Consider the following 144179-nt stretch of genomic DNA (forward strand, 5'->3'; position numbering starts at 1 on the left):
TCCCTCCAGCGTGTCCTGGGTCTTCCTCTGGGTCTCCTCCTGGTGGGACGTGTCCAGAACATCTCACCAGGGAGGCGTCCAGGAGGCATCCTGACCAGATGCCCGAGCCACCTTAACTGGCTCCTCTCCATGTGGAGGAGCAGCGGCTCTACTCTGAGTCCTCCCCGGATGACTGAGCTCCTCACCCTATCTCTGAGGGAGAGCCCAGACACACTACGGAGAAAACTCATTTTGGCCACCTGTATGCAAGGTGATTGGTGCGGTTAAAACCTTGGGAAATAATACAACTATTCCACAGATGATCAGACCATCTGACCTATAAAAATGACAATTTACTTCGCTATTTTCTATGTTCAGAACTGTTCTGATGTTCCTGTTTTGTAAAATGCACAATGACAACTGTGGGCTGCACAGTGGCGCAGTGGGTAGCGCTGTTGCCTTGCAGCAAGAAGGTCCTGGGTTCGAGTACACCCCTGGGTCTTTCTGCATGGAGTTTGCATGTTCTCCCTGTGCATGTGTGGGTTCTCTCCGGGTACTCTGGCTTCCTCCCACAGTCCAAAAACATGACTGTTAGGTTAATTGGCTTCTCCAAATTGTCCTTAGGTGTGAGTGTGTGTGAGAATGGTTGTTTGTCCTGTTTGTCTCTCTGTGTTGCCCTGCGACAGACTGGCGACCTGTCCAGGGTGTACCCTGCCTCTCGCCCAGTGAACGCTGGAAATAGGCACCAGCAACCCCCGCGACCCCATGAGGAATAAGCGGTTTGGAAAATGGATGGATGGACAACAATTTTATCAAACAATAGCCCCATATGTATAACTGCATAGGTTCTATAGCTCAGTTTTAATAAATTGGGGATTTACTAAATCCGACTTTTTATGTATGCTTTTTTTTGGTGGGTGGGGGGGGGGAGGCTCCAAAATAAAAATAAAAGTATGTACACTTTAAAAATGCTGAGAATTGTGAATGACCCCTAAAACATATCTATCATTACTCTTGTTCACTCATTTACCGCTCAAAACACTGATAAAAATGGGAACTTGGGAGTATTTAATTTTTTAAAATGTGGAAAGGACTAATGATGAGTGTAGTTGTGTCTCTGGATGAAATGGTTCTTGTTGTTATTGGATGGTGGTGTTGTGCTGCACAGCCATTGGAACAGTTAATGTACTTGTAGTATGTTACCCCAAAAAGTAATAAAGAAATATATTTTGTGCTTTATTTTTCTTGCCTTTTACACATTTTCAGCAAAAAAGACCCCCACAACTCTGCTTCATACACTTCAAAACAGTTTTAAGGAGTAGTTTTTAGTAGAAAGCACTTTCTTTTGCAGCTTCAATTAATGAGCAGAAATGACTCCTTGAATCAAAAAGGTTGCAGATCTCTGAGCTAGAGCCAAATGACCACCTGGCATGGAAAGGACCTGTTAAATCATGATGCAGCCAATCAGAAAAAGGCTCTCTGAGCATGGACCAATCATGGTTGGCCTACTCATCCATAAGGTCTCAAAAGGGTTATCCTTTGTCTGATACCAAAAATCTGTCTGAATACCTGAAATATTTGCACGTGACAAAGAAACAAAAACACAAACCTGTAAAGGGGCAAATCCTTTCTGTTACATCACTACATGTTGTGAACCTGAAATTCAGGAGTACTAATGAGGCTAACAAAAACTGGTAAGTACCACAAACAAGCTAGTGAAACAAATTACTACATTTTCTGCTGTTTTCTTTTATTTTTTTTTACGACTGGAGTTTGCAGGAAAATTACCAGAGATGCTCGTAATACTTTTGTTCAATCTTCTTGCTGTATTTAAGCACTTCCGTCTTTGAAAATTGACAGCTAGGGAAAAAAGGCACAATTACGTTGAAGCCTGGTGAAATTCTGTTTCTTTTTTATTGTTTCTTTAGCAACTAGAAATTTTGCTTTGTGAAATCTGCAGGGCACTTTATCCTCTGGTACCAGCCAAATTCATTAATGTCTCATCTTTGCCACCAGTTCAAGTTACAAGAACATTATGAAAGAGACAAACAGGTGTAGCAAAACAGCTCCCCCCCATAACAAAAACAACAAAAAAATAAGAATCAATGTCATCAAATGAAAATAAATAAGAGCACTCTCCCTTGTACAGACATATAGTCTAATCTGAAGCATTTAGTTATAAAATAGAACGTCAGTGCATTTTCTTTGACACGTTTCAGCCGCTCCTTAGGTTTTCCCATAATGTGACTTAAGTTACCTTGGCGATTAAGCATTGGCTTTTAGGACAAAAAACACCAAATATTAACCCTCCAGCGCAACAAGAAAAAGTTATGATAAAACTTAATTCACAGCCTTCTCTTTGTGTGTGTGTGTTTACATTTAAAATAACGCACAAATGGACAGAAAAGGCACAAGAAACAACAATTTGAGTAATACTGAACAACGCAAAAAAGGGAATGCTCTTTTTTTATGCTGAAACATTTTGGTCATTTACAAATGTATTTATGCTGCTTTTCTTACGCATATACAAACAGACATTGAGATTAGCAGTATCTAATTGGATATATATATATATACACATACATATGTATATATATATATACACACATATATATATATATATATAAATTACAGGAACAATATTTTCACACAGAAAAAAGTGCATTTTTATAACAAACCTGAATATTGCCAAAGAACAAACATTTAAGTTAACAATAGTATTGAAATCTGTATAAAAAAAATAAAGCAATAAAAAAACAAGACTAGTGTAGCAACCAATAAACCAAAAGTGGATGCGAGATGCATCAAGGTGTCAACACTGTTAAGTGCTCGGTTCAGTTCGGGCTGAGTCTCCTTCAGCGTCTCTCCTCACCACGTCCCTGCTTGACGCCGGCTCCTCCTGGCTCGGTGCCGCTCCTGTGGCACAAAAGGCTTCGGGGGCTGCTATACCGAGGGTTGGCGCTCCAGCTCGACCATCTCTGGCGCCGCCCTCGGGGGTCTCTGTGGCAGAGCCTTGGGGGCGGACGGGGCCGCGTGAGGAGCCGTATTGCTTTGAGTCTGTGGTCTCCAGCTTGGGTTTTGAGAAAGTAAGGGTTGTGGTAAGGGCCTGGTGGCTGGCTCCTGCTGCCTGCTGCGCTGACCAGGTGTCTCCAGGAGTCCTCAGCCCTTGAGTCCTGGGGGTCCCGCCCCAGAAGGATTCAAATCGAGACAATGATGGCCCCTCCAGCGGAGGAGATGTTGGAGATGAGGGAGTGGTCGGGTGGGACCTCGGTCTGGCCTGTACCATTTGGATCCCGCCGATGGGTATCATCAGGCAGGGGACCTTTGCCTGCTGGGAGTGCATGGGCAGATGGCTGAAGATGTTGTCTGTCGCTTGGAGACCAGGGTACGCCTCGCAAGTGGAGAGACGGAAAGCAGGTGGGAACAAACTTAGTTCTGACAACGTTGGCCTTTCCCCTGCAGCACCGCTTTTCTCCTGCAGGGGGAGCAAACACTTTAATTTTGGAGACACTGACTCTCATTGCCAGAACTCAAAGTACCAGACAGAGTGAAAATAAAGAAAGAAAGAAAAAAGAAAAAGCACACAGAGAATGTTTTCCTGCTTAAAAGTTTAAGTCTAATTATTGGCTCAATACCAGACTATTTTTACTAAAAGTGTGGTATTTTACTTTTAGTGTTACTTTTAGTTTTTTAAACATCTTCTTTCAGACCTGTGAATCAACAATAAAACAGCCATAAATATTAGATTTTTCAACATTTTGTAATGTTACAACCACAAGCGTAAACGTGATTTCTATGGATTTCATGTGATGTACCACCACTAAGTAGTAGATAAAAAAATAACACATGGCTTTCAGGGGAAAAATTTCTCATCACTGAAAATCTGCAAAGTGTGCCGTGCATTTGTATTCTGCCCCCTGAATAAACTCTTTTTAGAGCCAATCAATCAATCAATCAATCAATCAATCAATCAATCAATCAATCAATCAATCAATCAATCACATTTTACGGCCTTTACAGTTGAAACCTCAAGCTCAATCACAACATCAGGGACCATTTGTGAACAGGTTTTAGGCCTTGGCACAGAGTGGGGATGGGGGTGGGGGGTGGGGGTGGGTAGTGTTTCTCTTCCAGGACTGGCCCCTGGTTTTAGCTCCGTCCATTTTCTGATCCAATCTGAGCAGCTTCACCATCCCAGCTGACAAAAGGCTGTCCCACACCATGACCCTGCTACCCCGATGTCTCACTGTGAATGTTGTGTATTCAGGATGATGTGCAGTGTTTTACTATTGTTCACAGGTAAAATAACAGTTGGGTCTTTTCTGACCAGAGCCCTTCCTTCCACTTTTTTTTCACCGTTTTTCACCGTAAGGATGTGGGGGATCAGTGACACGCGTACTGGTAGTTTTCTTCCACTTATAGTGCTTTATCAGGTTGGATAGACTGAGCTGTGGATGTCTGCAGTTCCTCCAGAGTTACCCTAGGCCTATTGGCTGCTTCTTTTATCAATGCTCTCTTTACCCGACCTACCAGTTTAGGTAGACAACCATGTCTTTGTAGGTTAACAGTGAGGTGTCCACAGTTTGGGATATCGTGTTATGACCTGACTCTGTTTTAAATTCTCCACTTATATGGAGATTTATTTACACACAACTTGTTTTTTTTACTAATTAGGAGCAATATGCATTATACATATGCAGTATGCTGCAATTTTCACATTTTTAACTTGTAAATATAGTTTGGAAATATGTCGTTTACTTTCTTCCAATTCTGAAGTATGGACTACTTTGTGTTGGTCTATCACAATTAAAATACGTTCCAGTTTGTGGTTGTAATTTGACAAAATGTGAAAACATCTAATGGATGTAAAGCTTTTGCAATTTTAGATCAAATCTTTTATATACATTGCTACTCACTATAGCACAAAGACTCAATATTTAATTTATTTAGGCCATGTCAGTGCACAATATGTAAAGTTAACATAAATACATGGGGATGTGAAAGCTTTGCACAAGACTCTATGGAACGTATATCGATAAAGAGGACTTACCGGTTTAACATGACCTCCCCTTGTGCCTGGGCTCTCCCAGGGCAGGTATCCGGGGGTCCTGTGCAGCGCTCCCAGTGGTGATGGAGGGGTTTGAACTTGAAACGGCCGGTAGCAGCTGGGTGAAAAGGAACGAAGAGGAGAATGTGCTCTGACGGGAGACAGTCTCCTCTCGGGGGAGGGGGAGAAGTGTCTGCTGGGCGAGGACAACTCGGTCCTGGGGGACAGGCTGTGGATCGGCGAGGAGAGCTCCAGACGGGGGGAGAGGCTGCGGCTTGGGGAGCAGCTCTCGCTGCTGGGGGAGAAGGCCCTTGGAGAGCTCTTCCAGCCTCGCCTGGAGAACAGAGCTCTCCTCCTGCCCGGAGAGGCTGCCGGCCTGCCGGGCCACACTCCCCGCGGAGCGGGCTCCTGAACGGAACCGGGCTCTGGATCGGGGGTGTCCTGTGCCGAGGGCCTTCCGCAGCTGGAGCGGCCTCCCGTTGAAGGATGCGTGTCCGACGAACAGGAAGACGGCGGGCCTTCATGGGATGTAGACTCCTCTTCCTCCTCATCCTCCTCCTCATCTTCCTCCTCATCGTTGTCATCCTCATCATCGGACTCCTCCACATCTGAGAACTGATGCTCCCCCTGCTCCTCTGAACCACAAACCCGTTCATCACTGCCTGCTGTTTGAGCGGAAAGAGAAAAACACAGGCGCCGTTTAATCACTTCCTGTTCCATTCACGCAAACTTTAAAACTTCTATTCAGAAAATCGTGACTTAAACTCAAAAAGCCTTTACAGAGAAACCTGCAATAAAAAAAACAACAACGGCGTGACGAAGGCTCAGCTCACCTTCCGCCAAACAGCCTCTGTTATAAATAGACCGAGAATGAAAAGGCTGGAATTCAATTGAAAGGCTCCTTTTAAAAAAAACTATCTCTGCAGCCTTGTGAATGGAGGAGTCAGTACGTCCTTGGCTGAGCTCCGCCTGGGCTGTCAGCGAGAGCAGGCGCAGAAGATTTCGCCAGGGAGGAGGCAGTGAGGTGCTCGACTCCAAGCCAGATGGAGGCGGTCGGCTCGGTTCAGCTGCAGTCTGGCGACGCGTTCTTGAAAATGACGTTTAGCAGCCAGACCCCCTGGAACAACTGCACCGGAAGAATGGGACTCGCTGCTTATTCTTTATTTATTTGTCTCACACTTCTCCGCATCCCTTATGCAACACCGTGTTCTGTTCTCCAGCCCCATGATGTTGCATAAGCTGTCAGGGCCGAGCAGCTCCTATTCTTCACTCGCAGGAGTTCACACAGCTGTGCGCCGGCAGCTCTGCGGAGTGGAAGCGGAAACGCTCGATGCCTTCCCATCCCCGCTGAAGTACCTGTTTCCTCGCTCTCTGGCTCGTCCAGCGACGTCTCAGACACTCCTACTGCCTGGCATTTTTTCCCATGAGACTTTGACTTCATGTGCTTCGTAAGGTTCCCTGGAAGAGTGCAAGAACATTATTTTTTACCTCACAGCACACAAAGAAAACAATTCTTAGCAACCGAGCTAAAACATGCTCTCTTGGATAAAACCCAGTGGGTTATTCACGTTTTGGCCCACCTTTGGTCTTGAAGGCAAAGTTGCAGTGTTTACAGATGTACGGGCGGACGTCGGTGTGCGTTCTGATGTGCTTTTTCAGCATGCTGGGCTTCTTGCAGCGAATGCCGCACTCTCCACATATGTACTTTCCCCGGCCGCGACCCCTCACATAGATATACTCCTCATTGGACCTGAAGCTGAGGCAAGCAGAGGAGAAACAACAGATTCAGAGAACTCAAACCCCTAAAATCAACATCGTTTTCGTGCAAACTTGTGCGTTCGCCAATTAAGAAAGTCTGTTCCTTAGTTCCTGCTATCCTCACTGACAGGCACAACGCTGGCAAAAAAGCACTGTTGATTATACTGAAAGTTATAATCAGTTATAAAAGTAGGAAAACGGAAGAAACAACATTAAAACAGGGATATCAGCAACATTCCTATTCTTCAAACATGTTTTGACCCATTTGGAGGATCAAAATGCCGATTCAGGAATCAGGAATCAGACATACTTTAATAATCCCAGGGGGAAATTGTTGTTTCACTAAAAGCTAAAAAGCCAAATATCTTCTGCGTGGCCAAATACTGTATGAAAAATCCTCCAACTCCTTAATGAGAGGAAAAAACAGGGACGTGATGATCTAACCCAGGGTATCTGATCATTCCTAATTAAGATATTCTCAGACAATTAGTAATAGAGTCCATAAACTCATCTTCAAACAGCTGCTTTTAACGAACTGTTTGTGATTTTATCTCAACTGCACCCATAGTTAGTAGCATGTCACCATGCTGAATTTTTTTTAAAACCCTCAACCTGTTTTGTGTGCAAGGCCAGCAAATTATTTTGTTGATCCAACAAATTTGGGTTTAGTTTTTCATTTATTTACTCATTTATTTTGAACAGTTAAAATACATATCAGTAATTTTAAAAAGGAAACCCATATCAGTGCAGGAGGAGGCAAAAAAAAAAAAAAATCCCACTACATTAAGCATCCGCTCTTGAAAATGGAGTTCTCAGTGAAAGAGAGAAACTGCTAGCTGCTGCTGAGTTGTACGTGTACTGCGCTGACTCAAATACAGTTCAATTCGCATGTTTTCATACACCTCATAACTCGGACATCAAATCAGATTAAATTGGTCAAATGGGAAAAAACGATGATATATAGTTTGTATTTACTATATACCAGAATATTGAAAGGAATATTATGTTAAGATATTTCTTCCTTTAGAAATTTTACCCAAGGATGAACTAGACCTGTGGAGGTCTGCATTTCTCTTCCTGATATCTTGGTCACCTTGGAAACACAGGGAAGTAGTCTGTCTAAAATGTTGCCTTAAAAAACATCCAGAAATGTGTCTCAGATTAACCTAAAAGCAAATTAAACCAGAATCTTGCAAAGCCATGACAAAATCCTATGGGCTTTGTCAAATTGCTTAGAGGCAGAAATTAATAAGAAAATTAAAATCTTTCTCTTTTTATTCAGGTGTTTAGCAAACAGAAATCGTTTTTGCTCCTCCCTAATTGCCCTAAGGCAAAAAATATTTAGTCTGATTTAATGTCAGACAGTGAGAAATAAAATATTTAGTGCCTTTGTATTGTGTATGTGTATAACGGCATGCATGTTTTAAGTGACTTCGTCCAGATGATCAGTGGTGAGTGAGTCAAGTTTGACACAATCACCAGTTTGCATCCTGTAATGCAAGCTTATCCATGTCATTGATTTTCAACTGTACTTTAGCATTAGATTTGGACTCTTTATGGGCAAATCCCTAATCCTAAATTGCTCAGAAGAGTACTGGGGCAAAAAAAAGTTGATTAGGATATGCCCAGAGTGAAGTCAATAATTAAACACCATCATGAGTTGACAATGATGGAACCAGTCAAAGCATGGATCCCTAAGCATTTTGCGATTCAAAATGCTGCGGCAAGAGTTCTGATGAAAATCAACAAGAGGGATCACATTTCTCCAATTTTAGCTTCCCTTCATTGGCTTCCTGTTAAATCAAGAATAGAATTTAAAATTCTCCTTCTAACGTATAAAGCCCTTAATAATCAAGCTCCACCATATATCAGAGCTCTGATTACCCCGTATGTTCCTAACAGAGCACTTCGCTCTCAGACTGCAGGTCTGCTGCTGGTTCCTAGAGTCTCTAAAAGTAGAATGGGAGGCAGATCCTTTAGCTATCAGGCTCCTCTCCTGTGGAACCAACTCCCAGTTTTGGTCCGTGAGGCAGACACCCTATCTATTTTTAAGACTAATGTTAAAACTTTCCTTTTTGACAAAGCTTATAGTTAGAGTGGCTCATACCCTGAGCTATCTCTATAGTTGTGCTGTGATAGGCCTAGGCTGCTGGAGGACATCAGGGTCTAATTTTCTCACTCTACTGATTTCTACTGTTCTTCAGTCTACTGTTCTCCAGTTTTGCATTGTATTACATTGAAATAACTGTCGTCATTTCAGCTTTTAACTTTTTGCTCTCTCTCTTTTTCTTCATAGTAGGTACACCTGGTCTGGCGTTCTGTTAACTGTGACATCATCCAGAGAAGACGGCTCACCCGCTACTACCATCTAATGTAGAACAGATTACTAGATCAATGTGTGCTTCTGTGCTTTTTTGTTTCTCTTGTTGTGTCTCTGCTCTGTCTTCTGTAACCCCAGTTGGTCGAGGCAGATGACCGTTCATACTGAGCCCGGTTCTGCCGGAGGTTTTTCCTTCCCGTTAATGGGTGGTTTTTCTTCCCACTGTCGCTTCATGCTTGCTCAGTATGAGGGATTGCAGCAAAGCCATGTACAATGCAGACGACTCTCCCTGTGGCTCTACGCTTCCCCAGGAGTGACTGCTGCTTGTCGGGACTTTGATGCAATCAACTGGTTTCCTTATATAGGACATTTTTGACCAATCTGTATAATCTGACCCAATCTGTATAATATGATTGAACTTGACTTTGTAAAGTGCCTTGCGATGACATGTTTCATGATTTGGCGCTATATAAATAAAATTGAATTGAATTGAATTGAATTAAATAGCCCTGTTTAAATGACCATCCTATGGCAGGAAGAGTGGACTTGTCTTTACAAAACCAGTTGAAATCCGTGAGTCGGGAACCCAGATGTGTCAGTCTAATGAATGCTTTGCTCCAAACGATACCATGGATCTACACCCCTACTTATAGCATGCCAGGATAAGAATGCAAACGTGACTCAAAGCAAGAAGAAAACATTTCTATGATTAAAAACTCCGGCCATTTACGGGCCGACGATCCAACAGAAAGTACAGCATTTCTTCATTTCCTTCAAGTTATTTGATCAAATGAAATAGGACTTATTATGGTCCGTTCATAAATCTAAGTTCAGAATTCACCCTGTGCCAGTTTTATTGTTGCATCTGCAAAGTTCTTACAGATCACTGTATATTTTAACTAAAGAAGAAAAACGCACAATGTTCACCGTCTCATTCGTCTGTGATATTAGCAGAATCTGGTCTCTAAGATTGACCCCAATGAAATAACTGACCAGGAAAGCTAGAACAACAACGATTGGACGTGGTAGCTGCATGCACATACACTGCGGATGCAGAAACAAGGCTTTCTTTATTGAGGTGGGTCGGGGAAGCCCCACCAAATGCCCGGCAGCAGCACCGACTCCTTTGGCCTCACCCTCCACTACACTCTGGGATCACAAAGAATACCAGCCATTCTGCTGCAAATCGGCTCGCCCTGCCAACAACAGCAGCGGCCTTAAAGAGAGGGAAGGGAAGCCTGGCTTCAGCCAACAACCTAAAATAGACACTACATATAAAACTCAGGCAACACATTTGGGTCTGGTCTATATATATAAAAAAAAAATGTTTATGCACAATCTCGATGTTTACCAAAAGGCTATATGCGGACGCAGCGGACCACGGATCTTTTATATCCGAACGGATTGTCGTCTATGAAAAACTCCTTCGCCCGTCTGGCTGCACAAGAAGAGATGCACAGTTCATCCTAGGCTGTAAACACCCAGTGTGTGCCGACTGTGTTTAATTACAGGATATGCGCTACGTCTCTACACAACTCCCTGTTGTTCGACAGCACTAGCTGCAGCAAACCTCGACAAACCGTTGCACAACTGCGAAACACAACCGGAGTCATTCAGGAGCTGGGGCCGCCGCCTAAATATCACTAATTTCTTATTATACGGTTAAAAATATCTGTCCACTTCTCAGGAGCCAACGGCTAAAAGCACGGCAGACGTTTCGCTCCAGCGACGGAGCTGTAAGTCCGCAGCACCTCCACCGAGAGATTCAACCGGCAGTTTGGGTTTGCAGCACGGCAATGGCTGGAGGAGATTAATGGGAAAGAATACGTTTACAAAAAGCTAACCATAAAACGTCCGAGAAGTGAATAGCAATGAAACATATTACCTTAGGAAGAATTAGCTTTTAATCTTTAGGATTTTAAGAAATCTTAGTCTGCTGATACTGCCCAGCATTTAGCCATAGCCTCCATGCTCCTCGGCCTTTTTCGCTAATTTAAACTCTACAACCACAAACCTCAATGAACCCCAATGAGATTTTATTTGATGGACCAACACATATTAGCACATAAGTGTGACGTGGGAGTGAAGTCTAATCAGTATTACATGCATTTGTTTTCAGTCGGTTTTACTTTGATTTCCCCCAAATGAAAATCCAGCGCAACCAAATTCCTTCAGAAGTCCCCGAGCTGGTGAACAGAGTCCACCTGTGTGTGGTTTAATCCACATATAAAAACAGTTGTCCTTTGAAGGCCTCAGGTGTTTCTTAGAGAACATTAGTGAACAAATTTTGGCACTGTAGCTACCACTGAAAATCTGCTTTCAAGAAGAAGTACAAAACTATTTGCACTTTTCTTCCTAATAGACATCTCTGAAGGTGTATGACAAAATATGACACGCCACAGCGGCACAAACATGGCTGACAGATGCGTAGTTATGCTCTCGGACGCTGAACACAAGGAGAAATTCAAAGTGCCGACTTTAAGGAGAAAGGGAGACAGAAATAATTGGTCCTAACAGAGTAAGGAAGCAAAGCGTTCTGCTGCGTTCACGACTTTAGCAGCTGTGCCCTTTTCTTTTTTTGCATGCATGCATGGAGAAACTGAAGACGGACAAGACATCAAGCGCTGGAAGCGCATGAAGGAGCCAACTTGGAGATGGTTGGAAAAGAATGCCGATAAAGCTTACTGTCAGAAAAAGTGGCAGGGTGACCGAAAGTAGATTCCGTGCAGCGTGAGCTGAGAGAGAAGTAGTGTGCAATGTGGACAGACGACAGGAGGAGGGAAGAAGACAGTGGCGTCTTTATGGCAGAAAATGCACATCCCTCAAGTGTGTAATGTGTGGCTGGAAATCATGAAGAGTGGGATTTAGTGCCTTATCTCCTGTTAGGCAGACAACTGCCTCGCTCTCAGTCTGTTGTGCTCAAAAAACAAAATAGAAGCCTTAATGGCTGAACAAAACTCCCAATTTAGTTGTTGAACGTTGTTCCACACGTGTAATATGTAAATTATTGCCAGGAAACCAAATAATATGGAAACAATTTAAATCTTTCTGCCACTCATGTATTTTTCCACATTGTCCTTCTTCCTGTGTTATAAACATGTTTCTTCCTCTAGTGGGAACAAATCTGTATGTAATCAGCTGCTGGGGACAAACTTTCAGCTTTAAGCACCGTGACTCCCAGGAAGCAGACAGGCAGCACTCAGACATTTATGTACCAATACAATACTGACACATTCATAGCTGCATGTGTGCCCTCTGTTCCTGCGATACTTTGCTGTATTGTCGCATTAAAGTCTGTGAAAGGGAGGAAAATACAAGTTTTCCCCTTCACACAGCCGGTGGAGCCGAATCTGATTGGCTTAGAAATATTTCCTTCCATGCCGATCATTTTAACTTGTAAACAATGTTTTATTTTTGGAGAAGAAGCTGTTTTATTTCATGTGAGCGCGGGGACACAAAGGACAAAAGAGTAAAAAAAAAAAAAAAAACAGATGGTGTAGAACGACCGAGGACAAGATGCAGTGAAGGTTTACATCAACTCATCATGGTGTTTTATGACGCAACACAACTGTTCCTTTATTAGATCGGAATCAGGATACGGCGCACAGATTCAATGGATTATAAAAACTATAATTTGGTTCACACACCTCTGTTTGACTAGTGCCTGGATATTTAGCCCCTCCTGGTATCATTAACCGCAGAGTTAGTTTTAAACGGTTTGGTTTTCTGGAATGGAGTAAGGTATTAAGCATTTACTTTATCCAATTTAAAACCAGTTTTGTTGGGGCACCTACTTGTTTCCAAGTTTCTGTCAACTAACTGTTTATATGAAGAAAGGTTTAAGGATTTAAAAGTAGTATTTCCTCATCATTACAATAATTTTGTGTGACCCAGCAGTATGACTGGCAGGGAAACAGACCCACTGCCTGCTGTCGTCACCGCCACGTTTGTCAGATGGTGCTGTTGTTATGTGTACAGCGTCACTTTGAATACTCCATGTCAGTGTGGCCAGATCTTTGGCTCCTATGACCTCAAAAAACATTTCTCCACAGAGCATTTGGCTTATCCATGAGGGAAGCTGCAAACTGAAGGCATATGTTTTGGTGCAGGGGCTTCTTTCTGACGCAGAACTCACTTTATCCGTAAGTGATGTTGAACTAGCTTCACTGCTTTAGCCTCAGTAGTTCATGGGCTTTTCTTCAACATCTTGGCCAACTTAAATTCCTCTGAGGGACACTGTTTGGGTCACTTGGTTAAAACTTGGACACGGCTGTTGGGTTATAAAAGAATTGATGCCAAACGCATTAAAACCGGCTTTGGGGCGAATAAAGCAGACTAAGATTAACCATCTGCTATGACCCCAAACTCAACCCTTTTGAAAATTTGCAGAGAATGCTTAAAAGTTGGGTTTGAGTCATAGAACCAACCCATTTAAACCAACCCTACCATGTCTGATAATAAGAGTGATCAAATGTTGAGCCAGAAGTATACCAGGAGCTTGTTGATGACTATATACAGCCTGTTGATTCTTTATCCAAGTATTAGTGCGTGGATACTGTATATATCTAAGCCTGTATTTATAATTGTGTGACTGTGTTGATTAGAGAAAATCCCAATTAAGCTCAAATGTGCATAACATTCTTATTTTTTAAAATCTACTGGAACAGTTTGTTGTATCCTCATTCCAACATGACAATGGCTCAGATGCATCATTAAAAGCTTGAAACTGAAGACATACATACACAGAGAGCAGGGTAACACAGACAGTGACAGTGAGGATGAGGATCTGGCATCACACCAAGCAGTCAGAACAGCCCCCAGACTAATAGTCAGCAAACGCTGCAGGAATGATGCAGCCAAATGCATTAGGAACCCCAGCAGATTTACAACTAATGTAGTGTTTCTATAACACTCAAACACAATAAATACCGTCGTACAAGTACGATTCATAACCAACTGCATAAAAGTCCAATTTTAACTCAGATACACAGCTGAACTCAAAATGATTCCTACCGCTGGCATTTTTAGATTTAAATATATGTAATTTGTTTCAGATAAGAAATTAATTAGAAGAAACAGTTTTACTTAAATTTTAATAAAACATTGCATGTCAAAAAATTATTTTAACCCTTTTCAATAATCAGTAGATAACGTCTACTGGCATTACAGAAATCAGAATTTTCTTAAAATAACTAAAGAGCTTGTTACCTGTTGCCTCTTGTATTTGACTTTGGAGATAAGCCCCAGGTCTTTCAGGCTGAAAGGTCTCCTTGCCATCACCCTAATCTTCAGTTCCCTCCACAGATTCTCTGCCGGATTCAAGTCTGGACTGAGTCACTTCAAAACTTAAGCAGAATTTTGTCCAAAAAAACCCCAACAACATGCGGGTCAAACTTTACCACTAAATCTGCCAGGGGTATGAATGATTTTCAGATCAACTGCAAATACTAGATTTCAAGCCTACATACAGTTTTGTTTGAATAATAGTTTAAAAATATCATGCACTCTACACCCCCACACGCATACGCACTCAAAGCAGATGCACCAACACACTGCCGTCACTCCAAATGAACACATCTTAGACACGGACATTCATGCCAGCAGTGAGAGGGAAAGGCTTGGCTACAGGTACAAACAAAGTCCTCTGGGCCCCTGTACCTCCCATCTGCTACTCTCATTCTCAACCCAGGTCTACATATTCAGTTTTCCTGCCATCATCAGGCAGAAGAACTTTTGTAATGAAGAACGGCCAAGTTTAAAAAAAAAACAACAAAAAAAAAAACACACAGTCTGAGGACTGTTGCGCCTACCCTCCTTCAAAGATCCGGACCCAACTAGGTTCGCCTTGCTTGGAGGTGGAAGGACCTTCCTCTTCTTTTGTCTCTTTTTTATTCTCCTTCTCATGTGTCTCCTCATCCTTCACCTCTGGGAGGGTACTGGGTGGGGTGGCTTGTACCTACACTCGAGACAAGTAACTTTAAATATTACATGTTTTATTTTAAAGAGTATAATAGTGTTCTAGCACTAGCTCCCAATAAACCACAACCACAATATTTCACTTCTTTGTCATATCTGCAGGTATGGTGTGTCACAAAAGTATTGAACTTTTTCACCTCTTTTTTCTTGCACCAGAGATGTTCACAAGTCATTCTTTCCTTGACCAAGTCAAGTATTTTGCCCTAAGTCTAGGTCAAGTCTCTAACGACTGAAAGAAACATTTTTTTTCAAATAATGTCCGTGACATCTAGGTCACCTCTAACCCTGCATTGGTTTATGTTAGGAATCCAGACTGTATGCTTTACATTGAGGCCTAAATTACTATATGAACATTTAATTATCTGCAGATCCAATACTTTTCACAAACAATTATGTCTTAATCTTTTAACATTTATTCCAGCATGCAAAAATCTGCTAAAGCAGCTTGATATTATTTTAATATTTGATCAAATGGACTATTTGCTGTATTGGAAATATAAATAGGACATCATGCTCTAAGAAAAAAATATAGTAAGAGATTAAACCTGTTAATGTTGAATTTCTGAATGAATCAAAGAAAGTGCTGTATTGTCTTTGTAGTGACCAAGCTAATGCCTGTTTGTCCTGATCTACATATTGTTCACTCCTTCACTATGTAAGGCACTAAACAGGGTTTGGAGGGTTTTCTTTTCTTCACACTGAGCTAGATAAATCTTAATAATATTGGAAACCATTTTCGAAATCAACATTTAAAACCTTTCAACAGAAAATAGCAAAGACGTTAAAATGTACGATAATAATGACATTAGTAACAGGCCACAGCTAAGTTATTAATGGAAAGCATGCTTAAATTGTGAATGAACTAAACTCGAATTGCGTTTACTTCAAACCTCCCAGCCAGAAGTAGAGCTGGGCGATATGGAAAAAATCATATATCACGATATGGACTATTTTATATCACAATAACGATATATATTGCAATATGCCCCTATTAAGTAAGTTTTCAGCAAATCTCTGAAAAATATGACAAAACATAATTTTTTATTTTTTTCCAACTTTATTTTGAAGTGACATTTATAGTACTGTCACAAATTACAAAAATAAATTGTAGTGCAGTAACATAAATACATAAAATGAGGTAGAGGTAGCGCTACAGTACCCTTCACATTTTTTTTCAAAATCCTACAGGTTTTTAAATTAAATTACCAAAATAAATAAATAAATAAATAAATAAATAAAAGTGCACTAATGTTTAGTTTAAGTTTCGGAGTAGAAAAGCACACATTTTTGAACGAACGTTAGTTACAAGTTTCTGAAATATTTAACCTTGTAGTGCAAAGTTTGCATACCATAACGGCAATATAGATTATCGAAATTAAATAAATCCGGGCTGAATATACCTATAAACTGTTTAAGTTTTCTCATACGGGGTGCACCGTGATAATGACTCCGTTATCTTCGGCTGGCTATGATTTTTATTTTTGCAACTTCCCCCCGCTGTTTCACAACTTGCTTTACCTCGCACTTTTTGGATCCTTATGTATTCTTTTTCGTGGTTCTTCTTTAAAGGCATACTATGCAACATTTTTCAGTTAATTAATATGTTCCATACCGTTTTGGATGATTAAATGAGTCATTTCAGGTTGAACTAAGGTTATCTCGGCCGCCCTGGTGGTCTGTGGGGGAAATACCGCACTTGCAATTGCAGGAGCAGTCGGCCCGCACTCACAGGCTCAGTAGTCTCGTGTGCATAGCAAGAGTCGGTCTTGCTTTACGGCGAGAACTGCTACACGCCCGCAGTGAAAGGTGTGCTCGTTGGTAGCGCAGTGGCGATATTTGTGCAGTTATCATGGCGGAACCAGCGAGAAAACAGCGAAAGCCCATGTTGGAGCAGGCAAGAAAGAGGAAAAGGGCTCTGGACAGAGAGAGGAGTCGTACACGGGTGAACATAGAAAGCTGCAAGGCTGACGCGGACCTCGCGTTTCTGCTGATGCGATTGTAAGTAACATTGTAGGGTTTCCCTCACGCTACCGCCTCGCCGACATTCCAAAAAAATAATAATAAAAAAATAAAACTAACTCGATATGCGCGCCGCTCCGCTCAGCCGGTCAGCGGTGCAAAGTTTGTCTCCCCCCCCACCCCCCCCCCCGCTCCGCTCAGCCGGTCAAATAAACATGCAAGCATATCGAGTTTTATTATTATTATAATTATTATTATTATTATAATCTTTTTTTATGTTGGCGAGACGCTACCGCGGCGGCGGCGGCGGCTGCGGCTTGGCGAGGCGGTGGCGGTAGCGTCTCGCCAACATAAAAAAATAAATAATAATAATAATAATAAAACTGGCGAGGCGGCGGCGGTCGCGGCTTGGCGAGGCGGCGGCGACCGCCTCGCCAAGATAGCGCTGCAAGAAGCTTGATGTTCATACCTTCACTGTGTTATTCATTGTTTGTACTGCCGTTTTTTTCCACTTTTCGTTGCGTTCGCCTGTCTGCTAAGCTCAAAACAACCGCGCCTGGCTTGACGGAGGAACCAGAACAGCTGAGCATCTTTACGACAGTGCACTTTTACTTTCGCCCTCTTGGGGGAGCCTCGCTGGAAAATCAACCCCGGTTGCATAGTATACCTTTAAGTGATAGAAGAGGTGTGTCGTGTTGCCGTCGGGTGAGGGAACAGTCTTGTAGCATAGTTTGCAAATGACCGTTGTCTGCTCCGTGTCGGACTTCTTAAATCCAAAATGTAACCAAACCACAGACGTACCCCCTCTTTTTGGCAAAAGTGCTTCATCTTGGGTTGCCGGCGTAGCTGTCTCTGTTTGTTGCGACCACGGGTTTAAGACTTCAGCCTCCTGTGTCTCCATCTCTCAGCTCTCATGAGTTAAGTAACGTAAAGCATGTCGCAAACCCGCGTGTGAGTCAAAAGCCGTAAAGCAGCGTCATGTTGCAAAACCACAAGACGGCGCTTCTTTGTGAATTAAAAATAAATAAATCTTGTTTATCACTTATAAACTGTGTGTAGGCTACGTGACTACACTAATAAGTTTGTCGTAGTCTACATTGGGAAATATTTGCTTGAATACGAGATAAAATGGTGTTAGAAACGATAGAAACGATAGAATAGAATTAGCACTGTAGACACTTTTCTATCGTCCGTACGATATGTATCGTCCTATCGCCCAGCCCTAGCCAGAAGTATCCTAGAAGTAAAATGTCAGAGGTAAGTTATGTTCATTTTGTTTTGAAATTATCCAGATTCATTTAATACAGCGTTCAGTTGAAAATATATTTTCAGGGTCATTACCGTGAAGCTATAGTTAACAGGAACAGATTGTTATGTGCCATAAACAGCTCAAAATCCACTTTCACTGGTTGATAATCAAACTTTGACAGAAAAAAACATGACATGCGTAACAGTTGCTATCTGTAGCTCAATTTTAGTTACATAAGATCTGAGTCTCAGACCAGGAGTCCAAGTTACATCTCAAGTCTTTAGTCTCTATGTCAAGTCCTATGTCTTTTATTTTTGGGACTTAAGTACGGCTGCAGTCGACGTATTAAACTCAAGCCACCATCTCTGCCTTACACCCACAAACTTCAATGGATTTTATGAAACAGAGCAACACAAAGTAGTGCATAATTGTGAAGGAGAACAAAACGATACATGGTTTGAGTTGTTGAGTGCGTTTGTATTCAGAGCTCTAAGTTATTACTTTGCAGACCTTTGTGCTGAGATTATATTACACACGGATTTACCAATTCTCTATTTGTTTTCTAACTGGGTTACTCCTTAAGACAGCCAATTGTATTGGAATTGATTTAGGGGTACCAGTTTAAGGGGTTTATTTAAAAATACATGTCACGCTTTTCAGATTTTATTTGTAATTGAAAACATTGAAAGCCATGTTTAATTTTCTTTCCTCAACTTTGCATTGGTCTGTCATAAAAAGTCAAAATACAACACATCGACGTTTGTGGTTGTAAGATGACTAAGTGTGAAAAAGTTCAAACATTATAACTATGTTCACAAAGCCTTGTATTGTGTGTGCTCCTGTTTACCTCTGATATAGGTGGAGACCTGCTGCATTCAGGAACCGGTTCACCTCTGGCTGGTGTCGAGGCAGTGGCCATGGTGTATGTCTCAGAGCTATGTTTCTGTTTAGAGCACAGCAGAGACAGAGCCACCTTAGTGCTGAGGCCTGGCAGATTGGGGTTGTGCGGACTGACACTCCATGTAGAATAAACTGAGGTATGAGGGTCTCTCTCGGCAGACGGGTTGGGTTTGACATACTTCAGGTAGCACCAGTTTACTGAGGTGGAAGTATGGAGGATGGGGTATGAAGGGGAGCTTTGCTTCTCAATCCCCACTTCTGGAGTTGGCACTTCTTCCTTTTTATGACTTGTTCTCTCAGTTGATTTGTCCTTTCTTTCCTTTTCTTGCCTGTTATTTTTCTGTGGGAGCTGTTCCTGCACCTCCTCTAATTTCACCCCGGTCCCCTCTATTTTCTCTGGTTGATGCGTCTCCCCCTCTTCCAATGTTTTCCTTTGGTTCTTGCATTCTTCTTCCTGGCATACCTTGGGTTCTACATCTTCTTCCTCTTCAGCACTCTTATATTGCTCCTGCTCCTCTTCTTTCACTCTTTTCTGGTGACGCTTAGCCTCAGTGCTAAGCTCTAGGCTAGCTGCAGGGGAAAGCATGCGTTTGCTTCCTCCAGGTCCTAGAGGACCATATCCCTCCCCAGACTCCGAGGACAGCTCCTTCGACAGGGACAGAGGGAGAAGGCTCTGGATGGATGGAGATGGAACTTTCAGATAGGATCCTTGCAACTTCTCCCGTTCTGTTTGGGTCATGATGATCATAGCAGTGCACGAGGTTGATTCCTGTGAGCGAGTGGAAGCCAAAATCTGGGAGAGGGTGGTATACATTGCACTGGCAAAGGTAGGTCTATGGGTTTGGAGGCGCACTGGCACTACAACTGATACCACTGGTGCAAGCTGTGCTAGGCACGTGGCAATGACTGGTTGTTGTTGGTATGAGATGGTTACAAGAGAATGATGGGCCAGAGTAGAAGACATAGAGGCGATGGATGGTCTGGTCTCTGTAGAGGACTGTGAAGGAATGTGTGTGCCAAGTCTTGGTGGAAAAGGAAAGTAAAGAGGCTGACTACTTCTAACCCCTGAGGAGCTAGGGAGAGGAACAACGGCTGGGAGATGATGTAGTGGTATTCTCAACTGTTCCGGCAATTGGTTCTGCCCTGGGTGGGTCTGTATAGGACTTCCAGAGTGTGAATGTAAGAAGGCTCTGGGAATGACTTGAGGGGACAGAACCTCAGTTATGGCTGTGGGTATGGGATGTAGCTGTGAAAGTGCTCCTCTTTGAAAAACGTGTTGGTCTCTGGGTTGCAAAGGGAGCACATCATGAGAGGGTGAGAACATTTTAGACTGTATAAGCATGGGCTTCTCTGTGACTTCTCGGTGGGGAATAACTTCAGTAGGATGGAGGTAAGGGATGTGGGGGTGAGAAGGACCAGGCATGGGACTTTGACTTATGCTGCCCACCATCTCCTGCTCTGGTTCACCTAAAGTGAGTTGTTTCACAAGGAGACACTTTCTCCTCTCTTTCCAGGAGGATGTGGACAGCTGAGAGGAAAGGGACCCATAATCGAACGATTTACTTCTTGGCTCTGAAATCTGTTCAGTTTGTTGGGGCCTGGGAGGGGCCTGCTCTGAGGCTGAACGCCTCATCTCCTTGTGGCTTTGGTGGTGTTGGTGAGAAGCAGATGGCACCATTAGCATCTGGGAGCTTTGGCTGCCAGAGGCCCAGGCAACTGGCTCTGAACGTACTGTGTCCTCAAAAGAAGCCGAGAGGCTTGAGACATTGCTTTCTTGGCTAGGGCTGCGAGGAAGAGACGGAGACTCAAAGCTGGACTCCCCAGAGGACTGAGCTGCTTCTGCTAAGCGGAGTCTTTTCTTCTTTGGTGGCAGCTTCTCTGCAGGTAGTTGAGCCAGAGTCTGGCTACGTTGAGGCCACTGGAACTCCTCTGCTTTCTCGAGTTCCTACAACAGAACTACAAATTAATAAAGACTACTAGGCAAGCAAAGATATGCTAAATATCTAAAATGCATAGCACAATGGTTATAATTACACTATACCTTGGACGAAGATGTTCTCGCTGGGGGTGAAACGGATGGCATGTCAGCATCAAGCTCCAAAGTAACAAGGATCTCTGGCACTTGGATGTTTGGCTGGCGGATGAGGCGGGATGTGGAGGGTGAGGGTTTTGGCTCTGGCTGTTGTGGCTGCTGACTCCCTCTGACGTCTGGCTCCTGGCTTTCTATGGATATACTCTCTTGTTTCTCAAAAGAACTAGTGTGTTGTATGACAGAAACACCCTTCCTGTCCCGCTGCTGCTGTTGGTTTGGCTCAGTCTGTGAAGTAACACCTAGCGGCAGTGACCAGACAAAAACAAAAAAGGTAGCATCTTACTCATTGGGTTCAGTGTTATTGATTTATAAGATATTATTGGTGTTTTCTACAGTATTGTGAAAGTTAACATACATTGTTACTATGAAATAAGGATGTACATGAAAACATTATCATATTGTTGCTGTATTCAACTTAGTCTACTTAGTTTCAGATTGTCTGTGGGTCTAATACAGACCTAAACAATTCATGTTCTTAAGAGCCAGAGCTCTGCATCTTGTAGATCTGTCTCTGTTCCACCAGACTTGAATCAGATATTGTTGAATATTTCCTTCTGTCAGCAAGGTTTGCAGGAGCCTCCATGTGATCAGTTTATTACAATCAGGTCTGATTAAGGCAGGACACATCTAAAACATGCAGGGCTTTGCCTCGGGAGGACCAGAATTGCCCAACTGTAGTCCAGAAAAAGTGAATAAACAAACCTGAGAGGGCCTGGCTGAGCTCTGGTCTGCTTAGGCCTGTGGCTCTGCCTGGCATGGGTTCAGTTCCAGGACTGGGGGGATCCTCTTCCAGGCTCTCCTCTTTTCTCCTCTTCCTCACAGCCATGGCCAGTGCTCGGAACTTGGAGTGCATCAGTGGAGGCCGATTCTCTCTGCAAGGGCTACATGCCTCCCTGTCCTCTTGTTTTGATCCTGGACACATTCCTATGTGAGCCTCATAGCCCTCACTGTACTGAAAGCAGGCCCCACAAGATCCACATTCAAACACACTTTGACCTTTTTGCACCATAAGTGGCTGCTTGCCTGAATTTGTTCCTCTGATTGAGGAGGATGGGGACATAGGACTGCCCTCCTCCAACAACGACTCAGCACCTAGGGGTACCTCTATGGCAGGTTGCCGTCTGAGCATACGCTGGGCGCCTCTCATCTCTGCAACCACTGCTTGCTGCTCATCAAATGATTGGCTAAGGCGGTAACCTCTTGGAGACATGGTGCCCGGAGTGATGGGATCTACTTGGCTTGTAGATGATGGCAATGAGTGGCTTCTAAGAAGAGGCACTGCTGAGAGTTCCTGTGTACTCGATGGATCTACCTCAGGGTTTTTGGGCTGCCTTAAACCACTGGGGCCTGCAGCTTCTATTTTTGGGTCAAAAGCATAGGGATCTTTAGGGGCTATAAATTTGGGTGACTCCATACTACTTTTTCTGGATAGGGAGGAGCGTCTGGGCTTTACACTGTCAATCTCACTGGTGTCTACTACTGCTTCATTGATAGTAATGAGCTTGGTAATGTGTTCTATCACTTGCGTTTTGGGAACAGCAAAAGGAATGCCTTTATCCTCGGTTCCTGAAGATGAGGAATGTGAAGTAGGAAGCTGGTGCTGGTGGGGACTGCGCTGCTGTCCTCCCAGTCTTCCATACTTCCCGAGAATAATTTCTGCATAGGTTTTGGCACTGGAACTGGGCGGGCTAACTTGGGACAGGTCAGTACTGCCTGAACCAGAAAAATAGCCAGACTCTGTGCTGCCCTTACTACCTGGGCCCAAAGAAGAAGATGAAGTGGAGAGGGAAGAGGAGGGAGGGTCATCTGGTGAAGCCATGGGGCCACGTTTCCTAAGCCTCAATGCCAATCTTTGCTTGACAGCTTGAGAGTCCTCCGGCCTTTGGGTCTCGTCTGAGCCTCCATGCTGCTCCTTAGCCCCTTTCCTCTGGTGTCGAAGCAAATCCTTAGAGGATGATTTTTTGCGCTGGCCTGTCTCATCCTCAGATTCAGTACTTTCTCCCTCTGTGTGCTCTTCAGGGTCTTCTCCAATGCTGCTACCTTCTGGTCCACTTAAACTGGGCTCATCTCGACTGGATGCCAGACCTACTTTAATGCGATGGGCATGGGACTTACGGTGCTTGTAGAGATTGCTCTTGGTCTTAAAAGAAAAGCCACAGGGAGCACAAGGGTAGGGTCTTTCTCCTGTGTGAGAGCGAATGTGTTTCTCAAGAACACTTGGCTTGGCACACGGACGGCCACAATATGAGCACACATATTTCCCTGGCTTCTGGGGTTTCTTCTCTCCCTTTTTGGAAGAGCCGACACCTTCTAGAGCCTCATGACTAGAGTGAGATGGCCCCCCATGACCATGCTCACCCTGGGTGGAGGACATAGTGGTGAGGGATGAAGATGAGGAGGAAGTTGCTGACATAAAACTGCCTCCAGAGGTACCTGGGGTGTCTGACTGCTGCCATTCTGCTGCTTGCTGCTGCTGTAACCGAAGCAGGTCAGTACGTTTGGGTTGACGATTTTGTAAGCGGCCCAATGCTCTATGTACAGGACGAGGATTAGGAGGCTGCTGGGGGTGCTGAGATGGACAAGACCCTAATGAAGACTCAGCTGTTGCATGCTGCGACTCTTGCCTTCCAGAGCGCTCCCCATTGGCCGGACGGCTGGGCTCAGCCTCCATAGAGTGGGGAGGCGACCTCACGGACACGTAACAAATGGCTCTATGAGCCTCATTGGTTCAACCGCATGGTAACAAAAATGTCAGAGGCGATGGAAAATTGGCAGATTGAAAAGTAAATCAAAAGTGAAGATATTTTTCAGTGTGTGCTGTAGGTTTCTAAAAGGGGCCAAATGAGGCATCATTAAAAGGTGCTCTGGTGCTGCACTGACGCAGGTAAACATGAAACCTCTCTCTGTCCAAAGCAGCTACGCTTTTGTCTAGCCACAGCCATTCTAACAGTCCTCCCAAGGTTTTGTCCAAATCTCCTTGGTTGATTGTAAAGAGTAGCAGCTTTCCGGCTTCCGAGTGGATCTAAAGAAATGCAAAAAGAAAGAAAGAAATACAGTCACAAAAGAGAAGATACAGTATATCAATGTGTGCAGTTTTTAGATGCACTAAAATACAGTATTTTATCATTTTTAACTCACTGATCACTAGAGACTGGCACCAGATGGCACAGTGCTGAACTGGAATTGCAGGACGGGTGGATGGATCTAAGTTTTCCTTCCAATTTTAAGTACAGTTATAAACTGAGCTTTATGCTGCAAGGCAATAGGGCTAACAACTGCTCATGACAGTCAATAACTATGAGCTTTGGATGAGGGCTGAAGCCTCTTTAGGAAACACGTAAAGAAGATCAGTTGCATTTTATCCAAGTACTAAGAACTGCTATGCCCTGCATGACTGAGAATCTACACCGGAGGCAGGGTATGAATCCCAAAAGCTCACAATTACAGAACCGAAGCAGAGAGTGGCATCTTGGGGTCAGCAAGTTTACAAAACAACCATTCAATGCTATCTACATTCCAACGGGTTGTTTGGGAGTGAAGGCAGAAAAAAACAAAAATGTTTAATTCCAGCCACTACAAACATAACGGTGAGGTTTAAAACAATTCAGTTCATTTCAATAAAACCTTATTTGTCCTCAAGGGGCAATTTAAAGGCACAGTGAAGCAGCAGAGACAGATACAAACACTAAAAACACTAAAAATAACATGCACACATAAAAAGCAACGAACAGACACGTATCATCATGCAATCAGTCAGTAAATAAATGAAACAATAGTTGAAACTGGAATATTTACAAGCAATGCATGAACACACACACACACACACACACACACACACACACGTGAAAAAATATCATACAGCCAGATCGGTTAAAAGGTTTTCTAATCCAGATTCCATCGAGTCATTGACTTGCAGCATTCACTACTCCTGGATGACCATGTATCCGCAGAGGAACGATCCCCTGCTACACGATGTAGTTGGCCACATCAAGCCATCGGGTTCTCCCTGCAATCCTGTCCCCCATCACTACTTTAAAGTGGTTTTCCCCAGTTTGGGGCCGGATCTTCCTTTCTATTTTGCTAAGGGCCTGTGCCAAATGCTGTTGAAGCTTTTTCAGAATGCATGGCACCATAACCTTCTTTAAATACCCAAACATTTATAATAAAAAAACAAGTGGCATTTTTTCAGAAAACTCAAGATGGTTCATCGTAGGGTTTTTCAATTGGATAATGACATCAGCACAGAAATTGTTCATCAGACCTACAACCTACTTTCTTTCATGACCATCTCAGTCGCCTGATTTAAGTCCTATGGAAAACCTGTGAGTTAAGCTGAAGAGAAGAGACCACAAGAGAGGACCCAGGACTACTGATGAGCTTGAGAGATTGCAAAAGGGAATGGTCAAAGATCTCTTTCTCTGTATTACCCAACCATGTAAATGTATGTGTATAGTATAAGAAAACTAGGTGTCGCCTTTTTTTTGGCTTTTTACACATTCTAATACCCAGACACATCCAATATCAATATCATTGAAAGGTTTGTTTACTGTATTTCAGTAACTCAGAGTAGACTAAGTGAAAGACACTATATACATTTATTACACAGATGTTTTCCAGTCTTCATTTCTGCTAATTATGACGGCTTTCCACAGAGAGCTAATGAGAACACAAGATTATAACATTACATCACAAAAATTCAGAAACATTTTACTAAAGAAAAGTGAGCTTCATTTAAAGTGTGTTTAATACCTGATTAAAGGCTGCCATTTTAAAAAGGTACTTTTAATATGACAAACAAGCCTTATTGGAATGCAAATTCAAATTGAATAAATTTCACTGTTTTATATTATTTGTGGGATATTTCTTTTAGCATAAATAAATAGGTCTTGTCCACTCAAACCTTTTTTTTACAGCCCTATCAGACAGTGCAACTTAATTTGACAGTACAAAACCAATAGTAAACCAATAACGTATATATTCTGCTAATGTAGTGTTCTTAGAAAGCACAGTGATTTGATCTTAGACATACTAATGTGCATGACTACATGGTATGCAAACATTTCCAGACCCTCATAAAAGTTAAAGACAACTTTAATCCAAAAACAAAATCTATGTCGAGCTACTGCTTATAAAAGGCATTTCATAGTTAATGGTATCATATCTGACCAATGAGCAGCCGACTCAGCAGGAGTCAGAGAAGCCTAAGGCCAGCCAGGCAACATCCCCAGCGTGAGCGCCAGCAGCCAAGGCCCCAGTATGATGGCAAAGAGTCAAAACAAATGTTGCAAATACTGCCTATGCTTATCTGATCTGGCAGCAAAGCAGAGGGAGGTAAATGGTGTGGGCTGTTTTCTAGTTTTAAAGCCACTGCGTGTCATCGTCAGCTCCTTCCTCACACTGCTGCCACCAGGCTGTGTCCGGATCCCCGAAAAACCTTTTATCAAGATGGATCTATTGTAATACTTCCCACTTAGACACTACTAGAAAGCTGTGTTTATGAGGAGCTAAGAATAGACGATCACAGAGACTCAGAGATGAGGCTGAAGTGAAATCTCATCCTTTATCAAGATCTATGTGCTGTAATATTTTCCCAACTGCTACAAAGACTGCACTCAGACCCAAGTCGAGACACAGGATTCTTGTACTGCGGCTAAAAAGGCACATTGGGGGGAGCGGACCGAGCCAATCATAACATTTTCAGTTAGCAGGCATGCTTGACTGCTGACAGACTCTCAGCATGGGCTCATCCAGAGTATCATTCACTATCTGAGACTTTGACACCATCCTCAAACTCCCTAACCCGTCACACTCTGGAGATTAGCGCTCGGTAAAAGGAGACGCCCTGTGTGTTCCCCTTCACGGCTGCAGATCTCTCTAGTGGAGGGAACACTCACACAGGGACGATGCAGGAAAAAAAAATCTGCACAGATTTTCTGGAAAATATTACAGAGATGCATGTGATAGAGGAAAAGAAACAGAGGTGGGAAGTGATGAGATAGGGATAAAGAATCAGACCCAAGAGAAGACTGCGGCTAATGGTGCCAGCGGTGTCAGTGCAGTAATGACAGCTTTTTATAATGAGAAAAACACAGCACAGTCAGCCTTCATTAGAGCCTGTAGGAAAAAAAATAAAAGAGCAAAAGCATCACCTTTCCTTTTGGCAACAACTTGACAGATTCTTGCCTTGGTCTCCACATTTTCCCACATTTCTGATGAGGGCCAATCATCTGTCCAGCTTGTGTTTCTCTAAAGCAGAGAGGTCTTTCATTACAGCGGGTTTTCAGCAACAACACTGAGCCATTACGCAGCACAACAAACCAAAACACCATTAAGTTTCACTTCTGTGTTTTCTCCCCCCCCCCTCCCCCTCCTCCTCCATAGTTTGATGGCTGCCGTAGCTGTTTTTATCCTGGGATGTTTGAACCAGGGACATGTTATTTTCCTGGACTACAAGAATTGGATCAGGAAGAAGTAGTCATAAAACGGAGAACAACTAAAAGGGAGCTTATTAATTTCACACCAAAAATGAGCAAAAACAGCAGGAAAACGCTGGCAAAACGAGCAAAGTGAGCTTGGGCAGTATTACGGAGAAAAGCATACAAAGATATCCAAAGATATCAACAGGGCTGCTTAGATTACAGTCATCAGAACAGACCCTTAATTTGAAGTCAATTGTGCAAAGATATATTTAGATGTATTTTTTTGTATTTGTGTGTGTTTAAAGTGTACTTCCTGTTAACTCTTCCTCCTGTCGTGTCAGGATATTTTTTCATCAGAGGCGCCTTGTGTTTAGTTGCGTGACTGAAATAACGTTAACTGCACATCAGGACCGTTGTGTTGAGTTGTGTGGCTTTAACACATATTGAACGTGTGCAGAGCTATAGAAACAGATTATTGGACGTTAGTCCTGAATAGTTGTATCCGAAGCATCGAAGCTTATAAATATAAGAGGTTTGTTCTGCCCCACTGTGGGTTGTTCAATAGAACATAATGAGGGTGTATTTTTTTTTTTTTTTTTTGCAAGCCAGGTGTATTCAATTGACCACTTCTAAACAGTACACATCACTGTAGAGGAAATATGCCTGTAGACAACGAGTGACAGCGGAAGAAGAAACTACACTCCCTATAAACAACACTAACGACACAGAATGACCTTATAAAGCTTTTGCTTTAGGTAGGTTACAAAGTTTAGATAACTTTTTTTATAAAAGTATTCTTCCCATGGTTACATTCAACCAAACTGCTTTTAAAAAACAAAACTGAGTTTGGAGTCTATCATGCTACTCCTTCCTAGCCTTTGTCACTAACATGCTAAAACAACAGCACACACGCCCACCCAACCGGGTTTACACCATTATTGCTTCAAAATGCCAGAAGTGGCGGGCATACATAAAACATAACTCCACCACGATGTAGGCACAAATTGCTTCTTCAATCTACTAATAAAACCTGTTTACTTGAGTTGAATAAAGGACATAAGAATATTATTACTGAAAACAAGTGGCAGACTGGATACTCACAAAACTAGAAAACTGTCTTCCATGTTTAAACAGGTGCATCATGTTAATTCTGTAACGTAATTGTGTCGTTAAGCACTTTTGCTTGAGTACTTGTCCTTTATCTATGGTGTGGAGCAGGGATTACCAAAGTGTGGTGCGCGCACCCCCAGAGGTGCTGGTAGGAAATGCGCAAGATGAGAAATGCAATGGTGTTCGGATAATTACACAATTACAGTGCATTTTTCCCACACAATAAATACATGTAGAAAAACGTTTCCCTAATAAAAATAAAAATCAAAAACTATAATTTTAATAAATCAATACAAATGTACTCACACGAAGAAGTGCGAAGCGTAGAAGAAGTCTTTTTCTACGCTTCATTTTAATATGAAATATTATAGAATTTATCTTCTACGCATTGTACTGTATATATGCACACCTAGCTTGAGGCCTCTACTTCATTCATTCTCACAATTAATAATAATAACATGTTTTGCTATTATGCTTGTTCTGGTCATTTGAGCATGGTTAAACATACCACTTTTAATATGGCTATAAAAAGCTTGTTGCAATAAATTTTTTTGATGATGATGCTGTGGGGGATTGGGGTACGTCAACTCCGTTAGGTCACAGGGGGTTCACTAAAAACGTTTGGGAACCGCTGGTGTAGAATATATGTTTTACAATGTGATTTATATAAAGAAACTCCCTGCAAGGTGTGTCTTAAATAAGCCTAACCATATGCTATGTGGTTGAAAGAGTCAGATCTGTCTTGCTTACTTTAACTTTAACCCTTAAGGCCAAATTGTCCGTGCTAGACTGTGCTTAGCCATTACAACCACCTATACTACACTGATAGCCCCCCAAAGTTTCTCAAAGTGTTATCCATTAGGACGTTTTAGTCCGAATGTCTGTAAGAACTTGTCAAAGTTCCTATTTAAAATATCTTTTGGAAATTCAGAAAACAGGTTTTTAAATCAGCCTGTAATTTATTCATGATTAATGTCAACCCCTGGTATGCTCTGAAGTGAACCATCTACTCAACAGGATGATTGCATGCTTGAAACTCAAGTTCCCCCTTGGGGATTAACAAACTAAACCTTAAACCTTAACCTTGAATGTGAAAAACAGCTCCAGCTAGAGGCAAGGAGAGTATTTCAGCTACATGTATAGATGGTTTATATAATTTTTTCCGTCTAATCAAAAGAATGTGGTCTAAAGAAGAAAAAAAAAATCAAATAATACTATTGGCTGTCTAGATTGACACTGCTTCTAGGTTTTCCAAATCTGCTTTTGACTTGTTGACTCCTTTCCAGGAAGCTCTGGCTGCCAGGAAAGTAAAGCTGTGTTCTAAGACTCAGAACCAGCAGGAGGTTTTGTACAACCAAGTCGATAAGAAACCTTAACTCGTCAAGATTAAGTTTAGATAATTTTTTCTATCCGCATTGTACCCCTTGCTATTTTTTTTTTATTTCTTTTGAAAAATTCCAGGACATTTTTTTTATTTATTTTCCGCCACACGTCGGTGGTGACTTAGCAACTTTTTTTCCAACTCAGTTTCAAAGCCAGAACACAAGGCATTAAAACACACTGAACCAGAACCGACAGCCTTCCAGGCTCCGAGTGACCCTTCAGCCAGATTTAGAGCTGCTGTGTGGAGATTTCCAAGCCAAGCTGAGAAACAGGAACAGCAAGAGAAGCTGAAGTTGATGCCATGAGCAGTCGTGTTACCGTCAACGTTTTTTATGCGCATTTTAAAGTATTGCATTAGAAAAAGTTGATGGAAACGGCAAAATTCAAAATGACTTCCTTACATTTCGCTAAATATTTTTTTAAGCTCGCTTGAGATGGTCTTTGGCTTTTCTGAAAAAAAAAAAAAAGAGTTAATGCTCAAAACAGGAGATGGAAACATTTGCCATATAACTTCTGACATAATGAACATTTATCTCACATGACTGATCAGATGTTTCCACTATTGGCTTCTTCCCGGATATTCCCATTACGAGTGAAATCATTGCTGGAAGCAACATCTCCCAACAGCATGTAACATCGCCAATACTCGTTGACAGAACAACTACATCTTCCTCGATAGCAACACATTCCCAAAAAAACTAAATTTCTCTCAGATCTGTGATCAATGCTAGTTTGCAACCTCTACTTCCTGTTTATTACAGCCATGCGTAACATCAACTTCTGGAGAAATTGCGCTTTGTGTAGCCTGGTTAATTTGCTCCAAACCAGTGGACGGAAACATGCCCAAGTTGCATTTTCTTTTTCTTTTTTGTGACATTTTAAAAGTCCGCACCAAATTTGATTGATACCTGGATGGAAACAATTCCGGATCACAGTTAGGTGCTCATTTATTTATTTAGTGGCAGTTCTGGTGCAGGAAGCTGATAGGTCAAAGATGGTTCTTAAACTTTTAATTCCTCTTTATTTTTTCCTCTTCCAAACTCTCTCTCAAATTAGGTATTGAACTCAAAATACTAGGTTGTAAAACAACTGTCAAATATCTCACAAAAGTGAGACATAAATAAGCTTAGTATATAGTTTGAACATTCAATTTCTTATTCATCAAACTTCTCCACTTAGCTATAGTTATAGGATGCAAAGTCTAATGCCTATTTGTTTTTGATTCTTTCTACTTAATGAAATCATTAGAAAATAGACTTTACCTGGACAGAAAATGGAATTCCACTTTAATTACACCAGTTATCCTTCTTAATCCTGATTCGATTTGGATGATTCTTTTGATTGAGGCTAAATGAATCTTAATCTGAGCGATAAACAGAATCTTAATGCTTCTTTAAATTTGAGATAAAAATCATTTAGTTGGTAATGAATATATCGCTAGATTTGTGATTTGAGTATAATATAGATGGGTCTTGAATGGGTGACGTAACAAACGCACTGCATCATGGGATAACAGGGCATTGGAAACCGGTCTCTGCTTGTTCACATAGCTTTGATCCACAATGCTCTCTTTGTTTTCTGGCTTTAAAAAGTTCAAAACATAGTGCAAACGTGCTGCGTCATTAACTGTCACACTCATTCACACAATCGCTTCGGGAAAAACAATGATGGATTGAGATATTTAAGTTTATCAGTATGGAATCACAGCCAAGGAGGTCGGATCTCTGAACTAACAAATAAATGCCGAATGGACTCTGGATTGCAGCCGTGATTCGACCAGACCTCACTTCTAACGTCACATCCCAGTATGTGTGTGTGTTCAGGGAATTGTCAGAGTGGTAAGTTTGAATCAAAGCTTGCTGTGCTGTTTAACAGGCTAGACTAGCACTAGACTAGCCTAGCCAGCTAAGGGTAGCAGACAAAGTGAAAGTGAAAGAGATCCCTCATGAATATTACCTGTTTCATAAATAAATTAACCGATGAGCTCCTAAATATTTCCAACAAAAATGCAGAGTCGATACTAAGCTAAAAATTATTTTAAATGAATTCGTCCGGTAAATACCAAAGCTGAGGAGAAGCACTATGAGGTAAAGGTGTGTTGTTTACGTACTTCTGAAATGACGAGTTTTCTCTTAAGACGAAAACTTCGGAGGTCCTAGACCCACACAGAACTGCTTTCCCCATGAAGATTTCTGAATTATTTGCTAGTATAAAAACTAACTCCATTGATGAGATAGACAGCAAGCTCAGTTTCTGAGAATGGTATTGGTCGGCGGCAGGGAGGTCATGTAAATCCTCTGTCCGCTTATCATGCTCACATGGAGCAATCCCATGGATTCTAGAGATTTTTTCCAAGATAACAAGCTTTCAGAATAGGGTCTAGCTTGTCTTGGTGCAGTCCATCGCTTATCTCTTTAGTACGGTCCATGTTTCAAACACTTTTCATCTCCATCTCTCACAGCACAGCATCGGAATCAGCAATGTAAGAAGAAAAAGAAAAAGGCTGTTGCCCCAGAAATTGGTCGAGAGCGTCCCACAAAGCATTGCAAAATCATGTGCCCTTTTGAGCCCCATTATGATGTGACTGATTTCCGTACAATTACATAGCTTAGCCTCGGTAATCACTGCAACACAGACACAAAGTTATTCTACAACAAGGGTGTCTAGGTGGATGGTAATTCGGTATGCCATGGTATATTTTTTTGGAAGGGTTGACAGTATTAGAAAACGGAAATTGCCCAGCTCTAACACAAAGGGAAGGAAAGGTGTCTGTAGAGAAACTAAGTGGGTGAAAGCTAGCAAAAAGTGATGCTCTGGATATAAATAGAAGAGCCAAGACAAAGAGAGAAAAAAAAAAAACTCCTCCTTGACATCCTCTGTAACTAATGTCTCAGGTCACATAGTTGCTATCAGAGTTTAGGTTTAATGATCTCAGGACTGGCTGTTGATGCCCTTAAACAAGGCAATTAGGTTTTTAAGAAGGTTGGAGAAGAGCGCCGTTTCCATTATTCATCGCAGTCTAGACTGCGAGGTTGGAGTGAGGAAACACACAGTCAGTGCTGTGCCAGGAGGGTGAGCGAAAGGAATGCCAGAGCCTAGCCTACTTTAAGACAAAGCCCGCACACCCTTAAGCATACTTACAGTGTACAGTAGAGGGCAAACCAGAACCAAACCTTCACATCTGCTTCAACGAACGTGATCAGCCAATGCCCTGAGGCCACTTACCCTGATTTCAGTCAGGGGGTTTCCTTTGTCATAGACCTCAATCCACAAAGAAGACATCCAAACTGTGTCTCCTGCTACATAAAACAACGCGCAGTGGCTTAAATGATTCGCTTATGGCCAAAAATTATACTAGAATGAGACACACAAGTCTTCTGTTAGTGGTGCGGGGAGGGAAAGGGCGTTCCTGCTTCTATTTTTAGGCCCAGGTGTGAGAGGGAAAGAATAATACAGCTGTTTCACAGATTTAAATCCTGTTTATTCTATGTTAATTCAGAGTAACAGCGCCACAGCTCGTTAAGTGATCTGTTGTGCCAACTAGTTTCTGGTGTCTCCGCCTGAAATGTGACTAATGACTCGTCTGCAGAGACGAGAGGACGGAGAGAAAGGAGGGAACGTGCACGGGGTGAGCATACATGCGCGAGATTTCGTCAGCAGAAACAGGCTCTGATGCAGGCACCCAAGGGAGCCCCTGACACATGGAGGAGCTCACACTCCATCCCTTTTAAACACGTGTGTCGTCACGCACGTCAAACGCTGTCTCCTGCTATCATCTTCGCTGGATCTGGCGAGTCTCCCAGCATTTTTAAAACTGCAAAATCCTATAAAACATTTAGCTCTACTGGGGCTCTGTATTAGCTCGCCAGCAGTTTTACAAAAAGAGAAATTGATCATTGTATTTTTAAATTGTTTAACACAGAAATGTTGATTTATTCACTGTCCACAAAGTGTTTCTAAGCTTAAGTGTAAAAATGGATGTTAAGATCTCACATGTAAGAATATTTTTTATATTGAGGCATCAATAACACGCTAGAGGTGAGCTATTTTCCTTCGATAAGCTTTGATCAGTGATAAATTGGTCAACTGAAAAAATCGGTTTCGTTTTTGACTGCAGAAAACCATCAGGAATGAGAACTTTAAACATGTTCTGTCTATAAATGCATAAACTACCAAGACTTTTTTTGATTTGAATAAAAATCAGATAAAGGTTAGGAAAACAAACTATGATGTTGTAATGAGGATAATGTACTTCCTTCTTTTTTTGTTAGATTAAAAACTGCTACCTCTATCAAAGAAACGTGTGTCCTACAGTATTTAAAAAAAGAAAAAGTCAAAATTGGGATCAGCATGTCAGACCTGGAACTCGGTATTAGCTAGGAAAAACCTGATTGGTGCATTTCTCTTTTTAACTGCATGGCTTTATTGTTTACTAATATTTCTTTAGATGTTTTTTTTTGTGTACTCTAATTAAAAATAAAATAAATATCATCAGTGCGTTCATACAGCAGTCAATAAGCAATCAAAGTAGAAATCAACCAACCAAAGTTTTCCTGCATGGCCAATACACAATTTCTGGTTTCCTTTGTGGTCTTACTTTCCGAGTTGTTTCTCTTAAGATTATAACATACGAGGGAAAAATGTGCTGCATGTTGGTAGATCCAAATAAAATGTGAGACTTACAAGATTAATCTAATTTGCACATCAAAGCACATCTAAATTTTATTATATACACAAAAAAAAATCAATAAAGTCTTAAATTCAAAATTAAAATGTTTTTTTTTTTAAACACACTCATTAAAAATAAATAGATCAACAAAATAAACAAGCTGCACAAACACACTCTCCTCTTTCTCTCCTACTGGCGGTAGCCTGGTGCAAGTTCCCATGGAAACCATTCCTACTCTGAAGCAACGGCAGATGGAGAGGGAGCTGGAGGTCTAAATTTATCTCCCAGCATCCTCTATGACTACAGACGCACACTGGCAGCAGGAAGTAAGGTGGGGACGCGCTATCGCCTCGGCGTGCAACGGTAAGCTGGCGTGACCCCTGACTTTGGCCTCTACCCGATGAGAAATGACTTAACCGTGGTCTCAGCCAAGCAATTCGGTGCTTGATACTGTACAGGTTGTGCTGCAGCATTCCCAAACTGAACAGCAGCCGGAAAGTTAAATCCCACCCACTCTAAACAGAGCTGTCAGTCCAAAACCAGACACCGAAACCCAAACGGGTCTACAGAAACAATCCCAAAGGTTGAGACTCACACCGGCCCAGGGATGTCACTACTTCTGACAAACCCCCACATACCTCACAACCTCTCAGCTCTCCGTCTGGGGTTGCACTGCCAGAGGACGTAGAGGAGGGATTTCACAGCGCTCCGACAAGACTGGCACCTGTCGCCGGGATCGCTCTGACAAAGAGCACAAAACTCTGTGCATTGCAGGTAACTAGATCACCTCACATTCATGGAAGAGCAGGAGAGGATTTCCATCCATTCTCAAAACAATCATCGCAGCTTTGGTGACATACTCGTAAAATGATAACATCTATGTGTTTTTATCAGGAAAAGTTATGCAAATGGAAAAAAGATCTAACTTCTTTGGCCATATCACCCCCCCCCCCCAATAAAGATGTTAAAGGTCCAACTTGGTTTGCCCATTTGTCCAAACCCAACAACCCTTTAACCACTTATTGACATCGAGAGACGTCCTTTCGCTGACGTCTTGTCACCTTTCACTTCCCAACCACAATTACCAGCATTAATGTCACATTTTCAATCACTGTTAAAACAAAACTTTGCTACGGGAGTGGAAAGATGCAAGTCTGTTAAATAACGCATGCACGGTCTTGTAACTTTCCCTACATTTTTTTTTTGGCAGTCTGTGAATCTAAACCCTTGCACAGCAAAAACATTTGGCGACTCCTGTTAGTAAAAAAAAAAAATTAAAAAAACTGCCCCAAGATCGCTGCTGGAACGCCGAATTAACATCCAACTTTTGCGTTCAAAAACCTACACACGTCTCCACGGATTCTGGAAAATGTGAGCAGCCGCAGTTTTGGTGGCGGATCATGCAAAACTGGAGGGGAAAACAAAGACGGAGACGGAGAGCGAGAAGGGCGCAGAGTGAGACAGAGTTTAGATTACCTGACAGCGCAGACCGGTCTTCCCCCTCAGAGACGCTTCACAGGCACTGCGAGACATGCAGGGAGAGCCAGAGAGAGCGAGCGGATATGACTGCTTGAGTGGGTGTGTTGCCGAGAGAGAGGGAGAGAGAGGCAACAAAAAATAAAAAAAAGGAGTGATGGAGAAAGACGGAGAGAGGAAGACACTGAATGAATGTTTCTACTGTATAAATATGCAGGGAGGGAGGAAGATGTGTCAGCAAGGAGAAGAAGCTAAATCCGAGACTACTGCCGAGGGTCTGGAAAAAAAAATCTTTTCTAAATTACTGCAGCAATATTATCTTTTGCCATCAGCACTGATACGGAGCAGGATTGTCTACAAACCCATTTTGCAGCTGTGGCACGCTGCCCACAGACAAGATTACAAACAAGTCTTGCGTGGGGTTTTCCCCTTCAACACATAACCTGGAGGCACTTCCTTGCGAGTCATCATCACCTCCTTATCAGTGAACTCGTCCTACTGTTGCGGTGAACGAAAAAGAAAAAAAAGAAAAAAACTCAGGAGCCTTCTTTAAAAGTGACAAAACATTCATCACACGGGCCAGCCTCCCGGGTTCCATCCCCCGTGCCGCATCTGCAAATGAATCCCAGAGCGGGAAGCGGTTCAGGCGATTACGCAGGAGCCCCGGGGCCGGGCCTGCCAGCACCGCAACGCCACAGAGAGCGAGCGAGGCGAGCGAGGCGAGCGAGAGAAACAGAAAGAGAAAGAGAGGGAGAATTGAGAATGAGCGGAGGTCCTGCTGCTCCATAGAGATTTGCCTCACTGGCAAAGAGCGCAGGAAGTGTGAGTCACACGTTCTAAAATAAACACGCTCAGCACAGCGTCGAGCCGGCACTCGAAGCGAGCGGATGGCTGGGCTGCTGATCAGAAGGCAGGCAGAGGGGAGCATGAATCCATGCAGGCCGGCAACACGTGGTGGCCGGGTGGGACTCGCAGCCAGGAGATGGGATGACTCAGGAGGAGGAGATGATCCTCTCTTGCTCTAATTGTGTCTTTTTTTCATGCTCGTCTGCCTCCTTGTTTGCTTTCTCTTTCAGAACGCCCCATTTTCGTGCTTCCTACATCCCTTCCCCGTGTGACTCCTGCATTGACAACGTGCGTCTTCTATTCATACACCTCTGCTTTGTGTTTCCCTCTGCTTTATTTTGCCACAGTCAATGGCATTGTTGTTCAGAACTTGGTGATTACCCCCGGCTCGGTGCAGCTGACGGCTGTAGATGGGGTTGTGCCGGCCTGATGCCGCTGGCTTTGCAGGCCCAGGCGCTGTATTGTGTCGGCCTGAATGTGCTCATTGTCACCCTTTACAGCACATACCTTCCATGCTGTACTTCCCTGTCAGGGACCGTCACCCATCCGTCATCCCTTTGTCCACTGTTCCTCAGGCCGAGGGTTTCTGACGGGAAGACGTCGGGAGGCGGAAGAGGGGGAACAGAAGTGCCACTGTGGCGCTGATTGACAGCAAAGTTGCTGAGCACAGATGTAAAGAACAGTGAGACCACGGCCTGGACAGCTGATACAGAGAGAGAGAGAGAGAGAGAGAGAGCTGGGACACGATTACCCCCAAAAGCTCTACGAAGAACAACTGGAGGCGATACTGACCCGAATCTGTATCGGTAGCGGCTCTGATACCAACTTCATTCTTGGATCAGTCATCGGGTCTATGTTCTGGCTGATTTTAATCTGGAAGTTCAAGTCCGTCGGCGGAAAATTTAAAACTTTGCACATAAAAATCTCCATAAACAAATGTTTCAAATATGGGTTGTGGTCATTTCACCATCAATAGGTTTTACTCACCCCAACCTCTGGGGGTACAAATGGTCCGGTCTACGGCAGAATGTTCTGTAATACCCACAAGTCAATTCATACCCACTTTGACAATCGGGAACCTAAAGCAAGTTCCTATCTTCCCCGCATGGTCTCTACAGTAAGGAAATGTAGTTATACAACTCCAGTAAATGACATCTAAGAGTTGGAGTTCACTCAGAGTTATTTGATTTTTCAACGTTGATAATAATCTTTCCCGTTTTATGAGGGTCAGCTGGTCCACTCAGGGATCAGAATCAAAATAAATAGGAATAGAGTGAAAAACAAAGATAACGATGTGCAGATTTGGTTAAAGTATACATGAGATTTTACCATTTTACTATCACCCATCTCAAAAAGATGGGTGATATGCTTAACTACAATGAAAAATAAGTGGACAGGCTGTTGGCTGCTGAGTGGGCTCTGTATCAATCTTCTCAGTGATATTTCAAGAGAAAAGTTTGTTTGTTCTGGGCTGACATTTAAATCTCCAGTTGTTACAGTAATAATGGGGAGGAAACTTTTAACTTCTAAAGAGGAGTAACAAGAAGCTTCAGGCCAACTGGAACACAGAAAGTTGGTTTATCTTTTTTTTTATATACCTTTAACCTCTACCTACTATGGCGTGCAAGTGATTTGGAAATGTAAGCAGTCTACAGACAGAATGTTTACAATTTAGAAAAACACACAGAAAACCTGCTAGTATTGTTAGCAATGCTAACGGTGCCAAAGGTGCTTGTCAAAGCTGTAAGACAGAGTAGTTGTTTTTTACTCACGTCATAGGTTCTTTGCCATGTTTGATTAAAATGAAACTAACATCTCATTGAGCTGGTTGGTGCAACTGTTTTCCACACTTTAATATAGATAAGCCCTCATTACTAATTGACGGCAGAGAAGCTTGTTCCAGAGGCACTCTGTTACTGCATGTTCTGATTAAGACCCTTTTTACCAACATTTAAGCACCAATTAGGCCACAAGGTTGATGGTGGATGTTTTTTTTTTCCTTTTATTGTGGCATTAGTAGCCTTTATTTGACAGTAGGCTGAGAGGAAATGGGGTTGAGAGAGGGGACAGACGTGCAGCAAAGATCCCTGGGTCAGGACTATACATACACATATACATACACATATACATATATATATACACACACACACACACACATACATATATATATATATATATATATATATATATATATATATATATATATATATATATATATATATATATATATATATATATATATATATATACACACAGACATGCATGCACACACACACACACATATCGCAGCTGGTAGAAAACACAAATAAGCGTTTAAATGAAAACTTTCTGAACAGCCATTGGATCAGAACCCAAAAAATGCTGGATTGAAGCATTTCTGTCAGCAGTAGGGAGAATAATAACCAAAATAGGAAGTGCAGCGATTGTGAAGGTGTGAAAAGACTGAGTTGATTATTCTCTATATGCTACCGACTGGGTCACTGAATTCAGTCTTACAGTATATGCAAAGCTGTTCGCGTTTACAGTAAATGGAAACAAGGACTCCCCTGTGGTACGGTCACACGAGGCAATTTCATTCTGCACACGTTATAATGTAGGTAGAAGCAACACCTAAAATGCAAACATCATGCTTTATAAGAGACTTTGTGCTGTTTTGGAGCGGCCACAGACTGTAATTTGGACCAAATGAGTGGTTTGCACATTTACAGACAACCGTGCAGATGACATATTTTTGGACATTCACCCCGTAAACTGCAGACACTGGCAGTAAAGTGGGAAAATATGCGAGCATTTGGAGAGACCTCTCTCTGTTCTGAGGCTGCATTATTTTAGACATGCGGTTTTCCAGTAAACTGACCCATTCTGTGCATAAGACGGTGGTGTTATGATAGAAACAAGATCCATTTAAAGAGGGACCCTACTCAGTGCATATGAGGCTCAGCTGCACCATACCTGTTTGTATACCTGTAACGACTAAAAATACCAAAACACTAAACTTGGAAAGAGAGGTCTGATAATCGTTTGGGAACAGGATGCTAAACCACGAAATCTGCTATTTAAGTAAATGTACTTTCACTGCATCATTTGTTTGGGTTGTCTCCTCAAAGCCAACAAATGAAATATGTTCAACACATATTTTACAGACTTAAAGCTCGACTGTTTTCATTTTAAATACAGAACCACAATCAGCAGCTACTTCACCAAAAGTTGAGCAATTCTGCAGATGTCAGTTTTCATTATTCCGACACAGCTCTAAATTGGTTCACGAAAGCTGCGGACGCAGCAATCATTGGGTTTGGGCCCGTTTCCCATGTATTTATGGGAGTTTGCTCATCACAGTGGGGAAACTTAGGGAGGTTAGTTTAAAAAAAAATAAGCCACCTAGACGTATTTACCAAACTTAGTGCAATGCAATCCACTGTCAACTGTGCCTTTTTAAAAGATATGTTGAAGTTATGGCTAATTTCTGAAGAAAACAACCTGTTGTTTTCCTTAAGTCACTGAATACTAACTAATTTGGCTGTGTGCTTTGGGTCTCTGTCCATTTGGAGGACCTAATTAGTACCCAAGCTTTAACTTCTGAGGCGTTTCTAATGGCTTCTTCCTCTCTGAGTGGCATTTCAGTCCATATTTATACAGGACTTGTTTCACTGTGGCTATTGTCATGCTCTTATCGTCTTTACTTTTGTTCCGAGGTTGGTTCCCACATTTCATAACACAACCCTTTCCTGTGTGGGAGCACAGAACTGTCTCCTTTCCTAAAGGCATGACGGCCGGACATTCCCACACTGTTTATTGTTGGAAATACTTCCAGTGACAAAAAAGTAAAACGTATGCAACCTATCCTCTTGTTCAGTTAACACTATTGTAAAACCCAGGTTAGCCAGAGACGAGGATCATGTCCGTTCAGCAGCAGAGTGTTGGACTAGTTAACCAGCTGGTGTTACTGTATAAAGGAAAAATTGGCAAAAAGATAGAATATTACATGCAATAGGCACTTAAAAACTACTACTTTAGAAATCTACAGGTGTTTTTTTTAGATATATTTTTGCTTATTTCTGCTCTTCAGAATTGCACACATGGATTTAAATGAGTCTAAATGGTAAAACGCTCTTCTGACACAAACCAGTTTCATTTGGCACAGCTGCAAACTTAAAAGAGGCTGAAAAAAAAAAAGGAGGAAGGAAAATGTTAAAACAGAGATTCCTGTCAAAGATACTTGATGCGCCTTTTGACGGCTCGAAATTCAGCACGAGTTGTGTGATAGTGAAATAAAAGAGTGACAAAGCACACAGCGAGGAGGGTGGGGTGATGTTGCTTGAAGGGGAAGGGGGGGGGGGGGAGCGGATAATTATAGAAAGAGGAACTGACATTTCAAAAGCTGTCCTCCTCGTGCCCACAAGTTTCACTGATGCGTGGACGTCGAGATCACAGTGCACGCTCTCCCACGCAGCTTACTGTACACGTCGTTCACAGTCGGCTGCTTTGTATTTAGCTTTTTCTCTGTCACCGTGCAGGAAAAAAAAAAAAGAAAAAGAAAAGAATGGGCTTGCTGCAGCCCTGAGATGACAGAACTGCATTCATTTAGCTGCATAAAGAGGGAAAGACACAAAGCTCTGTTAGTATAAACTATAGTACTGAAATATTCAGCATCATTGCATCTCTCACTATGAATAATTGTTTTGTGTCAGTTGTTGCAAACGGGTCAGAAAGTTTCAAGACAACATGAGATTTTCCGCAGGGCTGGATTTAAATTCTGCCTCCAAGTGCCGGTCAGTGGAGTCCCGTCTTATGACTGCAATCACTTTGGCACAGTTATTTTTATTTTTGCTGAAGTTATCTTTTTTTTTTCTGTGAAGTCACCCTTGTGGATTCCTCCCACGTGATGGGAAAACCAGCGATAGTTCCCCTTTTTTTTTTGCAGCTGTTCTGCCGCATTCTGCGCAAAGCTGCAGCGAGTTCACCCCCTCCGCTTCCGTACATGACCTCGGTGCCGCCACTTATCGCCACATCTCGGTTACCTGCCGCTGGGCTCGAGCCGAGCTGTTGTTGCTTTAACCGGTGCCCGCAAAAAACACAGAGGCAAATGGAAAGAGTCAACAGGTGGGAGCCTGGCCCGAGAGCGCCCAAATACGACTTACCGGCCCCGCAGAACGTATCAACACGGCCTCCTTCTGATTTTTGGCGTTTACTCAAAGCCGACGCCGTCCAAGAAATCGCTACCCGCGGTGACAAACAACTCAATTCAAACAGTGTACATTTAAAGTTTACTCTCCCTCCTCGGCCACGAGCCCCCCGCTGCCCGTACTGCTCGGGGGCCGTGCTGCATTAGCGGCCTGTCAGCAGAGACTCTCCTGATGCATCAACGCCTCGTCAGCTCCCCCTTCAAAGCCAATTCATATATACAAACGCCGCTTGCCATGCTACGGCTGTTTATGCGTTTACTTCGCTTAAACTCAAGGCGAGTGTGAATGCATGTGTTAGAAAGGAGCAGTGGGAGACAGAATAACAAGGCGGGAGGAAAACAAACTGTCTGCAGAATGTGCAAGAGAAACTCTGAGACAAGACATGGAAAAGTGGCTTTCATGTGACATGTCATCGTCAGCGCACGGCCTAAATCAAAGTTATTACGTATGCCGTTTGAAACAGTCTTGGTTTGTTAGAAACGCAGAGGTAGAAGAGAACCGGGCAGGTAATCATCCAAAAACAAACAGCACCTTGATACATTTATGTGCCCTGAATCTGCAGAACAACCCTAAACAGCACTAATGTTTTCAACCATAAACCTAGTTGCTTTCTAGTGTCACTGCAGCATATGGCTAGTTATCATCATAGCTGTGCTGCATATGTCACGGACATCTACATAATCTTATTTCTCTACAGGTTCCTCTTTTGCTGCTAAATAAATCTGGAAAAAGCAAACAAACATTTATTTAGTTCCTAATTCAGATGGGTGCTTTTTTTCTCAGTGCAACAAAGTGTTGGAGCTCTGCCTCCATCAGAAAACAGAGGCGGCAGACGAACATCTTCTTTATCAGCCCAGTTCAATGGTACCAGGATGGACACCGAAATGCTGTAAGTTAGGCTAATCAAAAAAAACATTTTTGGCCCAGGTAGACAGATTTAATTGACAATTAGTAATTCATTGCTTAAGCTCACATGCATTAACACAGCTTCATTGATCATTAAACTTTACATAAATTCAAAACGTCAGATCATGATGCTCACAATGACCCTAGATTGAATGATCCGAAACAGAGTTTCTGCCAAAACTGTTTCGGATTTATTGCCTGTGTTTTAATGTCAGCTGCACTGTGTTTTGTGGGGTCAAATTATAATGTCCTTAGTTTTTCGAACATGGGTCGGGAAAAAACAACAACACATATCTATCATAGATGATGGACATTACTTTTTGTTCTGTGCTCCGATGTCTCCATCTGTAAAGACCACTCACTGAATATTATGGCGCTTAAGGCAGGGATCTAGGTTTATGAAACAAGTGAACACATTTTTCTGTAGGTTTTGTGTGCAGACAATTAACCGAAATGACATTAAAACATGTAACGAGCTAAATTAAGTGATAGCAAAACAGAGGTCTATGCTAATCTTAGCCAAGGAATTTAAGAAACTGCTCAATACATTGCCAGCAAGAGAGAGACATGAATTTACTAATGATTGTTCGTTTTGGTGTCCCATTAAATCTATAACTAGAAACTACTTATAAAGCTATGCATGGGGTCCCATTGACAGAACATTATAGTACCTTTTTAAACCCTGTTGGGGGAGCATAGTTTGGTTGTGCCTGCAGAAAGACCCTAGGGTGGGATTCAAACCCAGGACGTTCTTGCTATGGGCCAACAACACCCATCAGCTGCGGCAACATGCCACCACAGGTGGGACCAATGAAGGGAAATTTCAAGCCAAATTTAAAGGTGTATCGTTTTACAACCCCGTACTATCTCACAGAAACGTATGCACGTTTTAAAACTAAATTTGTTGGGCTGGACAATGGGCTGACATAATGCAAGGTGGATGAATAATAAGATCACACTGCTCTAGCTTGTGGTCAACTTAACATCAACAGTTCTCACTTGCAGAGACAGCTTTACTGTACTGTAAACACAGGCTCTATGGTGTCAAGATAAGAGCCAACTTTTGCTGTCTGCTTATAATTACACAATCTTAGTGACAACCAGACATAAACCTGCCCGTGTCTTCATCACAACTCAAGTCTGCTCAAGTTGCATATCACAAGGCAGCAGACTTACCGCAAGTGAGGATTTTTCCTGATTGCCCAACTTTTCATGCATATATTAAAAGCCTGGAAAACCCCCATGTGCCAGCACTGTAGCTAAAATATAGCCCAAGCTACTGCAACCAGTTGGCCCACTTTGCATTAGCAGACACAAAGAAATGTGCCAACAACCGCTCCATTTGTCACTGGGAGGTGCAGCTTTATTACACTGAGGAAAGACAACACTCATCTACACCGACTTATTTAAAGGTATCGACTTGAAGCACTGTCACGGCAAATATGCAAACATTTGCAAACTGCGCCAAAAGCTTGAGTTTATAAAACGCAGCATTCATGGATTAATATGCTGACCACAAAAATCATAGCATAAAATGATAAACAGTGCTGTTGGTTGTCAAATCTAGAGGTCACTTGACCTATATTAGGGAAATTAGGCATGCCTTCATCCAACTGTAATCGCCTTGGCGAGATCTGATTTAGGAGAAATGAAAACTCGGCGAACCACAGGCACTCCCTCTTCTCCTTCCTCTGCTACCATCCCACTCATCCTGAGAGCTGCATCCTCCTGCCTGCGAGCCTGATCATTTGAATATAACACAGCGAGAAAAAAGGTTTTCCCGAAAATAGAGATGCTGTCTGAAAAGTGCACTGCGAAGACAAAAGCAGAAGACAAAGAGAAAGAAAAGGAAACATTGAGAACGAGGGAAAAGAGGAGGAATATGGAGAGGAATCGAAACACTTATCTGGGATAGGTTGCTGATTAAATTGATTTTTTGATGGTTATGGTCACTGATTTTCATCTATTACAGGTTAAAACTGTGTGTATGAACATATCCCAACCCAAGCTTTGCTGGCTTCTATATATAGATATCCATATAGTACATCATTATGTATTAGCTTGGGAAATGCTCCCCCTTGAGCAAGTGCAAGTTACTAGATAATATATAGCCATTTGAAAGAAACTACAGAAATACATTACATTTAGTAGCAAGTATTATGCAATTCATTCACAAGTAAATAAATACAAATTGGCATAATGGGAGCAGTGGCAGGGTTTAGTGCCTTGCCCATAATCATTACTTTGTGACAACGTTGAAGCTCAAAACCCTCAACGTAAAACCAAATAATAATGCCTTCAAGACATGGCTTCCACACGCAAAAACATGACCTTAAAAAGGACCAATAGGCGAAATTTCAGTATTTTGTATAGAAAGAACTAAAAAAGTGTTTTGTGACAAACTAAAGGTATCTTTTTAGATGGACTATGGTTAAACGTCTCACACTATCTGGAAAATGATGAAAGGTTTGTTGAAAAAAAAAACATAAGTATAAATTTTTATTAATTTGAAGAGTAGTACATCTTCTATTTATAATTAACTTACACGTAACTTTCCTGTTGACTACTGACTTTCAGATACACAGGCTAATAACACTCCAAAGGGGTTCAAGTAGATTTTGGGGGTGTGTCACTGCTGGATAAAATTATTCACAACATAATAAAGTCCCCTGATGCTAAAATTTGACCTCGCCTCATGAGAGGCAAAACTATCGATTAAAATGCCATTTTAATTTTGTTAACCGTAAATTACACTTGGCTGAACTCAAACACAGAGACACAAACTCATGCATGGACACAAATAATCCCAATGGTTGAAGGTCGTACAAACAAAGTGGCCTGCCTACTCTGATGCCGGATCCAGTCTTGATTGAATAAAGTCAATCAAGCAGTTAGTAGATATTTTGTAGAGCAAACCTGCCCTGGCACCTTTAGACAACCAGTTTCTCTATATGGTTTGCCTGAAGTGCTGCGACAGGAAATGTAAAAAAAAAATGAATTAAACATGCCAATGACATAAATGTGAGTTTCAGCCAGATTACAAAGATAGAACGAGTGTAAGAGCTGATTGTCCCTGCACTAAATTTGATCAAATAGTGCATTGTAGCCAGTTGTTTTCAGAATTTTATATTTTATTAAACTAAAATATTAGTTTTGCTACTGTTAAACCAATGACAGACAAGGAAATTTGAGGACGCTAACGCTAGCACTTTGCATTGTCTTTGTACTGAAATGTGCTATACAAATAAGTTTGCCTTGCATTGCTAGCCGCTAACTGATATCCGCTAACAAATGGCATTCACTCAGTCTGTTTCACGTCTTCAGACAAAAGGAGCTGCACACACACACAGCAATTTCTAGATTTAGCGTGAACGATAATGCTATGGACAAAAAGTTAGTTTCGCATAGTTTCTGTATTAGCGCGACTGAGCCCTCCACTGCTCTTAAATGTTGGTGTTAATGTAGGAAGGCTAAAAGCTATCTACTATATCAGTGAAGTGTTTAAAGTGAAGTAAAATGAAGCAAAGAGATGTATAAAAAAAAGCTATTCAGAAGGAAACTGGCCTAACTTAACTATGTTGCTACCAGAGAGAGCATGATTTTCAGAAGGCAACACAAAAGCATAATGAAATACAGCAAAGGAACTGTGTTTGACGATCCAACTTCTGTTGTTCATAGAAAATGCAGCATTTCAAAATTATGGCAGCTTTTTATAAGCCTCAGAGTTTAGGTAATCATCTACTTCCTCCTGGGAATATGTTAGGAGACAGATGTTTTATTAATCCCAAATGATTATATATATATATATATATATATATATATATATATATATATATATATATATATATATATATATATATATATATATATATATATATATATATATATATATATATATATATATATGGTTAGAATTGTCTTTTAATGTCCCAGAAAGGATAATAGCTCATGTCAAGCCACTAATGCCCCACTTAGGAGGTCTAGCTATGCAAAAATTACATGTAATGAGGTTAGAAAATGAAACACCTTCAGTAGGTCAGCTTCTTTGTCCAAACCTAATTTAACACAGCCAGACTCTCAACAGAATTTTTCTAAGCTATAGAAACTCATTTAGAGACCTGATAAAAGCTGACAGGGAATCCAAAGGCTGAACCCACAGCAAAGTAAACAAATGGAAAGATGTGCCCTCCAGTGAGAAGCTAAAGCAAGAGGGGAAAATCTAATCTGAAGATGGCAAAAATTGAATATGGTGCCCCACAACTATTCATTACTGACACTGAAAACAAACTGCAAATACTTCAACTATGCATATTGTCACAGTTTACCAGTATTCATGCAGTAAGGTGGAGGTAAATAACAAGCTGTGTACCTTATGGCTAGGCACACACACATACTGTAATCGCAGTAAAACTGTACAAACACAGAGAAACTCTCAGCACACAGTGATTTATTTACAAGCAAAATCCCTTCACCTAAGTCTTGGAAGCCACCAGTTTTTGTGTTGCTCATTGTGGTTTGGCAGCCTTTCAGTGGGTTTCTGAACAGAAGACAATAAAAAGGGTTTATACTTTAGACTTCAGAACGAGCACATATTCTGTTTAAAGAGTTTGAGAGGTGGCTATCAAAAAAAATAAAAAAAAATTCTGATGGTCGTATAAGATGCATTTTGTGATGAAGTAAATTTGACATTTTTTCTATGGGTCAAACCTCATCCAAAAATGTAACGCCCAAACCTAGTGTTATAATGTCAATAACAAGACTGCAACACCATGACTGACGGGGTTCAGTAGTATTTGATATCCAACAGTGAAGTTGTTCCTTTCCCCCAAATTAATTGAACCACGTTAGACCCACTCTTCAAACAGTGCCATCCATTAGAATTGGCACTTCAGATAAAAAGTTAATTCATTGTGATAGAACCCCAAAGATTTGTGTACATTTACCCTAATTTATGCGCACCAAAATCAGCAATGCTGGAATGATTGACATAAGCTGGCAATCTCTTTAAAATAAATTAAACTACAGCACTTTATGCTTCACTTTTATATGCTGATCACAGTGAGTATACACTTTTAATTAATAATCCTCAACTTCTTATTAATGACGTGACAGAGGGGCCCGTTTACCTTAGCTGCTCTTCCAAGCAGAAATGGCATTGAATTAAGAAATCTGTGCTGATCTTCATAAATTAAGAAATCACAGAGTAGCTGCTCACATAAATTCTTTACCAGAGTTTTGTACTGATGTATTGCAATTTCGTCCTATACTACTTCAATTTCATACCCAGAAACAAAATATTGTTTTGTTTGAAATTGAAATTACACATGCTCAACCTAGATATTATTTTTTTTAACTTTGTATTATACTGCATTTCCTGAAAAACAAACAACGACTTTAAAATGTTGGTTGCCAGAGCAGGTATAAAACGCCCCCGAGTTAACACGCGGTCGATAAGAAATGCTCTGTGGCAGATTTCTCTGTGTCATACCTGAAAAAGTAAGCTAAGAAAAGTTGAAGAGGTGAAATGACTGGCATTACCCTTGATTCAACAAAAAGGTCTCAGTCTTTGCTGGAGAGACTGAGAAATCAAACGAGATAAACCACAGAGCCATCCTTAAAGACATTTTCTAACTTAGCTGTGAATTATGATTTTCGGCCCACATGTGACACAATTTGATAACGCATGTAAATAAAACTGACTTGGTTTGTGAAAGTTAACATTTTGAGTCCAGGCTTTCCTTTTTAACAAAAGTATAAAGGGTTTGGGAAATGAGAGAGAAAAAAAACTAAATATAGCAGTCTCTTCACGGTGAAAAACTGTACTGAGGGTAATCTGATAAAAGTGTAGTTGCACAGAAAAGCAATAAACTGTGCATTACAGCGATTGATGGAACGAAACCCTGATGATACCGACGAAGCAAGCCTCTGCATTTTGGAGATCTACGGTTTCATCTCTGGAGCAACCGATGTCTGACTTCTGTTTTGGAGATGTTGATAACATGACAGACCGGGCGAGGGAAAACACGGGCTATGGCCAATGAAAGAAATACTGTTACAACAGGGACAGCTCGCTCTCACAAGACCATCCATCCCACAGGCTGACAAAGACACATTATACTTTTAGACGGACAAAAAAAAAAAAAAAAAAAAGGGAGAAAAAATCTTCAGCAGAATTTAGCCCGACAACTTAACTCACAGAATTACAAGCTTACTGCACAGCTGGTCATAAAGCTAATATTAAAAACATGCTCCTTCACAGCCCAGCAACAATACTTTGGTGTGTCTCACGCTCTTTTGCTCGGACGAATTGATTTCTCCACTTTACACCCTCCAACCCCCTGTCCTCTTGCAACACAGCTCTCACCGGGGCTCCTCGCTCTCATCTCCCTCTTTGGTGTAATTTGGGCACTCCCACTGTAATGGACACCCTACTCAGGGGCAATGAGTGGGAATCCAGCACCGCTGCTCCAGCAACGATGCTCACAAAGAATCCAAATGAGAGCTACCCACACAGAGGCTCTCTGAAGGTGGAAGAAGAGATTGGGAATCTTGCAGATCGTAGAGTACACTAAGAAAAGCCCCCCCCCCCATCTCTTCAGTTGCACCAGCCTATAATATCCTAGTGGCTGCAGGTGTCAGAGTGAAAGATCACATCTTGGCCCGAGTCAGAGAAGAGCACCGCATGTCCTTTCCATTTTACCCCCCCACCCCCCCACCCCCACCCCACCCCAGCAAGCTGTCAATCAGCTGACACCAGGGCAAGAGCAGGTCCTTAGAGGACAAAGGCAGCGCCATTAAGCATATTAGAGTTGCAGAGTGTTGATGAAAGACTGAAGTCTGCAGTGACTAAGCTGTCCTTTCTCCCTTGCGCTGTGCTGACGGTGCAAAGCAGGGAACAGGGGGGGAGGCGGCCGACTACCTGGATGCAAACACAGGGACTGCTGATGGAAGTGGATGAGGATGACAGAGTTACATAATTAAAGTAATCAAACTCCTCAGACGGAGGAAGAGCTTCCTACAGCAAGCTCACGCCTTCTTCTGTAATGTGGAGCAGCTATTGCTAGCTGACAGCACAACTCACTTCACCCAGTCTATTGAATTGTGTCACCAACTAACATGCACTTAGACTTGTTATTGAACGGCTCTGTTTAAATGGGTGTGGGTTATGAGAAAGATGGGTAGACATTACCCGGTTATAGATGAAGAGGTGATAGCAAGGGAGGGGTGAAGAGATTAACAGTTACTAGACTGTCATCCATCCATCCATCCATCCGTCCATCCATCCATCCATCCATCCATCCATCCATCCATCCATCCATCCATCCATGTCAATGATTTTAGAGGTTCCCTATAGAAAGCTTTGCCCCAGCTTAATTTAAATAATTGTTTTATTTCTACTTGTTTACTGCAATATCTCAAGATCTGAGTGCAGGAAATGTGAAGTTTCAAAAAGAAAATTGCACATGAACCTTGACTTGTGCTAACCACAAGACTCATTGGTGTGAAAGTTGTTATTGATGGAAGAAAATGACTAACTTTGAGTAGGAGGTTTTGTGCTTCAGCACAAATCCCCTGCCTGAAAAACAGCCTTTTTTTTCTGTTTCAACATGTTCCAGGCGAACCTGAACGAAGGGTTTTTATCAGGTTACCGTTGTGTCCCAGCAAAGGTTGGTATTTTCTTGCAGACAGATTGAGTTTTAGAAGTCTTTTTTCTGATTATCTAAAATCCAATCTGACAGTCAGAAACTCCTGTGGATGCGAAGCTTTGGGCTTGGGCCATCACACTGAGGAGTTTCAAAACAAAGTTAGAGCAAAGCATAAAAGCTGCAAGAAGAAATTAAAGGGAAAACTAAAACCACAGAATAGATTTTGTAGGTGTTTTTACACAAGCCTTAACTATTTATCTTCTTTTTACTTGATCCTTAACACCTTATCCATTCCTGCTACCCCAAAGGCTGATGACAACTTTGCCTAACAACATTGAGCTCTATGATGAGAGGCAAACTCTGTTTTTTTCCCCCATCATCTGTTTATTTTCTCAATTACACTCCGTGAGTCTGTGTCAGCAGCTTCAGGGGTTTTGCTCTTGCAAGAGGCAGGAGGGGGAGTATCGTCTCCAGGGGAAGTTTGCAGAGGACGCATGGTACAGACAGTTTATGTGTGTGGGAGCCTGTGGCACTGAGACCTTTTTGGCCAATTTTTTTTAATTATAGATACAAAACTTTGCTGAACATTTATGACCAATATTTCTTAGGTTATCAAAGCTTTTAAATAAATTACCCGGGGGAAAAAATCACACTGTTAGAAGGGTATTGTGAATGTTACACCTAAGTAACAACAGACAACAAAGTCTGAACTTTGAGTTAGGAGTGGCTGCAATTGAATTCATACAGTCATTTCTTTTGTCTTTACTAATGCTTTTACTTGTACTTGTGTTTAGTGTTGATGGGGATATACCACCATAATGAATTGGTTAGATTTATGACAAATTCTGGTTTAAAACCCAGCTCATTTATTTGTAGTCCGCGGATATAATGGACTACAAATAAATGACACGGAAGTCAATGCACAGCAAGACACGCATGGTTTACAAAACAAAATACATCAGAATATCCAGTGTCAGTCTTGAAAAGTTTAAAATTTGATTTTATCGGTTTTTAAGTCTGGATGAGTATGGAAAAATGAAAATTGGGTATGGCAAAAAATAAAAAAAGATTTAGAAACTAAAGTTTCCCAACTTTTGTTCTTCTAAAAGACAAAAATCAGACAGAACTTTAATTATATTTAAATGATGACCTTCAGCTGGCTAACCGTAAGGAGCTAACAATGCTCAAGTTAGCATTTGCTTCGTAGCTTTCTAGCGGTGAGAACTCAACAGCTCCTTCACGTGTTTTACTGAGTCTGGACAGCATTTCATCGTCTGCAGTTCAAAATTTTTATGTATTTGACTGATCAGACCTAAGGTGAATATATTTTACTCTGAACAGGGATCCTGTAAAACAGTTTGAGATTTATGACCCCTTTATTCCCAATGTAGAAAACACAAAAAATTAGCATTTCCACCTTAGAATCAGACAAACATAAAAGCCTTAGTATATGAACGAGTCAAATTGAGACTGGACCATGTTAGACTGATTCCTTAAAGAGGCCCTTTGTAATTGATGAAATCTTTGCATAAAGAATTGTTATCCTTGTTTTGCTTTTTTTGGGGGGGTTATTCTCATTGTCGTGAAACCAGTATTGAATAACATCATCTTTTCTCATGAACTGGATGTATCTTTACTCCCCTAACATTCACAGCCCTGAAAAACAGGTGATGACTTCTGCGATGTGTTTCTTGTCTCTCCTCCAAGAATCAAGAATTAAGAATATTTTATTTGTCAACGCGGCAAAATTTCTCTTTGGCTCCGGTTCACATGTAATTTTTGCTTTCAAAGACCCTATATGGACACTAAAGTTTAAATCTGTCGTATTGTTAAGAGTATAATTTTCAACTTCTCTGTCTGCCTTATTAATCTCCCAGTAATGTTACTTTAATGGTCTCATGTGCACATGACAACTTCAGACTGCTTTCAAAAATTTTAACAACTACAAACATTTTCATCAGAAATCCTGCAGGACGTTACATCAGAACATGACAGCCAGTTAAATTTTTGTAAAGCACAGTGGCAGCCTGTATTCTGTCCAGCCTAAGCCTCTGCAGGAAACCTGTCTGTAGGAATGCTCCTGCAAATATTGACCTTCAATTAGACGAAACAGACACCCAAACCGGGGGCCCGCAATATGGAGGCATCAGCGAAAACGTCGGACACATAAACAGCTACGGAACATACTGTATAAACATGCACGGTGTACAGAGAGAGCACGAATACATCATGTATGAATGCACCTTCCTTTGCAGTGAACGTACATCAAACAGGAGACAAGTGCAAAGCCCAGAGGCTCACTAAACGTGGCTTTGCAACCTCAGGCAGGATGTCAGCAGAGCATCAAGAGCAACACAAAACCACAACAATAATTACAATTTTCTTTTCTGCTTTTTTAGGGAGACAAAAAAAAATGACATACCATTCTTATGGCAGTCAACCACACCACAGCAAAATTAACATTATATAAAAAAAAGGTGCTTTTTTTGCCTGACCTTACCTGACAAAGGGGAAGAGCTTTCTGCAAGGACCAAAACACATGAATACAGTGCCTAACAAAATAATTTATACCTCTTGAAGAGTTTAGATTTTGTCACTTTACAGACGAAAACTGCATTTTTTTTAGAGTATTATGTGAAACCCCAACACCAGCACCTGTACTTGCTACTATTTTATTATCTCAAACTTGTTTTCTCTTCAGTATTCCGTTATATTTAACGGCATTAATTTTCCAATTTTGGTTTTAATCTGACAAGAAAACCTTCCTCTACAAATCTAAAATCGACTGTCTCTCTTTTATTCCATCCAGAGGTCTCAGATTGAAAAGGACCGAATAAAGATGCACACCGCACCTTTCAGATTTTTAATTTGCATCGTTTCCTTCCATTTCACAGTCATTTGCCATTGTTTGCTGTCTTGTCGCTACAAATCAAATCACAATAAAATACACAATAGTGACTGTGACGTGGGAAAAATGTCTTTAAAACGGGAAGGAGAATGAGAACCTGTATGAGGCCCTGTGTGTGTTACTCTAAGCATTATGGATAAAATGTATATTCCATAATATTCAGTTTCTCAATGGAACACACAGCAGACCCCACAAAATAAAAAGAAGCTCCCTGCAAGTCGTCCACACTTCAGAGCCTGAAAGCCCCACAGGTAAGAGACTGTTCCTCAAGGCCGAACATGGCACGCTGCAGACTGCCAGCACCAGGAGTCAGACAAAACAAATCTGGATTTTATTGAAGGCTGCGCCGCAGATTTCTCAGGGCTTTTAAAAAGTACAGCTAAAGAAGGTGGCGGTGAGCTGCTGGTGGTTGTGCATCTGCAGGGTTAGTTCAGCCTCCCCGCTTCAGTGACAGAAGCACGGCTGGGGGAGGATTGCACCGGAGCATTGCCCGCTGCCTTGATTTGCTCGGCAGATCCGCAGCAAAGTTGGGAGGATTTCTACTCCAAAAAGCTCTCTTAACCTCCCACAGAGCAGAAATCCTCTCCAATCCTCTCATGCGGTTTCTGCAGGGGTACCATAACACGCTGAAACATACGACTCCTTCGGAGAAGTGGAAAGGAATTGGATTTGGAGAAGATTAAAAAAAAGGGCATTTTTTTAATTCAAACAACACGATTAGAGCTCCTAGTGTTATGTGTTTTCTCATTCTCTCCTTCCTCATACGTTCCCTAAACAGTGTTACTGACATCCCCACTGCCGTGTTAATGCTATAAAACAAAACAGATGAAGATGCTAATGGACGATGCAGCCATGCAATTTCAGGGGAGTTAAACCAAAGGTAAACAGCTGCCCTCTTTGCAGGTGTTTGCTTAATGAGCACAGATTAAGGTTGTGGAGAGGCATCTGGAGGCTGTAATCTGCGCCGAAACCCTCTTTGTCAAAGGGTGTGGTCTGAGAGGTGTCATGGGACCCAGAGCTAGGATGCTTGAGATTTAGAAGAGGAAGTGATATCCTGGTCTGAAAAACAATACCTCCTCTACATCATCAATCAGTACAAAGACTGCATCGTTCGTGACAATGTGCAGCCATGCTAACTGAGAGCGTCACATGAGTATTAATACGCCTTGAACCGTTCCACATTTCGTCATGTTACAGCCTCGGACTTTAAACATGTAGTTTATTAGAATTTTATACATAAAAGGGAAACCAACCACCCGCAGCCATCATCTAATTAGCAATGTGTGCATTTATGTACATTTACACACACCCCCTCCACACACCTCGCCCCACACACACTTAGCATTTTGGCTACTGCACCAAACAATAAATGTAAATTTATATGGCTTTACTTCAACAGTGGTTATCTGCTTGCTATTCTGTCACAGAGTCCAGATTTGTGGTATGTAGGACAAATAACTGTCTCTTCCACCTGAGCTGTGGGTCTCTGTAGCTCCTTCAGAGTTACCATCGGTCTCTTGGCTACATTTCTGACTAATGCTCTCCTTTCCCTAGCCTGTCCGTTAAAGGCACCCTTGTGAGTTGCCTATAAATGTTAATGTTAAAGTTTGTAGTCCAACTTGTCATATTCTACTGCTTACTATTCCACTGTAATGTGCTTCTGTAATGTTTTTCTTTCCTCTGTAATGTTTTATTTTTTTGTTCATGTACAGGTTTTTGAATAATCTTGTTACTGAAAAGTGCTTTATAAATAAACTTGCCTTGCCTGGTATTGACAGGGTTGCAGTACTGTAATATTTCCTGTTTTAGATGAGGGATTGAGCAGAGCTCTATGAGAAGTTTAAAGCTTGGGATATTGTTTTATAACCTAACGTCACTTTAAACTTCTCGCAACATCACAATGCAAAAAAAACATTGAATGCTGTTAATACTTTTGCGAGGCATTACATTTGACTTTGAAACGTTATCTGAGTATGCATTTTTTTCCATCCTCATGAGTTCCTCCCCACATTGCACAAATCTCACCAGTGATATCGTGACCCATCCCTTTCCAAACATACCTGTGGTGTTCAGCTCAGAGGCCTTACAATCACACAACAACAAAAACAGTTTCACAACGCTGGCCAATGTGCAAAAAAGTGCCCTCAGTGTTGCTATAAGAAGAACTCAGAGGGATTACAAGAGAAACACAAGGGAACAATGCAAAATATAACCCAGGCAAGAACTGCATAACATAATGGGTTGGTGAAAAGCTGGCGTTGCTCTGGTGTAAAAAAAAAAAAAAAAAAAAAAAGTGGCTCGTTTTAAAGGAGGAGTGCCATCGCAAACAGCAAACTCACTAACATTCCAGTTGGCTACCAACTGTGCAGGACCAGGTAATCATTAACTCTTACGAAGGGAGCGTTTGAATGAACAGCCGCCCGTTTTTTATGAGCTCTTTTATCCTGCAGAACCTGCACTGGTACGTACACCATCGTGTGCATTTATCATTACATAACCCGGGGCGAATACACATGGGACAGGGCCAAGTATTCGCGGTAAAACACACATCCAGACACTAGCCCGTGGCACATAGGGGGAAACGTAATCTGCAGTTCAAGAGGCAGCCAAACACTTTGGCCTGAACAAGAACTGGATGGAAAACTGAACCCCCTTCCACCCCCAACAACCACACACCCTGACACAATTTTTGTACAAATATACGACACACAAGCCTGCACTGGTCTTAATAAAGCACCAGCTCGGAGTACCCTGAATGCCCGGGAATAAGATTATTAGGCTAGTGGGACACTTGTGAAGCTGCCAGAATGGCACTCCTGGCCTCCTCTCTGCACTTTGTGCTCGTGTAAATGTGTATCCAATGTCTTGTTCCTGGTTCAGTCTGGCCTCCCAGTGCAACAGTGAGTCTATTCTTCGACGGCGCTTCGCCGAACAGGATTAATCAGCAGCAGCATGGACATCAAGAGGTTTCAGTCTGCCAGCGAAACAGATTTTATGACTTAAGTGTGTGTGTCACAGTTCTGTTTTTTTTTTTTTTTTTTTTTATACTGCCATCTTTTTTACTGAGGCTCTCACACAGAATCAAAACTTAAGCAGGCTCACACATGCTATTTACTACTCTGAAGGACGTGTCAAGCAAATGATCATGAAAAAAGGCCAGCAGACCAACACTCACAACCGAGGAGTTACTAAATCTTTACCTCAGTGTCATCCTATTTTTCTTGCCGTTTTTACTGTCATGGTGAGAGTCATTTCTGACAGTCTCTACCAACTACGACACCCCACCCCCACCCTTCCTTCCCAAACTCCCCTCCCGTTTGCCTTTTTTACATTTGAGTCATCAAGCTTCACATCCAACCCCTGTACAGAGCCATGCAAGAAGTACTCATACCACTAGTATCTTTTTTAAAGGGGCCTAGTCTTGTACTATGACTTTGTGAATTTCTATACCAGTAGCTTACTCTGGTTGCATACCAAAGTTTTCCTTTTAAATTATTGCACCCTGTTGGCTTATTATACTAACCTGACAACAGCCAGCTGCATGTATCGCTCCGCCTAGCTCCACTCACATACATCTGGGACATCGCTCATTGAAAATGATTTCCCCAACCAAATTTTTGGTCTGGCCAATCAGGACGCAGGGCGGGTGTTTCATGGATGTGACGTAGTGGAGAAGCCACCGTGAGATTCCAACAACAATGGCGGCTCGCATCGAGGAAGCAAGCGTTAACATTGATGCTGCTATTTCTTCCGTGTTGTCCAATCTACCTAATATTGTTTCATCAAAAGAACATCAGAGAACGGCTCGGGCGGTCAGCCCGGGATCGACTCCGACCCGCGGCGCTTTGCCGCCTGTCTTCCCCCCTCTTCTTAGCTTCGGTGTGACCACTACAGTGTTTCCCGCAGGAATTTGCTTCTGCGAGGCGGACCGGCTCGCGGAGCGGGGTGGGGGGGGGGTGGACGACACGTTTTCCGCGGACCGGCTCGCGGAGCGGGGGGGGGGGGGGGGGGGGGGGGCACGTTTTCCGCGGCCGCCTCGCCAAGATAGCGCTGCGGGAAACCCTGCACTACAGCCGCAAACACATAAAAAAAAAAATAAAGTTTTTTTTTTTTCCGCGTCGGTCTCATCAGCGTCACGGGTTAGCTTCGGTGTGAGTGGTTGAAATAACACGTCGATAAAGATGACAGACAAGTGGCTTATCCAATCATATGCAAGGATTTTTGATAAGGCCCAGGCTTCAGTAAAGGCAATTCCTATGGAGAGGTCCCAGATGTATGTGAGTGGAGCTAGGCGGAGCGATACATGCAGCTGGCTGTTGTCAGGTTATTATTATACGCTACTTCTGTGTTTTACACTTTGTTTTTACTCTAATCGTTAGTAAAGGAAGAAATTTTGTAGATAATAGTAGGTAACGTTTTGTAGATTGAATTGTTCTTTGACCACGCCGAGCTGTTACTTTGCTGCAAGGCATTGCAGGACGGTCTACTGGTTCGTACTGTAGCTGCGTTAAATGTCATCTTGCTTTTTGATTGCTCCGCAGTACTGCAGGCAGATGGCACAACAATGTTTTTGTTGGCTGATCGCCACCAAAAGGTTAGCGTTGCAAACTCAAATTCCACACAAAAATATTAGCTTCGCAGCCGTTAAACTGAAGATAAATAAGGAAATTTGAGGAAGCTAACGCTAACTGCTAACAAACGGCTTTCAGTCTGTGTCACACATCTTCAGACCAAAGGTGCCGTGCACACACACCAAATGACGAATGTGCGCAGCACTGCATGTTTAAGGGGATAGCTGTTTTAGTTCAGGATAAATGACGTAAATTTTAACTTTTACACGGTAGTGGAAGCTTATGAGAAGAATATTCTATCCGTTTGTGCCCAGACCACTGCATATAGAAAAAAAACGTTGCGTGTGAGTCAGTAAGCCACATCGGTGTTGCCAACTATTTCAAGAGAAACAAGCAACCAGCTCTATTACCTCTAACTTGAAACACAGTATAAATGAACAAACCTAAAGTCGCTGATAATAAGAAAACCTGGCAACACTGCAGGAAGCCTAGAACACAGAGCTGAGTATTTATGGAGTCACTTTTTCTCTCTATCATCCTTCTTTAAAAAATGTGAAATAGGTATTGACGTTTAGAGTCACTTGTTGTTATAACATCAGTGATATCATATATCTAATGTGCATTATTTTACTAGAAAACCATAAATAAAGATTGGCTTCATTGTTGCTGTGTAAGAGAAACATGCTTTCCTATTTTACACATGCTGGTTAAATGTCCCTCGAGGATTGCTGTAGGGAAATCAACTGCCTGGTGTTTTGTACAGAAGCCCAGCTCTGACTCCAGTTTCCTTCCATCTCATGCATTGCCAGTGACAAACGCAGAAAGCTCTGTTACATTACTAATTAAATCGATTAGAGTCACACAGCAGTGCAGTTTACAGTAAAAAATGTGGATACCGGCGTCTCTGTTTTTGAGCAATGGGAGCCGACATCGGGAGCTGACCGCATCATAACAAGAAGAACGGTAAGGCGAAAGCAGCACGGCTTTTTACAATGTTTTTTGTCGAGCCGTGACTCGTACTGCTGTAGAAAAGTCTGGGTGGATGTGTATCGCAAGCCAGGATGTGACATAAATTGCGGATGACTGTCTTGTTGTGAACGGTATCGAACGTTATCGTTCAATCGAAATCAAATAAAATCGACAATAACCAGTCTGTAAACAATTTTCTAAACTGAGCTTGAATGGTAAAACGATGAACAAAAAATGAGTCCTCCAATTATCTATTTTCGGATTATTGTAACTGTGCCCACCACTGAGTAAACACTACCAGGACGAATGGTTGGGTACACTGTTTTGTTTGAAGATTAATATATGGTTTTCTGTGTTTTCTTTTTATGGTCAAAATAAGAGATAAGATCCCTTTAACGATTTGTAAAAACACTTTTTCTGCAAATACACCTGAGGTGTTTATTTATTTATTGCTAAATAGATTTGATCTTATTCAGACTGAATAGAGAGTGTCCGTAAACATCAATTTTAAAATCTTGCTACAGATAATGATTTGGTTCCATTTATCTTACCTTGAAGTCTGACTAGCTTCCCTCTCCCTGTTGATGAAAAGCATTCCCACAGCATGATGCTGCTACCACTGTGTTTTATAATGGAGAAGATGCTGTGTGCAGTATTAGCTTTTCACCACACGTAACATTTTAAATGTAGGCCAAAACTTACATTTTGTCCCATCTGGCCAGAGCACCTTCTACACATGTTTACCAAGTCTTCTCTATGGCTTTCCATTCAGTTCATATCAAAGACCCGATTTGTCGAATGTGCAACTAATTGTTCTTCTGTCAACAAATTCAGACACCTGAGGTGTGGATCTCAGCAGTTCCTAGAGCACTGAACTCCTGCCTGTTTCCCAATATAATGCCAGCATGTCTTGGTAGGTTTGTGCCATACTCTGCACATTTACACATGCTGGACTGAACAGTGTTCAACATGCCAAAGCAACTGGCTGCCCTGGGTTTTGTTTCAGAGTATCAGAGTAGAATGGATTAACTCCAATTGTATGGCACACTTTACCATGAACCATTTCACTTTACAATCATTAACCTCTATGTTGTCACATAAAATCCCAATAAAAATACATTAAAGTCTGTGGTTGTAACCTGACAAAGCGTGAAGATGTTCAAGTGCTGTGAATACTTTTGCAGGACACTGTACAAGGCTTGTTTTGATCCGCAGTTATCAGTGAGAGAACAACCATAGACGGCCATGTCTGACTGAATTATGCAGTCGTGACAGACTTGTTTCTCTAATAATGTACCTGAGAAAATTCATCGTGCAAGTTTCTGCAGCAGTGAATAGCAGCGCAGTTTGTAGTAACACTGACACTGCTTAGCTGTTGACTGACACGTCCATGTTGACTGACACGTCCATGTGACATTTTTTTTATCGCTTCATGTCATCAAACAATCTTTACTAAGGTACATGCTCATCTACATGGAATGAGGAGTTTAGTTGTTCAGTTAGGACTGGATCGGTATACTTTTTTTTTTAGTGATAATAGGATATAGCATGCACTGTTTTCAATATAAACATAGACAAACATTCATCCAGCCAGCCATTATCCGTACCCACTTATTCATGCAGGGCTGCGGGGGGGGGGGGGGGGGGGGGGGGGGGGCTCCACAGGTCGCCTGTCCATCACAGGGCAACACAGGGACAGACAGGACAAACTACCAAGCACGCACACACTTACACCTAAGGGCAATTAAGAGAGACCATAGGAAAAACATGCTTTGAGTAATCAACTTGATCAACAATAGCATTAGAGACAGTCCTTCGAAAAGGTTCTGATTGAGAAACACCAAACACAGAGCCACAGTCCAAGAGGCCCTTACGTATTCTTGAAATGAACCCATGTTCACACATGACCTCCATAAGCATGATGTGTCTTTTTCTAGGAGTAAACTTTACTGCTCGACACCTGGGGAGGGTAACAGTCTTATTTTTGATTGTTTTCTACTTAACCGGAGGACTTCAGTCTGCTGTAGAGTAACATCAGGTGAACCTAAACTCTTGAGAAATCTGCAAATACTCAACTAATTTCACCGTTGAATTGAATGACAACATCAGAAAGTTAATTAGTTTGTTCACCAAGGCTGGCCCAAGGTACACGTGAACTAAGCAGCTGGTTATGATCCTTGAACCAAAATGGGACTTGGGGTTTCCCCAGAAAACTGGTGAATCCTGGCGGTAGTTGTGTGTGGGTGTGTGTGTGTGTGGGGGGGGGGGGGGGGGGGGGGTTGGTGCAGCCCTCAGGTCAGACCAAATGTCCCCGTTCTGAACTGCCGCAGATAGGAGCTTTGCTGACATTTTTATGTTGCTCTCAACCATTGATGCATGGATTATTTTGACAACCCTCCCTATTATATACAATCTTCGACATCACTACAACTGGTGTGTAAAAAAGCATCTAAAATAAATTAACAAAAAACGCTCAGTTTACAGTGGGGAAATCCCTGGGGACTCCTGGATTTGTCACCGTAATATAATAAAGTTAACGCTGGGAACGGTGGAACATCATCAAAGGGTTTGTGTCAGTCATTCAATTCGAAAAGGTGAAACTCGTATACTTCAATACAATTATATTGCACAAAGGGAGATTTTTTTTTCTATTATTTCAAACAATTATGGCTTACTGCAAATGAAAACCCCAAATGTATTTTCTCAGAAACTTTAAATATTGCATCAGCTCTAAAACGGGATTTTTATAGTATAATTGTTACCCTATTGTGATGCTGTGGCTTACACAAACATGGGAAAGAGTGTGGTCTTAAAAGCTTTCCAGCACACAGTAAACTGCTCCGTCCACAAGTAGGAAAAGTCACAAAGAGTCGCTGCTAAAGAGGCTGGATGTTGAAAGTACATCACTGGAAAGTTGAGTGCAAGAACAAGTGCAGGTGAAAAAGGTGCACAGGTAACACTCGTGGCCACAGCCTTAGAGAGGTTGTGAAGCAAAACATGTTCAAGCGGTTGGGTGAGTGCACCAGGCTTGGACTGTGGCTGGAGTGAAGAGTCAAGAGCCATCACCCCGGGGCTACAGCTGCATTCCCTGTGGTAAGCCACTGCTGAACCAGGGAAAATGTCAGAAGAGTCTCACCTGGGCCAAGGGGAAACAAGATTGAGCTGTTTCTCAGTGGTCCAAACTCCTGTTTTCAGATGAAAGTAAATTCCACATTTCATATAAGAGGTTTCAAGTCTTGAGTAAGAAACCGCCGTTGCTTTAGGTATGAAGTCTCGACAGTCATGACCTACTCTCTTGACCTAAACCCCTCAGATAACCTTCGGAGCATCATCATGAGGACAATGAGAGACACCAGACCCAACAATGCTGTCAGACAGTAATCAATGCAAAAGGAACCCCAGCCATATATATATATATATATATATATATATATATATATATATATATATATATATATATATATATATATATATATATATATATATATATATACATGCATTTATACACATACTCAGTAAGCTGACATTTCTGCATTTAAAATGTTTATTATCTTTATTAGTTGAGTGTGATATATCACCTACACTATTTCTGGGTTTTCACTAGCTCTAAGCCTTCATCATCAACATAAATAATAAGAGCTTAAAAAATATAACTTAATAATGAATCAGTTTAACTTTTTGAACTGGTTTACTAAAAAGTAAAGGAGCGTTTACATGATATTCTTAAGTCATGCAGATGCGCCTGCAAACTCAGTTCGTGCAGTTTGACCCATAAACTAATGTGTTGCAGCTTGCGTGCTATTTTCGAAACGTGTTTGCAAATCTGTTCACATAGGGTACATTTATGCAAAAATCTAGAGGTTCGCTAGAGGTTCGTTTGCATGCTCAACAAGTCGGACAAAAGTAACAAGGTCTTTCCACCCCCCCACCCCCTCCCCCCCCCTCCCTCTTCTGCGTGGAAAGCCCTAAGAGAAACCAAAACAAGGGCTTAACTTAGCGCATCTACACCAGGAGGGCAGACCAACTGAGTGAAGCATGATGTCATCCTCTACAAATCCACAAAGTGGAGGTGCAGCCTGCTTTGAACGACCACACGGGCTGGACCATCTGGATCTTCTTCTATATAGAGCACATATCTCATCAGCCGCTTTCTTGTGGAGACCAAAGAGGGGGCGAGTGAAGGCTTGGTGATGAGGCATGTTGTGCCGCCAGCTGCATGTCCAGCAGCCGCCACCCCAGTATGCTGCTGGAGCGGGTCGGAGCCCGGGCATCCAGCTGACCTGCCTGCCTGCCTGCCTGCTGAGCTCGTCTACGTGCAGCATATATTTAATGAACAATCAACACAACAAGCAGCTTTGATCGGTCCAGGCAACTTAACTTTAACGCACAACCAGGCAGAGAAAGTCATGGGTGGGATCTGCTCTCAACTTCTCACCCCTCTCTCTCTCTCTCTCAGCCACCGCCATACAACCGAAACCGATTCCCGCACAGAAACATTTAGGTTAATATTTACCAGCTCGCTACGGTGTGCGCGCTGCAGCCATCTATCCCGAAGCGAAAGGGCCAGAAGTCCGCATTTCCTGGGTTGAGATGCGCCGGACGCGGCGGCCGTGTGGCGCTGCTGTGGACGCAGAGTCGCGCTGGTGTTGGGGTGCGGGGTCCCTCCTCCTCCTCCTCTTCCTCCTTCTCCTCCACCTCCTCCTCCTGCTGCTGCTGCTGTGTCAGACCGGACGGCGATGCCACGTTCAGCTGATCGCCACAACAAAACAACATCTCGCCCTACGCACCACACGCTCCGCACTCCCCGCACCACCCCGCACGGCAGCTCCCGCGGTGCGCCGCCCTCCTGTCAGCCTCCACCAGTGGGCCGGCGCGGCTCGTGAATAACCCATGAGCTGGCGGCGACGGCCATTGGCTGGCGGCAGCACTTCCTGGTTGAGACTATTTCTAATTAGCGGGGCGAAGTGGCTCAGAGCTGCGGGGTCAGGGGTTCCAGGAGGCTGACACGCACCCGTTCCTGTTGTTTTAGAGCGTTTTATTTTATTATTATTATTTTTTTCAGCTCACAGACGCTTTGTTTATGAACAAGAACTTAGAGCCGAAACACCAGGGGAGACAGAAAATGCTCGAGATCAATTCTGCTGGACCTCTCAAGCATATTATTTATAGAATAGCACAATATATGTTAAATATAGCATCATTGCCACAATATTAACATCACAGTTTTTGTTGATGTTGCTGTATCCCATCCTAAGCACACTCTTAGGTCACCAATAATATTTGCAGCCTGTTGGTTGGAGTGTCACAGAGAGAAGAGTCCTGACCTGATACAGATGACGTTGCTCCAAAAGGGGAGGAAAATGGCTACAGGCATTCAACTGTGATTGTAATGCTTGCTGCTGACTTCCTCTGCACGCCATCATGTCCTCAGCTCTACCTCAGGACAAACCCAACGCCCTCTGCTGCCCGACCATCATCAACAACTATGACCACCTGGCTGGAGGAGGTAAAGGCGTGGATGAATCAAAGCTTCCTTCAGCTAAACAGCTCCAAGACTGAAGCCATCTGAGTCGGCACTCAGCATCACCTTCTCTGGACAAACTCTCAACATCTGCCACTAACCTGGGTGTTAAAATGGACTCTCATCTGACCTTTGAGGCTGCAATGCGCTCCACATCGGGATCCCTGAGAAAAGCCTTCAGAAGCTGCAGTACATACAAAACAGCGCTGCTTGGATCCTGATGAGGGTGCGCAAACGTCACCACATCACCCTCATACTCAACACATCTGCTGAATCCAAGGACAAAGCTCCGTACAATGGGAGATGGGGCTTTCTGCTCAGCTGCTCCCAGGCTGTAGAATGCTCTCCCGGACCACCTGAGGACCCCACAGACTGTGGATACCTTTGAACATGCACCATCATACTCAACATATCTGCTGAAGCCAAGGACGAAGCTCAGCTGCTCCCATGGATGAGCAGGAGAACAGAGGATGCAGGTACAGACCAGAACAGGCGATGTGGACCAGGGACACATTATGAGCCTTTGATTAAGATAACTGTAAATAACCTCCTGGGATCTTATACCTTACAGTAAATTGTAGATTTTTTTAAAATACATTTTTATTATTAGCAATACCAATTTCCTACATATATTTTTATTTTATTCCTAAAATAAAAAGCTATGTATATTTATTTAGATGTATATTCATTTTAGGAAATGGAGCTGTCTACAGCACAGCGTTTAGTTCCTGCACTAAAAACAGACAAATTAAAATAATTTTCTGTTCTTTGCTCATAGTTTACTGTAAGGACATTTCTGGACGTGAATCCAAGAAATTATAATGTCTACTAACAGAAGGCCTATTAGATTGGTTTCGGTTTGATTAGGGGCAGAGGTGGGTGGAGTAGCCAAAAATGGTACTCAAGTAAGAGTAGCACTACTTCAATATATTTTTACTCAAGTAAAAGTAAAAAGTTTTCAGCCAAGAGATTACTCAAGTAAGAGTAAGAAAGGCTACTCAAGTACTGAGTAACTAATCATAACAGCTGATGATTTAATATTTATAAATTATGTAATCAGACAAATGGAAATATAAGGTTGTGTGCACATTCTGGTATTTTAAAGACAAAAGATCCACTAAAGACACTAAGACAAAAGAAAAACTTTTCAAAACAATTTTTTTCAACATTGAACTTGAAAGCAGCATTTACTGCAGTTAATGGATATGCAGTATGTTAGAACAACGCAAAGTACTTCTAGTGACAACATCTACTGTTTACTTTAAGTTCATTTGACCTCCAAATAGTTCAATGAGCTCAGCAATTAGAAAATAACATTGAAATCACAAAGCTTGTCTAGAAATAAGAACTATCACTTTAATAAAGTCGAGGTTTTTGTCTCTCTGATGCATTTTTGGTTAAAATAAGTCTGTTCTTTATTCACTAAGTTACTCACAGTAGGTAGAGCAGCCAGAAAGTTTACTGAAGTAAGAGTAGTGATACTTGAGTAATAATACGACTCGAGTAAAAGTGAAAAGTACAGTGCAGTAAAACTACTCCTAAAAGTAAATTTTGTACCTCAAGTAAAGGTAACAGAGTAAATGTGACTGGTTACTACCCACCTCTGATTAGGGGTAATAATCTCTTATGTTTTATAAAAGTCAACTGGCTCAAATGGGGGTCAAAGCCAAAATTTAAGGCAATTTTGTGTTAGCAACCCTAAAGTGTTACGATGATTAAATGCAAGAAGTATATTATGCACAAGATTTCATAGTTTTTTTCTCCACAACTCATTAAAATACTTTACAAGGTTAATATATAATTATGGGTTTGAACTGAAAATAGCAAGGGGTGAAATGTAGGTATGAAACCAACAACAGTGAGAGAGTATTTCATTCATTTATTTATGGTTTTGTTAATTTTTGCCCTCAATAGCTGGCCTTTTATTCCCAACCCCACCCTTTATAAACATATCCGAGCAGCGTTGGGTCAGGTGTGACACTAAAAATAGATACAAGGAATGATTCTCCACACATCTCTCTCCTCTCATCCTGACCCGTTCCTTTGGTCCTCTAACACCCGAGGGACGAGGAGAGGAGCGCTGAGGGTCAGGTGTGGTAAAGGTCACCGACAGATGCAGCCCTGACTGGTGCACGCATCGTTGTGGAGCGGATCAAATGGGCGCTTAAGGCCCAGCAGGCATCAGAGGGCAGGTTGTGACGAGAGCCGACACACACACCTCATGTGAGATGGGTAATAACTTCCAGATCCATCGTGACGTGTGTGTCAGATGAAAACCTGACGCAGGTGAACTTGCACGCATGGGGATGTTTTCTTTTTTTTGCCCTCGGTGGAACTTTTGTGCCTCGTATTTTTCCGAACTGTCTCTGCATCTGCATCCAGCACTCTTTAACTCTTTTGTTCTCAGTGCAGAGAGCGGCGCCGCAGCGGCAGAGAGGAAGAGGAAGGAGAGGAGAGGAAAGGAGGAGAGGGAGGGAGGGAGGGGGGGTGGAAAAAAAAGAGGAGAGGACAGAGGAGCAAAGAAATACAGCAGGAGGAACGGCGAGAGACAGAGGAGGAGACGCTGACAAGGAGCGCAGAGCCAGGCTGTGGTGTGAGCGCTCTGCGCCGCTACAATATGACTCTGACAGGCTTATGTAACCAGGCTGGCCTGGCATTTGGCTCACAGCAGACGCCGGCTGCGCTAACTGTTATATAACTGCATTAGCTGCTGCGCTGAGCTGAGCTGAGCGGGAGCATGCGCACTGCAGCGCTCCGCTAACACACACACACACACACACACACATTCACACACACATACACACAAATTAAACTTTCACACTCAGACAGAGAGACTACTCTGCACAACAAGCTGGAGGACTGTAAAAGGAACAAGTTTTTCAGCTGATTATAAAATTGCTGAGATTTGCAAAAGCATCCCAAAAATGGTACGTGACTGTAAAGAAGGCAGAATATGTATGCAGCCCTCTGTACTCTGATGCACCGTAATAAAATCCAGCACAACCCGCTGACTTCATAAGCCACTTAATTATTGAACTAGAGTCCCGTCCCGTGTGTTAAACTCAGTGCAAATCCGGCTGTTCTTTGAAGGCCTCAGAGTTCTGTGAAAGAACGTCAGACAGCAAACAGCGCATTCAGGTCAGGGAGAAGGTGCGGAGAAGTTTAAACCAGGGTTAGGTTATAAAACAAAATCCCAAGCTTTTCAGGGCTCCCACACTGAAAATGAAAAGACTACAGCACAGCTGGAGGGGTACCAGGAGATGGCGGTTCCCCTAAACTGCCTGCCTGGAGAGGGAGAGATTTATTCAGAGAAACAGCCAGAAGGCCCATGGTAACTCTGGAGGAGCTGCAGAGATCCACAGCTCAGGTGGGACAATCAACAAGGGAGCAAACGTGTGGAAGATGGGGCTCTGGTCAGATAGAGCCCCATTTCCTTCCCTACTGATTTCCCAGAGGAAATCAGTAGGGAAGGAAATCTAACCCTACACACTGTCCCACATGTCAAACACGGCTGTGGAGGGATGGTGGTTTTCCTCAGCGGGTCAGAGTTGACTGGAAGATGGATAAAGCTGAGCGCAGGGCAGTCCTGCTAAATGCTGCAACAGACCAGACTGGCGAGGACGTTCACCCTCCAGTGAGACAACCCAAAATCTGAATGACAATTAATCTGCAATCATCGTTTCTCGCAAAAATGCTGTGGTTGCAGTGTGGAAAAGTTCCAGGGGTGTGAACACTTTTGCAAAGTTTCATGCATACGTTTACTGTGTATACTGCAAGCGAGCCTGCTGCCGCGTTACAACGGCTCCTGATAAATGGCACCGTCGGTCCGTCGACCATCAGCATCTCTACATCCCATCATCCGGCAACAAGTTTCCCATCATGAAAAGCCTAATTGGGGCTTAATGTTGGGTAAATGTTTCCAGTGCACATGCAATGTGCCAGCAGGGCCCAAACCCAATTAACTCCCCTGCATGCAGAATATAATTTAATGGGGCCTGGATTCAACTCTTAAAACCTAATTACACCTCAAGGCAGGCATCTCAAGCCACTGCGGCCGAGAAGGTGGTCGGGGGACGCAGGCTCCATTCCCAGGACAGCGTGTACCTGAAGCGGCGTCACAACAGCAGTTCAGCTCACTCCTTGTGGCACAAAGCCAGAAACAAAGATATTAAAATAATCTATCCGTTTTACTGTGCTGCTGCTGCTGGAGGTGGGGTATTCTTGACAAATGCAACATGCAGATAACACCGACACTTCCCAGTTAATGTGAGAAAATGAAAGCGGGGATAAAGGTCAGGCCAAACACTGCCAAAGTAATAACAATTGTCTTAGTCAATCTGCAATTAAAAATCCCCGGATCCCTAACCAAGCGCGGCTGCACAGTCGCACTAAGTGGCCCATAATCGGCACATTACAGCCTCCGATTGCTTATTACAGCAACAAATTGCATTCGAGGAGAGCAGAGGAAATGAAGGTGGGATTTATGACACTGGAGCCTATGGCCGAAGACGGAAAGCACCCTAAATCTATCCTGGGAGAAAAACAGTTTTAGTTTGCATTCGTGTGCCAGAAGAAAACAGGGAGACATAAAAGAGGGATTTATGACGCTCGGCTAATTTGCTCTCAGATGCTGCTGGCTGTGTTGACGGGCGGCTACATTTCAGATGGGACTGATAGGAGTGGAGTTCAGCCACAGAGTTCTTCAGTTTCAGTCTGATACGTCTGGAAATCCCTAACTAGAAGCAAACAAAAAAAACTACGATTATAATAAAGTCAGCAAAGATAAAAAAAAAAAAAGCTTCATGTCTGCTCTGAGGAGTTGCATAAAACCTCGACAGCAGCTAGTTTGCTACAGATGCCTAGGAGGGCAGATGGTGGCTGCACAAGGCCAGCAAGCGCCTTCTAGCATGTGTCTGGTGTAAAAAGTGAGGTCACGTATCAACATGCTGTCTAAAAAGGACATTTACATGCAGGGTGACATGTTTCAGCTTCAGGTTAGTATTGTGACATAAGCATGTATAGTTTGTGGAGTTTTTTTATGTTTTCTGTCTCATAATGTATATTTATATTAATTAAGTAGGGCAGTTCTATGTTTCTATGTTAATACTACTACTACTAGTTTATTTATAAAGCACTTTAAAAAAACAGCAGCTGTGACAAAGTGCTGTACAGACAATAATCAATCAGCGTTCAAAATGGAAAGAACAAAAGATTTCAACAGAAACATGAAATGGAATAAGAGCTAAAGTCTCAACTTGTGTTAAAAGCCAAAGGGCTAATATGCAATGGCAAATCGTTCCATAACTTAGGAGCGGCGACATTGAAAGCATTGTCTCCTCTGAGCTTAAGTTCGGACCTCGGTATCTCCAGGAGCAGCTGGTCAGCTGACCTGAGGCAACGGGCGGGAGAATCTTAATAAAACGCCAAAGTAGATTTCTACGTTCTTTAAGAAGATGAAACAGGATGAAGGAGAAATTCTTCACATGAAAACTTTAAACTATTTTTAAGACTACAACTGGGATGGACAGCATATATAAGAAAAGAAAAAGAAAGAATGAACGGAGGCGACACGTTTTCAGTCACAGCAAACTCAATCTGGGCGTCGATCAGGCTTTCATGGACTGATTGTGCGTTACATGCAAATTCTCACCAAAATGTCACCATGGTTATGTACTGACAATAAAAACTCTTGAGTCTTGACAACAAATTCAGGTTTTCTCTGATCTGTGCATTGCCAATTCCAATTTGGGCTAATTTCAGTTTTCTTTCTCAAGGTGTTTGGCAGACTTAAACTCATAAATCTCAGTCCTTCTGTGCTGCTGTGGGGGGGCTAAATCCGCCTCTTTGAAACCAGGAACCCGGGTTTGAATCCCGGTTGCATCAGAAAGGGCCTCCAGGGTAAGACCTCTGGCAAGTCTATGTGCAGGTTGTAATGCTTTTCTGTGGCGAGCCACTGAAAAAGGGAGCCGTCCAAAGTACTCACATACTGTATGTAGAGTGGACATAGAAAAACGTGCTGTTGTCTCCTAAAACACGGGAAGTAGTTTAGATTCCAACAGAAAATAAAAGGAACTAGAAAATCTGCATTTCTGCCTAAAGTCATATTGCTTTTAACCCTTTAATCTGATTTTCTTGTCAACCCAAACGAGCATGCTGCTTTTTCATGTGTTGGATCCTTAATCACTGCTGTATCAAAAAGAAAGACGCTTTCTGTGTACAGAAATACAGCGATTTGGATATATTGATGAGAACACCAGGCCATCTTCAGACGTCGCTACAAAGCTTGTTTTAAAAAGTTTATTTACCTTGATTTTACATTGTGAACATCTTAATTTTATAACATTTATAACAGTCAGGGGTCTTTCTTAAAATATTGCATATTCATGTCTTGTGGAGCAGGTAAAAAAAAATCTAGATAGATAGATAGATAGATAGATAGATAGATAGATAGATAGATAGATAGATAGAACTTTTCTTATTTATACGTTTTGGCCCTCAAGTACTTTTGACTGGAAAATTTTGACCTATGTGATGGAAAGTTTGGACAAACATGTGACTTAGGAGGACCAGGCTTGCAGGCGGTTCACATGCTCTGCTTCAGAGGACAATCACGGTGAGCGCTGAGGTCATTTTAAGACTTTAGATTCATACACAGATTTCTGTTTTATTAACAGCAGTTTTAACATTAATTCCACACCACAAATAGATAACTGGGTTTAATTCAGATTTCTCTGATTTATCTCACCCAGATGAGGTTGGACTACACTGCAAAAACGGAACTTGAAATAAGTAAAATGTTCTTAAAATGAGCGTATTTGTCCTTGATTTGAGCAGGTAAATAAGATGTTTTGCCAATGGAATAAGATTTTTGCACTTAAAATAGGAACAACTCATCTCCATCATCTTATTTCAAGTGCAGGATGTCTAATTATCTTATTTTAGGGGTCAAAATACTCATTCCATTGGCAAATAATCTTATTTAATGGCTCAAATCAAGGACAAATACACTAAATTTAAGAAGATTTTACTTATTTTTAGATCCGTTTTTGCAGTGTAAATACAAATGATTTAAAGTGCCTGAGTCCAATAACGGCGTAGATGTGAGTGACCCGTCCTCACAGAGCTTCGGGTGCTGCAGCTTACAGTCTCTAGGTAATTCCTTCTTGCTTGGCTGGCAGACAGAACGTGTTGGTTTTGGCTGCTCCTGACTCTCAATCATGCCTCCTACTGTGGATGTGCATCCTCCACGCCTCACTTGAGCGTACCGGTTAAAATCCTGATTTTTATCTGTTGTGTCACAGCTTGGTTGCAACTAAAATCAGATTTGATCTTTTGTCCTAAGAAGAGGAGATACGCACTTTGTGCAAGAGTGCACAAAAAAGTTTCCTTGTGAGTGAAAAAACGTGTGCAGTTAGAAGTATGGGAAATGTTTTGCACCAAATAATACATTCTCGATTATGTTAAAGAAACAGTCTTGCTTGTGAATCTGAAATCCTCTTTGTTTTTCTAAAATAAAAAAAAATAAAAATCAGTCTAGTCGCACATGAAGATTTAACCACAGTTGTCCCACCTGGCATTTTCACACACGTCTGCTCTGTTGAACGTTTTTTGCTTTGGTCTTTTTCATTAACAGCCCATTAAACAAACACACTGATCAAACATTTGCAATGCTGACCCTAAATTTTCAAAATGAAAGTATCAACAGGTTTAAAAAAAAAATCAAATTTATTTTCTATCATTATGAACACCACAAAAAGATTTGGGTAGCTCCAAGGTCGCAATTTAGTCATATTTTCTGAAGATGTGTAAATCATTTGTGTTATCAAAAGATGGCCATCCAGTTTGCTCGTTCTTTTGAGCTTGATAAAAAATAAATAAACAAATTCTGGGGTCTATTTTCAGCAATAGTAGCAGGATTTGGGTCAATCTTTATTTGAAAAAGCTTGCTGTATTTAGCCAAATATGATAAATGAATTAAAAGCAGATTGTGATGCACCAAAGTCTGCATTTGAGCGAGTCATTAACTAGATGTGGTGTTATTATGAAATTAAATGTTATTCATTAAAAGAAAAACTACTTTGTGTTGAATATTCAAACGTGCATATTCTATAATAATTTTACCCTTATTAAAAGTAAAGTCTCTATCTGCATCCAACACTTGTGCTGGTGGGCCAGATCGCGGCTCGGGGCCAATCTTTGGATGACCCGGTCCTCAGTGAATCTATGAGGCGACTTACAGAAAAGGTAGTGCAGCCTCACTTCCTGCACTGAGGCATTCACTCAGAGAAAGATTTGACCAGCAGAATAATTCACTGCCGGGTTGCGATTTTGTAGCAATGCCTCGCACAAGTGTTCATACCTCTTGAAGTGCTACAACCACAAACCTCAATGTTGCATTAGGATCCTATGTGAAAGGTGGAGCCAAGGTAGTGAAGTGGTGCATAATGCATAGTTTTAAAATGCTTCTAGTCTAAAAAGTGTGCCGTTCATCTGTTCACCCCCGTTTCCACCGATACCCCTAGATAAAATGCAGTCCACCGAGCTGCCATCAAATAAACTAGCTCTTTGTAGAAGTCCCTAGAGCTCGGCCCAAGCTCTGGAACAAATGGCCTCCTGACATTCCTACCTCTACTGACTTTGGCGTTTTTAAGGCCAGGCAACCTATTCAGACTGGGTTTTAACATTCAGTAACATTGCGTCATATTTGGTACTTTGTTTATATGTGCTTTTTTAATTCTGTTCCTATAATGTTGATTTTATGTACAGCACTTTTGTCAGCTCGGGTGTTGTAAAGGGCTCTGTAAATAAAAGTTGAGTGACGTTGAAACGTCACTTGCCACCTTTGCGTGTGAAAGTGTTTCGGTTTCAATGTAAATCATTCTGCCCAGTGAAAAAAAAAAAACAGCATCATAAGGATCCCAGAACCCAGACAGACCAGGGTTACAGTTGTAGAGATTCATCAAATGGGTCATAAGAAACATGCTTCATCTGCACGGGCAAATAAATAAATACAAAACGCCAAAAACAATTGTACCTTTATTGGATGTGATTTTCTATGCATTAAATACAGTTTTTAAAATCACATGACAGACCAGAGCCCGAACACATGCAACGACTCGCCACAATGTTTAGCTGAGGCTCACAAAGCACGTCTTCCCTCTGAAATACAGGACTACAAAAAGGCACTTAATAGTGTTGGAAAATATGCAGTATCAACCGAAACCGGGACATTCTCCCAAATAACACCCTTAAAGGAATGAAATGTAAAACTGCAGAAGAAATGAAAGCTCGTCGCGCGTTTCACTCAACACATTTTAAGCCGTTGCAACGTAGCTCGTTAGTTTATGACATTTTTGAAAAAAAAAAAAAGGTTAAAAACAAGAGACTAACAATTTCAAAGGCCTAAACTAAAAAAAACTGCCTTGACAAGTGCAAAACATACTGATTTTATTCCCATTTCAAATCACATTATAAATGAGGTAACTACATGATGCATAAGTATCGTACCAGCATTACAGCCATCCAATCACTATGAAAGTCAATACGATTTAACAGCGATTCCATCACTTTTGAAATGCATTACTTCTCTTTGTACATTATAACATTAAAAAGTCCTATTTAGTTATTCCTGGCAAACATATGGCATTTATAAAAAAAAAAAAAAAAAAAAAGTAGTAGTGTTGAGTTAATGCTGCAGCTTGCTGGGGCCGTGATGCTGAGCCCACTGCATGGTGCTGATTAGCTGTGGATCAATAAAAGTTCCCCTGCTGCAGACTGCAATTAAAGGTAAAGATTGCGGCCCTGTGGCTGTCCGACGGTGGGGTGGGAGCTTAGCACCGGGAATAAACCGTCCCAAATTAGAGCAGACGAGGAAGGAGGAAGAGCTAATATCAGCCCGGCGCTCTATTAGCAGCTTAGGATGCAGTGACGTGGCTTTGCGTACAGCTGAGCAGCACCAGGGAAGCCCTGATTCCATCTGCAGGGTGTGTCCTATTAGGCTTATCTAGCTCTCACACTCACCTCACTGTGGGGCTCCATAGCAGGGCTCCCCTAATTCCCCCCCCCACTCTCTCTCTGTGCAGCCAGGGAAAACAGATAGTCAGGGGTTTTCCAGACGTGGCCGACCATAGATGTCTGATCAGAAAGGCTTTTGACAGAGAGTCTATGAGTGAAACGTCTGAGTTACTGAAAGTGCGTAGTTGAGGAGTTCATGAGTGCAGAAAATTCAACACCAAAATAATAACACAAAAGAAAGATGGTTCACCATCACATCAACAACAACAAAAAAAAAAAGAAAGAGTGGAAGTCAAAAAAATAAAAAAATAAATCAGCGTAAAGCATCACACTTCTGTAATGATTACAATTAGCAGAAGCTGTTTAACAACTTAACACAAAAAAGGGACAGCAAACCTAAAAAAAAAGAAAAAAAAAAGAAGATATTTCAGTCTTCATATCACCCTTTTTAGATCCCGTTTTATAGCGTCTTAGGAACTTTCTGATGTGCAAGGAGGACAAACACAGCTCAGGGACGCCGTGTGCTTAGTTGAAATCCCTGTCGGGGAAGATAAGAGGGGCGATGAGGGTCCAGAGGTAGAGGCCGAGGCCCAGCCAGCTGGAGCACATCTTCACCCACACAGCCGGCATGGAGCTCTGCATGGCCTGGGTGCTGGTGTCTGGTCTGAGAGGGTCACACAAGGACAAACAGCAGCAAATTAACACTTTTTAAATAAATAAGTCGTAATCTGGGTTCTTAAAGTTGTGAAACTTCAGGTGGAATAAGACGCCCTCTGGTGGAGCCACCACATCATCAATATGACAGTTTCATATCGATGCTGGTTTCCATTTTTTTTTTTTTTACTTTTATTTAAAACAATGGGTCTAGTAAAAATTAAATCCTACATCTATAGAAATCTAGAATACTGTGCCCCACCCCCATGCATATATGTCTCCCCAGCTGAACGTAAATATAGTCAAATTATCGACAAAGGCCACATTTTCACATCTCCAGACTGTAACCCTCCAGTACTCACTGGTACCAGTTGGTCAGCGTCATCATGATGTAGAGCGAGGCCAGGAAGAGGTGGAAGTGGAAGAAGGAGTAGCTATAAGTGACTCTGTCCTCCTCGTCGTCGACGGCCCTGCGCGCGCCGTCCTCCCCCACCACGCCCTCTCCACTGGACCCCGTGCCCTCCTCTGTCTGCATCAGCTTGTTCACCTGAGCATTGCTGGACGAGCGGATACTAAAGGGCACAAAAAGGAGGAGGAAATTTAGGACAACCAATAACGTAAGGCGAATTTTTAAAACACACGAGAGGTATCTGAATCATCTAAAAATGACTAAGAAGCCTTTGAAGAGGCTAGTTTGAGGCTGGCTGGCTTTCAAAGGCTTTAAGATCCAATGTTCTCCATCTTGTTTGTCCCGGTTACTAAGGACAAGGCCCAAAAAAGAAAGTTAGCTGCTTGGATTAGAGGACCACGGCACAAGCCAGCATCTCATCTAAAAACACGTGAGGATGCACGAGCTTAGCCGGATTTTTTTGTGACGGGCCAACTTTATTAACACCTTAATTCCTGACCTGTCTGCTGCGTTCTTGGACTTTATGTTCACTAATGTTCACCAACACACCTTTAAGTCCCTCACAGAACAGCCGGGTTTATATTCTGATGAATTACACAGAAGCAAACTCAACAAACCAACTAGATTTTCATTTAAGGTGTCACGGTAAACTGGCCTGAGTATAAATACATGCCAAGGGTTTTTAGATTATTTGCAAAAAATGTTGAAACCCTTTCGTGATTTTTCCTTCCATTTCACCACTTCGTGTTGGTCTATAACGTTAAATCCCAATGACGGTAATTGAACTTTGTGGTTAGGGGTTAGTATATCTAAGCAGTTTATTGAAGTTTTGCACCTTAAACAGATGCTGAATATGGTGAGCAATATGATGCAACATTAGGTGCCAGTAAAAGGGCTTTTGGCTATGTTCACACAGAAGGCCTTGATGCTCAATTCCAATTTTTTTGTGAAATCTGATTTTTTTTTTTGCGTGGTCGTTTCTAAATAAATGCGACTTGTATGTGATCTCCTGTGTGAACTGAATTCATACTATTTAAGTGTCCCGTATGCGCAGTTGAGGACGCGATGACGTCACACGTAGCAAAGCGTGCTCAGTGTTTGTGGAAGTAAACATGGATTATAATGCTGCCGCGCATTTTGAGATCTTTAATTTCTTTTCTAACCGGAGCTTTCTCTCCATTGACTGCTCTCCTCATTGTTGTCCGCCATGGGTGTCGTTTTTCTTCCCGCTTCTGCATAGCAGGACGCAGAATAGTGACGTTTGTCGAGTGTCAGTGACGTACAGGTCGGATAAATGCGACCCGGCCGTACAGACACAGGTCGCATTAGAATTTAAAAAAAAAAAAAAAAAAATCAGATACGCATCGGATTCAGGACCACATATCCAAGTGGATCGCGTTTGAAAAAATCTGGTCTGTGTCGTTCAGACTGTCATGAAAAGATCAGATCCAGGTCACATATGGGCAAAAAAATTTGATTGAATTGGGTCACTTCAGGCTGCAGTGTGAACGTAACCTTCATCTGGCAGAGATGTCCCGTGTTTGAATTGTCCAACAACACACAGCAAAAGTCCTTTGACTACCGATCATGTGAATGAGGACTTTCACATACACAGACGTGTTTTAAGATTTACGACCCAACAAACAGCACTCCCTGCAGCTTTAACTGCTGTTAAAAAAGCAGCCCTGCTGAAGCAGATAACACACTACTCTCTACCGCCATCATGTGGTCGCCATACCAAATGCATCTTGAAGAAGAGGCAAATTGCGTGATGTGACGCATCAATAAACCCCCTTCAGCGGGAGGAAGACCAGCAAGATGTTTTGCTAGGTAGTCTTTAGTTTTGCATGTATGGACTTAAAATGAAGCACCTTGGTGGGAGCGTTACGTTTACCTGGCATAGAGAGTACAGAAGAGGAAGATGATCAAACCAACGATGCCCTGAGCATCCCACCACTGCACGTGTCCTGAGCCCGATGGTCCGACAGTCGGTTCGGTGGTGTTGACGTGCGACACCAGACTCAACAAGCTCGGGTTACATTTACGATCTTGAGAATAAAAACAGACGCAGTTAGAAACGGGCCAGCTTTAAAAAAAAAAAAAAGACAAAGAATTTAAAGTTTAACCAGCGGCACACGGCGTGGGTTAGAGTATCCAAGCATTTTGATTTCCTCTAGACTGTGAAAGCCACTTTACTTCTTTGGCAAGTCAGGACACCAAAGATGCTAAAGTTATGTTCGGTTCGTTTCCGATTTAGATTTAAAATTATTCTGATTGATCCAAGAATTTTGCTTCTGACAAGAAATGAAACGGGCATCTTTCAAAGCTACTTAAAAGGGTTAGCAATTTCAGAAAAACCTGTTTTCAGTTTTATTTTACATTTTATTTTCAACAATGACATGTTGAGAATTATGTATACATCTCTCAATAAGCAATATAATAATTATATTAACTTTATTGGTATTACACCAGTCAAAGCCTTCTTATGATAACTGATCAGCTTTTTACATGTTCCCACCACTCTTATTTGTTTGGTGATGAGCTGAGGCTGGAAGGCCTCCTTACCATCACCCTAATCTTCGGCTCCCTTCACAGAATCTCTATTGTATTGTTTCCTAATTTGCAATTTTACCTCACAGAAAAAAATGTATTCAAATTAAAAGTTGGGTTTTTGTGCGTGACAGATTGAGCTATTGCAATGAAAACTGAATTTAAGCCTTTTTAACACACCTTGACCACATGTAAAAACTCGCGGCCATCACTGTAAGGAGCACATGACTGTATTAACGTTTGGTTTGGGGAAAAAGGTGAGCTTTAGAAAACTGATTTTTAGGTTGTCTACATCTTCAACCCATAGACAATCAAGATTTGTGTATGGGTTGTATATAAAGTACCTGTACTGTGACACTAAAATTTATAAATAAGCAATAAGTAAAATCCTAAATGTATATTCCTACATTATTAATGTCTCTGAGATTTAAACATGTGTGAGGCACAACCAAAAGGGCCTCCTGGTTAAAACTCAAATCCTGCCTCCGGATCCAGAGAAGGAAGTTCATCACGAGACTTTCACATCTTTCACTAAAGAACTCCGGATCACACACAGGAAACACAGAGGTAGGTGCTCTAAAATTAGCTACAGATGTTTACTGGTCTGGCATTATGCTACATTAACACTCACCTTTATGATCAAAAGGCTGGAGCCCATTAACAAGAACATGTAGGAAACAAGGAGTGTGAGCATGACTGATTAAACGAAAAAAATAAAGAAAGAAAGAAAAAAAAAAAGGAGGAGGAGGGACTGAGACTTCTGGTTACTCACTTGGATTGTTGGTCATTGCAGACCAAGTGACATACATGGTGTAAAGGGAAATGAGGGATGCCTGGAGGAGACCAGAGTGTGGCTGAGCATCCTGTAATGAGCAGGACAAACATTAAAATGGCTAAATTACGCAGACCAAAAAAAAAAAAAAAGCATTAGGATGGAAAATAGCTGTTAAAAGTGTCAAAAATCAGCAGCACACGCTGGAAACACAAGTTTCCTGAAGAAAGAGCATCTAAAAGCAGAAGACAGACTATTAACAGACATTTCCTGCAATTCGAGACGCGGTCAGATACTGTACCTGTATCTTTGGTAAGATGGACACAACAGAAACGAGGATGCAGAAGATGAGGTTGAGGCTGATGAAGACCTTGTGCTCGGTGCAGTCGTCTGGCTGCGTGTAGTAAATGTAGAAGAGCACCACCGCAGCGAATGCCAGCGCATAGTAGAGGACAGTGAAAAACAAGAGCCCTGAAAGGAGCAAGAACGAGGTGAGGCTGGAACAAAAAGTCGGACCAAAGGTGGGAGCGTGACGACACCGTAGCTCTCAGAGGACACGCAACTTTGACTGCAAAGTTTTAATAAAATAAAATTTAAAAAAATGACTGATGGATCAGTTCTAAGCGTTTTCCATGGGTGACATAAAGGCATCCCATACCGTTTTACGGGAGAGCAAAACTACGTGGAAATTAAGATATGAAAAAATTAAAATTCTAATACTGATGAGATATTCTTGACATTTGCATCCTTAGTTTAGACTAAGACAGTTTGCATAGAGGTCACAGAAAAACAAACCAAAAGGTATCAGTCAGAGGAGGGATGCAAACGTTTCCATAGCAATTCAAACGCGCATAGGCCCAGTTAAGTCACCTAAAACCGGAGAACATTTAATCAGTGGATTTATTTCCACAAGGGACAAAAAGACGAGCCTGAAACTGCTCAGGGAGGCTGCCAGGAAACCGACAGCAGCACTGAAGAGGCTGCAGGAATGTCCAACAAGGATTCTGCATTTGGCAGAAATCTCCTGCGTTCCTCATACAAGTCGGAACTAAGGAAAATAATTGAGAGATAAAATGATTTTCTTCTGGAGAAACGCCCAGTTCTAGCTCCAATAGCTACAACCTATTTGTGGAAGAACGAGCTATAGTCTGGACTTTTACACCATAATTCCAAATAGCAGCTTTGGCACAAAAACAACGCTGCATCTCACCTAAAGAACGGCAAACCCACAGTGAAACATGGTGGTGGTAGAATCGTGCTGTGGGGTCACTTTTCTACAGCCAGAACTGGAGTTTTTGTCAAGATGGATAAAAGGGACACAGTTACAACCAGCAGCCAGTTTTGGGCCAAACTCTTCAGACATTTGGCAGAAAGCTGAAGATGCAGAGGGATTTCAATTGTTGTATCACAGTGAGTCTTCGCACTAATCCGACCGAATCCAAAAAATACTAATACTGAATGACCTAATATCCAGAATCCAGACCAAACCAGCACAACCAAAGTCTATGGGGTCGCCTCAACCGTCTGATAAATAAAAAGTGGGCCAATAGTGGGAGGCTGGTAGAGTCTGACCAATCCAGACTGAGTGGTGAAACTGAGTCAAAAGCTGATTCAACAAAGTATTAGGTCAAGGTCATTTTTTTTCCCCTACAATTATTTTTTTCCTTTTCTTTTAGCAAAAGTGTATCAAAATAAATGTAACTTTTTAATTGGAAAAGATTTTGAGTTCATTAATTATGGGCTATTTTTTTTTTTACATAAAAAGACCTGGTATTCTTACACAGGTGTGAAAACCTTTAAAAGCTACTGTGGAAACCGGACAAAAGCCACACCGGGTGGCAAAAATGAATATACAAAAATTTCTATAAAAAAATATATACTTTGAAAAACATCAAAGCTTCCACATAAAAAAAAAAAACATTACACAAATAAATGAGATATTTAAACCTCCACCAAACAAGAATTACCACAGCTGCATTGCCAATGTACTGCCAGCTGCTTAAGGTCTATGGACAGTCATCATTAGGTATGTCTTAGTCAATGTTAGCTTTTAACATTATTATTTGCAATCTCCAAGAAAAGGACAACAAAAAACATGCAGACTGGGAGGTTTGCCTTTCGTGCTTAAAGAAAGATCGGTTTTCACCCAGAATTCTGTGCTTTACAATTTTAAGTCCAATTTCTCATCGTTTATAACTTGATAACTCCTCTCCTTTGAAGTAAGCGCGTCACTGACTGAACTCGTTTTAAGGCCCATTCATACCCTACGTTTGGCCTACACGTCCGTATTTCTGTCCGTACGTTCTATCTGTTGACTCTTTCATACCTCCGTCCGTTGAGGTGCGCAATAACCAATATTTCCTCTAGATGGCAGTGCTGGGTGCCAATGATTCGTCATTGATCAAACATGTCGACGGTCCAAGACGTGATTTTGTTGTATTTGCTCCGTAAGTAAACTTTTTGTTTGTCCCCGTGCCCCAGACACGACACATCATATGTGTGGGTAATTGCGGACAAGCTCCGCAAGTCGTTCCTCGAATCCCGCCATTGTTTAAAGCCCAGAATTGTAACCTTCTTCGTGATTTTGTTGCCATATTGTACTACAAACTCAATAGCGCCCTCACCGTTTCCAGTAGTATTGCTCCGTATTGATCCATTTTGTCCGTAATCGTAAGCTCTCAATTTTCGTGTCAAAATACGGACGAAATCGACGGTTAGAACGTATGAAACACTCCACACGTATCCGTCTTTTACGTGAGCTATGAATGGGCCTTTAGACATTTCGTACGACCCCAGCCGGTTGGACTTTTCATACACAACACTGATCACTGATCTGCTCCTCTCCACGGGTATTCTGCCCAGTTCCACGTTGTACATTATGTTGATTACACATTACAACCCTTTCACATATATCCACCACACACACGCACACCATACATCCCTGGTTTCACCAAGGGCTGGGCGATAAATCGCTTTATTCGACCTTACAATTTTTTTTACGATTTAATTTTTGGAAACTCTGGATTTTATTTTGCTAACACACTCATTGAGCTTCCATGAAGAGAATGGGCTGCAATGCTGAATATATGTTTAGCAAAATATAGTGTCAAAATATTGTAAAGAAATGTTCTTTTTATCATAATACGAGGCACTTTACTCTTTTTTTTAAGTTAGTTTGAAGTCACACAAGTTAAGTTAAGCCTGTTATCAGCTCAGAGTAAAACCACTGGCAGCAAACATTTAGTTATATTTTAATTGTTTACAGTAGCAGGGCCGCCATCATGTTTTACAAGCTTGTTTCACAGCTTGGATTTGGTTGCACTTTGAATTCAGATCAACTCCCAGATGACATGCTTGAAATAAAAGCAAGTTATTAATTTTTTTTAAATTATTTTATTTCTTTGTGAAATGAAAAGTGGAGAGGGGAAAAAAAAAAAAAAAAAAATCGATTAATCAGATTTGGTATATTAAAATGGGCGATTTTATTTTTAAGCCATATTGCCCAGTTCACGTTCATATTGGAAATTCTGATTTCAGCTGTAGCTTTTTGTGTAATGGAAGCATATTTCGGAGCTTTAATATATAGCATGTGTTCCTTGTGGTGGCCCTATTGCCAGGTTGTAACATTACAAATTGTTATTGGATGTGTGACAGAAAAATGATGTGTAGCACTATCAAACTTAGATAACAAATCAAACCCAAATGTATGGCTGTAAGGTTTCTTTTTTTTTTTTTTTTTTTTTTTTTTTTTACTTTTTTACAAGACCTCACCTGCAAACCAGCCTTTGTTCTGGGTTTCCTCAGCATTTCCAACCCAGATCTTATTCCACGAGTGGGCGAAGTCAATCAGGAGAATAAGCTGAATCAAAATGAAGATGAAGGATCCTACCAATCCAAAGTAAAACCACACTGCCACAGACAAAGGAAACAGACATAAGTTTACAACTCAGGTTAAAACCATTTTTGTGTAAAAATACGATCAACTGAAAAAAGTCACCACCTGTATGAAATGTGCCGTCCGGGATGAAAAACGCTCCCACTGTGATCCCAACCAGGATGAGAAATTTAAAGAACCAGAATCTGGAAAAAAATCAAAATAAAATGTATAATTGCACAACGCGCACTACACTGCAGCTCTGGCGCGTCCTCTAAAAGGCCGATGGAGATCCTACCCGTTCTGAATCACTGCTCGCGGGTCTCTGCTGCTCCGGACGCGAACCATTATAACCGAGAACAGAAAGAAGAAGCAGGCCATGGCAAAGCACATGCGATACACAGACTTGTAGCCCACGATGACATCACACTGGACCTGGTTCTCAATACCAAATATGGTCGTTCCTCCCTGGCAAAATCCTGGGATCTACAAAAGTAACAGACATTAGGGAAAAAAAAGCATAAAGTCAGACCGACACAAAAACTGACCTCCTCCGTACCTCTGATTGTTAAAAGCTGAAATGTCAACACAAACGCGGCGCCTTGCAAAAGTATTCGCACATCTTGAAATCTGCATCGCATCATGTTACAGCCTCAAACTTGAACTTCTACCCTCATTTTAAACCGCACACCAACACAGATTAGTAGTGTGAAGTGCACGAAGACTCTTTACTGTGACTTAGACTTAGACAACTTTGTCATTTTGTATGCACAGAGTGCGTACAGAACGAAATTTCGTTGCACACACACCTTGTAAATTGCAGTAAAATTAAATTACAGTATAAGGTGCAGCAGTGATTTAAAAGTAAACAATTTAAATGTAGACAATGCAGGAGAAAGTCACAGTGTGCAGGTGAGTATTTAAAGTTCGGCAGCATTTGTAATGCTAGATGGAGATGCAATGATGCAAAATGTGCAAATATGCGAATGTGCAGAGTTTATGGGTTATAGTTCAGCAGTTCAACAGTCACACCGCTAAATAAAATTCAGCGCAATCAATTGCCTTGAGAAATAACTTCATTAGTGGAGTCCACCTGTGGGTAATTTAATCTTAAACGTGACCCGGAAAATATCATCCCTGCCCTAAAATGTAACGGTGACGGCGCGCTTTTCTTGAGTAAGGACAGGAAAGCTGCGCAGGGATGAAGGGAAGACGGCTGGCAGGTAGACTTCTTAGAGGCTGAAAAAGAGGTTCACCATCCACCTAGCAATATGATCCATACAGCCAGAGCCATCATGAATTAAAACAAAAACATGTTCTTTCTTTCCACTCCACAGCTGTGCACTATTTTGTGTTTGTATATTCCAAAATTCCAAATAGGGTACGTTCAAGTTTGTGATTTGAACAAGAAAAACGTGACAAAAAGTTCAAGGGTACCTTTGGAAAGCACTGCACCCTCTGCTTCCAACCATCTGTCACCTATAAGATTCTCCTAATTACATCTGACACGGCGTACGAACAAAAACCGTCAGGCAGAGTTGACTCATGAGGCCTCATTTATTTAGGAAGCTCGCGCAATCCACCGCTGTTACATTCATTTGCAATCATCACGACTCGGGAGCTCACTTTACGGAGTTGCGTTTCCATCCCAGGCAGGATCATGATGACGGACACCATCGTTCCCAGAAGCAGAAAGAAAGAGAAAACCAGCCGCGTCACGGTGGAGTTATTGGTGGACGGACAGCAGCCGCACACCAGGCAGGGGGCTGAGCCACACAGACAGGAGGCCTGGGGAGGAACAGAGAGAGTGACATGTAAAAAGAAGGTTTGAATAACAATCGGTCTACAGCAAGTGTCCGATGCTTAAATGGGTCAAGATGATCTCATAAACCAGCTGTGCTCTGCTGGAAATACTGAGCTGGTAAATCATTAGACAAGACGGTCATTTTCCAGTACACCATAAACACAAAGACACGCCCACATAAAAACAGAAAATGCTAAAAGCAGAATAAAAACAGCAGAAAACGTATGTAGGTTTTATACAATAAACCTCTAGATAGTACCAACCTTCTTGGCTTTTAGTCACATAGTTAATACAATTAAAAAAAAGTTTTCCCTTTTTTTTTTCTCCACCGGTTGCTGTTTATTTCGGAGAAATTCCTTCATAACGCTAAAACAGGTTAAACCTGATCCGTGTCTCCATTGTCACATTAAATATTAGCTTCTGTGGAGGGGAAGTCCGTTAACTCTGCTTGGCTCGGACATTTAAACAGTAACGCTGTCGACTAGCTTTCCAAACAGTACCTTTAAATGTGCTGGAGCTGGAAAGTGTGGCTAAATATCGACGTTAGCCTTAGCTGCGGGGTAGGTGACCAACACGTAAGGTTGGCGCACGCCTCTTTCGACCGTCGAGAACAAGAGGTTTTTATTTTAAATCTGTCGTAACGCCTTTTTCATATACATATACTCACACAGCTGGCCAAGGAACACAAAGCCATACAGGCCCCCATTTTTCCACATTAAACGGCCGAACGGATCCGGTTGCGCCTTCTTCTTCTCGCCGCTTGGCCGAACTGCTGCGACTAACCGGAAGTGGTTTGGTCGGGTGTTTTCTTTTCACAATAAAAGTGTCAGCAGGATACAAGTCAAACGTTCAGCCCTGTTACTCATTGTCCTGATTCATAGCCTTGACCAGGCCCGTATTAAGACACTGTGGTGCCCCTGGGCACAATACTTCAAAGCCCCCCCCCCTTACCCGTGCTGTCCTCCGGTCTAAAAACATCAGACATAATCAAGGGGATTTCTGTAATGTAATTTACTATTTACTAACTTACACAACTACATGTAGGCATATGAGCAGTGAGCAATATTCAAATATCTAATTTTAAAATGTTGAAATCAAAAAAATCTTAATTTATTTATCATTTATTATTATTGTGACATCAGTGTTCACAAAAGGAATAATGCATGGTCTTTCAACAATTCCAAGTAAATAATATGACAATTTATGAAAATATATATTTTTAAAGCATGTGTCATGTGGTGCCCCCCCTCCCACCATGGTTGGTGCCCCTGGGCACTGGCCCTTATGGATAATCCAGCCCTGGCCTTGACTCCTACATTTCCTTTAGAATAGTGCGTCTCAATTGATTAAACACACTTTCTACAATTCTGTTTAATGGCATATTAACCTCTGTAATGTCTGGCTGACATTTTCCCACTTTAATTTAGATTAACTTACATAATAATAGCAGAATTTCCCATTTTCAAATATTTTTGCAGGATGTGTAGTTAAATACAAATTATTGTAATTCACTTACTAATATTTTCAATTACATGCAACAGGGCTGCATTTGTGCAGTTGGTTACACTGTTGTCTCACAGCAAAAAGGACCTGTGTTCAAATCCTGGCCTGCAGTCTTTCTTCATGGAGTTTGCATGTTCTCTTTGGGTACTCTGGTTTCCTCCTACAGTTCAAAAACATAAATGTTAGGTTGCTTGTGTGTGGGTGCATGGTATCTCTGTAATGGACTGGTGACTTTCCAGCGTGTACCCCTGTACTTTGTATTGTTCTGATTACATTGCCAAAAGAACAACAACAAAACTTATGCAATCTGTGTATTTTGGACATATTACATTTAGTATAATATTGATATTCATTTCTAACGTACGTAAGAAAATAGAACAAACAGTGTGCTGGTGTTTCTTCAAAACTTCTTGCATAATATAAATGGCAGTGTCCCATTTTACAGTGGAAGTGGGAGAAGTTGCAGGTGGCTGCATCATACAAAAAAATAAAATAAAAAAATCTAGGCATGCATTTGTGTTCTGCTTCCCCTGAGTCAGTACTTTCTAACAAAACTATTTACTTCAGTTACAGGTGCCAGTTTTTGTGTATGTCTCTTGCAACGTTGCATATCTGGGGACTGATTTTTTTTTCAGTCAGATTGGATGGAGAGCTTCTGTGAGCCTAACTTTTCAAGTCTTGTCACAGATTCTCAATTGAACTGAGGTCTGGCTAGCCTAGGCCATTTCTACAACATGAGTATGCTTTGATCTAAACCAGTCCATTGTAGCTCAGGCTTTATGTCAACATTATCCTGCCTGGAAAGTGAACCTGCACCCCAGTAAAAAAATAAAAAGGAAAAGAAAGAAAAAGTCTGTAACAGGTTGTCTTCTCATATTGCTCTATCCTTCATCATATAAACTCTGACCAGCTTCCCACTTCCCTGCTAAAGAAAAGCATCCCCTCGGCATGATGCTGCAACCACCATGTTCCAACGTAAGAGTTACCATGTTTAGGGTGATGAACACTGTTGGTTGTTCCATAGAGGCCAGATTTTCCCACTGAGCTTGAACCTTGCAGGTCCTAATACCATGTATTATGTTTGCAGTTGTACCGACTCTTTTGGGTTTCAGACGATAGATTAAATGATGCACTGTGAGATGTCAAAAGCTTGGGATCTTTTTGTGACATTTTATGACCTAAACTTGCTTTGAACTTTAACCCTGACTTACCCGATGTGTTCCCTGCTCTAGGTGAAGCTATTTTTTTCACCAATGTTCTGTAACAAACAGCTGAATTTATACTGGCATTAAATTACTACATAGGTGACTTCTGAAGGCAATCGCTTGCACTGGATTTCATTCAGGGCTATCAGAGTACTGTTAAAAGGGCAGAATGCATGTTCCCATCACAAATAAGTTCTTAAATGAGTAAAAATAACAAACAACACATCCTTTCCTGCTACATAGCAATTAGTCCACTTTGTGTTGGTCTTTTATATAAAGTCATGTTTAATAAATTAGAATATATGTTCTGATGAGGCTCATTTGTCCGATTAGAAGTAAAATAATTATCTTTAAGCAGGTATCACGCATACTTTTAATCAAGTCCACTTTCTACATTTCTCATTGGTCTGGTGTAATAACCTAATTTTAATTGACATGTTTTCTCTAGCTGTAATTGACAAATCATAATGAACAGAAGTGAAACATTCAAAACATCAGTGAGTTATTGATCTAAACAATGTGTTTCGCTCATGAAACTGAGTTACTAAAATAAGCAATTCATGCTCTCATCTATTGAACATGGCTGTAGAATCCAAATAGAGGACATTATAATTTGTGCTTGTTGTGTAACAAAACGTGAAAACGATCATTGCTGAATCTTTTCCAAGGCACTGCGCATGAAATCTATATTTATAGATCATTTGCAAGTCTGTTTCAGCCAACGTAAAACTGAGAAGAGCCCTTTCATTGTCCTTATGTCCACGACAAGTTTGAAACCTGCCATCTGTCCTTTCCTCTAAACGTCCCACAAGCTCCGTGTCTGTTGCTCAAAGCTGCTGAATAAAGGAAAGCCTGTCAAGTAGTGGCAGAACCCCCGGAGAATCGAATTGATTTTCTAACAATTGGTAGCCGACAGCACTTGGTTCTCTCTTGTAGTTGTTTTTTTTTGGGCCCTCTTTGTCCTGTTCAGAGTTGCGGGGGTACTGAAGCCTACTGCAGCTGTTAACGGGGAAGAGGAGGGGTACACCCTGGATAGATTTTTAGTCCAAAGGGCCAACACAGACCCAAACAAGCACATAAGGAATATGCAAATTCTACAGAAAGGTCTTACCGTCTGAGAGGATTTGTTCACTCATGACCCTTTAGTGAAACTGAACTGTCATTATCAAATATGGTGGAAGATAGCGACAACTGTTATGCACACCCACCGGTCGTCAGTTCTTGAGCACTTCCACTCTCAAATGCAAGACATCTGCAATCGCCTATTTCTACTGACAGTGGTAGATACACTTGGTTGGCAGCAACTGATATTGGCTTCTTTCTCTGTGAAATGCAGCATTCAAGATGCCTGCTTCCCCGTCATACACTCTTACACTTTGATATCTCGTGTTATTTTTGGGATATTCTTATATTTTCCCCTTGAATTGCAACTAAGAACACACATCACAGAGAAAAGATATTCTTTTTTTTTTTTGCTTCTTAAGTTTTATTGCTTGGGATCCCTTGAGGAACAATTGTGGCTTCTGATTAGATTCAGATCTTTTTTCTCGCATGAAACTCTTAATCATAGGAAGAAAGAAAAAAACAAAGAAAAAAAACAACAAAGTGGACATTGTCTGGAATAACACTGCTGAAAAAGTATGAATCACATTTTTTAGAGCATGAAGAAAAACTGTCCAGGAAGCAAGCCAATTTAAATGAACTCTGTCATCCCGATAAGAAGAGCCGTAAAACACCCTGCCAGAATCATGTCAGAAAGCCTCATGTGGTTTCTTTGCAGCTTGCTGCGAATATTTGACATAATCTAAACCAGTGTTTACTTGTGCCTCAGTATACTTTTGACTCACAATGCTTTCCAAACATACACATACAGCACAGCACAGCAAATACATGAAACATATACATGAACAGCATAACATAATTTGAAATTTATATCTTATACATTCAACCATTATCTAGACCAGGGATTACCAACATGGTGCCCATGGGCACCCGGCAGCCCCCAAGGACCACATGTGGCGCCCTCGGGCCTGTTTAAAAAAATAACACCACCCACCAGTAAACTGCGTCTAATATAATATTTTATCCAGTTGCTTTTCCTTTTCAATCCCTCCTGCATATATAGATTTAAAAGTGACAAAAGCATGAAAAGTTAAGAGTTAACATTAAGGTGAGCTCTGACTCTTGTAGTTCAAAGGTCAGTACTGGTAGCCCTTCCAATTACACAGTATCAATGAAGTAGCTCTCAGTTTCCAAAAGGTTGGTGACCCCTGATCTAGACCCACTTATCTGTGCACTATTGTCATAGTTGGGAAGGGGGGTGGGGGGGAGGGGTCAATCTCCATCCAGTCTCCAATCTCCAAGAGTCATGGTATACCATTAAAGGAAACTGGAAAACATGAGGGGGGGGGGGGGGGGGGGGGGGGGGGGAATAAATCAATAATAACATGTAAGTTCTATGCAGAAAGACCCCAGGCCATAATTCAAACTTAGGACCCTCTTGCTGCAAAACAACACTACTCCAGTGTGCAACACAGGTGTGAATATTAATCAGGAAATGCTTATTTCTGTTATACCTACATATATATTTATGTTACTTATATCACATCTAGAAGCAAAGCCAAAGTGGCAATTCACTGTACGGGTCAAAGACTGGTTAGATACTGGGAGAATATAACCTTATTTTGATTAGGGAAATAGTTTCCATAAGGATTTTGATGCTAGTTGTGGCTGTGTATGTATGAAACAGAACCAAGATTACACTGTGTGAAACAAAAATATATTAATGGTGGATTTGACTTTATGTTTACTAAAGCGTTATTAATGTTATACTGTGGTTAAAACCTGGCTCTGATTTAGGAAGACACTGCTGTGTTGTTTTAAGCAATATTAACCAGCAAACACATATTAGTGTTACACCTGCTATATTTACCACTATGGAAGTGTTATGTTAACGTTATAAACACGAGCCATTTTTTTTTTCTCCCTTCAAAACGTCTGGCTTGCTGTGCCTTCTCACCTTCCTGCTGGCGCGCTCCCCTTTGCAACAGCCGCAGTGATTGGTTGATTCGGACCAATGACACGCCCTCATCCGCGGTGACGTTGACGGTTCGGAGGTTTTGTGCGCGAAGGTGCAGATGTTGGCGGGTTGAATAGAGACACAAAGGTTTTGAAAAGGTCTGCACTTCAAGTCGAGCTGAACTTGACGGTGAGAACAATTGCTCTCATTCACGTTTCTTCTCCGAGTCTATGAGCGCCCGGGAAAAGCTCTGGCAGCGTTAAAGCTCGTTGTTGACCGTTTATTCAACGTTTAGGGCTCTGCAAGGTGTTCGTAAAGTCACTTTTTTTGTTGTTGTTGTAAGGGGTGACTGTCATGGCCGTTGTGCAGCAGCAGCAGCAACCTTTCGGTATATGAAGGAAAATACTTTGAACGTGGCCTAAACCTTTTTATGTAATTTATTCTTCGAATCTAACCGTGTAAAGTCAAAATCAGTTAATTTGCAAGAAAAAAACCGTTGACTTGGTGACGCGTTGTTTTTTTATAAAGTTAATCCAGGTTTCATGTTGTCTAAACGTAACCGAATTTACTTAGTTGCTCTAGAAATCTTCATTCTTCAACTATAAAATATCTATATATTTTGGGTATTCCTAATGTAGTCTCGAGTGTTTTCTTTTTAATGCACACAACAGGGGGTTCTGCAGTTGTGTTGGCCCTCCCTCCTTCCCTCCACCATTTTTTGCACAAATAAGTGTGCAGCCTCCAGCTGCGGGTGCTTAGCTTTTAGCCCCCTTTCTCTGTGGGGCAACTGTGTGCTTTTAGCTGAAGCCTGGGGCTTTAGAGAGGTAGAGAACTGGCTTTGAATGGAAAATGTCATGCTGTGACTGCAATTTGAAACTACCAAAAAAGTATAACCGTTTTTAGAACGTTTTGAAAATATAACTTCAGATAATAGACCCGCTCACCCAGCTTTTTGTTTATAAATAAAACATGTCTGTTTGCCTTCATAAGTGACACCTACTGATACCATACATATGCATATAACGCGGTGTGCCGCATTGCAACTTTTTATACTGGCAGCCCAGACGTTTTTTGTCCTAATAGAAGTTATCAACTAAATATATCTTCATCTGTCTGTAACTAAACTCATTTGTTTTTTAAATCAAGTAGTTGACCATTTTCAGTTTCCCTATAAAATGGATCAATACTGATATTTTAATTGTCTGATAATTATTGAAATGGTTAGAACAGTGGTTCTCTATACATGACTTACAGTGTAGTACTATAGCAGGAATTTTAACAGTTTGTCAAAAAAAGAGAAAAAAGTAGTTAAAAAACATCTTAATTTTTTTTATCTAAACATTACAAAATCCTTAGTTTTAAAGTTGGAAAAATTAATTGAAAGGTCCATTAAGTGTATCCTTATTAGCAGTCACTTAGCCTGGTCACTTAATACATCAGTTAAGACAGAATCAGTGGGTTGTAATATTCCTAAATTTAACTAAAAAGTAAATGGAAGACTGAATTTGTGGCCACCAGCACTGGCAAACCTGCATTTGCAAATAAATAATACCAGTAAAAGCAACCTAAGCACCACCAGTGGCAGTTTAGGGTTAGATAGAGCGAGTGCTGATTTGAGTCTAAAGTTAGACAGGCGTGCATGCCTTGCTGTCAGATAAGAGCTTTCTCGTTCTGATAGAGCTTTATTTCAAGAGAAATGCTCATTTTCCTGAGTGCTCCAAATGGAAATGAAGATTTTAATTTTCTGTTTTTTTTTTCCTTTTCCCTGCAGGTTATTAAAAGACAATCTTTCTGCAAAAATGGCTAATTGTGATGGTAAGTGTAAGCGGCTAAAATGCACTTTTTAGTGGACCTTATGAACGCCCGCATTTCCTTAAACGTTTCCAAAATTATTTTTGAGCTTTTAACGCCAAATCTGAGTTTGGAAAATGAAACAGGTTATTAATTCACACAGTTTGACTGAACAAAGTTTTGACAATCGGCCTGTTTAAACCCAAACCTGATTAAGGTTCCTGTTTTGCAGACATTCAAGTGAAGGAGCTGAACAAGCGCGCGTCAGGGCAGGCGTTCGAGGTCATCCTGAGCCCCTCGACCCCCGATGCCAAGGCGGACTTCCTGTTGTCCCCGAACAGGAAAAAAGAAACATCTCTTGATGAGATTAAGAAGAAACTGGAAGCTGCAGAGGAAAGACGCAGGGTATCAAAACAAACAAACAAAAAAACCCACCAAAAACATAAATGGCTATTGGCACAGGAAATGAATTTCACAATTATACTGTTAACCAACAATGAAGGACTTCTTCTGTCTCCCTGTTAGAGCTATGAAGCTGAAGTCCTCAAACATCTGGCCGAGAAACGAGAGCACGAGAAGGAGGTCATCCAGAAGGCCATAGAAGAAAGCTGCAACTTCAGCAAACAGGCGCAGGAGAAACTCAACCAGAAGATGGAGGCGAACAAAGAGAACCGCTCCGCCCGCATGGCAGCTCTCAACGAGAAGTTTAAGGAGAAGGTAAAACCCTGATCCTGTAACTACACATTCCCGTGTATGATTCTGGACAATATAGCAAACTAACTCAATTGCTGTTGTTTTCGAACGTTTAACAGGATAAGAAGCTTCAGGAGGTGAGGAAGAACAAGGAGGCAATCAAAGACACAGATAACTAGCCGTTTTCTGCTCTTGGTAACGGTTTCAACGTTTCCAAAGATATAAGCTGTATGAGGGCCTTCTAAGATCTTAATATTACCAGTTGCCATTATGCTGTAGACTGGTTTTATTAGTTGTATATGTGGTCTGACTTTTGTTTTCTTCTGGAGTTCTGTTTGGCAGCTGACTTTACTGTAGTTGTATAAAGGCGATACCATGTAATAAATCGGTTGTTATAGTTACCAGTGTCAAAACGTTTTAACGGGCATTTCCTGGATGACTGTGCTGGAGATGTGAACTGACAAGGATTATATGCCAACCTGATTCATTTCCAACATTTTGGTTTGTTCAGGACTGTGGATGTCTTTGGCTTCACAACATTTTCGCTTAAATCTTATTTCTGTTTTTCTGAGCAAGTCCTGACATCTTCATTGAAACTGAAAACTGTTACTTAACTGTTAATAAATACTTTGACTTTACTGACACCTTGTGGCCGCCATCATTTATTGAGGTTGAGGAGTTCCAGCAGGATACACTTGTCCCACAAATTGGTTAGAGAAAAAAAGTTTTTGCCGGCTTAATTTCTTTTTCTCCAGTTTGTTCCAGTCAAAACTTTTTTTTTATTAAAATAAATAGTGATTTTGATATTCTCTAAAGTATAATTATGATTTATAGTCTTGAAGACATGACAACAATCCAATATTGATGTGTATGCAACAACACATTTCCATCAACAAAACAGTTCTGTTTTGTCTTCTAAAAACGTTAATGCTCTAGATTTTAAATGAGAGGCAAACCTGGTTAGTTTTTGTACTTGAGGCATGCCTAGTGTTTAAAAAAAAACTGCGTCACTTAAAATGAAAGCCTCTTAGTAATCAACAATCTGCCCATGGATCATCTCAGCATCAGATAACATCAAAAGTAAATATTCGGGATTTTCACCTGAAAGACCTTTCTATTTGTAGAACGACAGAGTTTACAGAGAGTCTTCTCAGTTCTTCATTTGTTAAACAAATGTCTTTCAAAAAACGTTACGTTTCCATTCAGGGATGAAAAAGCTAAAGAATTTATAAAGATGTTTATCCCCTGTTTCTGATTTTTACAGGAAAGTTTGTGTCATGCATAACAGTTTTAATGTTCTGTATTAGATCGAATTAACACATTTTCGTCATAATGGACAGACCTAGAAAGGATATTTCCATACACTGAAATTCATAGCAGAATTATACCATAAAGAGTTTGATGTTTTTGAAAATACAAACAGCTTTGTCTCCTTTCATGGCTATGAGTTTTAATTTTTTTTTACTCAGATTCCCACTAGCCACTAAAATGTTTTTTTTTTTTTACTTGAAAATTTGTTTTAGTTGAAAGAATCAAACTAGGAAATAAAATGTTTGGATTTTGAGCACTTGATATCTGTTAAAATAATTCTGGCAGAGTAATATTTATTAAAACTTAAGTCTCAGAATCTATTTGACCCCACACAAACACACTCCACAACCCCTCGGTACTGGATGTGAGACCTGTGTGCAGGCCGCTTGCAGTCTTCAGCCGTGAAATTAAAGTTTGGGACTAACTCTCTCTAAACTTCTCTAAAGGTGTTTGAGTAACTTTTTTAGTTTCAGATAAATTTGTCTGCCAATTTAGTTTTAAAGTGATGACTTTTGAACTGCCACCTCGACTTAACCTTATCCTGACTTGGCCTACAAGTCAGCTTTCAGATAAAAGACAGTATAACGGGTACAGTTATAAAATTTAATATTTCTTATAATCGGTGCCTGTTTAAATCAATTCTAAAATTTTAAGTTTTGACAAACAAACTGAAGGCCTGCCTAGCATTGTTGTACAATATAATCAAGGAGCATTTCCTTTTTTTCAGATTATTCACCCAGGGAGGTGTAGTAAAGTGCAATGCACGCTTTGTTAGTGAATCTTTTACATCTTACAACATTTTCAGAAAAAGGTTTAATTTTTTTTACTTTTGCCAAAAAAAAAAAACCATGTCATTACCATCTATTGGAAACGCAACTATTAACGTGTCTACCCTGTATGCCCGTGTTTCATCCCTAAATCATGTAAATCGGCTTTAGATAACATGCAAATTTATCTAAATTTGCATGTTATCTAAAGCCATTACAAGGCCTTTCTTGGGAAATACTATAAAGCTTGGAACTCCACACTACTCCAGACATTTTGAATTGAAAAAGCTTTCTGGATGGGAAGCGAAACGTCTTCAAACTTCGGAAAGAAGTCCAGTTGTTTTGTTTTTGAACCTTTTTGGAATTAGGTTCACATACATTTTTCTGCCTATGTAGTTTTAAACTTGACTTTTGAACAGCCTTACCAGAGGTTTAGCCCACAAGCCTGCCTTTTAGATAAAAGGCTATCCGGTCAGACTAAACTGCACTCATCTGTCACTTTATTTCTCTGCCTACACCACTCTCCATGTACCAACTGACAGCAAACACACCCTCAAATTACAGTAGTAAATGGGTGTTCCCAACAAGCACCCTGCCCGTCCATTTGGCAGTGGCAGATTGAAGTAGAGATGTCCAAACGGACGAAGTGAGACTCAGAGGCAGCAGCGGCACCTGATGTGTTACCGCAGGGATGATACCTCCCTGTTTCATCCTGTAAGTTGTTTCATCCTGTAATGATTAGAAATGAAACCAGAAAGATCTCACTAATTGCTTGTTTTGGAGCCTGTTCTACTGCTGCAGTTAATATATGTGCGATATGTCTGACAGATTTGCTTCAGAAGCATTTATAGACAAGGTCTGAAGGGATCGTCTCACCTCTGGGGGTTATAGTTTTAGGCAGGTTTCTTTCCTACAACTTTTGGCACCATACAAGGAGATTTGCTGTTGTTGCACAGAACTCACTCAGGATAAAGGAAATTTGAAAATAGAGACCTGTTAAAGTGATTGGTCTGTAGTTTACAAATGATTTTGTTTACTTAGTAAAACTGACCTTTGTTGTAGGAATAAAAGCACAGAAATAAAGGCTAGACACTTTAATCGTTGCTTTTCTAGTAGATTTTACTAAAATGTTTTTTTGCAACAAGGTTTAGTCAAGATGACAGTTCAAAAGTCATCGTTTAAAGCTAAATATGGAAAAAAATGTAACAAAATGTATAACTGTAACGTTTTAGTAATTGTTTCAAGAAAAGAATAATAGGTACAGTGGGAAGAATAACGGGTGGGGTCGATTTATGATTGGGGGTCAGAGGGTCATAAACCAGTCGGATCAAACTTTGTCACAAAGTACCGTTTCCCTTTGCAATGGCTTTTTGGGAAATAAACAGAGTAAAAAAACCTGAACGGCGTGATCTACCATCCCGGGGAGGTAAGGAGGAGTCTCTTCTGAGTTTTAAAGGTTTGTTTTTGTCTGTTAGGTTTCTAGCACAGACTTGCAGCCAGAGACACGCCTGTACCCTGAGTTGGAGTGGTTCCAACAGATTCCATCTGTTCTGTGTGCACGCGCAATAAATTTAATAAAAGCACAAAATATGGCCTTGCAAAACGGCATCAAGAATTGGTTGCGGAAAAGAGAAGAAAGAGAAATTAGTAGGATGAGGCTCACGCCTCGCTTGCATGTAAGACATTATTTTGAATAACAATTGTTAATTTTGTAACATTTTGCCCAAATTGTATGCAAGTCTGTGCTTACGTTCCGACTTAAGATTTGTCTGACCTAGCTTAACTTGGGGCTTGCTATTTCATTTTGCCATCAACTGTCGGCCAAATATCAGCCAAGTTTAATTAGCATTGCTGTGTTTCAGGACGTTTATTTGCGGTTTGTTGTGTACTATGATCCCAAAATGTAACTGTGTAGTTAAAAAAGGTAGACTAAAGGTGATACGTTTACAAAATCATGAGTACATGAATGAAAAATGGCGTAGAAACGCGAACGTTGAAAAAACCTTGCAGCAATAGAGCTGTCAAAGTTAACATGTAAATGCGCATTGAAGAAAAGCCTTTGCGCTTAGGGCCCCCACATGGCTAGAACTGCCCCTGGACATCATATAAGGTGTATAGAAACTGATAAGGATTTATTTATTTTTTGTCTTTTTCCAATTTATTAAATACATTTGCCTCTTGAAAGATGTTTACTTGTTTTCTTAACACACACGAAGGCGGTTCTGCAGAGATGAACACGTATGACAGTTTGATGGCTTTACGGTCTATATCAATGTTGCTTGTCCACCATGATGCTAACTAATGCCAAATGATCAGCCTGATTCTTGGGCCTCTTAGTGACGCCGTCAACACAAATGCACCTAAAACGGAAAGACGCTCCAAAATCTTGAAGCTTAAATCCTTACCCACCAGCCATGTTTTCATTGTCACTGTGCATTAGTGAGAAAACACATAGTATGTTTAGTAAGTGTAAAATGCCTGCATATTTCCACATGTTCGTTCATTTCACATGAGTTTTTGTTTTTCAAGTCTCTTAAGAGTTTTACACCATAAGATTATATGAGTGCTCACAGTGTGTTTGCAGAAGTTACTTAGTTTTGCCATGTTGCTTCATAAACCTTCACACCCTGCAAAAACATACCCTTGGAGTCGTCGAGCCAGAGCATTTCTTGACAAAACATGCTTACAGCCAACGTCCACCATAGTTGCGATCCTCGTGTGGACAGGCACCCAAAAGACCAACATATTTTCATCTGTGTGTAAGGAGTATACACTCTCCAGGATTTTTAAAACCCAGAAACAACAGGGGTTTGTCAGTCAGAGTGAGAGCAACAAAGGAAGTGTTGTTACTCAGTGTGAAACAAGGAAGAGCATAGACCATGAAACTGATTCCCCTTTCGGCAACCAAGCAGAAAAATCGATTGGTTTGCTTCCTAAATGATATTCACTGTGATCTGAGTGCATGCCTTTCAAACGTATTCCTATGCCTGGTACATTTTCACATATTGTCACATTAAATCCAATAATCTCAACCTATGTCATCAGGAAAGTACTGTGTAGCCCATAGCTGTGAACTAGTAGGAAATGATACTGATATTTGCTTGTTAAATATTTTTATAAATGTTACAAACCTAATGCAAGACAACTTTAGACCTCATGTGGCTGGACTGTGTCAGCGGTTCCTGCAAAAAAAGGCATTGACACTATGGACCAGCACACCTGTTCCCCAGAATCCTATTGAGCACATCTGGGACATCATGTCTTGCTCCATCCATCATTGCCACAGACTGTCCAAGAGCTGGAGATGCGTTAGTTAGTCCAGGTTTGGGAGGAGATCCCTCAGGAGACCATCTGCCACCTCATCAGGAGCATGCCCAATGTAGGGAAGTCATACAGACAGGTGGAGGCCTCACATACCACTCAGCCTCATTTGGACTTGTTTTAGGGAGATTACGTCAAAGTTGAAGCCGCTTTGTTACCTCCTTAATTTTGAGTGTGGCTACAAATCCAGACGTCCTTGGGTTAACAACTTTTATTATCATTTATAATTGTGTGATTTTTTCATCAGCACTTTCAACTATGTAAAGAACAATTTATTTAATAAGAATATTTCATTTATTCAGATCTAGAATGTGTTATTTTAGGAGTACCTTTATTTTTTGAGCCTATATATATATATATATATAGATCTATCCATCTTTATATATATATTTATATGTAGATATATTCCTCTCTCTCTCTCTCTCTCTCTCTCTCTACACACACACACACACACACACACACATATATATTTATATATATATATATATATATATATATATATATATATATATATATATATATATTCAATTCAATTAAATTTTACTTATATAGCGCCAAATCATGAAACATGTCATCTCAAGGCACTTTACAAAATCAAGTTCAATCATATTATACATTATACATTATATACATATATATGTAATTATGTGTAATCGCAATACAATGAAAGATATTGAAGATATGGTATTGGTGAAAGTGATGTCCATTTAACCTTTGCTGTTGTGGGTGGTGGTTTCCAGGCAACAGTCAAATTGACCAATCACCATGGTTGCAGGTGAGATGTCCGCACGTGGAAACAGGAACGATGACATGTGTGAAGTTCGGGGTTATATAAAAGCCTGATTGATTATACCAGTGTTAGAAACTCATAATCTGCGCACAATTGTCTAAAAAAAAGGGGATTTAAAACAAGATCCTACATATGTATTAAACTGAATTTAAGGCCTGGCTACAAAAGCTTTCAAAATATTCAGGACTAAATGAAAACCAGTTAACAGATCCGCTGATTATGATCTGAACAGTGACAGCTCAGTACCATCAGCACCCATTAGGCTCTTGTGTGACAGAAATGCTGAGTGTCAGTGGAAGAATTTGTGTTAACAGTGCATTGTCTTATAGGGACGGGCGGACGACGGGATTGGTCGACGCAATAATTTCTAACACAAGAAAGAGGGGCAGCGTGCGCGCTGATTGGCCAGAGTGGCTGTCCGTCAGAGCGCGTTGGTTTCCTCCGGCAGCCGAGCTGCAGCCTCCGCTGCTCTAGTGACGGTTATCTTCTGCCAGTCCGGCCCATCAAATAATGATATCCATGCTCTGCGCGGCTCCGCTTGTTTCATCGACGGCTATATCTGGCGCTTCGTACTGATTCCGCCCCGGACAGGTAGGTGATTTCTATAAGCGCTCATCTAGTCTGCAGCATTAAAGGCATCTCGCCGCTTTAATGTAGATGGCGCGGCGTCTCTGAGAGAAGCGCCTCGAAACCAGACCCCCCCACCCCCCGTTGTTCAGCGGATTTCTTTTTCTTTTTTTTTCTTTTTAACCAAGCGCTGTTGGAGGTTTCATATGATCGGAGATAAGAGCAAGCAGCGCATTCATCTCGGACGCAACTGCACATTTATTTTCCATTTCTCTAAATGAAAAACCGGCCTGGCGATCAGGTGCAGATCAGCCCGTGACTGCCTCCAGCAGCAACAGGCCCATTCAGGGCCGGTTTTTATTCCGCACAGACCCACATAAACCCGCTTTATTTCGTTTGGGGCGTCGTTTTTGCCTATTCATCTTCGCACATTGTAAAGGATGTCAGGGCTGGACGCCGAAGGGCGTGGACCTGGGATGGAGCTATGTTACGTAATGCTCCATTCATCTCTCACGCCTCTCCTCCTCATCCTCTGCACATGTTCGTCCCACAGTGTCTGATCTGCCTCAGCTCCCTGCTGCCCTCCCCACCGCGCAGAGGAAGGAAGTACAGGAGCTCATAAATGATCCAGGTATCAGTGTTAGATATTTTCCAAATATATAGACAGTGGCCTACAGGATTTCATCTTAGTGGTGAAAATATTGTTAAATGTCGAATATAAACACCAGGAGCCCAAGTACATGCCTATTTGCATCAAACCGACAGAATATAAGCTTATCTGTTTTGCAGGCCATAATAGTTACCATTCGCAAATAAGATAACAAACGTTACTACCTTAGCCTTCAAAACCCACCATGTGCCTAATTCAAGTCATGATTCTGACAAAAAAAAATTTTTGTATAATTTTTTTGGGGGTGTATTTTAAAAGGACAGTGCATGATTCTTTTCTGTTAAAAGCTTCTAAGCAGTTTATATCTTACCTGTGCTATATAAACTTTCTATACGTCTTCATTTAGCTTAAATCCAGAAGAGTTGCACCATGGAGGCTAAAGGTAGCTGTTGTTCACAGAGGGGCGGACTTCTGCTGTCTTAAAACAGCTCCGGCCTTGAAAACTCAGAGTGGTTTATGCAAGTTGTGTTTTATGAAGCTTCGAAATCTTTCGTTGCAATTCTATTTATACATAATCTGATGATTCTTTGAACAGGAAATGGAGGTTGGAGCTGGTGCACCACCACTGATCTTCCTTTTTTTTTTATATATATAAAAAAAAGAGAACTTATAAAAAACACTAGTCAGAATAACTGATAAAAAAGTAAGGTGGTTTAAGAAGCATAAATATTATAGTTATTTAAATTAATGCTATTTTATTGATTTTTTTTACTGTCCTTTCTCATTTCTAGCAGAATATTTTGTACAGGAAGATGATTGGTTGTGCATTGCCTCTCTTTGATTTCATGTGTAAATAATCATTGGTTTGGTGTAATTAAACATAAAAAATTTAAATATAACAATTGTTTAAAGGTTCATAGACTATCGTTCCCATAAAGTGCCAAGATCTTTTCGAGATTGGACTTGTTTTAACATGGTCAAAAATCTGCTTTGGACTTGGCCCTTCTTGGTCTAGCCGTTAGCTTCAACCTCTTGGACCGCCTAATCTAGATTTATACAAAATAAAAATATCAAGAGGGTTATTCCAAGTTAGGATATTAACTGCTTACAACATTTTAACAAACCCTCACTTAGCAATTCAGAACTTCCCTTTAAAGGGACCTAGTCACATACTATGACTTTACCAAATGTGTATGCCAGCAGTTCTCTCTGCATGCAAAGGTCTTATGATTAAATGATGGCCCCCTGTTGGCTTATCACACTTTATGCCTGCATTTTACACTTTGTTCTTGCTCTATTTGCTAGTAAACGAATGCGCTTTTGTGTATATTTATCATAACAAGACCACGTGACCGGTAGTATGATATTGCACATGTGCGCAAAGAGTAAACAAGGAGAGGCAATGGAGCCGAGCGAGTTAGCAACATCCTGTGGAGGTGCGAAAAGAAAGAGGTCTAAGAGCAAGTGTGAAAAAGCGCAGAAAAAATTGATACCAAGAGGGATAAGACAAGAATATCGCCGAGATGTCACTTCAGTGCGAGGTATTGCAGAACGGTCCACTGGTTCTAACAGCACCTGCCTCAATTGTCGCAATCTTACTTTCTGATAGTCCCACGCTGCTGCCGGCAGACGGCACAACCATGTTTATGTCTGCTGATTGTGCCTGGTGCAAAGATTATTTTAAAGGAACAATAATTAATAATGACACCTAGTGGTTAAAATCAGAACAACAAATACAGAATGCCTTTTACGGAGACCCGCCATTTACTCAAAAGTCCTGCGGCTGTGAAACTACATTGAATTTTTACTATCACAGGGTGGGTATATATGATGTTTTATATCTGGTCTGCTTCTCTTACGTGCTTCCATGTTTGCAGACTGCTGCTCTTTTGCCAAGATAAAATACCAAATGCTGCGCTCTGTTTTGGACCCTGAGAACGCTCGTATGATTGGCTCAGGAACCAGGAAGTAAACACGGGCTACACTCTGAACCGGAGTAGTTCCGAACTGTATCTCTAGGTTTGATAGGAGAAAAACGTGACTAATACATTGTTGATACAGAAGGCCAATTGTTTAGGGAATGCTACGTCCATCTCAGGTGACAAATGAGAATGATTTAGAGTGATTTTGCCGTAAATATCTTACATATTGCTCCTTTAAGGCTAAAAAAGGACTTAATAAATACTTTCAGGATTAACTCTTGGTGTATATTGTTTTATTTGAAGATGAATACACATTTCTTTGTTGTTTTTTATAGTCATAGTATGTGACTTGGCTCCCTTACGTCTGTTCCTAATCATTGCATTAGTGCATTACAGTGCATTACAGATACTACAAATGGGGGCTTTCTTACTGAGCCTGTACCAAACTAAAGTGCAACATTATCTTACCACCACACACTGTGTGTGGTGGTAAGATAATTATGGGTCATCATCCAGCATAGGTTCTCATGGATATTTGTTTGTAAACTTAAATACCAGTCTGACCAAATATGCAAGTTTATGCAAGTCACTATTTCCTAATTTATAAAGATCAACACACACTGGCCTTACTTAAATCACATGTTCTTTTATCTTTCCCATTTGGAAGTCCTTTTAATGTCAAATTATAATGCAAATAAACATGGGTTACTGATGAAAAGTTGTTCAGTGATCTGATCAGTAAGCTGTAGCACCATTATGCGAGTGATTATACCTTGTAAGTGAAATCCAAACACTGTCACACAGGGTAAAACTAAAAAAAGGCGTGGCTTTGACTGCAAGCCTCTGCAAAAACAAACAGACGTGACCAAACATAATTGCTGTTAGGAGTCCTGTTTAGCTACATAGCGTTTCAGATCATATGACTCGCAGGTTTTCTGTCAGCCTTCACCTTCCTCTCTTCCTGTCTCAAAGCTGTCCACCACTACCATCTTACGTAACTACAAAGAAGTTTGAAAGAGTTTGGAGTAACACTGTAACATATCAGTCATAAACGGTGAATAACGTCAGTTATTTATTTGTTAAACTTATTTTAACACATTCGCAAGAATCTGATTGTAAATTGGACAATTAATGTGCATGTGAGAAGAATGTGTCTGTAAATATGTTTCCTCTTTATGACCAAAAACCTGTTTTCTTTTTCAGTCTTGTACAGTAACTTTTCAATTTTACATGATCTACCTATTAAAAAAAATCAGAGACAAGATAAAATAGGTGCAATTTCTCAGCCTTTTCTTCTCTCGCCCAGAAGTTAACAAATGCAGTTGATGCTGATGCATGTATAGTTTAGTGATTACTCAGAAGCTATATATTTTTTTTAATTTTATGAGCATGAGTAAGTGAGAAGTTGGCAGCGATGAAGGGACTTCCTGACTAATATAATTATTTAAATTCATTTCAGTGTATTTATATAGTGCCTGCTCACAACATATGTCTTCTTGCGGCTCTTTACGAAAAACAAGAAGAAGGTCAATGCAAATAAATCATACAGACAGATTCCAATTCAATTCCAATTGATCCTGGTTATGAATGATATTGGTTAAAAAGTAAAAAAATGTTTTCTATCTAAGGAAACCCAGGAGATTGCATCGAGTCTTTGACTTGCAGCATTCACTCCTCCTGGATGAGCGTGTAGCGACGTGGACAGCCATTTGCATTGAGTTGGTGACTTTGCAGCAATGCCTCATACCAAGCATGCATGTAGCAACAGTGGAGAGGAAAACCCCTCTTTAACAGGAGGAAACCTCCAGCAGAATTAGGTTCAGTGTTTTGACTGACTGGTGTTTAGAGAATACAGCATACAAGCACAAAAAAAACACTTTCATGACTGTGTCACAGTTAAAATGCCAAGTGTAGCTACAAATGTATTCACTTGCTTTTCCTTCTTTAGTTGAATAGCATGTTCAATTGTCTTTCATGTTTTGAACAGTGGCTACAAGAAATTGACCTGTGTTGTATATCATATTTCTATCCCAAAAAAAACAGAAAGTTATGGATTGCATCAGTTACATTTGTTTTATAGGAATCGTTGGTGCTGCCAATAAGTGAGACATTTAGTTTAGTTAAGTGTGATTATGTGATTTTATAAGGTTTCACAGGTGTGTCTCAATACATTTGAATATTATTATTTGTTTGTTTATTTCAGCAACTCAACTTACTAAGAGAAACTGATTATATAGATTCATTACACATGCTGTAAACTGATGTTTTCAAGGGTTTATATTGGTTAATTATGATGATTTTCGTTTTACAGCTTATGGAAATAGTACATTTAATTTTATAGATTAGAATATTATCAATACATTTTTTTGTTTAACACATGCTTAAAGGTTGTTATTTTCAAAAGTTACTTTTAATCTTATAAACCTCATCGGATCTCATATCCCTATTGTCTTGGATGTACCCGGACTTAAACAAAAGCCCGTGTTCTATAATCTGGTAGATATAATTTGTATTGCCTTACAGTAGCACACTGGGAGAAAGTCCAATACTTTGTCAAATCTTGAGGACAATTTTGGTTTATTCTGCTGTAATGGTTTATTATTAACAAACTCATTACTTGCAGGTAATGAAGGGATAGAAAAAAAAGTTTAAATGCTGTTACTGATTCACTTAGGGTTTTATTGCTGTTCTAGAAATTTTGTTAATATTAATTTCAGACTGCTCCTTTACAGTCTATGTGTATGTATTTGAAGTTAATGTCACAATCAGAAACCAGTAGTAAGCTACAAGAAACAATTGGTTATTTGATTATAGTTTTAAAAGACAAAATATTTAAATTATTTTTTGTGGTCAAAAACGGATTAGTCAAAATTAAATAAGATTTAATTTATAGTTGAAAAATCATAAAAAACTCTGGTAAAGACAAAACAAACATTTGGCTTGTTTTGTTTCACATTTCTATACAGGAAACTTATTCTGCAGCCATAAACTGGGACTGTACAAGGAGCTTTCTCTTGTGCACACTTCACAAATGGTGTTTATTTTCTTCATCGCAAAACTAATTTATTTCTCTTGGCCAGCAATTTTATGTTTTTAATATTTTAAACATGAAACAAACAGAAAGTTGATATTTTTGCTCATCTGTTTCGACCTTAACAAAAACAGTTTGTTTTTCAGTTTAATATTTTGTATTTTAAAGCGAAAATACAGCAGACATTTTTTTGTTTGTTTTTTCATTATTGGTTTTAAACCACAATGTGGACTCTTGTACAGAATAAGGCTTTATTTGCTTCAACTATGTACAGTTATACCACTTATTAGGGAATAATCTGTGGGTTTTCAAATATCTTCTTTTAATCATAATATTATTTGGAGTAGTTTGTAATCTTAAATTATTACTTTCAGTGGTGAACACGCAAGTGTAATGAGACAGACACACCGCAAACATGTGTAACTGCATACATTTTAGGGTCGAACTAAAGCCACCTTATTATCTTTACTCAGGTCAGTTTGCACATCTATGGTAAACTGACAGAACAACAATGCAGCTAGTCTGCTGACATTGCAGGTAGTTCACGTTTAAACAAATCTCATGCAAACACACCCATTAGTTATGGAGGTGAAATTTGCGAATCGTAAAATGAACATGAAAAACAACCTGAAGACTAGGCAACGCAAATTTATTTGTATAGCACATTCCAGTACAAAGACAACACAAAGTGCTTTACATGATTAAACCAAAGAAGAATAAAAGCAAGTTGGAATAAAATGTAGAAAATTTTAAACAAAATAAAGCATGGGAAAATGGGAACTAAAAGCAAATATTAAAAACAGTTGGACAGCAAGCTTAAACTAATGGTACACAGTAAACAGTTTAACTAGAACAGTGAAAGGCAGTCCTAAACAAATGTGTTTTAGAATCTTGATTTAAAAGAACTCAGGCTTTCAACACATTTACAGTTTTCTGGAAGTTTGTTCCAGATAAGTGGAGCATAGGAACTAAATGCTGCTTCTCCGTGTTTGGTTCGTGTTCTAGGTATGTAGAGAAGGCTGGAGCCAGATGACCTTAGTGGTCTGGATGGTTGATACGCTGATAACAAGTCTGTGATGTATTTAGGTGCTAAGCCATTCAGGGATTTATAGACTAACAGAAGTATTTTAAAGTCTATTCTCTGAGATACAGGGAGCCTGTGTAAGGACTTTAGAACTGGGGTGATGTTCTCTACTTTCTTAGTCTTAGTGAGGATGCAGGCAGCAGCGTTCTGGATCAGCTGCAGCTGTCTGATCCACTTTTTAGGCAGACCTGTGAAGACACCGTTGCAGTAATCAATTCGACTAAAAATAAACGCATGGATTAGTTTTTCCAGATCCTGCTGAGACATCAGTCCTTTAATCCTGGAAATGTTCTTCAGGTGATAGAAAGCCGACATTGTAACTGTCTTTAGATGCTTTTGGAGGTTCAGGTCTGAGTCCATCACTACACCCAGATTTCGGACCTGATCAGTGGTTTTTAGCTGAAGCGACTGAAGCTGTATGCTAACTTTTGTTCTTTCCTCTATTGGTCCAAAAATTATTACTTGTTGTTTTTATTCAATTGAAGAAAGTTTTGACACATCCACGTATTGATTTCTTCTAGGCATTTACTCAGTGCCTGAACTGGTTCAAAGTCACCTGGTGACATGGTGATGTAGAGCTGTGTGTCGTCTGCATAGTTATGGTAGCTGATGTTATTTTTTTATGATCTGAGCAAGAGGGAGCATGTAGATATTGAATAGGAGGGAACCCAGGATGGACCCTTGGAGAACCCGTAGATGTGATTTTTGTCGTCTGGGATGTAAAGGTACCTACTGACACAAAAAGTCCCTCTTTTTTAAGTAGGATTTAAACCAGTCGAGAGCTGTGCCAGAAAGGCCAATCCAGTTTTCTTGGCGCTCTAACAGTATGGAGTGATCGACAGTATCAAATGCTGCACTGAGGTCCAATAATACCAGCAGTGTGGTTCTGTCAAATACCTTGACAAGGGCAGTCTCTGTACTGTGGTATTGTTCTTTTTCAGCAGTGGTTCTATCATTGTTGGATTTAGGAACTGGGGGAAATCACCTGACAGAAGGGACGTGTTAATTATCTGAGTCAAATCAGACGCTTTGACAGGCAAAACTTTCTTAAAGAAAGCTGTGGGTAGAACATCAAGGCAGCAGGAGGAGGAACTTAGCTGGTGAATGATTTCTTCGAAGCTTTTGTAGTGTATTTGGCCGAATTGGGAAAATCTTGTCAAAATCAGTATTAGTTGGAGACAACTTTGGTTCTGAACTTGATATACATATAGTAACCTTGGTAGTAACCTAACACCTGTATGAAAATGAACAATATGGGATTAGTTCAACTAGACAAGCTACACCTGTGTAGTCGAAAGACAGCAGCAAAAATAATACACTACCTGGCCAAGAACAAAGGCTGCAACTTGGATTTAACTAAGCAAATAGGTACGAGCATCCAATTGGATAATCACTGCATGGGTGCTCATCTTTCAGCTGGCCACATATTATTTAACCCCAGCTGATGCAATGACTAGCTTCTCATTTTCGAAACACCCATGTCGAAACATCCTGTGGTTGTGGAAAGATGTCAGTCTGTTTAAGAAGATTCAAATCATTGACATGCATCAAGCAAAGAAGAAATCTGATTGGGAAAAAAAACCCTAAATGATCATGGTAGACGATCACTTCAACGTTTGACCAAATCAAATCGAAGAAAAACAACAGTAGAACTCAGGGGTATATTTAATAGTGAAAGTAAGATGGATAAAGATTAACTGTGCTTTAAAGAGTATTGAGTGGTGACTAATTTAGTCCATGCTTGAATAATCCAAATATGGTAGTTCTTAGGTGGTCCTACTGTCAATTAACACTGATGATGTGTGCTTTTGTGCTTACACAAAAGAAAGGTTCATGAAACTCAAACTGTGCTTTACAGAAGCTCTGTTCAGGTTCAAGTTAGGGAAGTCTAAATATTTCCAATTTCAAACTAGAGGTACACAGCCACAGTCTAGACTTAATTAATAGAAAACAGGTTATAAAGCCCTTTACTGTGGTGTTGTTATGACATTCTGAAACAGAGGCTAACATAGCAGCTAATAATAAGCCATATGCAGTTTCTTTGCAGGGAAAATTTATTTTGTTGTCTGTCACTCTTTCACTTTTAAAGTAGAGGAGGTTTCTTCAAAGCATGTTGTCATGTTGTCAGCTAATCTGTGGTTGTTAAACACAACCGACCAATAACTCAAAGACTAGTTCCTCTCCTACTTCAAAATGACATTGATACAGGGTGTCAAGCCTAAGGTACTTGCCATATGGCACTTTGCAAGACTGACTTCACTTTGAAAATAAATATTATGCCATTTTAATGTTGCATCCTTAGCAATCCTAAATGAATTATGTTTATTCTAATGCTATTTATAAAGGCACAAATACACAGAAGTGTTCTCTGTCAGACTCAGCTGTCCGTTTCCTCTTTCCCCTCTAGTCTCCTGGTTGCAATGGCCACGGTAGTGATGGAGCAGATTGGCCGGCTTTTCATCAACGCCCAGCAGCTCCGACAGATCCCGCAGCTGCTCGAGTCAGCCTTCCCGACGCTGCCCTGCACTGTCAAGATTTCCGATGTCCCCAGGGTGTTCCGCGAGCGCCACATCCTCACGGGCTACAGGCAGACAGATCAGAGCTGGCGGTACTACTTCCTCACCCTCTTCCAGAGGCACAACGAGACCCTGAATGTGTGGACCCACCTGCTGGCAGCCCTCATCATCCTCGTGAAGTGCCAGGAGATCTCAGAAACGGTCGATTTCCTGCGTGATCCTCATGCCCAGCCCCTCTTCATTGTCCTCCTGTCAGCCTTCACCTACCTCTCCTTCAGTGCTCTTGCCCACCTCCTGTCCGCCAAATCAGAGCTCTCGTACTACACCTTCTACTTCCTCGACTATGTCGGGGTGTCCGTCTACCAGTACGGGAGCGCTCTGGCCCACTACTACTACGCGATAGAGAAGGAGTGGCACAGCTCGGTGCAGGGGTTCTTCCTGCACACTGCTGCATTTTTGGCTTGGCTCACTTGCTTTGGGTGCTGCTACGGTAAATACGCGAGGCACGACCTGCCCAAGTTTGCCCACAAGCTCCTCCAAGTGGTGCCCTCGGCCTTGGCCTACTGCTTAGACATCAGCCCGGTGGTCCACCGCATCTACAGCTGCTACTGGGAGGGCTGCTCCGACCCGATAGTGCTGTACCACGTCTACCACGTGATCTTCTTCCTAATCAGCGCCTATTTCTTTTGCTGCCCACACCCAGAGAGCCTGCTCCCTGGGAGGTGTGACTTCTTCGGGCAGGGCCACCAGATCTTCCACGTGCTGGTGGTGGTGTGCACGCTGATGCAGATTGAAGCCCTGCGGACTGACTTCACGGAGCGCCGCCCTCTCTACGAGCGCCTCCACGGAGACGTCGCCCACGACGCCGTGGCGCTCTTCATCTTCACCACCTGCTGCTGCGCTCTCACTGCGTTTTACGTGCGCAACCGCGTGCGCGCCGCCCTCTGCGAGAAGAAGGAGTGAGGACGGGGGTTTTTGATCCAAAAGTGAGAAGGGTTAATTTATTTTACTCAGTAGTGATGGTTTTAAAATACTTAACATGTTTTTTTTTTTGTCTATGAGAAATATTGGTTTGTGACGGTGACTTCTGCTTATTTCTCTTGCCAAACTACCGTGAAGTAACGTGACTGAGGATGTGATTTTGTGACTTACAGTGAGGAACAGGGGGAAACTTGGATTGCGTCCGTAGCCACACAGATTCTTATCAGCTGTTTTACTTTAACATGCAACAACTGTTGTTTTAATCCAGGTGAGCAGATACATTAAAAGGTATTTTAAAACGCCCTCTTAAACTTTATTCTGTATACGCTGCCTGCCTTAATCAGATTGTAGCATTTTAGGTTATGCAAACAGTTCACTCAAAATGTATAGACTGGATTCTAATAATTACAAGCAAATATCTTTTTTCTACAGATTTCTACCCAGCCTTTGAGTATGACAGCAAATCTATTTGTCTTTAATGGGTTGTGTTGATTTGTGAGGTTCTATAAAGTTATTATAAGTAATAATTCCCTTGCCTGTTGTGGACAGATGCTATATGAGGATGAGTTTGTTGAAAATTAAATAATTAGGAGCCATGTTAGCCTTTGACTTGATGACTTGACTCAAGTCAGACTTGAGTCACAGATTTAACTTTGACTTGATTCCTACTGACCTGTGACTTGACATGGATTTTAAATGTTCTAATTACAGTCAAAAATAATAATTGAGAAATAAAATATCCCCACATCATTAATGCTTCACCCCTTAATAAGTGTTGCATGTCATCCACGCGGTGATAACTACAGTGATAAATGGTGTTGAACTAAGAATCCCTCATTTATGTTTTAATTTGTGTGAGATATGTATGGCTTTTTTCCCGAAATGCCTCATGCTTTCTGGCGATGCTGAAGAATGTTTTTATTTTGAATTACAGGTTTTAAAAGGAATAGTTCTACAAATAAAATAATATTTTGTTTCATTGAGTATAGATTTGATGCAAAAAAGGCTGAGAGGAAAAATTGGAAAATGACTTACTTTCTTTAGCTAGTTACTGTTTTTTGGAAGTAAGACACTACTATATAAATTATCAGTTTCTTTATTGGCCTGTAAAAGTTGTTTTATGATTGCACTTATCCATTCATTAATTTTCTTCTGGCACGTCATGATTAAGGTTTTTGGCAGCTGGGTTGGGGAGCCTGTCCCAGCTGCAGTCAAGCAGAAGGTCAGGTACATCCTGAACAAGGTGCCAGTCAGCAAGGCTGAAAGGCTTCAAAAAAAAAGTTAAACATTTATAGAAAACATTTGCTTAGATGCTTTGTGACACTTGAACAAACAAGTTTTTATTTACTTTTTTGTGTATAGTGTTTCAGGGATCAATCATTATGACTAGTTAATGGCTTGAAAATTAAACGGACTTAGACTTGACCTGTGACTCAACTTGAGACTGTGGAGGTAATGACTAGGTCCCACCTCAGGTAACAGCTAATCTGATGAAGCCCTCACAATGAGACGGATTTAAAAATCCAGCAAGACGAAACTACCCTGAGTAGTTTAAGCTGAAGGAACCGTCACTGTGTGTATGGAGAAAATATAAATGTTGCAGGAGCGCCATAGAAAAACAGACAACTCAGTAGATGATGCAGATAAAAATGCGAACAAAACAGCAAAAACAGTTTTCAAACCTGAATCTCGAAAGGCGGTTCAGTATTCTTTAAATCTGTCAAGCCAGTATGATTGATAGAATCTGATGCTTAGTCTGAGTCTGAGCTCAGCAGAAGCTTCATGAGCTTCTGGGGGAGAAGCCGACATGGGGGACTGACCCACCAATCAGAGGCAGCCTTGAGACTAGAGCTGTATGATATTAGGAAAACATGTAATTGCTATGCTGTTCCTAAATATAGCTTTGCTCATTTTGATTATAATTAACCCACATTTCCTCTAATCTTTTAATTATATTTGTTGTGACGATGTCCCCACCATTTGCGTAAAAAAACTGCATAGCCACATTATTTGACTTTTTAAAAGACTGAAATGTCGCTGGGAATATAGTATGACCTCTGGTAGTCACTGAAGCCGACACTAAACCTGTTGATTGCTCAGATGTGACCGCAGAGTTCATTAACGTGAGTAAATGTTCTGATATGAGCTCTTCAATTTGCTGTAGATCGTTGGTCTAATATATATATATATATATATATATATATATATATATATATATATATATATATATATATATATATATATATATATATATATATGTTTATATCTGCTAATAATTCCTGGCGCCGGAGCTATATTTATCCCCAAAAAGGACCAACAAAACATTACCAGGATGGAGGCTTTGTTTATATAACCTTATTTTATCATGATCAAATGGTTTTCGGTCTTTTTTTTTTTTTTAAAGCATATAATGTGGCTATATACCTTTAAAGACTTATACAGCCAATAATGATTAGGTATAATTTTTTTTTTCACTCTCATTCAGACATCACAGAGACTTCATTTCAGTTCCAAAAATGTCAACAATCTATCACCTGGCTGAGGTCGTTTCCATATTTAACAATTTCAGACCAGTTCTTTAAAATACACAGTAGATTTAAATTCAAGGCTTGATGCCTTCAATACAACCAATAATGGAATTCAAAGCTTTCTGAATGTTTAAATAAGTAAAATAAGATCATCCCATTCTGACTTTTTCTATTCTGTCACATTACCATGAACATTAACAGGTGCTGTTTTGACTCTGGATAAAAGAAACTCTACTGTATCTACCTATAAAGGTCACAGGCATCTAATATCTTACAAGTTAAAATAAAAATCTTCTTTTGTATCCATCTTTAGAGGTTTTAAGCACTCTTAAATGAAGCATTTGCACAGGTGAGTGCTCCAGGGCTGCCATCTCCAGGAATAACAAAGGTTATTTTGACTAAACCTGTGGTTCAACGTCGATATTTTGAATTGATCTGGAGAAAAGCAGTAAAAACAAGTTAAGTTCACATTCGAGGACGGCTACAGGAACTATTACTGAAAATAACTTCAAAGAACCTCTGTTAAAACAACAACAACAACAAAAAAAAAAATCAAAACTATCCATTTCATTTATCCAGGTAATGACAATGCCTGGCAAGAATTTTCAGCATTATTGAGGATAATTTAGAGATTTTCCAAGAACCACGTGTTGTATTTATACAAGCTTACATATTTATTTGGTGACCTTTTAAAGAGGAGGCTGGTACTCTGTATTGGTTCAGTGGTGGATTGCTGGCGTCTTTTTCGTCGTCGTAAGAAAAATAATCCATGTCATTTTTGATCTAAGGGCTGAAACGTCAGCTTTTGCCTCACATCCCATGATGTCAGTGCTTTGCGTGCATGTTTTTAATTAGTGAGGGGGATGAGAGTTGAGCCACAAATGCCAAGTCTGAGTTGGAACGTTCAGGTTTTAGATGTGGTTTTTTTTTTCCTGTTTTGTTTTTGTCTTTCTTTTATGTGCCTCTACGCATGTCCTTTGGTACATACTCTGGATGTTAAGTGTGTGAATGTCAATGAAAGCTTAGCCTTGCACTTTTTTCTTACCTTGTAAATAAGTTACATTTCTCTCTAGAGAGCTACGTCTCATTTTTACTACATCTCACACAATTCAGAACTGTTGTTGTTTTCTACTGGAATACAGTGCATTCATATTTTTGTCGATTTTTATTGTGACTAAATACATTGTTTCATACTGCTGCTTTGTTACTCTGACGGGGACATTTATTGTCCTCAGAGTCCCGGGTCGACTTTTCTTTTCTCCATGAGACTCACATGGCTTTATCGCAAATGTCACTTGGATTTTTATCATAAAATCTCAAATGTCAGAAATGATCAATATTCATTACCTCGAGCTCTGTTCATGACTGTGTTTAATGTGCCAATGAATCTGTTATTACTTCAGTGATGATGGTACTATTGAGAGACGACCGATTTGAATTTTATTTATTTATTTATTTTTTTGTCTTGGCCTGACTCATGATGGTGAGGGTTTAAGCATAGCGGTCCAAAACAATGTGAATCACGTAATGATAATTATGCCATTTCTAACTCGGTCTCATAATGCACTGCCTGAATCAACATTGTATATACTGTAACAGACAGTGCTGGCTATGTTTACATGCATGAGGACTGTGCGTGGTTTTCCCTGGAATGACGTAATGCAAAAAGAAGCCTGTTGTGAAAAAGACTGGATTTCACTTCAGTTGCTTCGAAGAAGTGAAGTGGTGGCCGACTGGATTCAGGCTGTCCTTGCGCAGTCTGACGCTTTACTGAAAGGTGTCTTTATAGGCAAATGATTTCCAGTTGGTAAATGATGTCTGTAAACATCTCACCAGCCCTACTTGTATAATAACATAAGGACCAAAGCAGTGACTAGACAGTCAACATTATGTCCTCTGTGAATTGTTAAAAAGGAGAGGGAAGAAGTACAGAGATTATCTGAGATGCACAGTGATAAAACATGACAAGGATCTTTACCAGAATATGGCCAGTATTCTCTGTTTGTGTGTGTGTAAGCATAGCCTCCGATGGCACTTAAAGTCTCTCTCTATTCCTTTCAGAAAAGCAGGGTCAGAGGGATCAGAAAGGTTTTCTGTCTCTAACAATATCTGTAACTGACTGTACTAATATTCTGTGCTATTTAAGAAAATAAAGTGTTACTGTACCTTAACAAATTGTGTTTTTTTTCTAGACCTAATGAACCTGGCAAGTCATCAATTTGAAGCTGCTTAATGCTTTATTTAAATGAATTAAGAGAACTGAGATATGCACAGTCAAGCCCACAATTATTGGCAGACTTTGATTTCCAATTATTTTAATTTAAACCAGAAGTTTGTATCTTATAGAAAATGAAGCAGGCATCTGTAAAAATATATAAAGCAAGATCAAAGGGATGTTAATTTTAAGAGAAAGAACACGTTTTGTCATTTTCTTTAAAATGGCATTATGAAAATTATCTATATCCTGCACAATAACCAATAGAAATACATCCTTATCGGCATTACAGCAATTCAAACCAAATTGCTCCCAAGCATTTTGCATGTGTTTACTGGTATTTTGTAGCATTATCTTTGGTAATGAGCTCCAAGTCTTTCAAATTGGAAGGCCTCCTTGCAATCACACACACACATATAGAAAGAGAGAGAGAGATATATCTATCTATCTATCTATCTATCTATCTATCTATATATATATATATATATATATATATATATCTATATATATATATATATATATATATATATATATATATATATATATATATATATATAAAGAGAGAGAGATACTTACACGTGCATAGGGTGCTTCTAATTGTATCATAAATTCTGTGACATGTTGTTTCACAGACATAGGTGTCCATTTAATCAGACAGGAAAGAAACCAAAAAGCCTGAAGAATAACTACAGAGATCCATGACCAGGTGGGAGAATCTGTTGACAAGAAAACTGTTACTGTCACTTTCTACACAGATTGGACCTTTATGGAAGACTGCCAGGAAGTAAGCCGTTGTTGAGAGAAACTCATATGAAGTCCTGTTTACAGTTTGCCACAAACCATGTTGGCCACACAGCCAACATTTGGAAAATGGTGCTCTGGTCATACTTCATTAAAATGTAACTTTCTGGTATGAATACAACATGTATGCTGCTAAACTAACGCAGGGAATACACAATCTCCCATGGTGAAGTATGGTGGTGGCAGAATCATGGTGTGTTGGGTCCTCTCTTCAGCAGGGAGAGTTAACCTGGTCAGAGTTGATGGGATTTTAGTTAGAGCTACATACAAGGCTAACCTTGCCTGCCCGCTGAATTATTGTGGTATTTGTACGTTCACAAGAGCTGCTGAGCCCACAGCTGAACCAACATAAACATGGCAGCTCAGGAGGACGCATGCAAAGCTGCTGCTATCACTTGTGTTTTGTCAGGATCCATGATTTTATCTTTGAAAAAAAAAAGCAAGAAGCACTTTGTGCATTTTGGATGGCTTGCAACATTTTCATTTGATACTGTGATTGGCTAAAACCAACCTTTTGGTGGACACTAGGTGTCGCTTCGGCCAATCAGCTCAGACATTTCTGCTGAATGTCCCTCCTTTCCCCAAGTGGATTTGATGGAAGCAGGCACAGATTGATAACATGCAGAATGGAGAGTGCTGCACATGATTTATCTGGCTTACCAGGTTAATACAAGGCAATCCGGAATGTAAATCTGTTGGAGGATGCAAAATACTTCCAGGACAACAACCTCAAACGTAAAACCAGATCTACAACGGCATGGTTTGGATCCAAGCAAACCTTAAAATACTCCAGTGAAGTCTAAATCAAACTAAGAATCTAGCAGAAGACTTGAGAGTTGATGTTCACAGATGCCCTTAATGCATTCTGTCTGAACTTTAACCATTCCCCAAAGAACAATGGAGAAAGATGTCAGTCTTTACATGTGCAAACTGCTTAAGAAAGACCCAGCACGCTTGCTGCTGTAATACGACAAAAGTGCTTTTTTTGTTTTAATGTATTACAAAAAGTACTGACAAAATATATCAAAGTGTTTGGTTGATATGTGAGAAAAAGAGGAACATTTCCAAAGCTATTTGAATAGTTATGCAACACGCTGCGGCTGTTCATTTTGTTGAAAAAAAAGAAAAAGAAAGAAAGAAAATCAAAACAGGTATTCACAGGATTTTAACAAATAGGGTTTGTGTTAGTATGATTGGATGAAGACTCATGAGCACGATCATAAACCTGCAACATCAGTGAAGCCAGAGTTTTCTTTGACAGAGATAATTATTTTTATAGTTCTTGTATCAGAGTGTCCTGAAAGCATATTGTTCTCTTTACATGCTCTATGAAATGCATTACAGGCAGTTGGTGTTATTTTCATAGAATATACTGTATCCATTAAGTGTTAAATACACGTGTTAATGGAATTATTAAAGCAAAATCACCCCCAACCTATCTCTCTAGAAACATGTAAGCAGCTGCACTCTGGGAGAAGGCAGCAACACTCTATCCCGATTAATGAATGTCAATGCTTGTGTGTTTTCTGTGTGCGACTGTAAATGTCTGGGTTGTGGTGAGATGTTTGTGTTACGTCTGCTCTGGTCAGCCTATATAGCAGAGTGTGAGAAGGAGAAAGAGGGGATACGGAGGAGGGGCAGAGCTGAGAACAGACAAGAAAGCAGGCTGCGGCCTTGCCTGGGGTGTGATTACTTTGTTTCTGCTCTGGTTCTCAATTAAGTGCTGGAACTTGATGGAATCACAGCTTCCTTTTATTCAATAAGTAACTGAGGATATCAGTTATCTTTATTTCCCGCAACATGTTGAACAGTTTTTGATTGTTCCTGCACCACTAGAGGGCAACCTTGTTATTTGCCAAGAGTCGTCTCTTTTGGAGCCTAATGCAAATATGACACAATTAGGCAATGTATTTTAGAATCAAATAGGAAAATAAAATAAAAACTAAGAAACTAAGGCAGCTTATAGATGTATTAACAACTGATCCAGTAATACTTTTATGTGCAATTTAAATCGCTCATTCATGACAATTGTGTTTCATTCAGACAAAAAAAATGTAAGCTATTACTATATATATGCATAAGACTGCATTAGAGATGACAGTAGTAATGTCATCTGAGCAGAAATTATAATAAAAAAATACATGTAAACAAATTTCATCCAGTAAGTTAGTTCTACATGGTTTCTGGGGTGGGGATCATCATTTGGGGGTTCTCTCTACAGATAAGCTCGATAAATCCCTTTCAAATGTATTTTAAAATAAAAAACCTGACATTTAAACAAAAATCCTTCCAATAGGGGGCACCAGAGATCCTTCTGTGTTTCTAAATATAACCCTTTATGCGTTACTCGTGTCCCAGCGCTTTACAATGAACATGGAGGTCAGTTAAGATACTTTTGTTGTAACCAATCAAAATATTCATTATGAGCTATCTGTATCCTTGATTAATCGACAACGCATTGCAGACTATTTCCCTCCTTCAAATCAACCTTCAGTGAAAATAAACAGATAAATAATTTGCTTAAAGAATAACAACGACAGTAAATCCACCCAAACCATGATCCAGGAGCGATATCTGGAGCATCATCTAGCCCACGCTGCAGTTTGTGGGTGGCAAATACAGTTTAGAAATGCATATATGCATGCATGTATGTGAAGGAGAGGTTGTGGCTCTGATTTCATTGCTCATTATTATTCATATTTACATGCATTTCTAATATATTTTAAAGTTTGTGTGGTTTTACAGATATATTTGCCTTTAATTTGTATTAATGAGAAGCCTTGTTTATGGTGATTAAGTTGACTTTATGCTCTCCATGTATATGCGTTTTTTTTTCTTCATGGAGGCAATTTCTTAGTTTGTGTTAATCAGAACAAGCCAGTTACGCACAAGAATCATTGAATTCTAAGCCCAGAAATGGGCTCTTGATATGTCTGCCTTGGATGTTATTAATTCACAGTATTACACACTGAGACGGTCTTAAATCAAATGGCAGAGATAGTGATAATTGCCTTACAGGCTGCTTCCTGTCCTCTAACTATCAATTTCTTCCACAGACTCCATCAATTTTCGGAGGTCTGCTTGCGGAGCCGCTGAGCGTGCCTCTCCTTCATCCTCACACGTCTTCTTTCCTCTCCTGTCGGCGAGTTGCTGTACACGAGTGTTGCTCGTCTCCATTTCTTTTCTTAATGCTTCATTTGCTTTGTGCGTTTTGTGTTGAGGTTATAGAGGGGGAACGCCGACGGGTCTGCTATATCTTTTGTAATTAAAGGTCCAACGTGTGTAAGAGAATGGCTTTGCTCACAGCATTCATACCACCTTCTATTTCTGGCAGGTGACAGACAGCGTGAACACGTCTATCTCCACTTTTGTTGGACAAATCTCCTCTGTGGTGCCTTCTATTTCCTTCAGACGTCTTTCTGTTTTGGTAGCATTTTCATCCGTTCTCCTGCCTTTCATGAAGAAAGAAAATTATTGTAAAACATTGACAATGTTATTGCTTAGGTATAAGTTAGGCTTTATGAAGTAAGATTCTGTTAAAGGGTTAGAAAGACTCTGGTGTACTCATTTAGTTTAGATTATCTGAATTTTGTGGCCACATTTTTTCCTATAATTTTTGTAAACCTACTGATCCCTGGCATTAAGACAACAATTCTTATTGCCACATTGCCAAACAGGACAAAAAAACGAAACAAAAACTACTGATCTAAGCCAATGATTTAAGCCAATTACAAATTCTCTCTAAGTAATGAAAATAAGAAGCATAGAGGAACACAATTGTAAATATTTTTTTTCTCACATCCTTCTCTCTGACCTCCGAGCCTGAGAGGTTGACGCCCATTTTTCACCTTCTATTCAAGCACGGAAATATTTGTTTCCCCTAAATCCCTCCAAGGAAAGGCTTTCTGTTGTTTCTAAAACAAGTCACTGAAATATGTTTTTCACAAATACTATCAGTTTTACAGAACTTCAAACACAATAAATGCCATTTAAAGGTATTATCAAACATGGCGGACTCATCGATAAAAATGCTTGATGGCTGGTATGCTTGGAAACTAAAGAGTAATACTTTCCAACAACCTCAACCTATTGCACATCTTTTTTGGTCATTGTCAGGTGATGCAGTTTTCGTGCATAACGAAGGTTATAACAGTGGTAGTCACTTCTAACCTCCATGCTGATCAGTTTGCTTCATGAACTGGTCTGGACACCGTTGGTGATATGCAGGGTAAATGTCATGACCAAAGGCTTTCTCATATGCAGAAGGAGTCTTACAATTGAAATCATTACTTTCATTTGACCAGTTTCACTTTTATTAATCTGGTCAAAATCACAGACCCTGGCACACTGCCCACTGAAACCTTTGTGGAACAAATATGCCTTGTTCACATTTGCTGCAGTTATAGTGAAATTGTGGGTCTATAAAGTCTGAGGCTTCTCCTATACTTTCAAAAATGTTTTTGTAGTTTTTTGCAATGTTTATTTTTTAAAAAAGTATGATTTTTTTCCTTTGTTTAATTAACTATAAATCCGACATACAGTTGTAACATCTGCAATAGTGGTTCTACCAGAAAGATATTCATTTACACCTCAGCTTCACACAGATACCAAAGGTTTGCTTTTACACTCTATAGCTGTGGAGCTGTACTTGATTTGTTATCAGGTATGTATCTAAGGCAGAAATGGCTCCATTTAACCCCTCTGGGCTTAAATGTTTTTTAATTGTATACAGTAGGAGCAGAGGCAATACAATGTCTCTGCGTGATTCACTATAAAACATGTTTCTTACTATTATTTTAAAGCAAAAACAAAGTAATTACAAAGTGTACAGTTTTACCTGTCTTTATGATAGAAATTGGTTTGACTGGTGCTCTCTCACAGCCTGAAAGAACTGCAGGCATGTCTCAACATGACATAGAAATCACCCAGTTTTGAGTCGTCTTCCCTCAGTATGAGTGGCTACATCAAAGATTGTTGTTGTCAGGACATCCTGGTGGTGGTCGGAATAGTGAATTAGAAAATAATGGATTTATGAGTTTTCGACCAGCTGGTCGCTACTCAATGCACTTCTCAATCAACCTGAACATCGAGCAGTTCTGCTCACCAGCTGACTTCTCAGGGCATCTGAAGGAAAAAGATCCAGATTAGTTGTCGTCTTTCAGGTTGGACCTGTTTTAAGACCAAAGGAGTCCACTTTGGTCTTTGCCTCCCTTGGACTAACTGGTAACTTCTGCTCCTTTGACCAATTGAGCTGGATTTATAATAAAAACACCAAGAAACATGTTTACTGCCCTAAGATATTACACTACCAGTCCAAAGTTTGGACTCACTTTTGGACTCACTTTTGTGAGTTTTGGTTATTCCATATTTTATGACTTTCTACATTGCAGATACATGGTGAAGACATACAAAATATGATCCAAAACGATGTAGAATTACGTATCAAACACAATATTGTGAAATAGCTCAAAACATCTTGTATATTTTAGCTTTTTCTACTTTGTTTTGATCACTGCTTTGGTAACTCTTAGCCTTTTCTCAATGAGCTTTATGAGGTTAGTCACCTAAAAGTGTTTTCCAACTGTCTTGAAGGAGTTCCCAGAGGTAGTAATAAAAATAAACACAAACTAATGAATGAGAAGGTGAGTGCAAATTTTGCCTGGTATTGTAACCGCTTAAATCCTTATAACAGAACCTGACTTAAAAAAAATACTGAACTAATTCTTTAAGTCATTCCACAGTAGTTTTCATTAACAGCCTGACTTTGTGGAAAAACAAATACACCCCAGTAAAATATATTTCCTTACCTCTTTGTACATTTAATTACAAATAAATTGTACAGACACAGAGGAAGCGGCGTTTAACCTGAAGTGAGAAAAGTGTATGAAAGAGAAAACTTGTCTGCAATATTTAATTAGAACCGAAGAAAGGCAAGATGACATTTAGGATTCTACTGTCTCAATCAAAAAGGATTTTGAACATTGTTTTTCTTCTCTTGTTGACATTTAAATAAATAGTTTGTGAATAACAGCTGTGTGCAGAAGATCAATACTGCTGTCATGCTGTGCTTTTAAATATGAAGCTAGATGAGTGTTTAGGAGCTCAACCTTAAGACTTGAAATAAGGAGAAACAGGATGTTCTATTTTAGTTACTTAAGCAAATTACAACATAAAGTTTTAATAGAATTGTAACACACAGTTTTGCTGAATTCTTAATGTAAGGGAGCCAAGAACAAATTGAAAGTGATTTTATTTTATCTTTAGCTGGAGACATGCTACAAATTCTACCTGCGTACTTGCTTCAGTTTTACATGAAAAGCTGCCGAATTTTGACAAAAAAAAAGAAAAGAAAAAGAAAAACAGAACTGTGGCCTAGAGCACTTTGTATTATTACTCGCAACCCTGGAAAATAATTGCAAATGTTTTAAAATTATTACATCTTTTAATAAATTAGCATAATCTCAAACTGTTGTGCAGTTGTTGCAGATCCAATTTGCATCTGGACCGAGACAGATGCACGATGAGGAAATATTTTAACCATGAAACTGAAAGCTTACGGGGCACGGGGAGATGCAAAGCAACCAGAGGTACAGCAGCAGTGCAATCCAGCAAAGAGAAAAAAAAAAGAAAACCAGGAACTTAAACACTGCGGAGATGTGACGAGCTACATGGAAAGCAGGTGAGTACGATCAACGTGCAAATGCAAAGTAGCTGGGGGACGAACCTGCGGAAGGCACACAGAACGGAAACACAGAGGATCCAAATACAAACACAAGTGAGAATAAAAACATTAACAACTAAGAGATAGCTTTCCCTTACCTACTATCCCTGTCAAAGCAATATTATAAGTATTATAAAAAAAAGGCTGAAAATGCACAGTGAGGGGAGATATGTGCAAAGTAAGGCGAGGAGCTATTTTCTTGTAGATTTTTCCCTACATGGTTTCATGTCGCTCTCCTTTTGAATAGTGGCTAATAGATGCTGACCACTTTGTCAAATCATAATTATATCTGAGAGAAACAGAAAGTCAATACTTCCTTCCTTGACACTTATACCAACAGAAGAAAATAAATGTTATGACTTAAAAAAAAAAAGTGACTTAAAAAGTACTTCAGGTCGAACTATTAAAGCAATCTGTGACATATAAAAATTATGCTGTTTTTTCCCCCCAACTGTGTTTTAAAGAATCCCTGTTTGGTTTGAATGGATCCAGTTCAGATTTGTAGTTTTGAACGGGAGAAAATAAGCTGCAGTCTAGATATCTTTAAAAAAACACACCAGTAAAACAGCCCTTAAATCTCTAAACAGGAATCTCAAATCAGAAGCTACTCTCCAGATCACTGACCAGCCTTGTTATGAGGCCACATTCTCTTTCAGGCTCCAGTAGTCACTGAATAGCAATCACAGAAAGTACTCAGAAATCAGTTTGGGCCAAACAGACATAACTTCCTCCGTCCCGAGTGCTTGTGGCTCCGTGTGAAAGAATGACAGCCTGGGGGGGTTAGCCTTGTAGCCCACATCAAACACCACCTCTGGATGAAGGTCCTAAGAATGTCACCTTGGTGCAATAAATGAGCCATGAATAGTGTTCTGAAGTGTGCAAGCATTTTTTTTATCATGTTCACAAATATAATAAACAGTCTCAGTTTGTCCACACATCCCCAATGGAAAAATGCTGAGCTCCCGGCTGAATGAAAATACACAGAAGGCAGAACATGATGCAAAATAGCTGCAGTAAAAAAAAATCCAGCTTTTTGTTCATTGTATGCAAAAAAAAAAAAAAAAATGAAAGAGAACACCTATTGTCTGTAGGAAGGACATCCATAAAGGACATGTAAATGGCAAAATAGTGGAGGAAATTATGCTGTACAGAAAATTGAGTTGCACAAAGTCTATCCAAGTTCTGGTCTAGCAAACTTGGGCATCTGCATCCTCACATAAATTTCCTCTGCGCAATGTCAGGGAAGTCTTAGAGCCATGCAGTCTATTTGCACATAGTTATCTTTTTTTATGCTCGTGTTCTTCTCTATTACTCTTTCTTCGCCGCAATGGATCAGGGTCATTGTTTCCCCCAGTAATACCTAGCAACTCAATTTGGGTATTATATTCTACTGTGTTAGTTCTGGTACGACTCCCAGAAGTGTCTCCCGTCAGACATCTTTCTGTGTATTGTTGAGCAAACTGCAGTAGACCAATGAAGACTAGAGGAATTAAGAGCATAAAATCTAGACGTAACAGACTGCAGAGTAATTTGTGAGGCTGATGATCCTGTATACAGTAAAGCAATCCTTGAAAATGATTATAACAGTGCAATAGTACTTACAAACTAGCCCCAGCATGAAAGAACCTGTGTTTTCACAGTTTCACAGACAGTGGGCTGTTCTCGGCTGGATTAATATACAGCTGCTCAGCAGCGCTCCCAGAATTTAATGCCAACCTAATACATTCCATCTTGTCTAAAAGAGACTCTTCTTACCTCCTCTTCATCTTTGCAGCTGCCTTGATACTGCTTGCTCCACCAATCAGGTTGCTCACTGATCTGGCCTATTCATCATGAGCTGGTTGAGGAGATACTGCGGGCTGGCAGAGGTGAAGAGAAGGCACGTGTGTCCTATCTGAAGGTCTCTCTTTCTTGCCAATGCCCGTAACCATTCAAGGATAATGAATTCTCCCATCCTCCCCCTTTGACCTCCCTGTATGGCCAGGTTACAAATCGCCAACACATTATACTGAGATAACCAGAAAGTGGGGGAAATTTCAGATACCCGGACAGTGTATTTGTCTCTCAGCAGGACTGTGCGAGTGTAGCTCAGGGGGTAGATAGACTTGTTTTTTTAGGCGCTACTGTTTGAACAAGCTTTAGCTCACAGTATGGATGAGGAATGGCAGACAACACATCCTGCTTTTGCCGAATTGCTACTGTAAATATTCGGATTTCTTTGGTCTTGTATCAAGTTGTGTCTCAGCTAAAAAACACCTGATTTTGTTAGTAATAAAACCAAGAGATTGTTGATTTTTATTTCACCAAAAGCGAATTTTTTTGAATCAAGAAAAGTCATGAATCTTTATTGTCATTATGCAGCCATAATGACATTTTTGGTGAAACTTCAGCTCTGAGTGCACACATGACAATCAAACAAAATCAAAAACAAGCTACCTTAGCATTTGTATAACCACTGATGAACAAAGCATTTTTTGATCATTCATAAACTCAAGTCCCGTACCTGTACTTTCTGTGAAGAGTACATATCAAACTGGTAAAAATTGCACAACATATGATTTTGTTAAAGCAACAGCCTGTTTTGGTGTGCACGGCCTGCAAAACTAAATGATGCGCCCTGCACAGTATTGTTCAACATAAAAGAGAGACTATATTGACTGTTGCAGCTTCCGGTTTGTCTGTGTCGTGTGACCTGATGTGTTGGCAATTTAGTCAGTATTCAGATCTCTAGTGACTCTTTCAGCAACTTTTCTGGTGTTTCTTTTAGAAAAATCATGTTATTACTTCTCCCAATGAGCAGCGAGTACTTCTCTGGACCCCTCCCATATCACAAAGCACTCACAGGCACCTCAGTCCATGTGCAGCAGGCGTTCCCAGCTGCGATCTGAGCTGTTAATCCATCCCTGTACAGACTCCAAAAGCAAATACTTGTTGACATTGCTTACTGTTATAATTCTTTATTGGCTCTGAAGTGGGGAAAAAGGTTAAAAAGCAACAGGAAACTAAGAAACTGTAAATTAATGAATGTAAAAACATAAAGTAGAAAAACTTACCCAGTGTCTCTTTTGGCATTAGCAGTATTTGACAGCAGAAGCATCATGTTTAGTTTTAAACACATGTAAATAGATTGTTTTTTTTTAATGACCTTTTATGAGGATGCCAAGAACAACATGTTGCCCTTTCTGGACTGTGCTGTACGCACTGGGGGAGATGAGTCTCAAAGCTGATGTTTACCAGAGGCCTACCTACACACATAGATCGATATCTGCATTTTGATTCACATCACCCACTGGAAAACAAACTCTCTGTTATCAGAACTCGCAGTTATCGGGCGGACAGCATTTCCACCAGCCACAGAGGAGAAACAAAAAGAACAGAACCACGTCATGAAATACCTTCAAGGTCGTGGTTATCCTGACGGGGTGTTTGTCAAGTCAATTAACAAAACTAGCAAAAAAAAAAACGATTCTGAAGAAAACAGAGAAACTGAAAAACATTGTTTATTTCATAAATAAATAAATAATTATTGAGTAGGTCCTCTGGACGGGTTCTTCTTAGTTGAAACATCTCCTCTCTTTTCCAAACAGCTTCTTCAGTCTGAAGAGTTACAGGTAAAGTCAGCCTTATAAGCTGTACCTTTGAAAAGTGGATCAACAAGTTTAACAGTGACAATCAAAACTGGTCGCTGACATGCAAAAGAGGTCTACAAACCCATCGTTAGTGCTCTAATGGCCACTTATTGTTCCCATGAAGCTGAGTCATGATTGGAATAACATTATAAAAGGTGGGACAACCAGACCTGGAGGCTGGTTTAACCTCTGTTTAAGGTGTCCCTTCACAAAAAGGGCCTCCTTTACTCCTCTCTCAAACCAAGGTTCCTCTATATCTAAGATGAAAACATCTTCATCCCTGAAAGAGTGACCTCTGGCCTGCAGATGAGTGTAAACTGCAGAATATTGGTCTGCTGATGATGTTGCTCTTCTGTGCTGGTCCATCCTTCTGGTCAGTGGTTGCTTTGTTTCCCTGATGTATAACTGGTCACCGTCCTCCCGGCACTTCACAGCATACACAACATTGCTCTGTTTGAGCTAGGGGACCAGATCTTTGGGGTGAACCACACTTTGCTGTAATGTAGTTTGGGGTTTAATAGCCACTGGGACGTCATGTTTAGAAAATAAACGTCTCAGTTTCTCTCGAACTCCCACAAGATATGGGATGAACTCTGGGTTTGGGCTTATCTTTTTCACCCAATGGCTGTGGCTCTGCTACAGTGTCCATTCCATTTATTTGCTCACAGTCAAATATAGAAAAGGCAAAATGACATAATTTTGCCACTTAAAGCCACTTTTGTGACAGCCAGTTGCTGCTTTGTCCACTGAAAAGTTGGCCAAACTGGTCCCCTGTTTAGAGCACAGCTGAGACACTAGTCTTTAAATGTGACGACAATCAAATGAAGGGTCTAAGTTTATGAAGCAGGAAAGCAACTATTTCTGTGAATTTTGAGTAAATGATTAAGTGGATCTACTTAGCTGTATCAGAACAGAGAAGAAGCAGGTTAGCGTCAGAAAAAGCAAGATGGGGGCTCGTTAAAGGGCGTGGTTGTTAAGGGCAATTCAGAAATGCTAAGAAACGAATGATAAGACCACCGGTAATACTTTGTTTTGACATACTATACCCTGTGGATATGTTGTCAGAACATTATAGCAACTTTCTTGACCTTGGTTGTAACAGCCCTAATAAAAACATTGTTTAAATGTGTGAAAGAGTATTCAATGATGATGCTAAAGATATAAAATCTCCACAAACATATGAATTTCTTTACGTTCCACAAATAGTCTGTATATTCCTATTCTGAGAACCCATTACCTGAAGATTCCCTTCCTCCTCCTCCTCCTCCTCCTTCTCCTCTGCAGATTTAGTTTTTTTCAAAAGCCTCCAGATGGCTAAGGCTCTTTTTGTTGAGGCCCATCAGCATGCTTCTCTGCTCGCTGATACACACTATTTGATTACCCGTGCACCTGCAGCGCCGGTTTAGATTTTCAGACAGAAGGGTTGGAGCGAGCATTTCACCCTTGTTTCAACAGAAAATGAGAAGTCATTTCGGGTCTGCCTTCAGTCAATACTGTCGATGTCCTAACAGGTCACTATAAAGGAAATCTCAGGGAAAAATATTCTTATGATAAATTGATTAAGTAACTTTTATCCGTCTTCTCTCAGTCATCTTCAATGTAGCAAAAAAATGACTGCGTGTTAAATGTTAGGACTTATGCTTTTTCATGTATAACTTTGAACGTATTTTTTACAATTAGTCAGGCAGTTTATGTGAATTCTTCATGGATTACATTCATGCTGAGGATTAGCACAGAAACTGTTAAATACATTTCTGCTAAGGTAGAGAGATGATGAAGGGGACAAGTTGCTATGCAGTTTATCGCCTCAGCTGTTCTCAATAGACTTCCTGTTCCTCAAAGGCCTCAAAAATGTTCAAACTGGCAACGCTCCCTGAGCCCCTGCTTTACATTCGAAACCTGCTTACTCAGCAACAATTCAAGCAGCCCGGAGCGATTTTGTGTTTTTATTGTCGACGTAAATCTAGATTTGAACTTTTCAACGGTATGTTGCATTGCTTTGACTCCAAAACAAAAGATGTGAGGTTGAAACTGCTCCCTGCTCCCGTCAATAGTTTTAAGCTTTCATTTTTACATAAGCGAAGCATCAAATGACTCAGCAGCTACACAGAATGCAGCACCTCTCGTTTCAAAGGACTCGATATTGTTGTCGAAGTGTGGCATTGTCCTCAAACCAAAAATAGATCATTCTTTGAAAAGGCGCACTAAACAAATGAAATAAAATATGTATGCTACAATAGGGTATACACTGGTTGCTATCAGATGTGTAACAATTTTAAGCTGTGTCAAGTGATATTAATGTTCGAAAACTATTCAAAATATATCAAAAAATCCTTAAACATCTCGAGTTTAGAATTCATTTTGAGCCACAACCAGAAAAACAAAAATCAACACTTATAAACAAAGGATTATTAGAAAGAACTAGTTGTATGATTAGTTCACTCACAAATTTTTATTTTATTTTTAATTTAATTTTTTTTATTTTTTTATTTTCACAGATCAAAATAGAAACTCAGAATACATCAATAGAATAAAAAATAAAAAATGTTATGGAGTGTGACAGAAACCCCTTGGGGGTTATACCAAGGGCTTATACTTAGGGCAAAGGATTAATTAAGAAGAATAAAACACAAAAATGTGTATAAAACACAATCAGTAGACCAAAATCTACAAAGCTCTACTAATTATTTGTAGGGTAAAAATCTGGTCCAGGGTGAAATTAGTCTTATTGTTCAGGTTATTCTTGTTGAAGATGTTTCCTGAACTTTTCTACCACCTCTGATGTAGGTATGCAAGTGACAGGTGACATCAAAAGATCCAAGAGTTTCTCCTGGCGCCATCTTTAGATGTTTGATTTTATTTTCAAAATCTGTGGAGTTCTCTATGTGATATGTTCCCCGCCAGAGGGGCTAAGATACCAGCGAGATGTTTAGCAATGTTGTAAGTGACTGAATTAATGCTGCTGACAATGGGTCTGAGTGGTGCTCCTTCCTTGTGGATTTTGGGAAGTCCATATAAGCATGGAATGTCATCTCCTCAATATAATCTATAATAAGATGAACGGTTGATTACCTTGTCTTTTTGAAGTTGTTGGAGGTAGTCTGTGATCTTCTTTTTGTAAGTGCTGGTTGGATCTCTTTTCAAGGTCTCATATGTGGTGGTGTCACTCAGTAGTGTAAAACTTTTGTCCTGGTAATAAGAAGTGTTGAGGACCACGGTGCATCTTCTTTTGTCAGCTGGTAAAATGGCGATGCTTTGGTCCTGGCTAAGCGATGGTATGGCTTTCCTGTGGTGTAAGGTCAGAATGAGGTGGTATGGCGTTGGAGAGGGTAGCTGATATTTTCATCCTGAGTTGTTCTGCCTCTTTCTTTCTGGCAGATTGTTGTTCCTGATGGCAGATTCAGTGGCAGTTATGAGTTCGACAATGGGTATTTTTTGTGGAGAAATGGAAAAATTCAGGCCTTTACCTAGTACATCCATCTCTGGCTTCGTCTGCGACCTGCTGGACAGATTTTTAACCCAATTGTCTAGAACATTGGTGTTCGTGGCAAAAACAATCGCAAACACATTGTTGTCCCATATGTTGCTGGAGTCCCTGAAAAACTCAGGAGGGTTCTCTCTAAACACACGATCCCAGTACATTTTAAACCAAACAGAACCCTCAGACAGAGGCTGGTCCATCCTAAGGACAAAACCCCCAAGTCTAAGATGAGCGGAGTGGTGTATGCAGTTCAGTGCAGTGAGGAATGTTCTGATCTTTATATTGGAGAAATCAAACAACCTCTCCACAGACGCATGGCTCAACACAGGAGAGCTACATCCTCAGGACAAGACAGCCGTCCACCTGCACCTCAAGGGTAAAGGACACTCTTCTGAGGACCATAATAGCCCCATTTACACTACCTTTTTTTAACCGATCCATGCTGAGTTCGGACCGAGGTTGGATCAGTTACCCGTGCTGAGCTTGTTTCTGACGACCGTTTACACGTCACACTAGCACGGTTCCTTGCCTCCTAGTGACGATCTACGGTACTACTGCTCTCTAGGATTGAAGGAGGAAATCAAGCAAATCTAAATTGCGGCACCCGTAACAGTCAGGAAGTTATGTTTGGTTATAATTGTGATATTTTGTTGTTTGCGGAGAGTCAGGCGAAGAAGACAACCTTTGGTAACTTTACTTGACAGAGTCGGCTTTTGGGACATGGATAAGACAAACAATAGTCTAATTATGATTTACAGACACAGGAATCAACGACAGACGTTGAGGTTCATCTCACTGCTAAGCAGAATCATCACTGGAAATCGTGTGCCACGGTAGGGAAGCTAGTATTTTTATGAATGTCTGAAACCGCAAAATTAGTCAGCTGACTGTAAATAGAGATGACTCTTTGTTATCTGAGAACCGAGCCAGGAAAAAACGGGCCGAGCCCACTCATCGGACTGGTCTAGATTTAGCACAGTCTGGTTGTGTCTAGCATGGTCCAGTTCAGTTTGTGATCCATTTACACTCGACAGTTATCTCAGTCACCGAGCTCGGACCGGTCTCGGCACGGTTAAAAAAGGGTGGTGTAAACGGGATATAAGTTATCAGAGAACCGTGCCACTGAAAAACCGTGCCGAACCCACCCATTGACCTGGTCTAGATTTAGCGCGGTCCGGTTGTGTCTGGCACGGTTAAAAAAGGGTAGTGTAAATGGGGCTAAAGTTCACATGTTGGACAGAGAAGACAGATGGTTAGAGAGAGGGGTGAAGGAAGCCATTTACGTAAAGTGAGAGAAAACAACCTTAAACAGACGAGGAGGGCTCAGGCTTCAACTTTCAAAAACTTCCAACACAGCTTTAGGTTTGATTCCTGCCAAGCTTCACCACAGTTCACACCTCCATGTGTTTCTGGGGGAGGAGTCATGATGAAGGTTACATGCATAAACAGTGAAATGGATAATTCTTTTCAGACAGAAAAGTTACTTCTCACATCCAAATCTGTCAAAAATCTATTACTGGAACCATAATGGATGTCTTATGACTGACACTGTTTCAGATTTCAGCCATTTTAAAGCATGCAATTCCTTCACTGACACATTTAAAGTGTGACCTATTAAAGATCAACATTTATTATTATTATAAAGCTTTCTCTGTATCTAAATTAGCAAAAAAAAAAATTTTTTTCAGTACCATTGTAGTACCTTCACAGGTACTGTTTGGCATTCAGATAAACACCTTGACTATACCAGCCTGGCTGGCAAGGCCACTTTTTCTGTTTAGATCCAGGTTACCACCTGTGGGATTGATAACTTGCATGAACTGAAAACAAGCAATTAAAGCAGGTTAAAGTCCACATCTGAGGAAGGCAGGCTTCTCCGCAAAGGCTTCTCACTAAAACGCACATCTGCGGTTTTATTAATAAATGACACAAAAATAAAATTCACAGAAGTGTATCAAAATAGAAATTACTGGTAATCCTTTAACATTTTCTGAGGTGACACATTTTCAAAATATGTTTTTATACATCATCAAGACATACGATGAGTTGAGGCTTTTAAAATCTAAAGATCTGTTATGACCTGTCACTGGAAAGTGGACACTGAGAGATGGCCGTCATCCTCGAAAATGACAAGAAAAAGGCTTTCAGGATGATGAGTGGTTGGTGTGACAAAGGTATTCTGGGCTAAGTGCCCCTTCTTTTGCCAGCAAGGACAGGGGAAAGGACACTGAATGTCCTCCGTGCAACATCAGTTCATGCTCTCTTGTCGTATAAAAAGAATGTCAAATTTTCTATGAAGTTAGAATTTAGAAACCTTGAGCCAAAGCGAAGGGGTAATTGTTACAGCCAGAAATTATCATATCTTTTTACGCATGTTTCCCTTTTTATCTAATTTCAAATCCTCTCTGACATCCATCCATCCATTTTCCAAACCGCTTTATCCCTCATGGGGTCGCGGGGGGTGCTGGTGCCTATCTCCAGCGTTCACTGGGCGAGAGGCGGGGTACACCCTGGACAGGTCTCCTCTTTGACAATTTATTAAAATTTTTGTCATTTATGACTACAATATTAAAAAGTAATCTTTTAAGTTGACCAGGAACATGTTTCAGTGACAACGTTTTGGAGCAGCTCAGCTGGAGTCCTGATTTGAATCTGATGGAGAATCTATCAGAGATGAAAATCAGGTTGATGGCCTTCTAACCTGAAAGACCTCAAAATAATGGTGGAAACCTTCAAGCAATCATAACAAGGGTTTCATTATTCTAAGGCCAGTAAAGATTTTTCCATTGAATAGGGAGGGTATAAATATATATATATTTTTTGCAAGCCATTTTAAAAAAACGTTAATGCAAACAAGTAATGGACTAAATTAGAAATTTTACGTCACAGCTGTTGTCTCTGCTTCCAAGATTTTTTCCTTGATGTTATTTCCTTGATGTGCAAAACATCACTAACCTTGGAATCAAGCCCAAAAACTTGTAACTGTTAATATGCGTCTATGAAACAAAATAATATAGAGCTCAATGAATGGGAATGTCTCCAAAAGGTTAATTTCCATCCATCCCTCCATTTTTCAAACACGTCTATCTACCAGGGCTGCTGGTGCCCATCTCCAGCTGTCAATGGGCGTGAGGCAGGGCATACCCTAGACAGGTCACTAGTCCATCGCAGGGCAAAGATTAATTTGTTTAAGTAAATCATTTTGAAAAGTGAATGTCATATACAGATTTATTACAAAGTATTATCCTTGCAGTTTTTTTTTTTTTTGTATTTCGAAGGGTTTAGGATGCTATGCCCTCCAAGAAGGTTCCCAAGGCTTTTGGGAGAGAATGAGGCCCGTACCCTGGCATCACCCTAACCCTAGCTAACAGTTGGCATGAGGTGCTTTTCCACATATTTATTTGTTGTGCAACGCCCATCTGGGTGGTTTCTTTTAATAATCACATTGTTACAGCAGAGTACATCACTCTCCAAACATCTGGTTGGCATGTAAATATAATCTAATGGTAAACTCTACACATTTATGTTTGAGATACTAGACATTTTTTCCTGACCTGCCTGAGTTTTATGTAGATATTGTCTAATAGATGTTATGGATACATGATACCGCTCTTCGCTGCATTTCTCTGCTGGTGAGCTTTAGAGATTTTTTAAAACTTCATTAGCATCTATTGTTTTTTTTATTTGACACAATAAATTAGCTTGTTATTTATCAAAGTTCTTCGCTTACCTGTATTTTCAAAAGTCTAACTAACAACTTTATGCAATTCTAAGAGGGCACAGCTGATGTATTTTATTATTGGAGACACAACCAGTTCCTAAATTCTTATGTTGGTTTTTCTTACAAGCAGACATTCTCTCCATAGAAACAAATCCTGATGACAATTGATTAAAATAAATTGCAAAAAGGGTGTGGCATTTATTTTCGTCCACTTTTGTGATGTCACCAGGAAGCCAAAGGGACGTCACGTTGTTCCTTGGCAAAAGTAGCCGCAGAATGGACCACACAGACTATTTTTCCTACCGCACTTATCATGGCGGCCGCTGACACACTGCTTTGGTTAAAGAGTCCTTAGTCTATAAGGGTATTCAGATTGAGCCTGTGTACTCTAATCATGCAGATAGGCCTTCACCTGGTTTTAGCCAAAAGCCACAGATAAACCGTGTCTGAGAGCTGAAGTTTGGCATTTTGGGACATTCCAACAACCCACTAAAATTTGTCTCCAATCGTTCAGATCTGTACTGGTAGATAAATCAAAGTCCCATTTACTGATAGGAAGTGAGATTGGTATATAAAACTTTCCGAAACAAATTGAACTTTTGGAGAAACTAGTTATTACTAAAGGAAGTTCTGTTTTTTTTTTTTTTGTTTAATCTTAAATTTAGACTGGATATTTGAATTGTTTACATGCAATTTGTTTTTAATCAATGTCATATGAATGTTCTGAAACATTAGTTTGAAGGATGTCTAGCTTATTCCAAATGGGTGTTCGTCTGCATGGGAAAATTTAAGATCTATTCATTTTGAGATATTCCCACCAGGCTATCAGAGATGTACTGATATTGATACTTTCCAAACTATACTACTTGATCTTTGGTACTTTCCAAAATATTTGACTGCCACTGTACACTGTATGAGGATGAGGATTCTTTGTCTGTATGTTGTTTTTGATAGCCTTGAGTTATTTAGAGAGTACTGAAGACATTTATATATATATATATTTATATATATATATATATATATATATATATATATATATATATATATATATATATATATATATATATATATATATATATGTATGTATGTATGTATGTATGTATGTATGTGTGTGTGTGTGTGTGTGTGTGTGTGTGTGTGTGTGTGTGTGTGTGTATTAGAGATGTCCATGTCTATTTTTCTAGGAATGTGATAACTGTATCTTGACAAAATCTAAATAGAAGTGTCTGAGAGAAAAGTAGAAATAGTAGGAGTCAGTGGTTGGGGTTTGGATGTCCCAGTTCTGTGAATTAGTCTGATAGATGGTGCTCAGCCTGACAGAGCAACACAGTGACTGAATCACTGAAAAGAGGGGTAGGGTTGATTAAAAAAAAATCTCTATGGGACTGTCACACTGTTTCTGATTAAGATTTTTTTCTTTTCTTTCTTCTTTGTGGAAAAGTACTTTCACACTTGGTTAAAGGGAGTTTTTAGTGACGGTAAGAAAGTAAAAATCTACATAATCCCAATTAACCTTCAACAAGCCCTGGCACAGAAACCATGGAGGAACCTCGGTTGCAGTACGTTTTATTCATTTGTTCTTAACAATGTGTTGTTCTTGAACATTGTCTTTGTTTGGTAAATTTGCCCTCAACTATTGAAATTGTTGTAAATATCTATTTATATTTTATTTAGCCTTTATTTATACAGGTTATCTAATTGAGATCCAAGATTTACAAGACAGACCTGTTTTGATAAAACAACAACAAAAAAAGGTACAAACACATTAAAAATACAAAAAAATATATAAAAAAATAAACATTTGATTCAAATGAAATAAACTTATAAAATATGATCTAAAACTAGAGCAAGATTTGTTGGAAAGAATGGCCTGCTTTTATATCAAGCGAAGTAAAAAATGCTATAGAATCATTATTGGAACTCTGAATCACAATCAGCTTTATTGGTTGTGTGCAAAATAAATAAATTTGACTTTGGTTGCAGCGCTCAAACTGTACAGACTTCAGGTATAAATATAGATCAGTATTTTCCTGTTTTGTTTTTTGTAATAAGAAAAAAAGAAGCAGGAAGGTTGTGCGATGCGGTAGTGCAAACATACTTCTATTGTTTCATTGTTATATAGATGACTACCCAGGAACCCGGGGGAAGAATCTGTCTCTGTGGTAGCAGATAAAAAAAAAGAGCATTTTGTTGCACCGACATCCAGGTGGTTCTGACCACACCAGAGAACCAGCTGATCGACCACTTGTCTATATGCAGACTCGTCACTCTCCTGGATCAGATCGATGACAGTGGAGCCTTCTGCAAACTTCAGGAGTTTTACAGGTGGGTCCGAAAAGGTTTGTGTACAGACAGAAGAGGAGAGGAGAGAGAACACACACCTAGGATTTTACCGCTGCTGATGGTTCTTGTGTGGGAGAAGATGCCCTTTACTCTAACCTGCTGCTGCTGGCCAGTCAGGCAGCTGGTGATCCACTGACATGTGGAGGCTGGTACTGTGAACTGGGTGAGCTTCTGGCTTTGTTAAATTCTTCGCTGCTGCTGCTGGATGCTTTCTTGTGCGCTCATATAGTTGTGCTCGTGTTCATGATAGCATGGTGTGTGTCCATGTCTGCATGCTCCTGTATGGATAGGTGCAAAGAAGTTGAGGTAGAAGTTTTCTGAAACTAAAGTGTAGAGTTTGTTGCAAAGAGACAGAGGTGTAAGCCCCCCTACTAAGCCTTGAAGCAGCACTCCAACGTTTGCGGATAAAAACTGGAGCAGTGCAGAACGGGCCCTTTTTGTCTTTCATGAAGAACATTTTCTTCAACAACAATATGTGTTTTCTTACTATACTAAAATACCCCATTCACCAAACCTGCTTTTGACTAATGTGATGAGAAAAATCTTAACGTACACCTGTGGATTCACTATGGGGGAAAAGATTGATATCGCCTCTCTTCCTCTACCTGATTAATCAATGATAATAATATTATAGATGACTGTGGATTTCATTTTGTGGAAGTCTGCATATAACCTTCATCATTCACTCTTCAAAAACATATTTGTTATTCCACTCAAATCTTCCACTTATCTGAATGTAAATCCCATTTCTCATTCATGAATGGTAACTTCCATTTATGTCCATTTGTCTTTTTTGTTGTGCATATCATCTATCAATAGCATAATATATTCTTTAATGTCCATCTTCATTTAACTTTTTTACTTCTACAACATGTCCACTGTTTAGTCTCTTCTTTAGAGTCAACTTACTGTGTACAAAAATCTTTCATTTTTCTGTAGAGGTTTTATTAAACATGTTTATGGTTAGAAGTTGTTTAGGGAAATCTCGAGTCATTAAAAAGCCACAATATTTCTGATCAAAGTAAAATCTGTCTAGTGAAGCACTATTGCTGTTATTCTTACTATTGGCTCTGAATATACATTTAAGACCATGTGTACATGTTTGAGACTGTGTTAACTTGTGGTATAATATATTTCAGTTCATTCTTACATTTAGTTATTCTCAGTCTTAATTCAATTAAATTGTATTTATATAGCGCCAGTTCATGATACACTTCATCTCAAGGCACTTTACAAAGTCAAATTCAATCAAATCAGTGGTGGAGATCCGCCAGGGAGGAATGACTGGGGTCCGTTCCAGGGGACACATGAGTCTTCAAAAGGATCTGGATCTTGAGAAGGCAAGCACGGAGGATGGTGAGCAGAGCGCGATCGCAAGAGGACTGAAAAACCTGGAAGCTGCCAGCTGGGACTTGAGAACCAGGGAGTCTTCTGGAAGATTTGCAGGTGGGTTTGGGCGCTGGGAAACTGAGCCAGAACAGGATCAGGAATGCACAGGATAGAATCTGGAAAACAGAGCACAAAGCTATCAGAATCAGAACTCAGGTACAAGTAACAGGAGTTTCAGATGCTAGCGTTACCACTGTGAGGAAACACTCTGGCAAAGAAGTGGTGGCAGCCAGCTCTTCTTATTCTCCTGCTAATGAGGTCTTGATGAATGACACCTGGGCCTCACCCAGCCACTAAGCTCACTGGACGCCATCTAGTGGAGGAATAAGAAGACTACCACACAAAGTTTCCCAGACGCTGACAAATAATAAACTTCAAACTTCAGGGTCACTTGTGAAGTACCACAGGATTTAATCATTGGGCTAATTCTATTTACTATATATATGCTTCCAATTGGTAAAATTATCAAATAGCACAGGATTAATTGCCACCATTATGCTGATGACACTCAGCTATATTTATCCATAAATCCTGATGGATCCAATACATTATTTAGATTGCAGACATGCATTGATGACATCAAAACCTGGATGACTTTCAGTTTTCTTCTTTCAAATTCAGACAAGACAGAAGTTGTCATCTTTGGACCAGAGTCTTTAAAAAAATAAATTTCTTAATCATTCACTTAATCTTGATGGCATTAAGCTGGCCTCTGGTGATAAAGTAAAAAAAACCTTAGTGTTATTTTCGACCAGGACATGTAATTTGAATCCCATATTACACAGGTTTTTTAGGATTTTCTTCTTTCACCCCTGCAATATTAACAAAATTCAAAACTGTGCAGGAGTGACCATTTAAAACAAGTCCATGCATTTGTTACTTTGAGGCTGGACTATTGCAATTCTTTACTATCACAAAGTCCACAAAATGTAGTTCAAAGTATTCAGCTAATCCAAAAAGCTGCAGCAAGAGTTCTGATGAAAAATAAAAGAAATCATATTTCTCCAATTTTAGCTTCCCTCTCCCTCATTGGCTCCCTTATAAATGTTCTATCCCCCAGGTTGCTGCATTTTTAGGAAAAACAGTGAGTCGGGAAGCCGCTCCAGTTTTGCCAGTTACTGCGAGAGAAACGAGCAACCAACTCTATTACATCTACCTTGTAAACAGTATAAATGAACACACCCAAAGTTGCTGATAAATAGCGGACCTGTCAACTCTGCTGGAAGCCTGAATCACAGTGCTGAGTGTTTCTGGAGGTCCCGTTTTACTTCTATCATCATTTTTTTAACAAACGTGTTATAAACCATGACTTTTGGGTTAGTTCTCGTTGTAACATCATGAACAACATGAATATTTTTTAATTGAAAAGCATTAATAAAAATTGGTTAAATAAAAAACTTTATTTTATTTTGTACATGCTGGTCCATCAAGTATTGCCATACCAGGGCAGGTAGTAAGCCGCCCAGTGTTTTGGATGGAAGTGTTGGAAAAACAAAGAGTCCCGCTGAGCCATGGAGCCACTCAAAAGCCCAGCTCCAAATTCAGTCTCCTTTTGCCTTATGCAATGTCGGTAACAAGCCCAGAATGCTCTGTTACACTAATTCTAGGGATCAGAGTCACAAAGTGGTTCACAGAAAAAGATGCAGATACTGGTGTCTCTGTTTTTAGCAATGTAATCGGACAATGGTAGCTGACCGCAAGAAGAAGAAAGATAAAAACAAAAGAGTGGAGCTTTTAACAATGATTTTATGTGTGGAGCCATGACTACTACTGCTCAGAGAAATCTGTGTGGATGTGTATTGAGAGCCAGGACAGTGACGTAAACATCGGATGAATATTTTGCTGTGAATGTTAAAATGGATGCTAACTTTACAAAACTGTTTGTAATCTTATAAACCTTTACTCTGTGGAAACAAACACTTGTGAAAACCTGACCTCATTCTCGTGTTTTGTCTTCTCTCAAGAGTTAGATGGCTTATCACACCCCGATGGCTGACATGTTAGCCATGTTTTCTGTCACTCAGGAACCAGCAGTGGCTCACCAAAGTCTTTGGACATTATTTAACTAATAACTTAGATTAATGCCAACATGCAGTAGCGGTTAACACAATTAACCTTTTTATAATAACTAAATATAAATATGTTAATAATGTTAACATGTGATAGGTTTATTTAATCTAAAGCCTAAAATTACAATGTATCTGTGTTTTTTCCTAAAATATAAATGGTTTTGGAAAATAAAAACCCTCAAAAGGATTTTTTGGATCATAACATAACAATAACGTGTTCCTGTCTTGATTTTGAACCCCACTCCTTATATACTTGTGAATACATGAAAACATTGATAACTTAAAGTCATATATCAATTGACATGAATGTCTAATTTGAGGTGTCCTTCAAGCTCATAGACAAAAAACAGATATAATATAAAATGCTGTATAATTGCTCATACAAACACACAAAAGCTCCTAGCTAGATTCTTTCTGCAGTAAGTTTGAAGATTAACTGGTCTTCCAGACTTGCCACTTTCAAGTCCAAATAAAACAGCTGATTTTGTGAAAGGCAGATGACTTGCTCACTTCAAATAAATTCCTGCTTTGAAGATTATAGAGGTTTTCAAGTTGGAGGAAACTCAAAAGTCCTTTATAAGAGTAAGCCCCTTTAAAGAGACCACAGCATATTTCAAGTTCTGTGTAGAGCAACTCTTTCATTTAACGAAGTACCCAGCCACATGCATGAGTGAGTCATCTTCCTCTGCAACTGTAATGAAAGCTGCCTCAATGACTGAACTGAAGCATCATAACACACATTTTGGTGGTGTGAAACAGATTTTGGCAACAGTTTTCAGTAAACTAGTGGTTGCACTCAAAATGTTAATGTGCTGTAAAACATTTTCACAATAATCTTCCATAAGAAAACAAATTTACAACCCCTCTAAAAAGTTATTTTAGCCACATGCGACTTCTGATATATTACATGTGGTACAGAATCTTCTTGCAAAATACAACAATTTGTCAGTATGACTCAAAGAATACTTTTTGCTACTGACAGATTCCTCAGAGTAATGTAAAAAATAAGCATTTGCTGACACAGTCTCAGTCTAAACTTGAAATTAATCAGAGGCTATATGCTTGAAAGCTGGGTAGCCCAAAAGTGCTGCAGTTAACATACTATATTTCAAAAGTATGACACTTATTCAACAATAATTTCCAGAACACTGCTCTTTTCCTGACAGACAAGAGATTTTTTCCCCCCACAACTGTAGTTTCATAAGGACAACAATAACATGAAGCTGCAACACAGAGTTAACTCATTCAAAAGATTTGCTGTATTGTCTATAAACTAAAAAAATCCCAATGGGTTTAAAATGTGCCCTGTTAACAATATTTTCATTCAGAGCAATTAGTTTAAGTATTCTAAGTTTCTTTTTCCTCCATTGTGTAATTAATTTTTAATAATTTAGCTCTCAAGATATTGCTGCTTCAGTTATCAATCACATATGAACAAAACTTAATACATTTTTTTGGGATAAATAAAAATTTCTTGTGCGCACAAGATTCTTTCCCAAAACAATATAAATGTGCTTTTACACCACAGTGTCTAGGCTTGATGACGAAAGTCACAGCTGCACAAATTCTTGCCTTAGATATTTTTAATCCAGTTCAGAACCGATCCACTAGCACTGTAATGCTCCAACTTAATCAGTGTCATTATTAATCTTTTTTTTTTTTAAATAAATGAATGCACTGATTACAAACGCTTTTTTTTTTGTCTAAGGAGCCAGTGACTTTTTATAATAATTCAAAAGCTGCCATCCATATTGACTCTCAGAGAGTAGGTCCAACAAAAATCTTTCCCACAATTTGTGAAATATGTGAAAGTAAGGAAACAGGCCTAGAATTTGGCAAAAGTCATGCAATTCTAAAACACTAGTAACAGACACAATTTCACACTTTTATCTTTTCTGGAAATTTACCAGTTTGAAATGACAGGATACATTTATTGACAATATCTATAATTTTCCTTTCTTCCAACGCTGTGAAAAATGTAGAAGAAGATTCTACTAATTAATGTTTTACTCAATCAATTTGCTGTAGTATTGTTCCTTAGACATATGTAAAATAACAGCTAATTTCATATAGTTTTTTATGTGTATCTTCAGCATTAATTAACATATGCGTCACCAAATCTCTATATAGTTTGTACTCATTTTTTTTTTTTTTTTGAGGCATCTTGCAGTCTCCTTGTGATCCATGGAGATTTTGCATGTTTATCTTTATGAGTAAACGTTTCCATTGGAAAAATTTCTGCTTTGGTCCAAATTTTAATAAAATCAATCTGATTAACTCCTGTATGTTCTAATAAGCAGAAACAATACGTAAATTGCATAATGTCCAATTCAAGTTTTATTATAGTACTTACAGCAATTTCATCATATCCAGGGCGGTTGGGAAAATATTAATCTAATGATCCTGGCAAGTTGCAGTTTCAAATTAAGTACCCAGAAGGTCAGTATCAGATACTATTTTGGCTAATACACATGGCGCCAGCAGGTGGTAATAATGTCCATATTAACCATTAAAATCCAGAAAATTCTCATGAGCATTCCTAAAGCCTTCATGGGCTAAAGACTCTCCCAAAAATCATTTCTAGCCCATGGCTTTTTGACAGTGTTTACATGATCTTCCCTGTCATTAACTTGTTCGGATTGCATTTGAAGTTTAACGATTTCCAATTTCCAGGACAAAGAAATATGGGAGGAAAACATAAAATGATTACAATGGTCCTTTCTGCCACTGTCCTTAAAAATCTCTGGATGTCCAGTTCTCTTGAATGAACCATTAAAAGTATTGTGTTTTTTTCTTTTGATAAAAACATGTTTGCATGTAGATAGGCGTTACAAACGGATACAAAGAGAATACATGGGTTAGAGCGAACAGAGCCTAATTTAGGCATCCCTTGGTAATAATGTGTGAAAATGTTTGAACTATTAATCTTTTATCGCAGCAGCATAAAAAGAATTTATATATTTTTATATTTATATGTATTTTTCATATCTGAGGCCAAATTGCATCCTTTTCTGCTAGAGTTTCTATTGATGCTTTGAAGAGAAACATTGTGGAAACAGCAGCATCATTTATGGTGTTTTTCTGACTAAAGGCATGCTTTATTGCTTTTTGCTTGCGGCTCCCCTTTCCATAATTCCTACTCCAGCTCGTTCCATGGCCGGATCTCCTGGTGCTGTTTTATGTCTGCTTTAATCACCAGGGTCTTTTCAAGTGATTAAAGAGGACATAAAAAGGACAAAGTAATATGTTTAATTTAAAATCAGCAACAACAATCCCGATTGTCCACATTGAAGAGAGCGTATCTTTGGGCTACAGTGGATATTAAATGTGAAATGTTGAAAAAAGGTGGAAATAAGATTCTGGGGCCACCTAACCAATCAGTGAGGCGACCCTCGCTACAGCGGTATTGGGTAATCTTAACTTTGCTTATCTCCTGGTTCATCAGTGATATAGACAGAATGGACACCGCAAAGTAACTTATCAGCCCAACAACAACAGAAAACAAACAAGAACCTGTTCATTAATCAGAAATTGAATGCTGCAGTCAAGCCAGGTTTAGTAAAATCTAGTTAAAAACAGGAACCCAGCTGATGTGCCTGACACTTATTTGATTCTCTCAGGTTGGGCTTGAAGGTCTGTGTAAGAAGTTAGAGGTGACAGTCAGTAAGCAACAAATTAAAGATTTTAACTGTAATGGGGAAAGTTTGTCTTGATATTAAAAACAGCAAAAAACAAACATTTATATAAATAAATCCAATTTGTTTATCTGTGAAGTGCTTAAACTGAATTACATAAACAGCAATACAATAACTAATTTCATAACTTAAACCATAAATATTGGACATCAAAATGAGAAAAGAATTGCAAAACAGAATTGCTCTGTTTTCTTTTGTTAGTATTTCTGTTTTCCCCGCTGTAAACGTCTGTGTGTGTTTTCATCACTGTCTATCCAAGGGTTACAAGTTTTCATTTCTATTGTTTTCTGTTTTGCTTAAATCTCCTGAAAAGATTTACAAAACACTACTGTGTTTTTGTTCTCCTGTTCTGTTTTTCTACACCTAGTAAATGGCATGCATGTTTTCTCATCCACAATCTGAGTTGTCTCAACGCAACAACATGCGATGGAGGCTTGTGATGTATGAAAATCAGATGATGCCACCACAGATGGCAAATATCTCCTCCTCTATTGTTATTAAAAGAGGTAAAACACACAACATTACAGTATTATAAAATAGTAAATGTACTTCACTAACTCAATTGCAAAGACAAACTCATACATTATATGTATTCATTACATGAATTGTCGCTATATAAATAAATTTCCAGCTGCTGTCCACATCCTGTGAAACTCCTCTAAACCCTTGCATGGATTTTGCTTCACATTCCAACTTACCACAGTTTTTCCTTCCACTCAACTTTCCATTTATGTGCTTGACTCTTTAGAGTGCTGTATTCGTCTTTTTTTGTTGCGTACCCTCCTTGTGGAGCGTGTTGGTGACTCGTCTGCAGTCTCCCTAATCATTGTCTAGTCCACAACATCATTTCTGTGTAAACTTCTTCTCACTTGTCTTCCAAACTTGTGCCTTATTGATTTGATGATACCATCCATCCATCCATTTTCTGATCCGCTTTATCCCTCATGGGGTCGCGGTGATTTGATGATACATTTTATTTATTTATTGCGACACCCTGAGTTTCTTGGGAATACATATGGGAATTCATGTATTCTATGTTTTATATATTTTTTCTTTTTTTGTCTGTTCAAAACAGAGAATCTGAGTCTGAAATCTATAAGAACAATCTTTCTTTTTAATTGTTCCTGTTTAATATGTACATGTTTTTGATAAACTAAATTTATTGGGCTTTCATTCGCTTTAACCCTTAGTCATCAAAATGAAGAGAAATAAGCATTTGAAATGTCACTGGGTATAATTAATCTATTTGAGTTTAACTTCTTTATTTGGTCTGATAAAATTAATTATGTTTTTGACAATGGTTTAATTTAGTGAGATGCGCCCGTGGATACAACAGCTTCCAAAGCCCCAGTTTTAACCCAAAACATTACAAAGCGGTGTTGTGCCTGTACTCTCTGCTAAAGTTCTGAACCTTGGCTCAAAAATCTTTTATTTTGTTTAAGGTAGAGCTTGTGTGTTAAAAAGCTCTTAGCCTGGCGCCATCTTATTATCCCCAGCTTAGTCAGCCGC

At 40.4% G+C, this 144179-nt stretch overlaps 4 protein-coding genes across 7 annotated transcripts; 2 read left to right on the top strand and 2 right to left on the bottom strand.

Moving 5' to 3' along the window:
• Positions 1-1202: 1202 nt before the first annotated feature.
• LOC105919216 (HIVEP zinc finger 3) lies at positions 1203-64210 on the bottom strand. 3 transcript variants are annotated; one of them, XM_012854488.3, is made up of 9 exons: positions 63883-64210; positions 21983-24302; positions 21230-21519; positions 19136-21133; positions 14915-15060; positions 6607-6782; positions 6383-6484; positions 5030-5691; positions 1203-3454 (listed from the first exon to the last, which is right to left on the bottom strand). In XM_012854488.3, the coding sequence occupies exons 2-9, from the start codon at positions 23949-23951 to the stop codon at positions 2801-2803; spliced, it is 5997 nt and encodes a 1998-aa protein (XP_012709942.2). In that variant the 5' UTR covers positions 23952-24302; positions 63883-64210; the 3' UTR covers positions 1203-2800. The 3 variants fall into 3 exon arrangements, with proteins under 3 accessions (XP_012709942.2, XP_035987559.1, XP_021167358.2); XM_036131666.1 differs by lacking the exon at positions 63883-64210 and adding an exon at positions 36338-36427; XM_021311683.2 differs by lacking the exon at positions 63883-64210 and adding an exon at positions 27430-27449.
• A 9703-nt stretch (positions 64211-73913) lies between these two features.
• On the bottom strand, positions 73914-85754 carry serinc2l (serine incorporator 2, like). Its single transcript, XM_012854497.3, has 10 exons — positions 85635-85754; positions 84790-84951; positions 83462-83649; positions 83290-83369; positions 83061-83198; positions 79591-79760; positions 79290-79380; positions 77862-78015; positions 75921-76130; positions 73914-75568 (listed from the first exon to the last, which is right to left on the bottom strand). The coding sequence occupies exons 1-10, from the start codon at positions 85671-85673 to the stop codon at positions 75430-75432; spliced, it is 1371 nt and encodes a 456-aa protein (XP_012709951.2). The 5' UTR covers positions 85674-85754; the 3' UTR covers positions 73914-75429.
• A 4991-nt stretch (positions 85755-90745) lies between these two features.
• stmn1b (stathmin 1b) lies at positions 90746-93822 on the top strand. Its single transcript, XM_012854498.3, has 5 exons — positions 90746-90883; positions 92466-92509; positions 92718-92890; positions 93011-93202; positions 93298-93822. The coding sequence occupies exons 2-5, from the start codon at positions 92494-92496 to the stop codon at positions 93355-93357; spliced, it is 441 nt and encodes a 146-aa protein (XP_012709952.1). The 5' UTR covers positions 90746-90883; positions 92466-92493; the 3' UTR covers positions 93358-93822.
• Positions 93823-99784: 5962 nt separating this feature from the next.
• paqr7b (progestin and adipoQ receptor family member VII, b) lies at positions 99785-111082 on the top strand. Of its 2 annotated transcripts, none has more exons than XM_012854499.3 (2): positions 99785-99958; positions 108989-111082. In XM_012854499.3, the coding sequence occupies exon 2, from the start codon at positions 109002-109004 to the stop codon at positions 110058-110060; it is 1059 nt and encodes a 352-aa protein (XP_012709953.2). In that variant the 5' UTR covers positions 99785-99958; positions 108989-109001; the 3' UTR covers positions 110061-111082. The 2 variants fall into 2 exon arrangements, with proteins under 2 accessions (XP_012709953.2, XP_035987600.1); XM_036131707.1 differs by lacking the exon at positions 99785-99958 and adding an exon at positions 100372-100565.
• Positions 111083-144179: the final 33097 nt, after the last annotated feature.

The sequence above is a fragment of the Fundulus heteroclitus genome, chromosome 3 (genome assembly GCF_011125445.2).
Source record: "Fundulus heteroclitus isolate FHET01 chromosome 3, MU-UCD_Fhet_4.1, whole genome shotgun sequence".
In the NCBI taxonomy this organism is placed as follows: Eukaryota; Metazoa; Chordata; class Actinopteri; order Cyprinodontiformes; family Fundulidae; genus Fundulus; species Fundulus heteroclitus.

Bases quoted from the DNA above. Each gene is read 5' to 3' on its own strand.
- LOC105919216 (XM_012854488.3), bottom strand. From the start codon at position 23,951: ATGGAGGCTGAGCCCAGCCGTCCGGCCAATGGGGAGCGCTCTGGAAGG. The intron at 6,783-14,914 runs GTAGGCGCAACA...TGCTTGCCTCAG, and splicing joins GTCCGGATCTTTGAAGGAGG to CTTCAGGTCCAATGAGGAGT. The intron at 5,692-6,382 runs GTACTTCAGCGG...CCGCTCAAACAG, and splicing joins GCCAGAGAGCGAGGAAACAG to CAGGCAGTGATGAACGGGTT.
- serinc2l (XM_012854497.3), bottom strand. From the start codon at position 85,673: ATGGGGGCCTGTATGGCTTTGTGTTCCTTGGCCAGCTGT. The intron at 83,370-83,461 runs GTAGGATCTCCA...ATTTTTTTCCAG, and splicing joins CGAGCAGTGATTCAGAACGG to ATTCTGGTTCTTTAAATTTC. The intron at 76,131-77,861 runs GTAAACGTAACG...TGTGCCCTTTAG, and splicing joins TTCTGTACTCTCTATGCCAG to TATCCGCTCGTCCAGCAATG.
- stmn1b (XM_012854498.3), top strand. The intron at 92,891-93,010 runs GTATCAAAACAA...TCTCCCTGTTAG, and splicing joins CTGCAGAGGAAAGACGCAGG to AGCTATGAAGCTGAAGTCCT. The intron at 93,203-93,297 runs GTAAAACCCTGA...AACGTTTAACAG, and splicing joins ACGAGAAGTTTAAGGAGAAG to GATAAGAAGCTTCAGGAGGT.
- paqr7b (XM_012854499.3), top strand. From the start codon at position 109,002: ATGGCCACGGTAGTGATGGAGCAGATTGGCCGGCTTTTCATCAACGCC.